The sequence below is a fragment of the Mytilus trossulus genome, unplaced genomic scaffold (genome assembly GCF_036588685.1).
Source record: "Mytilus trossulus isolate FHL-02 unplaced genomic scaffold, PNRI_Mtr1.1.1.hap1 h1tg000457l__unscaffolded, whole genome shotgun sequence".
Taxonomy (NCBI): domain Eukaryota; kingdom Metazoa; phylum Mollusca; class Bivalvia; order Mytilida; family Mytilidae; genus Mytilus; species Mytilus trossulus.
This window is the reverse complement of record NW_026963370.1, coordinates 371,080-515,258: the sequence shown is the minus strand read 5'-3', so window position 1 is coordinate 515,258 and position 144,179 is coordinate 371,080. Positions and strand designations below refer to the sequence as shown.

The 144,179-nt window shown below is 32.1% G+C and overlaps 2 protein-coding genes and 1 long non-coding RNA gene across 3 annotated transcripts; 1 reads left to right on the top strand and 2 right to left on the bottom strand.

The window, feature by feature from the left end:
* The first annotated feature begins 27,998 nt into the window (after positions 1-27,998).
* LOC134702401 (fibrillin-2-like) lies at positions 27,999-88,603 on the top strand. Its single transcript, XM_063563304.1, has 79 exons — positions 27,999-28,117; positions 28,354-28,524; positions 29,782-29,889; positions 31,489-31,602; positions 37,347-37,504; positions 38,308-38,416; positions 38,682-38,852; positions 40,862-41,032; positions 41,385-41,555; positions 42,172-42,276; positions 42,592-42,705; positions 46,226-46,339; positions 47,074-47,187; positions 47,385-47,498; positions 49,405-49,518; positions 49,750-49,863; positions 50,202-50,315; positions 52,056-52,169; positions 53,167-53,280; positions 53,710-53,823; positions 54,060-54,173; positions 54,539-54,652; positions 55,090-55,203; positions 55,632-55,745; positions 55,978-56,091; positions 56,456-56,569; positions 57,004-57,117; positions 57,551-57,664; positions 57,896-58,009; positions 58,388-58,501; positions 58,933-59,046; positions 59,479-59,592; positions 59,827-59,940; positions 60,318-60,431; positions 60,864-60,977; positions 61,410-61,523; positions 61,758-61,871; positions 62,249-62,362; positions 62,796-62,909; positions 63,342-63,455; positions 63,690-63,803; positions 64,181-64,294; positions 64,728-64,841; positions 65,274-65,387; positions 65,622-65,735; positions 66,113-66,226; positions 66,660-66,773; positions 67,206-67,319; positions 67,554-67,667; positions 68,045-68,158; positions 68,592-68,705; positions 69,137-69,250; positions 69,485-69,598; positions 69,976-70,089; positions 70,529-70,642; positions 71,074-71,187; positions 71,422-71,535; positions 71,913-72,026; positions 72,458-72,571; positions 73,005-73,118; positions 73,355-73,468; positions 73,847-73,960; positions 74,400-74,513; positions 74,951-75,064; positions 75,794-75,907; positions 76,330-76,443; positions 77,317-77,462; positions 78,677-78,872; positions 79,046-79,159; positions 80,960-81,133; positions 82,340-82,360; positions 83,032-83,238; positions 83,979-84,155; positions 84,520-84,687; positions 85,120-85,347; positions 85,889-86,002; positions 86,846-87,019; positions 87,487-87,678; positions 87,982-88,603. Exons 1-79 carry the CDS (start codon positions 28,093-28,095, stop codon positions 88,074-88,076), a joined length of 9,693 nt encoding a protein of 3,230 aa, XP_063419374.1. The 5' UTR covers positions 27,999-28,092; the 3' UTR covers positions 88,077-88,603.
* A 350-nt stretch (positions 88,604-88,953) lies between these two features.
* On the bottom strand, positions 88,954-91,232 carry LOC134702426 (uncharacterized). Its single transcript, XR_010104407.1, has 3 exons — positions 91,147-91,232; positions 90,596-90,669; positions 88,954-89,815 (listed from the first exon to the last, which is right to left on the bottom strand). It is a non-coding gene; the product is annotated as an uncharacterized LOC134702426 (long non-coding RNA).
* Positions 91,233-92,940: 1,708 nt separating this feature from the next.
* On the bottom strand, positions 92,941-135,175 carry LOC134702400 (sushi, von Willebrand factor type A, EGF and pentraxin domain-containing protein 1-like). The gene is made up of 22 exons (XM_063563303.1): positions 135,104-135,175; positions 133,802-134,006; positions 131,921-132,053; positions 131,439-131,560; positions 109,392-109,577; positions 108,763-108,948; positions 107,469-107,726; positions 106,798-106,995; positions 105,845-106,045; positions 104,413-104,594; positions 103,550-103,829; positions 103,100-103,261; positions 102,735-102,896; positions 101,086-101,287; positions 100,103-100,260; positions 98,780-98,950; positions 98,076-98,306; positions 97,631-97,801; positions 96,710-96,919; positions 94,527-94,796; positions 93,723-93,905; positions 92,941-93,128 (listed from the first exon to the last, which is right to left on the bottom strand). The coding sequence occupies exons 1-22, from the start codon at positions 135,173-135,175 to the stop codon at positions 92,941-92,943; spliced, it is 4,131 nt and encodes a 1,376-aa protein (XP_063419373.1).
* Positions 135,176-144,179: the final 9,004 nt, after the last annotated feature.

The following is a 144,179-nucleotide window of genomic DNA, read 5'->3' as shown; positions in this document are numbered from 1 at the left end:
CTTCAAGTAAATTCCGCGAATATGTTTACTTATACTTGACGAAAACGTTCAAAACTACCAAGATATCGTGCATACAGGGGGTCAGGCATACCTCAAGGAGTCCACAAAATGTTTATTGGTGTGTTATGAAAATATTAAACTAACAAGATATCCTGCACAAGGCTCGGGCATGCCTTCAGTAGGACGTTGAAATAATTATATTTGATTGATCAACTTACATGTATGTATGGCCTTCTTCACACTTTGTGTGTGTTACTCTATATTTGTGATCAAACTATAACCGGTAATATACGACATAACTTACAACACAGTAAAATACAATATAATACTCAATATTATAAAAAGTTTAGATAACCCATGCTCGTCACAGAACCCTAAACTGTTTTTCCCCAGGTTTTTATTATTATTTGATAAAGACTTTACCATTTAATCTTACTGTTGGTTTTTTAATAAATTTTAAGCAAATCCTATAAGATATACATACCATACCGTATTAGGAAGTACAACAAACAGGACACAGTCAACGTTGGTAAGGTCAAGTGTTTTACCCCAAAACATTTATTTTTCCTGTTTTTTTTTTTTAATAATATACCATGAATTAACACAGAAAGTTTCATTGGTTAGGTCATTGTCAACGTTAGAAAGTCACTTTTTGGGAACTGTTTTATAATTTTTCCTATATTTATATATTAAATGATAAAATTTCATTATTATTTCAAGTTTAACATAAATCTTTTAAGAGATAAAAAAGTTCTTAGAATTTTCATTTAGTCCTAGCGTTGTCAGTGTTGGTGAGGTCAAGTTTTATGAATATTTAAAAAAAATGTCAAATATTTTTTTCTATATTTATGTTTTAAATGTCTAAATTTATTACAATTCAAATTTGACATGAAACCTTTGAGAAACAGTTATTAGCATTTTTATTTTGGTCCAGTAATTAGTGTAACCCACCAAAGGGAGATAATTCGTATTGTGAGGAATACTGCACGATGACCATTTTTTAGAAATTAATTTTACATGTTTCTAGGTAGATTACCCATAACTTTTTTTGATTTTTGACTAAAACAAGAATGAAATTAATTGTTTTTGTGTTTCTTTATAATAGATGTATCCGCATGGTGTCACAGCACTACACCAAATATTGTATTTTTCTCAAAAATCGCTACTTTCTCCGCTGTTACCATGGTTACCAACCAATATAAATATCGGTTGGCATTATTTTTCTGACTTGTCTATTAGGATCTACATATCAGCCAACTTTTAGAAAGATCGGTGACTATGCGTGCCGAAAAAGTTTAAGTGGTTACAGAGAATGAGTATTAAGACATAGTATGAACCTATGGGTCACATAGTATATGCAAGTACCAGGCACAAGTTGGTTCCTTTTTCCTTTTTCCTTTTTTTTGCTTCAAATTTTTTTTTCCTCAAAATTTTTTTTTGCTTCAAATTTTTTTTTCCTCAAAATTTTTTTTCTTCAAAATTTTTTTTTCCTCAAAATTTTTTTTCCTCAAAATTTTTTTTTCCTCAAAATTTTTTTCCTCAAATTTTTTTTTTCTCAAATTTTTTTTTTCCTCAAATTTTTTTTTCCTCAAATTTTTTTTCCTCAAATTTTTTTTTCCTCAAATTTTTTTTCCTCAAATTTTTTTTCTTTAATTTCTTTTTTCGTTTCTTTATTCAATTTCTTAATCATTATTCGATTTTTATTTCCTTTTTCATATTCATTTCCTTTTTCGGTTTCTATTCCCTGAATCGGATTCTATTTCCTTATTGGGTTTCTATTTCCTTATTCGGTTTCGATTTCCTTATTCGGTTTCGATTTCCTTATTCGGTTTCTAGTTCCTTATTCGATTTTCATTTCCTTATTCGGTTTCTTTTTCCTTTTTCAATATTCATTTCCTTTTTTGTTTCTATTTCCTTATTCGGTTTCTGTTTCCTTATTTGATTTCTTTTTCCTTAATCAATTTTCATTTCCTTATTCGGTTTCTAGTTCCTTATTCGATTTTCATTTCCTTATTCGGTTTCTTTTTCCTTTTTCAATATTCATTTCCTTTTTCGGTTTCTATTTCCTTATTCGGTTTCTATTTCCTTATTGGATTTTCATTTCCTTATTTGATTTCCATTTCCTTATTCGATTTCCATTTCCTTATTCGGTTTCTTTTTCCTTTTTCAATATTCATTTCCTTTTTCGGTTTCTATTTCCTTATTCGGTTTCTATTTCCTTATTGGATTTTCATTTCCTTATTCGATTTCCATTTCCTTATTCAAATTTCATTTCCTTATTCGGTTTCTTTTTCCTTTTTCAATATTCATTTCCTTTTTCGGTTTCTTTTTCCTAATTCGGTTTCTGTTTCCTTATTTGATTTCTTTTTCCTTATTCAATTTTCATTTCCTTATTCGGTTTCTATTTCCTTATTGGATTTTCATTTCCTTATTCAATTTCCATTTCCTTATACGGTTTCTTTTTCCTTTTTCAATATTCATTTCCTTTTTCGGTTTCTATTTCCTTATTCAGTTTCTATTTCCTTATTCGGTTTCTATTTCCTTATTTTCGGTTTCTTTTTCCTTATTCGGTTTCTTTTTCCTTTTTCAATATTCATTTCCTTTTTCGGTTTCTATTTCCTTATTTAGTTTCTATTTCCTTATTGGGTTTCTATTTCCTTATTTGGTTTCGATTTCCTTATTCGGTTTCTAGTTCCTTATTCGATTTTCATTTCCTTATTCGGTTTCTTTTCCTTTTTCAATATTCATTTCCTTTTTTTTCCTCAAATTTTTTTTTCCTCAAATTTTTTTTCCTCAAATTTTTTTTCTTTAATTTCTTTTTTCGTTTCTTTATTCAATTTCTTAATCATTATTCGATTTTTATTTCCTTTTTCATATTCATTTCCTTTTTCGGTTTCTATTCCCTGAATCGGATTCTATTTCCTTATTGGGTTTCTATTTCCTTATTCGGTTTCGATTTCCTTATTCGGTTTCGATTTCCTTATTCGGTTTCTAGTTCCTTATTCGATTTTCATTTCCTTATTCGGTTTCTTTTTCCTTTTTCAATATTCATTTCCTTTTTTGTTTCTATTTCCTTATTCGGTTTCTGTTTCCTTATTTGATTTCTTTTTCCTTAATCAATTTTCATTTCCTTATTCGGTTTCTAGTTCCTTATTCGATTTTCATTTCCTTATTCGGTTTCTTTTTCCTTTTTCAATATTCATTTCCTTTTTCGGTTTCTATTTCCTTATTCGGTTTCTATTTCCTTATTGGATTTTCATTTCCTTATTTGATTTCCATTTCCTTATTCGATTTCCATTTCCTTATTCGGTTTCTTTTTCCTTTTTCAATATTCATTTCCTTTTTCGGTTTCTATTTCCTTATTCGGTTTCTATTTCCTTATTGGATTTTCATTTCCTTATTCGATTTCCATTTCCTTATTCAAATTTCATTTCCTTATTCGGTTTCTTTTTCCTTTTTCAATATTCATTTCCTTTTTCGGTTTCTTTTTCCTAATTCGGTTTCTGTTTCCTTATTTGATTTCTTTTTCCTTATTCAATTTTCATTTCCTTATTCGGTTTCTATTTCCTTATTGGATTTTCATTTCCTTATTCAATTTCCATTTCCTTATACGGTTTCTTTTTCCTTTTTCAATATTCATTTCCTTTTTCGGTTTCTATTTCCTTATTCAGTTTCTATTTCCTTATTCGGTTTCTATTTCCTTATTTTCGGTTTCTTTTTCCTTATTCGGTTTCTTTTTCCTTTTTCAATATTCATTTCCTTTTTCGGTTTCTATTTCCTTATTTAGTTTCTATTTCCTTATTGGGTTTCTATTTCCTTATTTGGTTTCGATTTCCTTATTCGGTTTCTAGTTCCTTATTCGATTTTCATTTCCTTATTCGGTTTCTTTTCCTTTTTCAATATTCATTTCCTTTTTCGGTTTCTATTTCCTTATTCGGTTTCTACTTCCTTATTGGATTTTCATTTCCTTATTCGATTTCCATTTCCTTATTCTATTTCCATTTCCTTATTCGGTTTCTTTTTCCTTTTTCAACATTCATTTCCTTTTTCTGTTTCTATTTCCTTATTCGGTTTCTATTTCCTTATTCGATTTTCATTTCCTTATTCGATTGCTGTTTCCTTATTCGGTTTCTATTTCCTTATTCGGTTTCTATTTCCTTATTCGGTTTCTATTTCCTTATTCGGTTTCTATTACCTTATTGGATTTTCATTTCCTTATTCGATTTCCATTTCCTTATTCGATTTCCATTTCCTTATTCGGTTCCTTTTTCCTATTTCGATTTTCAATTTTGAAAAATATTACAAGTCAAAACTAAATTTTTTTTTGCTTCAAAATTTTTTTTCCTCAAAATTTTTTTTTCCTCAAATTTTTTTTTTCCTCAAATTTTTTTTCCTCAAATTTTTTTTCCTCAAAATTTTTTTTCCTCAAAATTATTTTTCCTCAAAATTTTTTTTTCTCAAATTTTTTTTCCTCAAAATTTTTTTTTCTCAAATTTTGTTTCCTCAAAATTTTTTTTTCTCAAATTTTTGCTCTCAAATTTTTTTTTTCCGCATTTTTTTTCGTTTTTTTTATTCAATTTCTTTTTCCTTATTCGATTTCCTTTTTCATATTCATTTCCTTTTTCGGTTTCTATTCCCTGAATCGGATTCTATTTCCTTATTGGGTTTCTATTTCCTTATTGGGTTTTTATTTCCTTATTCGGTTTTGATTTCCTTATTCGGTTTCGATTTCCTTATTCAGTTTCTAGTTCCTTATTCAATTTTCATTCCCTTATTCGGTTTCTTTTTCCTTTTTCAATATTCATTTCCTTTTTCATTTCTATTACCTTATTCGGTTTCTGTTTCCTTATTTGATTTCTTTTTCCTTAATCAATATTCATTTCCTTTTTCGGTTTCTATTTCCTTATTCAGTTTCTATTTCCTTATTCGGTTTCTATTTCCTTATTCGGTTTCTTTTTCCTTATTCGGTTTCTTTTTCCTTTTTCAATATTCATTTCCTCTTTCGGTTTCTATTTCCTTATCTAGTTTCTATTTCCTTATTGGATTTTCATTTCCTTATTCGATTTCCATTTCCTTATTCAAATTTCATTTCCTTTTTCGGTTTCTTTTTCCTAATTCGGTTTCGGTTTCCTTATTTGATTTCTTTTTCCTTATTCAATTTTCATTTCCTTATTCGGTTTCTATTTCCTTATTGGATTTTCATTTCCTTATTCAATTTCCATTTCCTTATACGGTTTCTTTTTCCTTTTTTAATATTCATTTCCTTTTTCGGTTTCTATTTCCTTATTCAGTTTCTATTTCCTTATTCGGTTTCTATTTCCTTATTCGGTTTCTTTTTCCTTATTCGGTTTCTTTTTCCTTTTTCAATATTCATTTCCTTTTTCGTTTTCTATTTCCTTATTTATGGGGGGTTATGCCTCCTCTGTGTCTAGAGTATGACCGTGAAGATGGTACGATGTTTGTATCACTGGTCTATTGGGGGATATTCTAATGACAAGGCATTTTTTGGCATTAAAACTCATCTGCCATTTGTTTTCCCAGTCTTCCGATGATGTTAAGTCCTTTTGTAGAAGTTCACTGTCAGCTTGGTTGGTGATGGTACGAAAGAGAAGGCTGTCATCCGCGAACAATTTGGTCTCTGATGTAGATGCTGTTTCCGGCATGTCATTAATGTAGGCCAGGAACAGTAATGGACCAAGGACTGTGCCTTGGGGTACACCAGAGAGTACTGGTACTTGTGAAGAGACGGCACCCTCTAATATCACGCTCTGTTTTCTGTTATGTAGGAAGGAGCGAATCCATTTATTGGTTTTGGGGTTGACGCCGTAGTATTCCAACTTGTGTAGGAGGTGGTGATGTGGTACCTTGTCAAATGCTTTTGCAAAGTCAAGCAGGATGATGTCTACTTGGCCGCTACTTTTTAATTTCGATGCAATGTCGTTGATGGTTACGATTAGTTGGGATTCGCATGATCGTCTTTTGCGGAATCCGTGTTGTGCATCAGTTAGTATTTTATTTTTGTCAAAGTGGTCCATGATGTTGCTATGTACAATATGTTCTAAGACCTTACATGTGATGGAAGTTAGAGATACTGGTCTGTAGTTAGATGCTAGGTGCCTTTCGTCTTTTTTAAAAAGTGGAACTACATTGGCATCTCTCCAATCTTGCGGGACTTCACCACTGTTCAATGATGTTTGATATAGGTCTGTGAGTATAGGAGCAAGTTGTTCTGCTGCTGCTTTCAGTATAAAGGCTGGTATTGAATCGGGACCAGTAGCTTTATGCGGTTTCAGGTTTTTTATTAATTTGTGGACTCCGTTGGTACTAATTTTTATGTCCTTCATGGTGGAGTATGGACTTTTACCTTTATCTGGAAAGTTATTTAGGTTTTCTTTGGTAAATACTGACTGGAATTGGTCGTTTAAAATGTCAGCTTTACTCTTGTTATCACTTTGCAGAAATCCCATTTTGTTTTTTAGCGGTGCCACTCCTGTCCATTCCTGACCTTTGCTCTTGATATAAGACCAGAATTTCTTTGCATTATCTCTATAGTCTGAACTGACCTCTTCCATATACTTCTTGTTGGCTTGACGGACCTCCCACTGCACTTCTTGTTGTAGTCTTTTATACCTATCCTTGTCTCTTTTCTTTTTAGTTTTTCTCGCCTTCTTGTGTGCTTTCTGCTTTTGGTTTATTTTGCGTCTAATGGTTGTATTGATCCATGGATGAGTGTTTCTTCCAAGGGTCATTTTCGTTGGTACTCTTTTCTCTATGGTGGTTTGTACAGCTGTTTTAAATGCCTGCCATAAAGACTCAACGCTTCTGTCTTTGATGTTTTTGAAGGTAGTTATAAAGTTTTGTAGATCTTCCTTTATATTATGTATTTCCGCTTTTTTCCATAGAAATATTTTTCTTCTGACTGGTTTAGGTTTAAGTGGTTTACAAGCCATATCTAGGAGGACGATGTCATGGTCGCTGTTTCCTATTGATGGTAATGGTTTGCATCTTAATTTAAATGAAGGATGAGATGTAAGCAATAAATCTAGGGTATTCTCTTTTCGTGTTGGGAAGTCCACAATTTGTTCTAGCCCGTTGTCAGCTACAAGTTCCAAGAATGCCTGGTTAGTTCCGGAAGGATACTGTCTATGGTCTATAGTTTGTTCTGCCCAGTTGATATCGGGTAAGTTGAAATCGCCACCAATAAGGAATATGTCTTTTTGATGTTTTGATCTGATGTTATTTATTTCGTCTTTCATTTTATTCAGGTAGGTGTCATCTGTTTTATCAGGTGGTCGATAAAAAGCGCCTATGAGCATTTTCTTTTTTCCTTCTAAGTTAATAGTGCCAGTCAGTAGTTCTATTTCAGTGCTTTTTATGATGTTACCCAGCTGTAATGTTTGTTTAGCTGCTATCAATACCCCTCCATGGGGGTCCTTTGGGCGATCTCGGCGTTCCGTGTCATAATGGAAGTAGTCTGGTATAATCTCGCTTGATTTGATGTTTGGATCAAGCCAGGTTTCCGTGCCTATTATTACATCTGGCTCAGTTGACTCAATGATTGCTTCCTTATTGGGTTTCTATTTCCTTATTCGGTTTCGATTTCCTTATTCGGTTTCTAGTTCCTTATTCGATTTTCATTTCCTTATTCGGTTTCTTTTTCCTTTTTCAATATTCATCGTCCTGAGCACTATGTGTTTTATACCAAGGCTAAACTAATGAGCACTATGCTTATAATGTCTAGATCTCAACCTATAACCCAAACCATACGTAAAATTGAGAATGGAAATGGGGAATGTGTCAAAGAGACAACAACCCGACTAAATAAAAAAAAAAACAGCAGAAGGTCACCAACAGGTCTTCAATGTAGCGAGAAATTCCCGCACCCGGAGGCGTCTTTCAGCTGGCCCTTAAACAAATTTATACTAGTTGAGTGATAATGAACGCCATACTAATTTCCAAATTGTACACAAGAAACTGAAATTAAAATAATACAAGACTAACAAATGCCAGAGGCTCCTGACTTGGGACAGGCGCAAAAATGCGGCGGGGTTAAACATGTTTGTGAGATCTCAACCCTCCCCCTATACATTGTATACCTCTAACCAATGTAGAAAAGTAAACGCATAACAATGCGCACATTAAAATTCAGTGCAAGAGAAGTCCGAGTCTGATGTCAGAAGATGTAACCAAAGAAAATAAACAAAATGACAATAATACATAAATAACAACAGACTACTAGCAGTTAACTGACATGCCAGCTCCAGACTTCAATTAAACTGACTGAAAGATTATGATTTCATCATTTGAGTTTTGAAAAAAGTCAACAATATCACTGATATCATCTGAAGCGCTAGACATTATATCTCGAGCCTCAATTACAATATCTTGGGCGCCCAACATAATACCTGTAGCGTTCGACTTAATTATAAAAACAATCAAGTTACTAACTAAATATCGGAAGTATTTGACTTGCTATCTCGGACACTAGCTTAAAAATGTCGATTACTTGACCTTGCGTGGCACGAGCAGTCGACGTTATATATTGAGCGATGTAGACATATCAAATCGTTTTTTCAACGCTGAATTCATTATTGTCTCTAAATTTTGCATTTTTTATTCTACTAAAGAACATGTTGTTATGATAAGAGAAAAGGTAGATTGATTGATATATCAATTCGAACACTCGAGATCAAATGTCAGTTCTCGACTCTCATCCTCATTTGGGCGTATGACATTTGCGCCGATTTTGAACATTTTCGTTCTTTCATTGCGCCGATTTCATTTTTTCATTTGCGCCGATTTTTTTTATTTGCTCCTAATTAGATTTACAGGTAAGTTAATACTTGTACATGTACTATACCAGTGGTAAAATTTGGTTCTAAATGTTTTTCATTTATGTTTTTAAGATAATTTTGATTCATATGTTTCTGAAACTTCATTGTAACATGATAGACATATTGCACACTGAAACTAGCCGCGGAGACAATTCTTTAATCATCAAGGGCCATACATATCGGAAGATAAGTGTCCTGAAATATAACAACATATCTTACTAATGTACTATAAAACTGTGTAAAGCCAGAGTCACCACGGATTTTATTGTCAAAACACAGATCGAGCATAAATATGTGGCAGATGTCCGAAAGACAGAGGGTGAAGAACTACGGTTACGTTCAGGGAAAATGTCTGGAGATGTATCTTGTAGGCCTTCTTCCACCTCCCCACTGTGAGCAGGGGACAACAGTTATATACATGTTATGATTGATAATTCATAAATTTGTACAAGTGGCTAATGGAAGAGGTCTATAATGTAAAATGAAAAATAACATGACTTGGATGGAGAGTTCTCTCATTGGCACTCATATCACATCTTCTTATATCTTTTAAAGAATTGAATGCTTCTTTTTGTAAATTTATTGGGGTGTAAAAGCGTTGACCGAAGTACATTTTGTATGAAGCGCTTCCGCGCTTCATTCTTAAAATGTACGCACGGTCAACGCTTTTACAACACTATAAAGTTACAAAAAGATGCATTCAATACTTATAATTACATTTTTTAGCTAGGATCATGAAAACACGATCATTGTTATCCAGTTTTATTTAATTCACCTGTGCACTTTATTGTGGGACCTTGTGTCATCATGCATGATAAATGTTATTGTCTCATGCAATTGTTTACGGAATAACATGTGATGTACTGTTAGCCAATTAGAATAACGTATTACAATGAAACATACATCTAATGTAATTATTATATGTATAGCACTCTCAGCTAATGATTATAAGTAATTTAAAACTTTTGACCATTTTAATTCCTGTAAATACATGTATATGCAGTTTGTTTTTTTTAATCGGCATTTTCCTACACCCTAGCACATATAAATTATTATATATTAAAAAAAAACACAAAAAAAACCACAAAACTTTATGATGACAATCCTATGAATTAATTATGATATCTATTATTTAGTGATCATTATGACCAAATTCAGTCATCTCTATATAATATAATTAATTGTTTCCCTATGTTTTAAGGTGTAAATAGTTGCTCAAACTATACCCTTTGGGTAGTGCTCCACATTTAATGGAGGAATATACAAGAAACTGAACTGAACTGAACTGAACTGAATTATTCACCTGTAATTTACCTGTAAAACAATCGGCGCAAATGAAAGAAAATATCGGCGCAAATGAAAGAAAAAATCGGCGCAAATGAAGTGCAGATCGGCGCAAATGCAAAATGACGCCTCATTTGATTTTTAAATTTCAAAATCAAATACGGAATTATACAAAATTAACCTGTCTACTATCGGTGTGAGTATCCAAAGAAAGTAACCAAAGCACTATAAGCGATGTAGGCAGTTAACCAAAAAGCAAGGCAAACGTAATTATGGAAACTGTGGCAGTGTTGCTTCAATTTATTTCAAACATTAGACATTCGTTTATTGTAAATTTATGTTTATTTAATGGCAAATTAATTAACAATGATCCATAAATAACAAGAGGCTGTCACAACGACAGCAAACCGGAGTTATTAACATTTATTTGTGTCCTGCCAATATTACAAGAACCATAACTGATGAAAGGTGAAAGTAAAAATCGTCAATATCAAATTTGACCTCCATTGTGTCATCAGTATCAACATATTAAAGTTTGAAAAGCTTAAGTTGAATGGTTCACGAGTAAATGCACGGACACGACTTAAAAAAGCCATTTTTCAATCTTTCAAGAACCATAACTTCTGAACGGTTAAAGTCAAAATCGTCATTATTGAAATTGACCTCAATTTTGTCATCAGTAACAACATATTGAAATTGGAGAAGCTTTGGTTGAACAGTTCATGCATAAATGCACGGACACGACTGAAAATGCCCATTTTTCTATCTTTCAAGAACCATAACTACTGAACGGTAAAAGTCAAAATCGTCATTATTGAACTTGACTTCCATTTTGTCATCAGTATCAACATATTAAATTTGGGAAGCTTTGGTTGAACAGTTCATTCGTAAATGCACGGACACGACTGGAAATGCCATTTTTCAATCTTTCAAGAACCATAACTCCTGAACGGTAAAAGTCAAAATCGTCATTATTGAACTTGACTTCCATTTTGTCATCAGTAACAACATATTAAAATTTGGGAAGCTTTGGTTGAACAGTTAGTGCGTAAATGCAAGGACGCGACTGAAAATGCCATTTTTCTATCTTTCAAGAACCATAACTCCTGAACGGTAAAAGTCAAAATCGTCATTATTGAACTTGACCTTCATTTTGTTGTCTGTAACAACATATTAAAATTTGAAAAGCTTCGGTTGAATGGTTCATAAGTAAATGCACGGACAACATTTGGTTGTCGCCCGCCCGGCCGCCCGCCGTACATCCCCAAATCAATAACCGACATTTTTGTCACAAAAATCCGGTTAAAAATTGTGATAGGCCCAGAAATAATTCCTAAAATAATTAAAGTAAATTCAATTAACCTAGTCTCATTTTATGCACCAATAAAATTTTATAATAAACATACTATTTGTAACGGGATTCCGTTACGAAGTCTCCCAAATAAAGCTCCAACAATTCGTCATTCACGTTGAAGCCTGACATTGGACAAAGTCCAGTACACATTGGTTAAGAGTAGTAAAGTGATATACATATGCGACGCATAGGAGAATGATCTTGTATGACATTCAAATCTTTTTGAAATGACGAACAGGAATAAATACGGTTTAGGAGTGGGGATCTTGACCGTTTACAAGTTCTCAAACAGGAAGGGTGAGGTGACCTCCAGGGACTCGCCATAAACCTTATTATATTTGTTATACATGATATAAAAAGGAAGTTGTGGTATGATTGCCAATGAGACAAATATCCATAAAAGATCAAAATGACACACACATTAAAAATTATAGGTCACCGTACGGCCTTCAACAATGAGCAAATCTCATACCGCATATAGTCAGCTATAAAAGGCCCCGATAAGACAATGTAAAACAATTCAAACGAGAAAACTAACGGCCTTATTTATGTAAAAAAAACAAGTGTGGACACAGATGAGTGTGGATAGTATGTATGGATGTTTGACAGTGTCTTATGACAAAATGAGTTCTGTTTTTCCTATATGGTGTTATTAACTGTGTTGCACGAGGACAACCATTCTAAGCATTATGAGTGTTATTTATTATTTTTTGTATGCCCCCACCTACGATAGTAGAGGGGCATTATGTTTTCTGGTTTAAAAAAATTAACGAAAAACAAATATGTAACACATAAACAAACGACAACCACTGAATTACAGGCTCCTGCCTTGGGACATGCACATACATAAAAAATGTGGCGGGATGAATATATATGGTTTGGGGTTGGGATCTCGATCATTTCCAAGTTCTCTAACAGGTATGGGTGGGTGACCCAAGGGACTCACCCTATATTTCATTTGATTTGTTTTATTTTCTCATACATAAATATATATAGTTAAGGATTGGGATCTCGACCAATTCCATGTTCTAAAACAGGAGTGGGTGGGGTGATCACAGGGAATCCCCATATATCTCATTTGATTTGTTTATTGTCCCATATATGTGGTTATGGTGTGGGGGACTCGACCGTTTACAAATTCTCAAACAGGATGGAAATAATGACCCACGTACTCCCTGAATATATCATTTGATTTGTTTTATTGTCCCATACATGACAACCAATGATTTAAGAGTGGAGATCTGCCATTTACAAGTTCTAGAACAGGAGGGGCTGGTGACCCCAGGGACTCTTATTATTTCATTTGATTTGTTATAGCATCCCCCACGTAAAAATGTATGGTTCAAGGGAAGAGGATCCCGACCAATTCAAAGTTTTCAAACAGGAGGGGATGTTGTTACCGCAGGGACTCCCCATTTACTTCATTGATTTGTTTTATTGTCCCATACATGAATATATATGGTTTAGGGGTGAGGATCTTGACTGTTTACAAGTTCTCAAACATGAGGCGGTGGGTGACCCATGGGACCCCCCTTATATTTTGGTTGATTTGTTCACTGTCTTTTACACGAACATATAATTTTTTCGAGGTGGGGATCTCAACCATTGCTATGTTCCCAAACGTGAGGGGTCGTGGTGAGTCCTCGGACTCCCCTATATTTTAATTGATTTCTTTTATTGTTCCATACATGAATATATATATATGGCTACGAAGTGTGATCTCGACTGTTTTCAAGTTCTCAAACAGGAGGATGTGGGATGACACCAGGGATTATCCCTATATTTTACTTGATTTGTCTTATTGGTTATATATTATAAGTTATATAGTTCGCTACTGACCCCCTATGGATCCATAGAGGGTTAGTAAAATCCATAGGGAGTTTTAACCAATTACAACGTGATAATTCATCTGTGGTCCGATAAGAATATATATATGGTTTAGGGGTGGGGACAATTTCCAAATTTTTAAAACAAGAGGGGTGATGTGACCCAAGGGACTCGTGTATTTCATTTGATTTGTAATATTGTCATGAATATATATGGTTTAGGGGGATCTCAACCATTTCCAAGTTCTCGAACATGAGTTGGGGGAGTCCCTTAGGTCACCCGGCAACTCGAACAGGAGTTGGTAGGTGACCTCATGGACTCCCCCTATATTTCATTCAATTGTTTAATTGTCCCATACATAGATAAATATGGTTTAGGGATGGTTATCTCGACAATTCTGAATTCTTAAACAGGAGGGGTGAGGTGATCCTAAAGTCTCCCAACAATATTTCACTTGATTTGTTTAATTGCCCCATATATGACTATATATGGTTTAGGGATTTTGATCTCGACAGTTTACAATTTCTAAAGCAGAAAGGAGCGGGTGACAATTGGGATTCTGCCTATAATTTATTTGATTTTTCTAATTTTCTATATATGGATATATGGTTTGGGGTGGGGATCTCGACCAATTCCAAGTTCTGAAACAGGAGGGTGTTGGGTAACCCCAGGGACTCTCCCTATAATCTATTTGATTTGACTTATTGGTTATTTATATATATATATATATGGTTTAGGGGTGAGGATCTCGACCAATTTCAAGTTCTCAAACGGGAGGATGTTTGGTAACCCTAGGGACTCCCAATATATTTCATTTGATTTGTTTTATTGTCCCGTACATGAATGTATATGGTTTAGGGTTGGGAATTTTGACCTATTTCAAGATCGATCTCAAACAGGAGGGTGTTGAGTGACCAAAGGGACTCCCCCTATATTTCATTTGATTTGTTTTATTGTCCCATTAATGAACATATATGGTTTACAGGTGGGGATCTCGACAATTTCCAAATTCTAAAACGGAGGGGTGAGGTGACCCTAAGGGACACTTGCTATATTTGATTTGATTTGTTTTATTGTCCCATACATGACTATTTATGATTTAGGGGTTTGAATTTCGACCAATTCAAAATTCAAAACCAGGAGGGATTGGGTGACCCCATGGACTCCAATATATTTGATTTGATTTGTTATAATGTCCCATAAATGAATATATGTGGTTTAGTTGTGGGGACCTTGAGCGTTCACAAATCCTCAAACAGAAGGAGGTTGGACGACATCGGGGATTTTTTATTTTATTTTCATTTGATTTGTTTTATTGTCCCATATACACGTATGTATATGATTTAGAGTTCGGGATCGCGATCATTTCCAAGATAGATTAAAGCACTCATCCTTTATTTCATTTCATTTGTTATATTGTCCTGTTCTCATTACTGAAGACCGTGTCTGTCTATCACTTACTGTTTTCGAGAAATAGTTATTTGAAAATTTAACACAATAAATCCCATAGGGTTCTACAGTTAATCAAGTCCTTCTTTAAGTCTTTAAATGGACTCCAATAGTATACACTAACAAAAAATGCTGACTCGGCCGGGATTTTAGTATAACATTTTATGAAATCCATAGCAAATCTAAAATGCGTAGCGAGTTGTCTTCTGTAAGCCTCTGTCACACATGAAAGCCTTGTTCACACCTCAACGGATAGCTCGAACGGATGCCTAACGATTTCCATTTTTTTCAATTCGTTCATGCCCGTTAGACGTCCGTTCATATCCGTATCATGCCCGTTAAGCGGACGTTATATCCGGTGGAAAATTTGAGCATGTTCAAAACTTTGAACGGACATTCAACGGACAATTTCGTCAGCGGACAACTTTAATTTTTTATCCGTTAGGCGTCCGTTCGTGCTATCCGGTAAGGTGTGACCGAGCATTAACGGATAGCTCGAACGGATACCTAACGATTACCTTTTTTTCAATTCGTTCATGTCCGTTATACATCCGTTCTCAATCGTTAGACGTCCATTCATATCCGTTTCGTGTCCGTAAAGCGTACGTTATATCCGGTGGAAAATTTTGAGCATGTTCAAAACTTTCAACGGACGTCCAACGGATGAAGTGTCCATTGAACGTCCGGTAGGCGTCTGTTTTGGACGGTACTCGTCCATTTCGTTTCAATTTTGTATCCGTAAATTGTCCGCTACAGTTCCGTTGGAGGTAAAAAAGACAAATTCATTAACGGATTTCGACCGGATGTGTCACGTATAAAACGAATGTTGAACAAATGTGAAACGGACCTCTACCGGACGTATTACCGACAAAACGGATGATGAACGCATCTGCGAAAAAAAATTGGCAGAAAAAAAAATAATCAGAAAAATATCAAAAGGTCTTTCCATTGAAAATTGGAAATACCTTATAATAGTCAATGATCAGAAGAAAATCAAATGGCTTTTGTTGAGTTTTATTTCCCCATTTTATATTATATTTTAACTTCAAATTTCTCATAATTTATCATTTAAAGTTTATTCTGTAATTATTCATCATTTGAAATTTCAAATGAGAAAATTATGAAATATTGGAAGCATTTCCTAGAAATTTCTAAAGACATTTATTTATAATTTAAATGTATTGGTCTGTCAGTTTGAAACGTATCACACTATTAATAACCTTAATTAACACAAGTATTGAATTGTAAACATATTTTTATTTATTTCAAGATGATAATGATTGCTGTGTATAGTCTCGCGGCACATATGCTGCGGCACAGATATGCTTTGAAGATGTTGAAGGCTTTGCCATGCGGGCATAAAAAAATCTCCAATGTTATTACACCATATATGTACACACATACGTTTTTGATGAATGTGACAACTATATAAGCAATACAATGTCAATGTAATTTTTCTGTATCATTCACTCTTTATATTCAGTATAGCTATGACATATAAATACGATACTATTATAGTTTTTGAATATAATATTTGAAACAGGATACATTAGGTACAAATACACACCAGAAACGCCTCAGTTATTATATGTATGTAAAAGAAAATATCATATATACGTCTGAACAAATGAACTCGTATAAGATATAAGATATCTCATAAAAATGAAATTATATAAGATATCTTATATATTATAGGAGATATCTTATATATTATAAAGATATCTTATTTAGTTTATAAGATATCTCATAAAGTTGAAAAGATATCTCATAAAGTTTATAAGATATCTTATATAGTTTATAAGATAAGATATCTCATATAGTTTATCAGATATCTTATATAATTGTCTTTATAAGATATCTAATATAATTGTCTTTATAAGATATCTTATATAATTGTCTTTGTAAGATATCTTATATAATTGCCTTTGTAAAATATCTTATATAATTGTCTTTATAAGATATCTTATATAATTGTCTTTATAAGATATCTTATATAATTGTATTTATAAGATATTTCATAAACCATATTAGATATCTTATAAACTATATAAGATATCTTATAAACTATATAAGATATCTTTAAAATTATATAAGATATCTTATATAAAAGTTGTTTATAAGCTTTATAAGATATCTTATAAAATGTAGAAGATATCTTCTAAAGTATATATAAGATATCTTATTAACTTTATAAGATATCTTATATAACATTAAAGATATAGTATATAACATTAAAGATTTCTTATATAATATATGAGATATCATATAAAAATGAAATTATATAAGATATTTTATATATTATAGGAGATATCTTGTAATTAGAATAAGTAGTAAAACGGCTTGCCATATATAATGGAATATGCGACGTTCACACAAGTGAGAGTTAAGCTTGCTATGCAATAAAATTGAATGAACCATTATCTATATAAGGAATTGCCTGTTACAAGCTTTTTCCGGGAGTTCAGGTTGGGGCATGTTAAGTTTGTAAGGGAATTCAAACTATTTCTCTTCATCTTGAGATAATGTATATAAAAGTAAAATTTTGTTATTCATATTTCAACTCCATTTATAGAGGTGCACCTGAGTTCTACCTGGGTTGTTAGAAGGGAGATGCAATCGAGTGAAATTCCTACTCTGATCATGTTTTAGACACAAAATAAGGTATGATCTGTCGAGACCAAAATTTGTCTAAAAAATGCATTAACTGCAGTGCTTCCCTTAGCACATTTGTGCTTTTCATCTTTTTTGTTTGTTTAACTTTGATAATATCTCAAATTGATAAAAGAATTTAAAACGTCAACCCCTTTTACGGTAGTTTGTATGGCAAGTTACTGATAGTCTTTGATTGAAATAACAATATAACTCTTGATATGCTTCATTTAGTTATAAAAGATTTAACTTAAATTTCAAGCCTATGCATATATCTGATCTTTCATCCAATAGCAATTTTAAACACTTCTGTTCGTAAAAATTCTAAGACTAGAAAAGTTGTCACATTTTCACTTTATTTCAGTTTTGTTTATCCAAGTCTGTATTCTCCGTTCTGTCGCCCCTTTCTCCTTTCTCTCATCCCGTTGCTCATGAAAGTCTTATAAATGGAAAGCTCATTTAAATTGAAATCAATCAAATATGTGGGTTTTGTTATGGCTAGTCCCGGTATTGTCCTTTAGCAAGTTTATTAGTTAGTCAGTTTGTTTTAGATTTATGAGTTTGACTGTCCCTTTGCTATCTTTCGTCCCTCTTTTAGCAAGATAGAAGTCCTGTTTCTTCTACTTCAAAAACCTTAAAAGAGGGACGAAAGATACCAAAGGGACAGTCAAACTCATAAATCTAAAACAAACTGACATCGCCATGGCTAAAATAATAGTACACATGACCCAACATAGAAAACTAAAATATAAACAACACGAACCCTACCAAAAACTAGGGGTGATCTCAGGTGCTCCGCATGTGGCACCTGTCGTGTTGCTTATGTGATAACAAATCCGGTAAATAGTCTAATTCGGTAGGTCACATTCATGAAAGGGAAGGGGATGAATTGTATTTACGAGGTAAGGAACATATCCGATATCATTTGTAAAACGGTTATTCCATATTGGTCAACCAACTCGTGATTGCGTCCGTAAAATTGCGAAGGGATGATTTCAATTTCACCATTTGGAACTCTTGGTTTAATAGCTTCCTTGTTAGCAGCAACCCTCGATCAAGAAAATCATGATAGAAAATGCAAGCACGGGAATCTCGTACCAATTGGGAGTTATATACCCCGTATGCAGGTGCTGCTGGAATGTTGCTTCTTAGAAATGGCAAGTTTACAATTGGAAAGCTGAAATCTTTAATGTGTAATAGGGTTTTACTGTTTGTTTGCATTGAATTTGATGCACTCTGTTTCCAGACGATATTTTTAAAAGTAGGTATCAAAACGCTGCTAATAAAGACCAAAAATTGAATTTGGTTATTTGGCCGCACGCCTTTCCCTTTTTCCATTTTTCGAAAATAATAAAGCTGTACAGAAGAAATCAAATGTGGTTTCGGAAGAGTCTCCTCTCCATAAGTGAAATCAAATTCAAACCATTCTGTTTATTACAAGAAAGGTAACATAGATTGGTCTTTGACCGGATTGATTTTTGATACAGCTTCATATTAATTTACGCTTGGTGTGGAGGGTTGGTTGTATTTTTTTTGGTTCGAATTGGACATGCTGTACAAGTGCAGATGGTAACAAATACACCATTTCAACACATGCATTGGGAGTAAAAACCAATCACAAATGATCAACAAAGGTGTCTTTTTAGGGAGAGCAACATTACTGACATGAGCGTTAAAAAAGTAAGAAGGTATTCACGATCCTTAAAGAAGGTTTTATAAGAAGTACACATAAAAGGATGTACTAGCTTATGTTGAATTAAAAGTGTTGTCATGAAATGGAGACATGGGAAGTCAATAAGACTGCAACTGGCCAACTAACGACTCATAACTTCAGTTACATCTATATTACACAGAACAAATACATAATGGGCGAGAATTTTCAAACTGCTTATTTGAAGATTTCATAAAGATTGATTGGTCATTTGAACTGGAATATTTACTAGAGCTATTATAAAATCTATCAAATGATAGCATCACTCGTTCAAAACATTGTGCTACAAGACGTTGCGAGGTAGCCGATATTGACCTTAAAATGGTTGTATTGACTTTTGTTGTAAAAAAATAGACAGATTGGAATTTTATTTCATGACCACTTAAGTAAGGATTTAATTGTAATTATATGCAATACAAAGTCTTACCATCAAGAGTCTACATAATTATTGATTTTATACAGAAAATTCGCCCTTTAAAAACATTAAATATTTTACAAATGATACGTGAAGATTTATTAAACTCTTTTCTTAAAACATTGCAAAACAAGAATATGTTCCCAGTACACGGATGCCCTATCCGCACTATCATTCACTATATTCAGTAGACCGTGATAATGGGGTAAAATCTCGAATTTGGCATTAAAATGAAACAACCATATCATAGGGAACATGTGTACTAAGTTTCGGGTTGATTGGACTCCAACTTCATCAAAACCTACCCTGACCAAAAACTTTAACCTGAAGCGGGACAAACAGACGGGCGGACTCACAGACCAGAAAAGATAATGACCATAAATGGGACATAAAAATCATTCTGATTGGTATAGTTGTACACATATATTATCATAAATTGCGATGAACAGTGATATAGCAATCACCGAATTCCCACACAAATGTTAACACACACTATAGTCATATTAATTATAATTGTACACATATATTATCATAAATTGCGATGAACAGTGATATAGCAATCACCGAATTCCCACACAAATGTTAACACACACTATAGTCATATTAATTATAATTCAAACATATGTCAATTTGAATAAGGTTTAATCCACCATTTTCTACATTTGAAAATGCCTGTACCAAGTCAGGAATATGACAGTTTTTGTCCATTCGTTTTTGATGCGTTTTGTTTTTTGATTTTGCCATGTGATTGTGGACTTTCCAAATTGATTTTCCTCTGAGTTCGGTATTTTTGGTGATTTTACTTTTTGAATAATACATATTTATTTGTCTTTAAATCTCTCGCATTTCAGACGAAAACTCAAATCATTATGAAACAAGCATTCTGCGAGTATTACATGGCAAGACATAGTCCGCTACTTTTTTCAATGTTTTAAAACTAAATCCTTATTTGATCTATAACTTGTTATGGTGTAACCTTCATGACAAATATCAAGTCAGTGTCTTTAAGCATTACGAAAAAGTGTTGAAACGGGTTGTTTAATTGATTTTTTTTAAGTCAAAGGATCATAACTCTGCACAAATCATCAGACCAGACAGAGACAAAATTTGAACTGAAAATCAAATAAGGAAATAGAAACCGAATAAGGAAATAGAAACCGAAAAAGGAAATGAATATTGAAAAAGGAAAAAGAAACCGAATAAGGAAATGGAAATCGAATAAGGAAATGGAAATCGAATAAGGAAATGGAAATCCAATAAGGAAATAGAAACCGAATAAGGAAATAGAAACCGAAAAATGAAATGAATATTGAAAAAGGAAAAAGAAACCGAACAAGGAAATGAAAATCGAATAAGGAACTAGAAACCGAATAAGGAAATCGAAACCGAATAAGGAAATAGAAACCCAATAAGGAAATAGAAACTAAATAAGGAAATAGAAACCGAAAAAGGAAATGAATATTGAAAAAGGAAAAAGAAACCGAATAAGGAAAAAGAAACCGCATAAGGAAATAGAAACCGAATAAGGAAATAGAAACTGAATAAGGAAATAGAAACCGAAAAAGGAAATGAATATTGAAAAAGGAAAAAGAAACCGTATAAGGAAATGGAAATTGAATAAGGAAATGAAAATCCAATAAGGAAATAGAAACCGAATAAGGAAATAAAAATTGAATAAGGAAAAAGAAATCAAATAAGGAAACAGAACCCGAATAAGGAAATAGAAACGAAAAAGGAAATGAATATTGAAAAAGGAAAAAGAAACCGAATAAGGAAATGAAAATCGAATAAGGAACTAGAAACCGAATAAGGAAATCAAAACCGAATAAGGAAATAGAAACCCAATAAGGAAATAGAATCCGATTCAGGGAATAGAAATCGAAAAAGGAAATGAATATGAAAAAGGAAGTAAAAATCGAATAAGGAAAAAGAAATTGAATAAGGAAACGAAAAAAAATGAGGAAAAAAAGAATTTGAGAAAAAAAATTTGAGGAAAAAAAATTTTGAGGAAAAAAAATTTGAGAAAAATTTTTTTTTGAGGAAAACAAATTTGAGGAAAAAAAAATTTGAGGAAAAAAAAATTTGATAAAAAAAAAATTTGAGGAAAAAAATTTTGAGGAAAAAAAAATTTGAGGAAAAAAAAATTTTGAGGATAAAAAATTTTGAAGCAAAAAAAAAATTTAGTTTGGACTTGTAATATTTTTCAAAATTGAATATCGAAATAGGAAAAAGGAACTGAATAAGGAAATGGAAATCGAATAAGGAAATGGAAATCGAATAAGGAAATGAAAATCCAATAAGGAAAAAGAAACCGAATAAGGAAATAGAAACCGAATAAGGAAATAGAAACCGAATAAGGAAATAGAAACCGATTAAGGAAACAGCAATCGAATAAGGAAATGAAAATCGAATAAGGAAATAGAAACCGAATAAGGAAATAGAAACCGAAAAAGGAAATGAATATTGAAAAAGGAAAAAGAAACCGAATAAGGAAATGGAAATCGAATAAGGAAATGGAAATCGTATAAGGAAATGAAAATCCAAAAAGGAAATAGAAACCGAAAAAGGAAATAGAAACCGAAAAAGGAAATGAATATTGAAAAAGGAAAAAGAAACCGAATAAGGAAATGAAAATCGAATAAGGAACTAGAAACCGAATAAGGAAATCGAAACCGAATAAGGAAATAGAAACCCAATAAGGAAATAGAAACTAAATAAGGAAATAGAAACTGAAAAAGGAAATGAATATTGAAAAAGGAAAAAGAAACCGAATATGGAAAAAGAAACGGAATACTGAAATAGAAACCGAATAAGGAAATAGAAACTGAATAAGGAAATAGAAACCGAAAAAGGAAATGAATATTGAAAAAGGAAGAAGAAACCGTATAAGGAAATGGAAATTGTATAAGGAAATGAAAATCCAATAAGGAAATAGAAACCGAATAAGGAAATGAAAATTGAATAAGGAAAAAGAAATCAAATAAGGAAACAGAAACTGAATTAGGAAAAAGAAACCGAAAAAGGAAATGAATATTGAAAAAGGAAAAAGAAACCGAATAAGGAAATGAAATTCGAATAAGGAAATGGAAATCGAATAAGGAAATGAAAATCCAATAAGGAAATAGAAACCGAATAAGGAAATAGAAACCGAAAAAGGAAATGAATATTGAAAAAGGAAAAAGAAACCGAATAAGGAAATGGAAATCGAATAAGGAAATGAAAATCTAATAAGGAAATAGAAACCGAATAAGGAAATAGAAACCGAAAAAGGAAATGAATATTGAAAAAGGAAAAAGAAACTGAATAAGGAAAAGAAAATCGAATAAGGAAATAGAAACCGAATAAGGAAATGAAAATTGAATAAGGAAAAAGAAATCAAATAAGAAAACAGAAACCGAATAAGGAAATAGAAACGAAAAAGGAAATGAATATTGAAAAAGGAAAAAGAAATCGAATAAGGAAATGAAAATCGAATAAGAAACTAGAAACCGAATAAGGAAATCGAAACCGAATAAGGAAATAGAAACCCAATAAGGAAATAGAATCCGATTCAGGGAATAGAAACCGAAAAAGGAAATGAATATGAAAAAGGAAATAAAAATCGAATAAGGAAAAAGAAATTGAATAAAGAAACGAAAAAAAATGAGGAAAAAAAAAAAAATTGAAAAAAAAAATTTGAGAAAAAAAAAATTTGAGGAAAAAAAATTTGAGAAAAAAAAAATTTTGAGGAAAAAAAATTTGAGGAAAAAAAAATTTGAGGAAAAAAAAAATTTGAGAAAAAAAAAAATTTTAGGAAAAAAATTTTGAGGAAAAAAAAATTTGAAGCAAAAAAAAATTTAGTTTGGACTTGTAATATTTTTCAAAATTTGAATATCGAAAAAGGATAAAGGAAAAAGGAACCAACTTGTGTCTGGTTATGCAAGTCATAATTTGATATAATATATTTTAACGTTGATAAAGTTATATTATTATACCCATGTCAATTGTCTATTACCCTATCATTGACGTTGTACTCCCAAAACTTCAAACTGTTTTACGTAAGAGTTGTATCTCACAGTAACAGTTATCTTTTGGAAAGCAGTAAAAAAACAAATTAAAAAAAACTATGGACTATCTTATCTAAAGAAGCAGCAATTCAACATCTTTCAGGTAATTAATATATTATTGAACTTGTGTATTGATAGAAATTTGGGAATGACTGTCCGTGTTTTTTTTTATCGAACATTACCAGTTGATTACATTCTTTCTTGTGTTGTCTCTTTCGACGTACATGTTTACTTAGTGTTGATAATTTTCCAAATTCTGGCACTTTACTTGCGCAAACAAATATCAAAATTATCTTTGTTCAATAGTGCAAATCTGAGTTAAACGTAAACAAGTCCTTGTAACTTTTGCATGTTAATAATTAATAAAAGAAAGAACACATGATCACAATCTTATCACCAATAATCTGTTTTGTACCTGCTGTGTTATTTGAATAATAATAATAAGATTTAAATTAACAGAAAGGCTAGTACATTAATTAAAAAAAGGTTTGCGTGGCAAAGTCAAAATGAAGTGTTTTCCTGAAGCCACTGATTCAAAGTGAAATCTATATTAATATTTATGTTTAAGTTATGAAATATTATTCAGTCTTTGCATATGAGGAATATTTTTTATTTTGGTTTAACATTCAATACATACTGTTGACGGCAGGAAATACTTCGAAAACTGCTGATAAAAAATAAAGTTTATTTCACCTCACGTTACATATCCTCATCATGCCAGTCGGCATTTAAGGCGTTAAAATTTTTATTCTGCTTAAATTTTTGATGATTTTATGTGATGACTGTTTGGAAGTAAACCAGGGAAAAATTGAAATTTGTTTTAAGACTTAGATCAATGGAAGGGATACTAAAACATAACTTCAAGAAGTAAAACCTACAAGTATTTACCCATATTTTCATGTGTAACCAATGCGTGCAAATGTAACTAATTAGTGCGCAAATAACTAATGCTTTTTTCGCATAAATAGAATTTGATAATCGTGCAAATGTTATACATCATTAAAATCATATGTAAACTTATTGTAATCTAAAGGCAAAGAATGCGTCATACATGAATGTTTTTTGCAAGTAAGATGTACATAAACGTATACGCTAAAGATGTATTGCGCTATACAAAATGTTAGAATACATGTAATGCAGAGAGGAAATGAAATTATGTACATAATATAAAATAGTTAACACTAATGAAAATCAACAAAAAAATACTCATCAAATGATAAAACATTTCATTTTTTCTAAACATTAAAACTTTAAATTCAAGGTTATTTGAGATACTATGATCACATGACGAACGTTTCAGAATACAACTTTCATTAATTCAGAACAAATCAAAATTTGAAATTTAGTAAACATAAAGTAGAATAGTGATTGTTTAAATATAAGAAGTACAAGGTTTTTAAAAAAAATGGTTTCACAGATACGATCTAAACAGATTTAATTAACTCTCTATGGGTGATTAGAACACAAGGTTTTGTAAAATAATACATGTGTTTACTCTGCTGCACTATTCCTGAAAGTCTTATTACCTTAAACTAACAAACAACACCAAAACTACTTATATTTTTTCGGTCACATGATAATTTCCAATAGATATATTTGTACATGTGATTTCATAAGATATCTTAAACGAGATTTTAACTGAAGCACAAGCACACATTTTCAATATGACGACACATTTATTTCGAAGCTGCTTTTTTCTTGTCTTCTTAGCTGTAGAAGGTGAGTATACATGGTTTTATAAGAATAGATATACTCATTTGTCGATATTCATTAAAGGTTTATCTATTACACATTCTTATTACTATTTTTTTTATACAAGTATAAAACTGAAAAAACCCAAGTACTGTTCTATTCTGATATACAGAAATAATTTGATGTATGCACAAAACCACTGAATGTTATTCGAAACATATACAGCTTTCCCCCAAAAAGTTGTTATTCCTGGAAACAAATAAGTTGCAAAGTTATCATTTAGCAAAGGGAAAATTGTAAATGTTTTTATTTTATAAGACAACAATTGATCTTTTTCAATTTTTAATATTAAATCATGTTTAAAGAAGGGACATATTCTATTGATACGATAAGAATGAATTCTTTTTTGTAGTACATAATCATTTTATTAGGAGATGTTGATATTTTAGTCTTCTTTAATAATTTTTTAAAGCTTCGAGTTTTTGTTAAATATCCAACTATTAAAATTCACATTTTTTTGTTTAACTGAATCTAAATGTATATACATTAATATTGTTTTTTTTTGTTTTTTTTTTTATCTAAGACAAATAATTGCCATTTGAAATAATAATTTTAATCTACTGAATGCGTTATCCATATTAAAATACAAAAGTGGCCAGTCATTAAAATGTTTATGTTGAACAGTAATATTTTATTCAAATATGCATTTGCAACACATAATACTGCAGTTGTCCAAGTTATATAAGTAAACATAAATCAAAATAGTATTCAACTACATGTACTTGTTTTTATTACATTAAATACATTATTGATCAGATTCTTTGAATTAAACAACTTATATGAAAGAATCATTAGATCACTAATTACGGTTGCTATGTTACTTTATATATGATAAGTTCTAGTTGAAGGATGCGAGGAACAATCAGGTTGGACAAGCTGGAGTTCCTGCACGAGATCGTGTAACACAGGTACAAGAACAAGGAGCAGGAAATGCGGCACCGGTTGGTGGGGTTTTACTATAACTACAGAATACAGTTCATCGTCTTGTAATACGCAATGTTGTGCAGGTACGTAACGTTTTTATCTATTCCTTAATATTCCTCCAATTAACTTTCTAACCTTTTGGTGTCCAGAATCGATCGTTGATTGACGTTGTTGAAAAACCAAGAGTCCGAGTTGTTGTCATATATATTCTGTCTGTTTTTAGCGTTAATGATGGACGTTCAGTCCTAGATCGTACCATCAACTTAGTTGTGAGTGCTATAGTATTGGCATGTTTTAATGGTAACTTTTATTTGATTAAATGTTTAGAAAGTTCACGTTTAAGAGTGACATTGGCTGCTCTATTTATGGTATTTTATGTTTTTATGTAATGAAACAATTTCTACTTTCCAAATATTGGTTCGTAGCACAACTTATAGGAGTTATTACAGTAACACATCAAATGTTTATCGGTTTATTATTATAATTTTTTTATTTCCAGTACATGGTTCATGGAGCTCATATGATCCATGGAATAACTGTCCAGTATCATGTGGTGGTACTACTAATAACCAGTACAGATCCAGATACTGTAACAAACCAAAACCATCTTGTGGAGGGTCTGCTTGTTCCGGTACCTCAAAGCAGTATACGATATGTAACTCTTCTCCATGTCCAGGTATCTTGTTTTTAATACTATATATATATTGATATTGATAAAGTTTTGATTTTAGTATAAAACGCTTGAGCATGCTTTAATTAGTTCTCTTAGATGCTCATTGAAAATAACAAGATTACAGTTGACAAATATGGCCAAAGCATTTATTAACAGATATGATATATGTTCTATGATATGAAATGCCATTTTAGATATGTACTAAAATTTGGTGATAAAAATGCTTATATGTCTTCGAAAATGTTATATCAAAATCGCCGAATATGTTCGAGGTGGCAGACTGTATATGACACGGAAAGTCACGGTTAGCTATTAACCGTGGTAATCAGAGGCTAATGCTATCATACGATTTATATAGTCTGTAAACTGCAAATATGTTATCCAAGCGCAAAAAAATCTGCCATAAACCAAGCGACTAACCCTGGATATCAGAAATTAGCGTTTCCAACGCTAAATAAAAAAACCAGCCACTAGTTATAGAGGTTTAAATATAATAACATCCCTTCCAACTTTTTTATTCAATGTCTGTCTACATGTAAGTCCACTCTATTTCAATGATTCATCTATTTTTGTTTGAATGAAATTCTCGACATTAATTTTTTTGTGCCCCTTTCAACAGTGAGTGATGATTTAATCTAGACAAACCAAATCTGAAATAAACAAACACAACCTTACAGCAGTATCTTCCGTAGGAATTGCATTCTACTAATTTAAGGAAGTTTGTAAATAGAGGAGGGTCTTGACGAAGCCAAATCTTTGGCTATAAAGTGTCTGCTCTTCCCAAATGTCGACGTCAAAAGGAGAGTATGGGTAAATGTGTCACTTGCAAAGATCAACAATCAAAGTAAAATCTAATTACGATTTACTGACGATGTAGTCTAACGACGGCCCGGTGGTATAGCACAAACGATAACTGATTTAGAATTTAGATTATCAAATCCTAATATTTTGAAAATTATTCAAAGGGGCATATTTTTTGTAATGCAGATGTGGTGAACAAACGTAACTTCGTATCTCAATTTTCACAGTTGACGGTCAATGGAGTGTATGGTCCAGTTATGGGTCGTGTCCAGTGACCTGTGGGAGTGGAGCTCATTCCAGATATAGAACATGCAACAATCCCTCCCCTGCCAATGGCGGTGCATCGTGTAAAGGATTAGACACGGAATATTCTATGTGCTGGAGCGGAGAATGTCCTGGTAAGTTTTAAACGCATGGTTCATTGTTTAGTTTAGTTTCTATTTTAATAATAATCACAAAATATTTTGAAATCCGTTCAGCGTCTTTTTTGTTGTTTCAGCCTATGTCACCTGAATTAAAAGAACAAATGAGAACAAATTTCATCTGGAAAATTAAAAAGTCAAATATTGGTCATCATTTGAAATGTATAGATAAATAGTTTATAGGGTTATATGACATCTTTCAATATTGACAGTTCACGGCGGATGGAATGAATGGTCAAAGTTTAGTGCATGTCCTGAAACTTGCGGAGGTGGCACGAACACACGGACGAGAACATGTGATAATCCTACACCAGCACATGGAGGAAATAATTGCGTGGGTGCGAGCATTGAAAATGGAGTTTGCAATACTCAGGCTTGTCCAGGTATTTGAACGCACATATCATAAAAAATATATACATGTTTTCATAACATTATTAAATAGAATGTCATTCAATGAGGTAATACCATATTATTACTAAGACATGAAATAAATCTAATACGCGTATTTGGTCCTCGTTACTTCCGAATTTCTATAATCCCGCCCCGGAGGGGTGTTACTTACTATCATTTAGGATATAACTGTGCCAACAGCAAAAACAATGAAAAACATACCCTGTTTTAAAAAATAATAATAAAAATATACCCTGTTCTATAGATGCAGTTCTAGACCCGGGTTCTAGACTGAATCTTAAACAGTTAAAAAAGCCATCATGTTTAAGAGAAGAAAAAACACTGTTCTTACCAGCAGGGTATGAAAAAGCGACCCTGTTATAACCAGCAGGGCATGAAAAAGTGACCATCTTTTGCGGCACACTCATACCACTACAATATAGGAAGTACCCCAAGGAATCCTGCACGTCTTTATTGATAGATACACTTTCTAAATAATCTATCTACCAAATAGAAATTAAGTCTGTCATAGAATTTAATGACCGTTGTTTTCCATCAAAAGTTAAGTACTATTTTCATTGTGTGACCAGCTACTTGATAGATGTGAATATTGTGTCAAAATGCGATTTATGTGCTCATAAAAAATGTTTACGTTGCCGAACATCACAGTTTCATTCAGAATGATCATATCTAGGATTACGGCGGTTACTTTTAGTCGTTATTTTGTGTTACTAATATTTGGTCTGTTGTGGAGGGTTGTCTCATTGGCAATCATACCTATTTTTTATGCCCTATGTATGGGCATAATATTTTCTGGTTTTTATCGTCATCTTATTATTTGTTTTGTAATATTACGTGTTAAAATTAATAGAATTCAACTTAGAAGCAACTACATATACTTCCTGAAATCATGTCTGATATGTTGTATTTGAGGGGGGAAATGGATAAACACAATAAATCTTTAGAAATCTTGCGAATAAATAATCAAATGTAATTGGAAAATAAATTGGAAAAATATGACCATGGCAGCTGTCTAATGTTATTGATACAAATATACGAATCCAAAATTATCAATTTGAAAGTTAGAAACACATAGAAAAGAATTTAGAATTTCTGGAATGCAGGGTTTCAAATTAAAAACTGAAAAGTTTGAATTAACAATTAGCAGTTACATACTAATCATTTAAAAATCATAATGTTTGACAATAGGAACTTTGTCTTAATATAATATGTATAATGCTCCATTTCAGATTATTGCGGATCCAAACCTTGTGAAAATGGGGCGTCATGTGCAAATATTCACTATGGCTATAAGTGCACTTGTATTGAAGGATTCCAAGGAAATAACTGTGAAATAGGTGAGTTTTATTTATCTTATTTTAAAGAGTTCTGTAGGACTATAATATGAATGGAGACCGTCCTTTATGTTTGCTATTCCACACATTATTTTAACTGGTAATGAGTTTTGATTTTGAAACGAAGCATTGATCATAATTGTTTTCTTTGTGGATCTGAAAAAAAACAGTATTTGTGATTTATAGAATTTTAACACGTTTATATTTAAAGAAATGTTGTATGATTTGTGAGTTTTGACATGGGTTCTACAATAGAACTAAACAAAGAATAACTCTCATCGGTTCACCGAAATGTAAATGAAATGTCGCCTTAAGATGGCCGTTTAATAAACTTTAAAGTATGTAAGGCCGTGTTCACATTGACCTAAACTCGGTGTTGTGTTAGTTTAACTCACACATAAACTAAACATAATTACGTTCCCATTGATAAAACTCAATGTTTACATGTAGTTTAAATCGTGTTTTCTCTACATGCAGTCGATAGTCGATGTAGGCCTTGTGTAGGTTAAGTGTACACAAAACTAGGCATTTTGAACTGTAATTTTCCCATTTATTTAAAAAAGAAACGAATTTTATATAAAATTGATACTTATATAACACTTATTAATAAAGTTATTTACAGAAATATTTCTCTAAACTTGATATATTTTTTTGTTATAAAAACACTTTATGTAGCATTATTAACCCCTTATCAAGACTTATCCATCGATTCATCATTGCCGAACAAATAATTCATATGACAAGGTCTTCCCGAATCGACTGGACATACACACTGACAGAAATATTTGCCAATGGTCTATACTCAAACAACGATTCATTAATAAATGCAATACTGAAAAAGGTGAGGTTAACTTTTTTTTGTGTAGTATCTCAGATCCGTTAAAATACAATTAGAAAAAAAAACAATTTCCCCCTCCTTTTGCCAAATACTCCTTGGAGAAAAAAATACTATTTAAAACAAACGGAAAGATAGAAATGTAGTGATCCTCTTTAAAACATTGCATTTTTTTCTTTGTCTGTAAGCACAGTGATGCAGCCTACGTTTTTAAAGCGTAATCGAGACCTCTTTAAACTACTGCAAATCAACCAAAATGACTTTCTCAAAGGAGTAACCACTTTACTTAAAAAAGAAAAGGGAGGAGGGGGGTCTGAGTCCGAATTTGTTTCTCGCGCGAAATTTTATATATTTTTTTTTTTTTCGATGGTACCAATTTAATATTTAACACTATATTGTATGGGGAAACTTTGGATTCAAAATATTTGTTCATTCTAATCATCTGTATGACCCGATGTTTTTAAATCAAATTGTAGAAAAATTCATCCCCCCTTTTTTTTAAAGTCAAATGGTCGTTCCTTAACTGTTAATACAGTTGTTTGTAAATTTGAATTCGGTTCTACGTAATCAACATTTAAATGACATATTGTTTAAAAATGTGAACAAATCTTATGTACAGGTAACTAAACAAGGTGTATAGATCTGAACAAATGTCATGTGAAACTAGTGTACGTTACACTAAACCAAATGAAAACATGTTTACTGTACACGGCGTTTGGTGTGAACACGGCCTTATTCAAGCAATGCACGATCCTCTTTTATTACAGATATTGATGATTGTATCTCTGTTGACTGTCTTCATGGTGGAAACTGTTTAGATAAAGTTAATGATTACATGTGTGAATGTGTTTCAGGATACGTTGGTCATCATTGTGAACTAGGTAAAACTATGACTCTATTTGCTAAATGAAACAATTATTATAAGTCTTTTTTTCAAATATGTCTGTGGTAAATCAAAGATAAATCAATGTGTTATGAACTTCAATAAGATATTGACAATCTAAATAGTTATAGTGTATCTAGTCAGACAATCAAGTTCACGTTTGCATTTTTTACGAAACCTTAATTTTTCTCCTGTATATTTCGTTTTGAGTAGAGTAATTGTATTAATATTTCGTTCTGAGATTAAATGTTCTGTATATACGTACAAACACCTGTTTTAAGACATTATACATACTTATTGTCTTTTGTATAGCCATAGTCCATAAAGTCAAATACTCCTTGAAGGTTATGAATATGTACATTACATACTGAGTGTGTCGTCGTTGTCAATGTGGTTTATAAGTGTTTCTCGTTTTTCGGGTTATTTTTTAAAGATTAAAAGTTGGTTTTTCTGTTTAATTTGTTTTACATTAATAGCTTGATAATACTTTAGATATAAATGATTTATTGCAAATGAAACAAACATAGCTAACTAGCAGAGTTGAAATAAGGTGACTTTTGTTAACAACATTGGTCAAATGATATACCGTATAGTAATTTATAGAAGGCTCCAACATGAAATTTATAAAATATTTGAGAGAAAAAAAACCCTATTAGTGTAAACAAATTCAACTATTATTTAAACTTTGTACTTTTGTTTTTCTGGCTTTCGAACTTTTTTCGTCAGAGCGTCACTGTTTAGTCTTGTGTGGACGAAACGCGCGCCTGGCTTATTAAATTTAAACTTGGCAACACTTGTTAGCTATTATTCTTATATTCGTGTGTTTCTCTGTCCTTAATGTTCCCCTATATATTTGTATTGTAGTCCTATCATGTAATGTTGTCATTTTAATGTTACATTTAACATTGCCATAATAGCAAGAGGTTTGGCATGCCATAAAACCAGGTTCAAAATGTCAAGTACCAATCATTGTTAAATTATAGTTCGTCTGTGTGTGTGTGTGTTAAATTTCAATTTTGTTTTCTGTTTCTGTTTTTCCTATCATATTTGATGTGTTTCCTGCAGTTTAAGTTTGTAACCCGGATTTTTTTTTCTCACTCGATTTATGAATTTCGAACAGCGGTATACTACTGTTGCCTTAATTTTGGAAACTTTATAGCTTGCTGTTAAGTGTGTGCTAAGACTGTGTTTTCTTATTGGCACTCATGCCACAACTTCTTACTTATATACACCAAAAAAATTGTATAATAGGCATTGCAGACATACATCGTCATTTGTAGAGTAAATTAAAAATCACATCAAGAATTGGTACTGAATACATTTACACTCATTCAAAAATTATTTGAATCCAGCTTTTGTGTACACAAGTTGTCATGTATTGTATGCATAAATCGTTCTTAGTATTTCTTAGTATCGGCTTTGTATACAAAAATAATGATGACAATACTGCATGTTTTATGAAATGATTCTACATCTATGTTTTTCATGCATAAATAAAATCGTCTTGTCTTCTTTGCAATGCATACACGATTCCTGTAAATAATGTACATCAGGCTTTCTCCGTTTGCCAATTATCATTTTTGCCACTCCTTTCACCATAATAATGTCTTTTCGCCTAAAAAAATATTTTAACGCCACTGTCAATTTTTGAAACGCTACGTTTTCCTCTCAGGTACTGATATAGTGGGCAATAACATTTTGTTGGTGCGTATACCAATTAAAGATCATATTGTTCAGGTCAGTTGATTGTTGTCTACTAAAATTGATACTCGGTGATTGTTCGTTATAATCTTTCAGTTGGTTTGTGTTTTCATGCCGTTGTCTGTCATATATTACTATTCGATATTAGCTTTCCACATTTAAAAATATTCTTGGTAATTATATAGAAAAAAAACAATATGTATTTATATAAATTTACGACACAAACCCGTTGATGAACAGCAAAATCCACAAAACGAAAAGGAATAATGCTTTCTCTCTCTCTCTCTCTCACTCTTAAAGTCTGTGAGGCCTTCAATACGGACTGAAAGACTCTCGCCATGCTGATCTAATTGCAAATTTAAGACAACCCATAGTACCGGTCTTTGCAAAAAACTGACGATATGTGAATTGAATAATTAAGCAATGCAGAAGTATCTTTGAAATAAATCTGGCAAACAAAACAAACATGTTCTGTTGTGATTAGCCTGACTATCACAATGAACCGATAAAAATATACAAACATTTAGACAAATCGAGATTAATGTTATATAACCTCGCAGGATACAAAGCATATAGTGCAATGATGTAATTTTGTTTTATTTATTATCGTTCGATACCCTTATAAATGATAGTCTCATTGACAATCGTATCACAAATACTTATATGTATACATTATGTGTATAGTTTACACAAACGCGTTATGATAATTCGCGTTTTGTTCACTGCTAGTGCCTGAATGCCTTAGACGAACATGGAGGTTGAATCGGAAGTTTCGAAGAAAAAAAGTTTTCATTGTTTATCAACCAGCTCTAAAATATATACGCCAGTCCATTACAGCTTTTGAGTCTTTAATGTAAAAAGGTATGTATTTATCTATAGAATTCAGAAACTGTCACGGTATCATTAATACATTTAAAAATTGTATCGGAGAAATTTTCTTACTTTTTTAAGTTAAAACATCAATTATGTAAATTACGCATGCACTCTTGTCCTTTTTATATTCCCCATAAAACATTTATATAAATAAATGTTAATGATATGCAATAGCGAAGTTGTGATATGTTGCCAGTAATTTTGTACCTATGAGTTAGAATGTTCCTCCGGTATATTTCGCCTCTCTTCTTTAATAAATATCCCGTTTGTTGATTGTTTTATTTCAAATTTACAATATGGATCAATAAATTTGCAACAAAACCAAAACATGGTATTATATAAATACACAAGCCTAGATACTTTAAATTCGTTTCGTCTTGAAAGATGCACATTTTCTCTGCTTTCAAAATGTTTTTGTTTGAAGATGTCCTGGTTTTCTTAGAAATATCATACATCATATATATTATAAATAAAGATGATATCATTATACAGCTAATTGATTTGACTTCGTTATTTTAATAGTATAAATGTACCAAGTCAGGAAAATGACAGTTCTTGTCCATTCGTTTTTGATGCGTTTTGTTATTTGATTTTGCCATGTGATTATGGACTTTCCGAATTGATTTTCCTTTAAATTCGGTATATATTGTGATTTTACTTTTTTTGGTATCTGTACAACTTAGAAGGGAGGTGTTAAATATTACTGAAATGAATGAATAGATGAGTTATAATTCTGAATGTAAACTTTCCGTTACTACCGATTTGGTGTAATGTATTCTCACTATGAATAATTCATATATTTTGGCTACTGGAACCCAGTTATGATCAAATAGAATAATATGGTTGTTTAAGGTGCTTACGTGTTAAAACATGATGGATATATAAACAACTATCAAAGAAGCTTTAATAAAACAAAATTTAGACCAGCATTTGTTTAGGGAAATACATGTTCAAAGTCAAGAATATAGCATTTGTTATCGATTCGTTCTGTTGGTAGATACAGTTTGATTTTGTCATTTAATATGAACTTCCTCTTTTGGAAATAAGTTTGGAGTGTTATAGTATTTCTTTACTTTGATAATTTCCAGAGTTCTTTGATCGTCTTTTGACTTTGTATCATTGAATACTTCAAATAAATCTTGCGATAGGTTTGTCTCTCATATTAAAGTTTAACTTGGAAATCAACAAGGAGACTAGCATCGATATTAAACCAAAAGTGGTGATTTCAATTCAAATAGTATGCACTTTTCAATTTTCCATTTTTACAAAAACCTGACAAATGTAATATGGTCAATCTTATAAGTAACTAATTTATCTACAACTAGTGTACTGATAGTAATGTAAAGATTAAATATAACTGTCTTTTGTTTTTTTGTAAAATTGCCTATTACTTTCCCTCTATCTAACCTTCATATAATAGTGCAAATAATTGAACGTGCACAAGTACTTGTTAATCTTGCGTGCTGAAAATTAATAAAAAAGAGAACACATAATTGTTATTTTCCAATCATTAAGCCCTTTTGTACCTACTGGGATATTTGATTGATAAAGGGTCTTTAAAAAATAGAAAGGGTAATGTATTAATTAAAAGAGAAATTGCCATTTCTAATTATATAGAATAACAAAAAAAAACAAATAACAATAACAAAATGCGTCTAATTGTACATAACAGATTAAATCAACGAAACAAATAAGTTGCACTGACTTTATTTTGAGTTATGCTTATTGCATTAGAATTAGGTCAGTTGAACAAAATGTCTTTGTTTATCTTTTGCTATTCACGAATTATTTCGAACAATACACGTAAGTACAAATGAAAACACCATTTTCGTAAAACTTTCGATCATTTCACTTTATTTCGTTGCCGTAAGTAGTTCGTTTTAACAGACTTCTTCAGATTTAATTTTACTCTTTTCATATTAATATTTTATATGTTAAATATAAGATAAGAATTACTTTAAAGTATTTTTACTATAATGATATTTTTGATAAAACTATGAAAATTATAGTGTAGAGAAGTTAATTAATAAGAACGGGTAGTAATCGTTTCGACTGTCATAAAAGTGAGAGGTTTAGCTAGCTATAAAACCAGGTTCAATCCACCATTTTCTACATTAGAAAATGCCTGTACCAAGTCAGGAATATGACAGTTGTTATCCATTCGTTTTATGTGTTTGGACTTTTAATTTTGCCTTTTGATTTTTGATTTTCCTTTTTGAATTTTCCTCGGAGTTTTGTATTTTTGTGTTTTTACTTTTTTTTATAGTGTGCGAGTTATACGTTTCATTGTAAGACATGCTGAACGTTATAGTTAGAATACAAAAAATTCATTTTTCCATTAGTCGATGGTGTCTTTGAAGCAAATAGTTGACTATGGCAATACAGCCAAGAAAAATCGAAACATGAAAACGTTCGCAATGTGAATTTATTGGAAGTTTCTGATAAAATCAAAAACAATTCACATTGTAAATTGAGAACATGAAAATTTTTACTGAATATGTATAGAAGTATATGAAAAAAGGAAATTTTATCACCAGTATCAATCTGCTTCCTGAATTCAGCACTAGAGAAACCATGCATCCATTTTGATGGTTCGAAGTATTTGCATTATTTAAGCACATGTTGGTGTCTAAACGGTAAAGCATACACATTTTTCTTAAAACAATTCAAATATTCAAAAACTAATACATTGTCTTATCGGTGATCGATATAGTTTAATGATCTGACAAAAAAATTGTTTAACAAAAAGATATGTTAATTGACTAAATAAATAATAAGACGTTTGTTATGTAAAACAAATAAATTATTTTTTTCAGACTTTAGATGACAACAGACTAAATATTGATGGAGTGCCTTGCTTACCTTCTGGGATTTTCACTTCTTGTGCAAGTTATAGCAAAAGGTAAACTTATCAAAGTCATAACCAACGATTAAAAATGTATGATATAATTAAACATTTTATGACATGTTTTGCTCAAATGTATCATTTACACTCAATGTAGTTGGTTATCTGTGTAAAAATCTTGTTACGATAAATTATGATTAATAAATCTATGATTAAATTGCAAAAGATAATGACAATTTTAACAATATTAAAATGTGATTCCAAAATGATTGTTTTTGATATGTATTTTCTTTTTGGAATGCTAAAACACTCCAATTTTACAGATATATTTCTTAACGATGATATTTCCTTAAGTAAAAAGGCAGCCACAAAATTTTTAGTTCGTCGTAAAAGGGGCTGGTGGTCGAACGCGGCTGAAGAATGTAGAGAGGGTTGTTCCTGGGAAGAATGTGAGGAGAATTCGTCTTCTAGAGAAGGAGGCGTTAGTATATTAAGATGTATATGATAAATAAAATTCCTAATGTCGACTTTTTTTTTAATTAGTACTGAACTTCTGTAAAATGTAAAAAAAAATTACATTCTTTGCTTTCTTCTGTCTAGATTTCATTGAAAACTAATCATAAGATATATCATGCTATAATTCTAATTTGAATAATTAAAGAATGTTAATCAAAAGAGTAATTAGTTAGTCCCTACTGCGGGTGGTTTTAGCGCATTCGTTAGCCAGTAAGGTAAAACATATAATTTAATCGTATAAAATATTAAATTTATACAAATAATGTGAAATATGATGTGTTGTTCCAATTAGTAAACAATTTCACAGTTACAGTCAATGCAATTTTACAAATCTGCAAAACAGTGAAGTTTTAAAATGTATTTTGGTTCAAGACACAAGTATGTTCATTGAAAATTTAAAACAATCCTATCACTAATGACACTATGGACATTACGGACACGAGTAATGACCAATGGACTGCACTATTTATTGTCATTATCAATCTTTCGACTGCAAGTGACATTGCCTTTAGTTTGTTGTCGATTTGAATTTAACATTTATTAAGGGACTGTCCGTTTCGATAGTTTCCTTTGAGTTTGGTATATTTTTTTTACTTTTTGCATACATATACGCAAATTGTTAATATATTCAAAGAACCAAGAAACAAAACAGAAAAGCCGATTCTAAAAAGGTATTGTTTGAATTTCATTTTCGTAATTCAACTTGGATGAACAAATATTATAGAATAATCTGTACAATTAATGATCAATACATTGCATTTATTTTAGAGAGAAATCATGAAGCAATATAAATGCAGATCGTATACCTGTTCTTCAGGGTGTACAAATACCAATTCTAACTACGGACATATCAATTATCTTACTGTTGGATGTATCGGTAAGACAAATGGAAATATTCTTTTTAGTTGAAATTGTTGAGTAGGCATTTTAAATTATCTAACTGTTGTATCCGGATCGAAAAATGTCGTAAAAATCTTATTTGATTTCTTTGACGAAATTGTAAAAAATCATGTAAAATGTCAATGAGTATTTTTTTTTTTTTTACATTTTCAATTCATATTTGGTAATGAATAAATGACAAATTGATTAATGAACTAAACATCTATGTGTAAAAATATTTCATGTTTAAAAATTGATTTCAGTTCACGGAGGATGGTCTTCATGGGGAAGTTGGTCTTCTTGTACGAAATCATGTGGGAGTGGAACTAGGTATCATACACGATCATGTAGTAATCCTAGTCCGAAAAATGGGGGAAATTACTGCTCTGGTAGCACATCGGCCTACGCCTCCTGCAATACACATGCCTGTCCAAGTAAGTATTTGAGTTACTAGGCAGATTTAACTGATAAGTTATCTTAGTTTGTGGGTAAAACCAAAGTTTTACTGTTATAGATGATCATAATAACATACATAATCATTCAGACAGATATTTATATATAGAGAATAATACATGGCAAACTCCGTAGCATATAACATATCATCCCTAAATACCAGTATCAGCCAGAGGCCCAAAGGATAATATTGATCGAGGGTGATACGGCATGTGAAACGAATTTTGCTATGTATTATACTCAAACTATTCATATATTTTTACAGGAGAGTACACACGAACTTCTTTCTGATCCCTAGTACCTTGGTTACCTTCAGTTCTACTTTTGTCTTATTTTAAAAGCGTTAACAGCTCTGCTCAATTACTCATCTGAAGCACCTGGATTGCTTTACAATTTACGTGCTATTGTTTACAAAATATTTTGTTAATTGTATTTTTTGGTGTGTTTTGTATGGTATTTCTACTTGTTTCGGCTTTTAAACTTTTGTATCTGGGCGTGACTAGTAGATCTGGCGTGGACCAAATGCACTTTCGGCGTATTAAAATTTTAAACTTGTTGCCTTTTGTTGGCTGTTCTTCGTGTGTTCCTTTGTCAATTGTATTTTCCAATTTATTTATATTGTAGTCCTGTGGTGTTGAGTTGTCATTTTAATATTATATTTCACATGGCTATAAAAGAGGGAGGTTTGGCATGCCACAAAACCAGTTCAACCTACTATTTTTCCTTTAAACATGTCCTGTACCAAGTCAGGAATATGGCCATTGTTATATTATAGTTCGTTTCTGTGTGTGTTACATTTGAACGTTGCATCGTTTGTTTTCTCTTATTTTTTTGTGTAAATTCACATTTCGATAAGACGTGTCACGGAACTTGTCTCTCCCAAATACATATATTTGGTTTTGATGTTATATTTGTTATTCTCGTGGGATTTTGTCTGATGTTTGGCCCGTGTCTGTGTGTGTTACATTGTAGTGTTGTGTCGTTGTTCTCACCTTATATTTAATGCGTTTCCCTCAGTTTTAGTTTGTTACCCCGATTTTGTTTTTTGTCCACGGATTTATGAGTTTGAACAAAGGTATACTACTGTTGCCTTTAATTATTGATTTTTTTATAGTGCATTTCGTGTGTCAGAAATATGAAAATTGACGTTTGTGACGTCACATTCCAAACAATTACGACATTCAATAAATTGCGCCACGCCAGAATGACCGTTCATTGAAAACCCATTTTGAGGGGGGGGGGGGGGAATCTGAAGAAGCTTGGATAAACTAAAACGGAGTTAATGTAAAACATAAAAAATTGTAGGGGTGTAATAAAGGGTGTGATAAAGGATATGAATAAGGGTGCACATCAAAGATACGCAATATGGATTAAACAGCAGGCTATTTATCAAATATTAAAAACTACTGAATGTATGATAAAAAACAATTAAGATTTTTATGAGAGATAGAGAGTCTTATTAATTATTTTTATTTTTTCTCTTTTGTTTTTATTTATTCTGTTTTCATATTACATCATAATGTTTTACATCAAGTATAACTCTTTAAGAAATAATTTTCACATAGTATTATATATCAGTGTGCATATCTTATGCATTCTATAGCAATCAATTACACTTAAAGAACATAATTTGTACTTCAATTTTGCTATTTTATCTTTTTCTTCAAAACTAAGTCTTACAATGATACATAAACATAAATTCATATTGAGGAGACTTTCAGAAGGATATAATTTGAAAAGTTGGAAAATGTGAATATAGATTGTAAGCAAATTCCATTACCCTTAGACATAGCGGAATTGGAAAATTTGATATAATTATGCAAAGTGTTTTGAAAAAGAATAAAAAGACCCTTGGCGACAAAAATAACACGCTAAATAATAAATAATAGTATTCTGTTCTTGTATATGTTTATGGATTGTAGAGTAAAGACGTTTTGTTAACAATTATATCATTTTAAAAAAATAGCCTTTTAACTTTTCTATTATGTAGTTAATGGAGGTTGGTCGTCGTATGGGAGTTATGGATCTTGTTCTAAAAGTTGTGGAACCGGCTATAAATATAGCTACAGATACTGCAATAATCCATCACCAGCTCATGGCGGGAATTCTTGTTCGGGTAGTTCTGTCACAAGTAGTACCTGTAACACCCAGGCATGTCCAGGTATGATGCATTGTGTCAAATTTTAACAAATAGTAGGTAACACTTTTTGTTAACAAGTTTAAACAAATTGATTATTACATATGTTCTTTAAGTAAAAAGTATTGCAGTTTGTGTAAATTCTTTTTATGAACTACGATAAATTATTAAAATAGTATATAAAAATACCTATATGTTACTATATTAAGTATTATAAATGCAAAACACGAAAAAAGCTTTAACAATTTTTTTGGTGAAAAACGTGTTGTAAAACTATATATACATGTTTATTTTATTGTTTGTTGTCATGATTTTTCGTTGATTTGGATATCTTTACCAATAAGTATCACTAATTGGTGACATCTTTTTTTGACAGTCAATGGCGTATGGAGTGAATGGTCTCAGTATAGTTCATGTCCAGTGACTTGTGGAGGCGGTACAAATACCCGGACAAGAGCATGCGACAATCCAGCTCCTGCTCACGGAGGAAAAGATTGTGTTGGTACCACAAGTGAAAACGGAGCATGTAATACTCTAGCCTGTCCAAGTATGTATTTTTAATGCCTCCATCAATGTTTCCGATAGTATATCTACATAGGAACATTATTTTCTTCATTTCTACACAAGTATATGTTGATAGGGGATTAAATGGGGAACCAAAATAGCAAAACAAAAATGTAGGGGTCAATATGTTTGTTTTTAAGATATTCGTCATTGTTTTAATGTTCTCTCTTGAGTTTTCATAGCTTTATCATTGTCAAGTTAAAGTTCTCATAATCTATATAAAATACTAATAAGATTTTATAAGACTTTAAGAAATGGCTAATAATTATACATGTGAAAGATTTATAAAAAGAAAAATGAAGATCCATTAGAGGGTCCATGGGAAAATTTTTAAGATATTCAAATGGATAAAACAAAATTAGTTCGAAAATCTGACTTAATTCTAAAACATAAGAAGCTAACATCCATAAGCAACTTACTGTGAGATAATGTATGAGTCATTTTGATATGTATTTTTGTTTTAACTAGTTTTATTATTCAAAAAATAATTGATAAATTGCAGTCCTGGTATCTATATATAATGATTTAATTAAACTTTATAAATGATTTTTACAATACATTTGATCTTGATCGTTTTCAACATAGATATCTGATTGCAGATTACTGTGGGACTGGCCCTTGTCGAAACGGATTTTGTGCGAATATTCACTATGGTTACAAATGCACATGTTTTATAGGATTCGAAGGCACTAATTGTGAAACAAGTAAGCTTTAGTTGTCTAGAATAAATTTCGTCGACACTTAAGTCTAATACATTAAATGAGTGGCATTGAAAAGATGTTAACAGTATAAAGCAAAAAAACATTTTGTCTAAAGTAGTTGAATCATATAATGTTTTCATAAGAAAAACATTTTGCAAAACTATATCATTTAAGTGATTTTACCCTATGAACTAACAGAGAAACTTTTGGTTTTCATTCGTTTAATGTGTTTGAGGTTTAGATTTTGCTATTCGATTGGTACTTTCTTCTGAGTTTATTATTTTTGTGAGTTTACTTTTTTGATGATTTTCGTTTTAGATATTGATGATTGTGTCTCTGTGGATTGTCAACACGGTGGAAAGTGTATAGATCAAGTGAATGCTTACAGTTGTGAATGTGTTCCAGGATACGCTGGCCGTCATTGTGAACTAGGTATATATACACACTATATCTTAAACATTTTCAACTAACTTAATTACATGTGCAACTTATAATTTAATAAAAATCAGACAATCAAGTTCTCCGTTTTTCTTGTGTTATTAAAAAGTCAATTTCAGAAGCAGCAATATGACATTGTATCACGATAATATAATATTTCTGATGAAAATATAGACATTCGTAGAATATACGCTAAATATTTTAGACCGAATTCTGCTGCGTGATCGGTTTTGTTATTACGACTATCGGCATTACTTTGTTGATTTTGAATCTCATGATGACAAAAGTCTCTAGAAAGATAAGGAGGTATGTATACTTTAGAAATCATTGGTCAAGCTTTCTCATACAAAGAACGTAAAAAGCAAATATTTACTTGACCTTACCTTTTTAATATCGTTAATAACTTATAGATAATATTTTTGTTAATGATGTCTTTTTACTAAATATATTGGAAGTTTTGATGTGAACTGATTGCTATTTTTGTCTTTGACAGCATTTTAAATGTGAAGTTATAAATATTTGAATATCACTATACTTACATTTCTGCAATTAACCTGTATTTCTTTTCTTTTTTTAAATAAATACCTGTATTGCTACTGTTCGCAAATTTTGCTTTTATGCGAGAGTTGTGAAACTTTTATAAATAGAACAACTAACCGACAAGTTTCACGTTCACGAGGACTTATGCACACTGTGCGTGTTAGAATTTAATAAGTATGTAAGGTTGTATCTTCTTTTACAATTTCGCGTTCAATTATGCCATTTGACCATTTAAATATTTGTACTTGTCAATAGAATGCCCTGGTGAATATTAACAAATAATGTATGTAAAAGAGTTCAGTACAGATATGTCATGAAGATTATCTTGTGTCTTTTTTTAATGAAAAACAAAGTAAAAAAATAGTCGTATGTCATAAGTTATTAGTGTTAAATACCAGTAAGTTGGATATTGTCATTTTCATTTTAGATTAGAAACAAGTCAATTATAATCTTCATGACACATCTGTAAATACCTAGTTTTTTAAACAAGTAAATACTATGTATTGTATCACTATTATATTGATAAGATCCTGTACTTTCCAGTCATAGATTTGAAAGAGGACAAAAAGTAATAAGAACATTGTACAACGTGGGTAAAAACCTATGTTTCTAAAACATCAACTAAACAAGAGAAAAGTTATAATTTAATGAATATCAAATATAAATATATATGTATAGAACGATTAAGTTTTATAAACTATACTACATATGGAAATTATTGAATGTTGTCAGTTTACATTCGATTTATCAGGTTGAATGCCCCTCTTGAAATGCATGAGCAACATGCGCAACTCGACGGGTACCTCATGCAAGCAGGATATGTTTACCCTTCCAGAGCACCCGCGATAAGTCCAAGTTTTTGGTTGGGTTTGTGTTACTTAGTTTATAGTTTTTAGTTTCCTATGTTTTGTCTTCTGTACTATTATTTATATCTTTGTCTATTTTAGGCATGTCTTTGTCAGTTTATTTTGAATCTATGAGTTTGAATATCCCTGTGGTACCTTTCTCCTCTCTTTTATTCTTGTTTTTTCGATTTATGAATTTTGAACAGCGGTATATATGAGACGGTCATCAAAGTGAGAGGGTTAGGGCTATAACACAAGGTTTAATTGACCATTTTCTACACTTGAAAATGGCTGTACCAAGTCAGGAATATGACAGTTCTTGTCCATTCGTTTTTTATGCGTTTTGTTATTTGATTTTGCCATGTGATTATGGACTTTCCGAATTGATTTTCCTCTGAGTTCAGTATTTTTTCGATTTTACTTTCGACTATTTATTAAATGATATATATAAGAACACATGTTTTCAATTTACAAACTGAAATTCACACAACTCCTCCTGATGATACGATAAAAGATTAGAAAATGATACAGACAAAGAAAAATTCACAAAAAACGGGAAAATATGATACAAAAAATTACAGAAAAAAACAAATATTTGGTACTTAAATAATGAAAATAATAATAGCACCTACATGTAATTTTTTAAATAAGCACATTTTGTTAGTGTTATTTGATTATACGCTTATTGATTTTCCAATTTAGGAATTTCTTATTTTTGTACAATTCTTTCGTTTTGATGAACATTGTGCGTGTTTAAATTTGATCATGTTGAATTATATTTGCTTACCCATTTTGATACCTCAACGAATTACAATAAATTTCCAATGCAACTTTTGCCTTTAAAATTAGCGGCAATTTACATCAAATGTTCAAAAATGTTTTTTTTATCATTGCTATTGTTGTATCGTAAACATAGTTCCAAAATCGAAGGTAAGTCCACTAGACACGTTAGTTATTATTTAAGTTTTAAAACGGATATATTGCAAGACTAATTATCGAATTTGAACTAAATAGATAATTGACAAGACAACATAGTAAAGAAACTAAAATCAGTTTTCAATGTAGGATATTTTTTACTTAATATATTCAAGAAGTAATCTACAAACATATAAAAAGTGTTCTGCTTTTGGTAAATCATTTATCCTATCAAATGATTATTACCTGATAGTCTTCCTCAGTCATAATAATCTTCCATTATTATCAAACTGAACAAAGAAATAACACGACAAGTGCCGTATACGGTGCAGGAAATGCTTACCCATCCAGAGCACCTGATTTCACTCCTGGTTTTTAGTGGAGTTCGTGTTGTTTCTAAATTATTATTTATAAATGTTGATGTAAATGTTCTTTGGTTTTGTGAGTCTTTGTTTACTCCTTGGTTTTGATTGCCATTGCCTTAAACTTACTTCAAATTTTACTAGATTTAAACAAACATCAGGTTAAAAAGGTTCAATAGGCATACTAATAAAATAAAATATATAGTAACTCTGCATCTATTAATAGAACAAGGACATGCATCAACGGTATTGCAGATTTGGATATTGAATACAAGGATCTTGAATCGAATCGTTTTTTTAAAAATAAATTACCGAAATAAAAAAAAAGTAATATCATCAACAGATCTACGAAATTGCTGATATTAATGAATGTGGCTTATCTGTACGCCAGTTTAGAGGTACCTATCGTGATGGAGTAAAATCATACACCTGCAAATGTTCCGCTAGATAACAGACAATAAGTTTTTTTTTACAAAAGCTCGAATATCTAAGGTTTCCAGTAGGGTTCTGCATCCCCTTTAGAAAAAAATAAAGAAATATCTTAAAATGGTTCCGATGGTATTTGAAAATGTTGACAAGGGAAATTGATTTATATAGAGTTCCTATAACAAAGGACTCACTTTTCTGCCTACAATTATGTGTACTTTGTATATTCGAAGCTTGCAACCTCAAGGTGAAGCTTTTCGTGTCAATATGTTCCTCAGAAATATATACTCATGATTTCATTGGAAAATAACGCATAAGGAACATGATTGTCTGACTAGGTATACATTTAGTAAATATTTTTGAAGGGTTCTAATTATAACACACAATTTTCAATGTTAAAGAAAAATTCTTGTTGTTTTAATACAGATAATGATGAATGTGCGTCTGGACCCTGTGTTAATGGAGGTAGCTGTACAGATGAGGTGAATGGATACACTTGCACATGTGCTCTAGGTTATAATGGTGTTCACTGTGAAAGAGGTAAGTGTTTGTCGTGCAGAGGGATTTGTCAAAATCTATTTTAGTGCTTATTTTCATATTTCAATCAGTAAGTTTCACGTAAGATTGATTGATTGTTGATTGCTTAACGTCTAGTGGCAAATATTTCATGCATATTCAGGACGAGAACAAGTTCACAATAAATACAATAGGTAGGTTGATACAATAGAGGCCACCTGGGATGATGGTCGGAGAAATTTGGACTGCCACCGGAAAAAGAGGGTATATTGGATAGGGACAGAAATTTTGCCTTGCAACAGGCCACCTACGGACCCCTCAGAGAGTTGTTGCAAGGGTTCTGAACGTGCAAAGAGCGTGGCACTCTATTTACACGAGGCATCGGAGTTAACGCCCCCCTTCTGACCGGACGTGACTGCGAACTTGATACATCCCGCACAGCCAAACGGACGCCCCACTTCGGCAAGCGTTTTACTGCCGGTCGGGAGAAAACCAAGTGACCATATTTCTATACCCCAGTCACCCTTGGTGCTTATTTTCATATTTCAATCAGTAAGTTTCACGTAAGAAAGTTAACGGATGGTAACAGACAATTTAAGGTCCAAACCGAATTGGTGACTGAATACAAAAGATTTTCCATCTCAGGAATAGATTATTCAAATAGTGTTTGCAAAACTGTTTGGATTTTTGAAGGATACCAATTGGAACACCTTTACCCATTCCATTGGTCTGTTAACACATCATCTTGTTAATTACAGATATTGATGAATGTGCGTCTGGACCTTGTGATAATGGGGGTAGATGTACTGACGAAGTGAATGGATACACCTGCACATGTGCTCCAGGTTATAATGGAGTTCACTGTGAAAGAGGTAGGTCATTCAGCGGGACTTATCAGCTCGACTCAGAAATGAAAAATAGAAAAACTGATTTGACAAATTTATATCAGTGTTAATTGTAATTTTCCTTTCAGTGAGTTTCAATTACTAGTGTCTATGGTGAGCCTTTTTTGTTAATTGCATCTTCCCAATAAACATCTTTTTTTCTTTCTTTTGTTTAAATTTAACAGATATCAATGAATGTGCATCTGGACCATGTGAACACGGAGGTAGCTGTTCAGATACTGTGAATGGATACACATGTTCATGTGTTCCCGGTTATGACGGAGTGCATTGTGAAATCAGTAAGTCTATGTCATTCAGCGGGATTTATCAAAGTCAAAAATGAAATATTGAAAGACTGATTTAAAAAAAATTTTTTTCATTCATTGAAGTTAACTTAAGTTAGCAATAAACAGTTCCGAAACAAAAATGTGTCTCTAATATAGGATTTGCTCAATCCGCGCTATCAATTGCTATGTTCAATGGACCGTGGAAATCTTTATTTTTGGTATTAGAATTAGAAAGATCGTATCATATCATATGTGTACTAAGTTTCACTTTGATTTGACTTCAACCTCATAAAAAAAAACTCGACAAAAATCTTTAACCTGAAGCCAGACAGACATAAATGGGGCATACAAATATCAAAATTTACCCTCATAAATTTTACCATCATCCATTTATTGCTTTATTGCAAATTAAGCCTTAAGCAGTTACTTTTTGTGTCATAAATGTGCATATGTATGTAACCAGAATCTTCCATATATTTTATATCCAGTTGTACAAATGATAAAATATAATTTCTCGGTGATGTATCCATGGCAACAATCTGGATTTTTTTTTTGGATTTCTAATACTAGTACATTAACCTAACTGTTTGTGTTGTATATGTGCATTTTTATGTAATCAGTATCTTCCATAGATTTCATTTAAAAAAAAATAAAAGAGTGAAATATAATTCCTTTTATTTGTGTTCATAGCAACATTCTGCATTTATTTACAATAAAATGCTGCAAAAATGGGGATCAAATTGTCACATATCTTCGTTAAATTTGGATCAAACTAGAATTTCAATGCATTTAAGTGATACCTTTTTGGAAACTGTTGATCCTGGTACTTTTGATAACTATTTACACCACTGGGTCGATGCCACTGCTGGTGGACGTTTCGTCCCCGAGGGTATCACCAGCCCAGTAGTCAGCACTTCGGGGTTGACATGAATATCAATTATATGGTAATTTTTATAAATTTTCTGTTTACAAAACTTTGAATTTTTCGAAAAACTAAGGATTTTCTTACCCCAGGAGTAGATTACCTTAGCCGTATTTGGCACAACTTTTTGGAATTTTGGATCCTCAATGCTCTTCAACTTTGTATTTATTTGGCTTTTTAACTATTTCGATCTGAGCGTCACTGATGAGTCTTATGTAGACGAAACGCGCGTCTGGCGTATAAAATTATAATCCTGGTACTTTTGATAACTATTGACATTAATCTTCCCAGTGATCAAATGAAAAATGGGTGTCTTTGACCGTTTTTTCGTAAAATTTAATCAAGTTCGTGCGACAAAAACTTGTTATGGATATGCAAAGACGGACTGTCGTATAGAAAACAGCCTATTCTACATACATAACATAACCTCGAAGTTCATATCAATCCAATACGAAGACTATTTTAATCCTCAGCTATCGAAAAATGAATTTAATTGCACACTAGTCTCCTTCTTTGAAAAATCCACAAGGACTGAAATTCGAAACTACACACTTAACAGTGGGGTGCTACCTTAAGATGATTGTTTCCCTTCTGCCTCAATTTCTAGTATGTTTTATATTTGGGCAATAAAACATGTAAATGATTTTGATCTTCTTATAAACCACATTTGAAGGCTATTTTAATTCTCAGCTATCTAAAAATGATTCATTTTCTTGAAAAGAACTTTGATATTTGGTAAATCCAATGTGCGGTTTCGTAGAATTTGGTGACCAACTACTAAGGGTTTTATACAAAGATCCTATTACTTGAGCTTTTTTGCAAAACAATTATGCCTTGTTAATTCTGTTGGTTTTTTATTTTTTTGCTTTTATTTTCACTGATAGTTTTATGTTGCCAAAAAAGTGCCTCTGGCGTTCAAAAGTTCTTTGTCTGTATCTGTGATGAGCTTTTAAATTGATTGCATCTTCCAAATATTTTTTTTGTATAAATCAACAGATATCAATGAATGTGCATCTGGACCATGTGAACACGGAGGTAGCTGTACAGATAATGTGAATGGATACACATGTGCATGTGTCCCCGGATATGACGGAGTTCATTGTGAAATAAGTAAGAAGACAGTTTTCTATTAGTGTCATCTTATTCTATCATTTGTAATTAGATGAGATATTCTTCTATAAGAGTATGTATATCACATATTTGCCATTAGTTCATTGATGTTCGTTTAAGGGGAAACGTATGAAAACTGTTAATCGTTGATTGCAAATGGACATGACATAACCTCTTGATGCAAAGCGTTGCATATGAAACAACTAACATTTCTTTTTCAATAACATTCAGATATAGACGAATGTGGTCCAAAGCCATGTCAAAATGGAGGTACCTGTAGTGATGGAGTTAAGGAATACACCTGCATATGTGCCGCAGGATACACAGACAAAAACTGTCAAACAAGTAAGACCTGTTCCCCATTGAAAAAAAATAATGTAGTATTTGAATATAATTGTGAAAAATAACACATTGAGTTCAAGCGAGTTTCTATCACAAAAGTCTCAAAATTATTACTCATAATAATGTGTATATTATATGGCGGAAGCATGCAAGCTCAACGCGAAAGTTGAAAGTCAGTCACAAAATAGGATTAACTTGATACGAAATTTTGAAGCCATATTGATTATGGACACATAATGAACTTGATTGTCTGACTGAGTATGTGTTTTTGAAGGGTACCGATTGAAACACCTTGACGAATGTCAATGGTCTGTCAACATACATTATATTGTTGTTTACAGATATTGATGAATGCGCGTCTGGACCCTGTGATAACGGAGGTAGTTGTACAGATGAAGTGAATGGATACACCTGCTCATGTGCTCCAGGTTATAATGGTGGTCACTGTGAAAGAGGTAGGTCTTTGTCATTATGCGGGAAGTATCAGCTCAAATCAAAACTAAAATAGTGGAAGACTGATATTCCATATCTTATTCAGATGTTATTTCAATACTTCATTCCGTTAGTTTTACTTAAGGACTTAAGAATGGTAACAGCCAATGTGATGTACAAAATGATTTGGTGACAAAATACTTAGGTTTTTTTTTTATTCAAGAATACAGCACTTAAGCTGTATTTGGCAAAACTTTTAGGATTTGTGGGTCCTCAATATTCTTCAACTTTTTTGGATTGTTTTAAATGATTTTTGAATCTAGTGTAACTGGCCAGTCTTTTGTTGTCGAAATGGGTTTCTTGTATACAAAAATGCAATGCTAGTATCTACAATTAGAAGACGTTGTAAAAGTGTTGATGAGAAAACCCTCAATCCAAGTCACAATTTGTAAAAGAAAAAAAAAGCATTATAGGTTATAGTACGGTCCTCAACACGGAGCATCGGCTAATACCGATCACGTACAGCAAGCTATAAACGGCCTTAAGAATGCCTAGTTTTAATATTTCAAACGGAAAATTCAACGGTGTAATCTATATATATACAATCAAAAAAGAGAAACACTCATAAATCACATCAAGTTCCCATGTGGAACTAAAGTGAAAATAATAACAGAAAAAGACACAATATAAAGTATGAATTGAAATGGCCAAACACAATTAAAAGACATATAAATACAAGTGAACATACACCAAACGAAAAAAATTGATCTTTGATAATGTAAATTCAAAATCAACAAAATAAGTAGTGAATAAAATGGACAACAGTCTATCGCTTTGTTATGTAACGTGGTTTCAGAAAGTCAACAATAAACTTAAACGAATAGCCGCTGATAAGAATGATGTACAAAGGTAAATGAAAATAATTTTGTTGTAAGATTTCCAGTATAAATTGAGGTAGGAAATATTTTTTTTACAAAATAAAAAAAATTGTGAATAAAAAAAGACATCAGCCAACCGCTGTGATAGGTTAAATGATTACAGAAAATGAACAATAAACTTGAACAAATAGCCGCAAATTAAAATAATATACAAAGGTAAATGAAAATATTTTTGTTGTAAGGTATACAGTATAAATTGAGGTAGGAGATATTTTTTTACAAAATTAAAATGTGAAAATCACAGCAGAAAAAGACACGAGATAAAGTATGATTTGAAATGGCCAAACTCAGTTAAAAGACATATGAATACAAGTGAACATACACTAAACGAATAAATTTGATCTTTGATAATGTAAATTCAAAACCAACAAAATAAGTAGTCAATAATATGAACAACAGTCTATCGCTGTGTTATGTAACGTGGTTCCAGAAAGTCAACAATAAACTTAAACAAATAGCCGCTAATTAGAATGATGTACAAAGGTGAATGAAAATAATTTTGTTGTAAGGTTTACAGTATAAATTGAGGTAGGAAATATTTTGTTAACAAAATAAAAGAATTTGTGAATAAAATAGGACATCAGCCAACCGTTGTGATAGGTTAAATGATTACACAAAATTAACAATAAACATGAACAAAGGTCGCAAATTATAAAAATGTACAAAGGTAAATGAACATATTTTTGTTGTTAGATATACAGTATAAATTGAGATCGGAATTTTTTTTACAAAATAAATAATTTTGTTGTTCATAGTTACAGAAATAGATTTTTTTTGGGATTGCATTTTCGTCAATTACATCTTGTGTTTTGTATAATTTTACAGATATCAATGAATGTGCATCTGGACCATGTGAACACGGAGGTAGCTGTACTGATAATGTGAATGGATACACATGTTCATGTGTCCCCGGATATGACGGAGTTCATTGTGAAATAAGTAAGTCTTTGTCATTCAGCGCAGTTAGTCGTTTCAGAATCAGAATTATGGGGAATTTTATTGTTCGTACCCGAGAATTAAAATAACGTTACGTCATTAATTAAGTTTCCATCGTTTATGCCATTGTTAACCAATCGGGAAGTTTTGGTGTACACTTTTGAAAATTTTATCCAGGATGCATTAGATTCTGAGAAGGCAAATTGATAAGCAGAAGTCAAAAATGAAATGTTAACAGACCGTTTTTTTAAATCTAATTCAATACTTGTTGCTATACTGCAAACAGTAAGTTTCATTTAAGGAAGTAACAAAATGGTTATAGACAACATGATTTCAAAAGAATTTACTGACAAAATAATCAAGATTTGCTCTTCCATGATTAGATTACTTCTTTACATGTATTTAGTAAAGCTTTTAAGATTTTTGAGCCCTTACATATTAACTTTCTTGATTCGGGCGTAACTGAAGGGTCTTTTATAGCTGAAATGAACGTCTGGTGTGGAAAATGTCTATGCTAGTATCTATGATAAGCTTGAAAGTTGAATGCATTTTCCCATTAAGTATGTGAGTAGGTGAGGTTAGGTGAAAATTAATAAATTAAGAATTTAAAATTGTTACTATAAGCTAGTAGAGCATCCATTAAGGATAAGTATAAGCTTAAAATATTGATGGGTCATGGACCTCAATTTCGTGAAATTTGAGATTAAAACTATGGCGGGAAAAGGCTGACTCGGGCTTTTACCTTATATTTGCATTGGTATTATTTAGGACTCGGAAAAAAAAGAAAATCTAGGGTCTTCTAAATTTTTGTAAAAGACTTTTCATGAGCTCTTAAGTCTTTGATGAAAAATAAATGGATGTTATGGGGCAAAATATTTTACATTGTGTTGTATTGAAAAACATCAAGGAGTCCGAACAATTGACACATATTCCAAAACCGCACCTAAGTACATCCTTCAACCTCTTTTTTTATTTTTTATTTTTTTTTAAAATTTAACAGATATAAATGAATGTGCATCTGGACCATGTGAACACGGAGGTAGCTGTACTGATGAGGTGAATGGATACATCTGTACATGTGCTCCAGGTTATAATGGAGTTCACTGTGAAAGAGGTAAGTCTTTGTCATTCAGTGGATTTTGTCAGCTCAAGTCAAACGTTAAATAATGAAAGACTGATTTTTTGAAATCTAACTTCAGTCCTTTTTTTATATTTATCGTTCAGTTTGTTTAACTTTAGAAAGTTATAGAATGGTGAGTTATGAGGTGTGAAAAGATTTAGTGACTACATTTTCAGGATTTTCTTTCCCAGGAATATATTACATTAGCTGCTTTTGACAAATGATTTTTGGATCCCCAATGCTCTTCAATTGTGTACTTTTTTGGCAATTTTTTAACTCTTTTAATTAGAGCGTCACTGATCAGTCTTTTGTAGCTGAAACGAACGTCTGTCGTACACAATTTCGATGCTAGTATATATGATGAGCTTTTTTTGTTGATTGCGTCTTCCCATTAAACATCTTTTGTTTTGTATAATTTAACAGATATCAATGAATGTGCATCTGCACCATGTGAACACGGAGGTAGCTGTACAGATAATGTGAATGGATACACATGTTCATGTGTCCCCGGATATGACGGAGTTCATTGTGAAATAAGTAAGAAGACAGTTTTTTTTATTAGTCTCATCTTATTCTATCATTTGTAATTAAATAATATATTCTGCTATATGTTTTGAGAACAGCACAGATTTGCCTTTAGTTCATAGAATTTCGGTTAAGGTAACAACATATGAAATATAATTATTCATTGATTGCAGATTGAAAAGGCAGAACATTTTGATACAAAGCATTGCTTATGAAACAACTAACTTTTCTTTTTCAATACCATTCAGATATAGACGAGTGTGCTCCAAAGCCATGTCAGAATGGAGGTACCTGTACTGATGGAATAAACGAATACACCTGCACATGTGCCGCTGGATATACAGACAATAACTGTCAAACAAGTAAGACAAAATATAAACATTTAAGATTCCAACAATGGTTTTCACCTCTTTGTAAAACAATAGTAAGTAATATTTGAAAATATGTATGGTACATAACTCATTGAAATATAGTGAGTTTGTAGGACTCAATATTTCTTCTCATGATAATGTGTATTGTATATGTCGAAAGCATATGAACTCAACATGAGTCTTTCTCTGTCGAAGCGTCAGTCAGAAAATATGATTTACTTGCTATGAAAATTTTATGTCATTTTGAATATGTACACATAAGGAACTTGATTGTCTGACTAAGTATAAGTTTTTGTAGGGTACCAATTTCACCACCTTTACTGGTCTGCTTATTCAGATCATCTTTTTGTTTACAGATATTGATGAATGTGCGTCTGGACCTTGTGATAATGGAGGAAGCTGTACAGATGAGGTAAATGGATACACCTGCACGTGTGCTCCAGGTTATAATGGAGTTCACTGTGAAATAGGTAAGATTTGTGAATCCATGGGATTTGTCAGCTCAATTCAAAAAAGAAATTTAAACAGACTGATTTTCAAAATCAGATTAAGAAATTGTTTTTATACTGCTTTAAATAGTAAGTTGCATTTAAGAAAGTAAAAGAATGAAGACAGACAATATGATGTTCGTAAGGATAATTGAACAAATACTACGGATTTTTGATTCCAACAATTGATTACCTCAGCTAAATTCGACAAAACTTTTATATTTTTTATGTCCTCAAAGCCCTTCAATTCTGTACCTTTTATTGGCCTTATCAACGTTTTGATTCGGGCGCCACTGATGGGTCCTTAATAGACGAAACATGTATCTGACGTACAAAATTTCTATGCTAGCATCTATGATGAGCGTTTGTATTGATTGCAACTGCCCATTTAAAATCATTTGTTTTGTATTATTTAACAGATATAAATGAATGTGCATCTGGACCATGTGAACATGGAGGTAGCTGTACTGATGAAGTGAATGGATACACCTGTGCATGTGCTCCAGGTTATAATGGAGTTCACTGTGAAAGAGGTAAGTCTTTGTCATTCAGCGGATTTTGTCAGCTTAAATCAAACATTAAGTAATGAAAGACTGATTTTTCGAAATCTAAATTCAGTCCTTTTTTTATATTTATCGTTCAGTTTGTTTAACTTTAGATAGTTATAGAATTGTGAGTTATGAGGTGTGAGAGGATTTGGTTTGCAAATGATCAGGATTTTCTCCCCCAGGAATAGATAACATGAGCTGCTTTTTACAAATGATTTTTGGATCCCCAATGCTCTTCAACTTTGTACTTATTCGGCCATTTTGTTACTCATTTTATTAGAACGTCACCGATGAGTCTTTTGTAGCTGAAACGAACGTCTGTCGTACACAATTTCTACACTAATATATATGATGAGCTTTTTTGTTGATTGCGTCTTCCCATTAAACATATTTTGTTTTGTATAATTTAACAGATATCAATGAATGTGCATCTGGACCATGTGAACACGGAGGTAGCTGTACAGATAATGTGAATGGATACACATGTGCATGTTTCCCCGGATATGACGGAGTTCATTGTGAAATAAGTAAGAAGACAGTTTTTTATTAGTGTCATCTTATTCTATCATTTGTAACTAAATGAGACAGTCTGCTATATGTTGTAAGAACAACACAGATATGCCTTTAGTTCATAGAATTTTGGTTCTGGTTACAAAATGTGAATATGTTGAATCATTGATTGCAGATTTAAAAGGCAGAATCTTTTGATGCAAAGCATTGTTTATAAAAATTATTTTTTTCTTTTTCAATACCATTCAGATATAGACGAATGTGCTCCGAAGCCATGTCAGAATGGAGGTACCTGTACTGATGGAATAAACGAATACACCTGCACATGTGCCGCTGGTTATACAGACAATAACTGTCAAACAAGTAAGACAAAAGGAAAATATTTTAGATTCCAACAGTTGTTTTCATCCCTTTGTAAAACAATAGTAAGTAATATTTGAAAATATGTGTGGTACATAACACATTGAAATATCGTGAGTTTGTAGGACTCAATATTTCTTCTAATGATAATGTGTATTGTATATGTCGAAAGCATATGAACTCAACGTGAGGCTTCCTCTGTTGAAACATCAGTCAGAAAATCTGATTTACTTGCTATGAAAATTTTATGTCATTTTGAATATGTACACATACGGAACTTGATTGTCTGACTAAGTATAAGTTTTTGTAGGGTACCAATTTCACCACTTTACTGGTCTGCTTATTCAGATCATCTTTTTGTTTACAGATATTGATGAATGTACGTCTGGACCTTGTGATAATGGAGGAGGCTGTACAGATGAGGTAAATGGATACACCTGCACATGTGCTCCAGGTTATAATGGAGTTCACTGTGAAATAGGTAAGATTTGTGAATCCATGGGATTTGTCAGCTCAAGTCAAAAAAGAAATTTAAACAGACTGATTTTCAAAATCAGATTAAGAAATTGTTTTTATACTGCTTTAAATAGTAAGTTGCATTTACGGAAGTAAAAGAATGTAGACAGACAATGAAATGTTCGCAAGGATAAATGAACAAATACTACGGATTTTTTATTCCAACAATGTACCTCAGCTAAATTTGACAAAACTTTAAGAATTTTATGTCCTCAATGCCCTATTATTTTTGTACCTTTAAATGGCCTTATCAACGTTTTGATTAGGGCGACGCTGATGGGTCCTTTGTAGACGAAACATGCATCTGGCGTAAAAAATGTCCATGGTAGCATCTATGATGAGCGTTTGTGTTGATTGCAACTTCCCATTAAACATCTTTGGTTTTGTTTAATTGAACAGATATAAATGAATGTGCATCTGGACCATGTGAACACGGAGGTAGCTGTACTGATGAAGTGAATGGATACACCTGTACATGTGCTCCGGGTTATAATGGTGTTCATTGTGAAAGAGGTAAGTCTTTGTCATTCATTGGGTTTTGTCAGCTCAAGTCAAACATTAAATAATGAAAGACTGATTTTCTAAATCTAAATTCAGTCCTTTTTTATATTTATCGTTCAGTTTGTTTAACTTTAGATAGTTATAGAATGGTAAGTTATGAGGTGTGAAAAGATTTGGTGACCACATTATCAGGGTTTCCTTTCCCAGAAATAGATTACATTAGTTGCCTTAAACAAATGTTTATGATTTTTGGGTCCGGAATGCTCTTTAACTATGTACTTATTTGGGCATTTTTTTAAAACTTTTGATTAGAGCATCACCGATCAGTCTTTTGTAGTCGAAACGCACGTCTGGCGTGCACAATTTCTACGCTAGAATATATGATGAGCTTTTTTGTTGATTGCGTCTTCTCATTAATCATCTTTTGTTTTGTATAATTTAACAGATATCAATGAATGTGCATCTGGACCATGTGAACACGGAGGTAGCTGTACAGATAATGTGAATGGATACACATGTGCATGTGTCCCCGGATATGACGGAGTTCATTGTGAAATAAGTAAGAAGACAGTTTTTTATTAGTGTCATCTTATTCTATCATTTGTAACTAAATGAGACAGTCTGCTATATGTTGTGAGAACAACACAGATTTGCCTTTAGTTCATAGAATTTTGGTTCTGGTTACAAAATGTGAATATGTTGAATCATTGATTGCAGATTTAAAAGGCAGAATCTTTTGATGCAAAGCATTGTTTATAAAAATAATTTTTTCTTTTTCAATACCATTAAGATATAGACGAATGTGCTCCAAAGCCATGTCAGAATGGAGGTACCTGTACTGATGGAATAAACGAATACACCTGCACATGTGCCGCTGGTTATACAGACAATAACTGTCAAACAAGTAAGACAAAATGGAAACATTTTAGATTCCAACAGTTGTTTTCACCTCTTTGTAAAACAATAGTAAGTAATATTTGAAAATATGTGTGATACATAACACATTGAAAGATAGTGAGTTTGTAGGACAAAAACTCAATATTTCTTCTAATGATAATGTGTATTGTATATGTCGAAAGCCTATGAACTCAACATGAGTCTTTCTCTGTCAAAGCGTTAGTCAGAAAATCTGATTTACTTGCTTTAAAAATTTGATGTCGTTTTGAAAATGTACTCATAAGGAACTTGATTGTCTGACTAAGTATAAGTTTTTGTAGGTTACCAATTTGACCACCTTTACTATTGTCTGGTCTGTTTACTCAGATCATCTTTTTGTTTACAGATATTGATGAATGTGCGTCTGGACCCTGTGATAATGGAGGTAGCTGTACAGATGAGGTGAATGGATACACCTGCACATGTGCTCCAGGTTATAATGGAGTTCACTGTGAAATAGGTAAGATTTTGTGAATCCATGACATTTGTCAGCTCAAGTCAGAAAAGAAATATCAAAACACTGATTTTCAAAGTCAAATTAAGACCTTGTTTTTATACTGCTATAAATAGTAAGTTGCATTGAAGAAAGTAAAAGAATGAAGACGGACAATGCGATGTTCGTAAGGATAAATGAACAAATACTACGAATGTTTTATTCCAACAATAGATTAACTGAGCTAAATTCGACAAAAGAAATTTGTGTCCTGAATGCCCATCAATTCTGTATTTTTTATTGGCCTTATCAACTTTCTGATTCGAGCGCCAATGATGGGTCTTTTGAAGACAAAAAATGCATCTGGCATACAAAATTTCTATGCTAGTATCTATGATGAGCGTTTGAGTTGATTGCAACTTTCCATTAAACATCTTTTGTTTTGTATAATTTAACAGATATAAATGAATGTGCATCTGGACCATGTGAACACGGAGGTAGCTGTACTGATGAAGTGAATGGATACACCTGTACATGTGCTCCAGGTTATAATGGAGTTCACTGTGAAAGAGGTAAGTCTTTGTCATTCAGCGGGGTTTGTCAGCTGAAGTCAACCAATAAATAATTAAAGACTTATTTTCGAAATCTAAATTCAGTCCTTTTTTATATTTATTGTTGAGTTTGTTTAACTTTAGAAAGTTATAGATTGGTGAGTTATGAGGTGTGAAAGGATTTGGTGACCAAATTATCAGGATGTTCTTTCCCAGGAAAAGATTACATTAGCTGCCTTTGACAAATGTTTATGATATTTGGGTCCGCAATGCTCTTCAACTTTGTACTTATTTATGCCATTGTTTCACTTTTTTATTAGAGCGCCATCGATCAGTATTTTGCAGACAAAACGCACGTCTGGCGTACACAATTTCTATGCTAGTATATATTATGAGCTTTTGTGTTGATTGCATCTTCCCATTAAACATCTTTTGTTTTGTATAATTTAACAGATATCAATGAATGTGCATCTGGACCATGTAAACACGGAGGTAGCTGTACAGATAACGTGAATGGATACACATGTGCATGTGTCCCCGGATATGACGGAGTTCATTGTGAAATAAGTAAGAAGACAGTTTTTTTTATTAGTTTCATCCTATTCTATCATTTGTAATTAAATGATATATTCTGCTGTATGTTGTAAGAACAACACAGATTTGCCTTGAGTTCATAGAATTTGGAGAAGGTTATAAAATATTAAATATGTTGATTCATTGATTGCAGATGTAAAGGGCAGAACCTTTTGACGCACATCATTGCTTATAAAACAACTCACTTTACTTTTTCAATACATTCAGATATAGACGAATGTGCTCCAAAGCCATGTCAGAATGGAGGTACCTGTACTGATGGAATAAACGAATACACCTGCTTATGTGCCGCTGGATATACAGACAATAACTGTCAAACAAGTAAGAATAATTGGAAACATTTTAGAATCCAACAGTGGTTTTCATCCCTTTGTTAAACAAAAGTAAGGAACATTTGAAAATATGTGTGGTACTTCACACATTGAAATATAGTGAGTTTGTAGGACAAAAACTCAATATGTCTTCTAATGATAAAGTGTATTGTATATGTCGAAAGCATATGATCTCAACGTGAGGCTTCCTCTGTCGAAGCTTCAGTCAGAAAATATGATTTACTTGCTTTAAAATTTGATGTCATTTTAAATATGTACACATACGGAACTTGATTGTCTGACTAAGTATAAGTTTTTGTAGGGTACCAATTGTACCACCTTTACTATTTTCTGGTCTGTTTACACATATCATCTTTTTGTTTACAGATATTGATGAATGTGCGTCTGCACCTTGTGATAATGGAGCTAGCTGTACAGATGAGGTGAATGGATACACCTGCACATGTGCTCCAGGTTATAATGGAGTTTATTGTGAAATAGGTAAGGTTTTGTGAATACATTGGATTTGTCAACTCAAGTCAGAAAAGAAATATCAAAAGACTAATTTTCAAAATGAAATTAAGACCTTGTTTTTATACTGCTTTAAATAGTAAGTTTCATTTAAGGAAGTTAAAGAATGATAACAGACAATGTGATGTTCGTAAGGATAAATGAACAAATGCTACGGATTTGTTTTACCCCAACAATAGATTAACTGAGCTAAATTCGACAAAAGAAATTTGTGTCCTGAATGCCCATCAATTCTGTATTTTTTATTGGCCTTATCAACTTTCTGATTCGAGCGCCAATGATGGGTCTTTTGAAGACAAAAATGCATCTGGCATACAAAATTTCTATGCTAGTATCTATGATGAGCGTTTGAGTTGATTGCAACTTTCCATTAAACATCTTTTGTTTTGTATAATTTATCAGATATAAATGAATGTGCATCTGGACCATGTGAACACGGAGGTAGCTGTAGTGATGAAGTGAATGGATACACCTGTACATGTGCTCCAGGTTATAATGGAGTTCACTGTGAAAGAGGTAAGTCTTTGTCATTCAACGGGGTTTGTCAGCTGAAGTCAACCAATAAATAATTAAAGACTTATTTTCGAAATCTAAATTCAGTCCTTTTTTATATTTATTGTTGAGTTTGTTTAACTTTAGAAAGTTATAGATTGGTGAGTTATGAGGTGTGAAAGGATTTGGTGACCAAATTATCAGGATTTTCTTTCCCAGGAATAGATTACATTAGCTGCCTTTGACAAATGTTTATGATATTTGGGTCCGCAATGCTCTTCAACTTTGTACTTATTTATGCCATTGTTTCACTTTTTTATTAGAGCGCCATCGATCAGTCTTTTGCAGACAAAACGCACGTCTGACGTACACAATTTCTATGCTAGTATATATTGTGAGCTTTTGTGTTGATTGCATCTTCCCATTAAACATCTTTTGTTTTGTATAATTTAACAGATATCAATGAATGTGCATCTGGACCATGTGAACACGGAGGTAGCTGTACAGATAACGTGAATGGATACACATGTGCATGTGTCCCCGGATATGACGGAGTTCATTGTGAAATAAGTAAGAAGACAGTTTTTTTTATTAGTTTCATCCTATTCTATCATTTGTAATTAAATGATATATTCTGCTGTATGTTGTAAGAACAACACAGATTTGCCTTGAGTTCATAGAATTTGGAGAAGGTTATAAAATATGAAATATGTTGATTCATTGATTGCAGATGTAAAGGGCAGAACCTTTTGACGCACATCATTGCTTATAAAACAACTCACTTTACTTTTTCAATACATTCAGATATAGACGAATGTGCTCCAAAGCCATGTGAGAATGGAGGTACCTGTACTGATGGAATAAACGAATACACCTGCACATGTGCCGCTGGATATACAGACAATAACTGTCAAACAAGTAAGACAAAATGGAAACATTTTAGAATCCAACAGTGGTTTTCATCCCTTTGTTAAACAAAAGTAAGGAACATTTGAAAATATGTGTGGTACTTCACACATTGAAATATAGTGAGTTTGTAGGACAAAAACTCAATATGTCTTCTAATGATAAAGTGTATTGTATATGTCGAAAGCATATGATCTCAACGTGAGGCTTCCTCTGTCGAAGCTTCAGTCAGAAAATATGATTTACTTGCTTTAAAATTTGATGTCATTTTAAATATGTACACATACGGAACTTGATTGTCTGACTAAGTATAAGTTTTTGTAGGGTACCAATTGTACCACCTTTACTATTTTCTGGTCTGTTTACACATATCATCTTTTTGTTTACAGATATTGATGAATGTGCGTCTGCACCTTGTGATAATGGAGCTAGCTGTACAGATGAGGTGAATGGATACACCTGCACATGTGCTCCAGGTTATAATGGAGTTCATTGTGAAATAGGTAAGGTTTTGTGAATACATTGGATTTGTCAACTCAAGTCAGAAAAGAAATATCAAAAGACTAATTTTCAAAATGAAATTAAGACCTTGTTTTTATACTGCTTAAAATAGTAAGTTTCATTTAAGGAAGTTAAAGAATGATAACAGACAATGTGATGTTCGTAAGGATAAATGAACAAATACTACGGATTTGTTTTATCCCAGCAATAGATTAACTGAGCTAAATTCGACATAAGAAATTTGTGTCCTGAATGCCCATCAATTCTGTATTTTTTATTGGCCTTATCAACTTTCTGATTCGAGCGCCAATGATGGGTCTTTTGAAGACAAAAAATGTATCTGGCGTACAAAATTTCTATGCTAGTATCTATGATGAGCGTTTGAGTTGATTGCAACTTTCCATTAAACATCTTTTGTTTTGTATAATTTATCAGATATAAATGAATGTGCATCTGGACCATGTGAACACGGAGGTAGCTGTACTGATGAAGTGAATGGATACACCTGTACATGTGCTCCAGGTTATAATGGAGTTCACTGTGAAAGAGGTAAGTCTTTGTCATTCAACGGGGTTTGTCAGCTGAAGTCAACCAATAAATAATTAAAGACTTATTTTCGAAATCTAAATTCAGTCCTTTTTTATATTTATTGTTGAGTTTGTTTAACTTTAGAAAGTTATAGATTGGTGAGTTATGAGGTGTGAAAGGATTTGGTGACCAAATTATCAGGATTTTCTTTCCCAGGAATAGATTACATTAGCTGCCTTTGACAAATGTTTATGATATTTGGGTCCGCAATGCTCTTCAACTTTGTACTTATTTATGCCATTGTTTCACTTTTTTATTAGAGCGCCATCGATCAGTCTTTTGCAGACAAAACGCACGTCTGACGTACACAATTTCTATGCTAGTATATATTGTGAGCTTTTGTGTTGATTGCATCTTCCCATTAAACATCTTTTGTTTTGTATAATTTAACAGATATCAATGAATGTGCATCTGGACCATGTGAACACGGAGGTAGCTGTACAGATAACGTGAATGGATACACATGTGCATGTGTCCCCGGATATGACGGAGTTCATTGTGAAATAAGTAAGAAGACAGTTTTTTTTATTAGTTTCATCCTATTCTATCATTTGTAATTAAATGATATATTCTGCTGTATGTTGTAAGAACAACACAGATTTGCCTTGAGTTCATAGAATTTGGAGAAGGTTATAAAATATGAAATATGTTGATTCATTGATTGCAGATGTAAAGGGCAGAACCTTTTGACGCACATCATTGCTTATAAAACAACTCACTTTACTTTTTCAATACATTCAGATATAGACGAATGTGCTCCAAAGCCATGTCAGAATGGAGGTACCTGTACTGATGGAATAAACGAATACACCTGCACATGTGCCGCTGGATATACAGACAATAACTGTCAAACAAGTAAGACAAAATGGAAACATTTTAGAATCCAACAGTGGTTTTCATCCCTTTGTTAAACAAAAGTAAGGAACATTTGAAAATATGTGTGGTACTTCACACATTGAAATATAGTGAGTTTGTAGGACAAAAACTCAATATGTCTTCTAATGATAAAGTGTATTGTATATGTCGAAAGCATATGATCTCAACGTGAGGCTTCCTCTGTCGAAGCTTCAGTCAGAAAATATGATTTACTTGCTTTAAAATTTGATGTCATTTTAAATATGTACACATACGGAACTTGATTGTCTGACTAAGTATAAGTTTTTGTAGGGTACCAATTGTACCACCTTTACTATTTTCTGGTCTGTTTACACATATCATCTTTTTGTTTACAGATATTGATGAATGTGCGTCTGCACCTTGTGATAATGGAGCTAGCTGTACAGATGAGGTGAATGGATACACCTGCACATGTGCTCCAGGTTATAATGGAGTTCATTGTGAAATAGGTAAGGTTTTGTGAATACATTGGATTTGTCAACTCAAGTCAGAAAAGAAATATCAAAAGACTAATTTTCAAAATGAAATTAAGACCTTGTTTTTATACTGCTTAAAATAGTAAGTTTCATTTAAGGAAGTTAAAGAATGATAACAGACAATGTGATGTTCGTAAGGATAAATGAACAAATACTACGGATTTGTTTTATCCCAGCAATAGATTAACTGAGCTAAATTCGACATAAGAAATTTGTGTCCTGAATGCCCATCAATTCTGTATTTTTTATTGGCCTTATCAACTTTCTGATTCGAGCGCCAATGATGGGTCTTTTGAAGACAAAAAATGTATCTGGCGTACAAAATTTCTATGCTAGTATCTATGATGAGCGTTTGAGTTGATTGCAACTTTCCATTAAACATCTTTTGTTTTGTATAATTTATCAGATATAAATGAATGTGCATCTGGACCATGTGAACACGGAGGTAGCTGTACTGATGAAGTGAATGGATACACCTGTACATGTGCTCCAGGTTATAATGGAGTTCACTGTGAAAGAGGTAAGTCTTTGTCATTCAACGGGGTTTGTCAGCTGAAGTCAACCAATAAATAATTAAAGACTTATTTTCGAAATCTAAATTCAGTCCTTTTTTATATTTATTGTTGAGTTTGTTTAACTTTAGAAAGTTATAGATTGGTGAGTTATGAGGTGTGAAAGGATTTGGTGACCAAATTATCAGGATTTTCTTTCCCAGGAATAGATTACATTAGCTGCCTTTGACAAATGTTTATGATATTTGGGTCCGCAATGCTCTTCAACTTTGTACTTATTTATGCCATTGTTTCACTTTTTTATTAGAGCGCCATCGATCAGTCTTTTGCAGACAAAACGCACGTCTGACGTACACAATTTCTATGCTAGTATATATTGTGAGCTTTTGTGTTGATTGCATCTTCCCATTAAACATCTTTTGTTTTGTATAATTTAACAGATATCAATGAATGTGCATCTGGACCATGTGAACACGGAGGTAGCTGTACAGATAACGTGAATGGATACACATGTGCATGTGTCCCCGGATATGACGGAGTTCATTGTGAAATAAGTAAGAAGACAGTTTTTTTTATTAGTTTCATCCTATTCTATCATTTGTAATTAAATGATATATTCTGCTGTATGTTGTAAGAACAACACAGATTTGCCTTGAGTTCATAGAATTTGGAGAAGGTTATAAAATATGAAATATGTTGATTCATTGATTGCAGATGTAAAGGGCAGAACCTTTTGACGCACATCATTGCTTATAAAACAACTCACTTTACTTTTTCAATACATTCAGATATAGACGAATGTGCTCCAAAGCCATGTCAGAATGGAGGTACCTGTACTGATGGAATAAACGAATACACCTGCACATGTGCCGCTGGATATACAGACAATAACTGTCAAACAAGTAAGACAAAATGGAAACATTTTAGAATCCAACAGTGGTTTTCATCCCTTTGTTAAACAAAAGTAAGGAACATTTGAAAATATGTGTGGTACTTCACACATTGAAATATAGTGAGTTTGTAGGACAAAAACTCAATATGTCTTCTAATGATAAAGTGTATTGTATATGTCGAAAGCATATGATCTCAACGTGAGGCTTCCTCTGTCGAAGCTTCAGTCAGAAAATATGATTTACTTGCTTTAAAATTTGATGTCATTTTAAATATGTACACATACGGAACTTGATTGTCTGACTAAGTATAAGTTTTTGTAGGGTACCAATTGTACCACCTTTACTATTTTCTGGTCTGTTTACACATATCATCTTTTTGTTTACAGATATTGATGAATGTGCGTCTGCACCTTGTGATAATGGAGCTAGCTGTACAGATGAGGTGAATGGATACACCTGCACATGTGCTCCAGGTTATAATGGAGTTCATTGTGAAATAGGTAAGGTTTTGTGAATACATTGGATTTGTCAACTCAAGTCAGAAAAGAAATATCAAAAGACTAATTTTCAAAATGAAATTAAGACCTTGTTTTTATACTGCTTAAAATAGTAAGTTTCATTTAAGGAAGTTAAAGAATGATAACAGACAATGTGATGTTCGTAAGGATAAATGAACCAATACTACGGATTTGTTTTATCCCAGCAATAGATTAACTGAGCTAAATTCGACATAAGAAATTTGTGTCCTGAATGCCCATCAATTCTGTATTTTTTATTGGCCTTATCAACTTTCTGATTCGAGCGCCAATGATGGGTCTTTTGAAGACAAAAAATGCATCTGGCGTACAAAATTTCTATGCTAGTATCTATGATGAGCGTTTGAGTTGATTGCAACTTTCCATTAAACATCTTTTGTTTTGTATAATTTATCAGATATAAATGAATGTGCATCTGGACCATGTGAACACGGAGGTAGCTGTACTGATGAAGTGAATGGATACACCTGCACATGTGCTCCAGGTTATAATGGAGTTCACTGTGAAAGAGGTAAGTCTTTGTCATTCAACGGGGTTTGTCAGCTGAAGTCAACCAATAAATAATTAAAGACTTATTTTCGAAATCTAAATTCAGTCCTTTTTTATATTTATTGTTGAGTTTGTTTAACTTTAGAAAGTTATAGATTGGTGAGTTATGAGGTGTGAAAGGATTTGGTGACCAAATTATCAGGATTTTCTTTCCCAGGAATAGATTACATTAGCTGCCTTTGACAAATGTTTATGATATTTGGGTCCGCAATGCTCTTCAACTTTGTACTTATTTATGCCATTGTTTCACTTTTTTATTAGAGCGCCATCGATCAGTCTTTTGCAGACAAAACGCACGTCTGACGTACACAATTTCTATGCTAGTATATATTGTGAGCTTTTGTGTTGATTGCATCTTCCCATTAAACATCTTTTGTTTTGTATAATTTAACAGATATCAATGAATGTGCATCTGGACCATGTGAACACGGAGGTAGCTGTACAGATAACGTGAATGGATACACATGTGCATGTGTCCCCGGATATGACGGAGTTCATTGTGAAATAAGTAAGAAGACAGTTTTTTTTATTAGTTTCATCCTATTCTATCATTTGTAATTAAATGATATATTCTGCTGTATGTTGTAAGAACAACACAGATTTGCCTTGAGTTCATAGAATTTGGAGAAGGTTATAAAATATGAAATATGTTGATTCATTGATTGCAGATGTAAAGGGCAGAACCTTTTGACGCACATCATTGCTTATAAAACAACTCACTTTACTTTTTCAATACATTCAGATATAGACGAATGTGCTCCAAAGCCATGTGAGAATGGAGGTACCTGTACTGATGGAATAAACGAATACACCTGCACATGTGCCGCTGGATATACAGACAATAACTGTCAAACAAGTAAGACAAAATGGAAACATTTTAGAATCCAACAGTGGTTTTCATCCCTTTGTTAAACAAAAGTAAGGAACATTTGAAAATATGTGTGGTACTTCACACATTGAAATATAGTGAGTTTTTAGGACAAAAACTCAATATGTCTTCTAATGATAAAGTGTATTGTATATGTCGAAAGCATATTATCTCAACGTGAGGCTTCCTCTGTCGAAGCTTCAGTCAGAAAATATGATTTACTTGCTATAAAATTTGATGTCATTTTAAATATGTACACATACGGAACTTGATTGTCTGACTAAGTATAAGTTTTTGTAGGGTACCAATTGTACCACCTTTACTATTTTCTGGTCTGTTTACACATATCATCTTTTTGTTTACAGATATTGATGAATGTGCGTCTGCACCTTGTGATAATGGAGGTAGCTGTACAGATGAGGTGAATGGATACACCTGCACATGTGCTCCAGGTTATAATGGAGTTCATTGTGAAATAGGTAAGGTTTTGTGAATACATTGGATTTGTCAACTCAAGTCAGAAAAGAAATATCAAAAGACTAATTTTCAAAATGAAATTAAGACCTTGTTTTTATACTGCTTTAAATAGGAAGTTTCATTTAAAGAAGTTAAAAAATGATAACAGACAATGTGATGTTCGTAAGGATAAATGAACAAATACTACGGATTTGTTTTATCCCAACAATAGATTAACTGAGCTAAATTCGACAAAAGAAATTTGTGTCCTGAATGCCCATCAATTTTGTATTTTTTATTGGCCTTATCAACTTTCTGATTCAAGCGCCAATGATGGGTCTTTTGAAGACAAAAAATGCATCTGGCGTACAAAATTTCTATGCTAGTATCTATGATGAGCGTTTGAGTTGATTGCAACTTTCCATTAAACATCTTTTGTTTTGTATATTTTAACAGATATAAATGAATGTGCATCTGGACCATGTGCACACGGAGGTAGCTGTACTGATGAAGTGAATGGATACACCTGCACATGTGCTCCAGGTTATAATGGAGTTCACTGTGAAAGAGGTAAGTCTTTGTCATTCAGCGGGGTTTGTCAGCTGAAGTCACCCAATAAATAATTAAAGACTGATTTTTGAAATCTAAATTCAGTCCTTTTTTATATTTATTGTTAAGTTTGTTTAACTTTAGAAAGTTAAAGATTGGTGAGTTATGAAGTGTGAAAGGATTTGGTGACCAAATTATCAGGATTTTCTTTCCCAGGAATAGATTACATTAGCTGCCGTTGACAAATGTTTATGATATTTGGGTCCGCAATGCTCTTCAACTTTGTACTTATTTATGCCATTGTTTCACTGTTTTATTAGAGCGCCATCGATCAGTCTTTTGCAGACAAAACGCACGTCTGACGTACACAATTTCTATGCTAGTATATATTATGAGCTTTTGGAAGATTGCATCTTCCCATAAAATATCTTTTGTTTTGTATAATTTAACAGATATCAATGAATGTGCATCTGGACCATGTGAACACGGAGGTAGCTGTACAGATAACGTGAATGGATACACATGTGCATGTGTCCCCGGATATGACGGAGTTCATTGTGAAATAAGTAAGAAGGCAGTTTTTTTTATTAGTTTCATCCTATTCTATCATTTGTAATTAAATGATATATTCTGCTGTATGTTGTAAGAACAACACAGATTTGCCTTGAGTTCATAGAATTTGGAGAAGGTTATAAAATATGAAATATGTTGATTCGTTGATTGCAGATGTAAAGGGCAGAACCTTTTGACGCACATCATTGCTTATAAAACAACTCACTTTACTTTTTCAATACATTCAGATATAGACGAATGTGCTCCAAAGCCATGTCAGAATGGAGGTACCTGTACTGATGGAATAAACGAATACACCTGCACATGTGCCGCAGGATATACAGACAATAACTGTCAAACAAGTAAGACAAAATGGAAACATTTTAGAATCCAACAGTGGTTTTCATCCCTTTGTTAAACAAAAGTAAGGAACATTTGAAAATATGTGTGGTACTTCACACATTGAAATATAGTGAGTTTGTAGGACAAAAACTCAATATGTCTTCTAATGATAAAGTGTATTGTATATGTCGAAAGCATATGATCTCAACGTGAGGCTTCCTCTGTCGAAGCTTCAGTCAGAAAATATGATTTACTTGCTTTAAAATTCGATGTCATTTTAAATATGTACACATACGGAACTTGATTGTCTGACTAAGTATAAGTTTTTGTAGGGTACCAATTGTACCACCTTTACTATTTTCTGGTCTGTTTACACATATCATCTTTTTGTTTACAGATATTGATGAATGTGCGTCTGCACCTTGTAATAATGGAGCTAGCTGTACAGATGAGGTGAATGGATACACCTGCACATGTGTTCCAGGTTATAATGGAGTTCATTGTGAAATAGGTTAGGTTTTGTAAATACATTGGATTTGTCAACTCAAAACAGAAAAGAAATATCAAAAGACTAATTTTCAAAATGAAATTAAGACCTTGTTTTTATACTGCTTTAAATAGTAAGTTTCATTTAAGGAAGTTAAAGAATGATAACAGACAATGAGATGTTCGTATGGATAAATGACCAATTACTACGGATTTTTTTTATCCCAACAATAGATTACCTGAGCTAAATTCGACAAAACTTTAAAAAATTTGTGTCCTGAATGCCCATCAATTCTGTATTTTTTATTGGCCTTATCAACTTTCTGATTCGAGCGCCAATGATGGGTCCTTTGAAGACAAAAAATGCATCTGGCGTACAAAATTTCTATGGTAGTATCTATGATGAGCGTTTGAGTTGATTGCAACTTTCCATTAAACATCTTTTGTTTTGTATAATTTAACAGATATAAATGAATGTGCATCTGGACCATGTGAACACGGAGGTAGCTGTACTGATGAAGTGAATGGATACACCTGTACATGTGCTCCAGGTTATAATGGAGTTCACTGTGAAAGAGGTAAGTCTTTGTCATTCAGCGGGGTTTGTCAGCTGAAGTCAACCAATAAATAATTAAAGACTGATTTTCGAAATCTAAATTCAGTCCTTTTTATATTTATTGTTCAGTTTGTTTAACTTTAGAAAGTTATAGAATGGTGAGTTATGAGGTGTGAAAGGATTTGGTGACCAAATTATCAGGATTTTCTTTCCCAGGAATAGATAACATTAGCTGCCTTTGACAAATGTTTATGATATTTGGGTCCGCAATGCTCTTCATCTTTGTACTTATTTATGCCATTGTTTCACTTTTTTATTAGAGCGCCATCGATCAGTCTTTTGCAGACAAAACGCACGGCTGACGTACACAATTTCTATGCTAGTATATATTATGAGCTTTTGTGTTGATTGCATCTTCCCATTAAACATCTTTTGTTTTGTATAATTTAACAGATATCAATGAATGTGCATCTGGACCATGTGAACACGGAGGTAGCTGTACAGATAACGTGAATGGATACACATGTGCATGTGTCCCCGGATATGACGGAGTTCATTGTGAAATAAGTAAGAAGACAGTTTTTTTTATTAGTTTCATCCTATTCTATCATTTGAAATTAAATGAGATATTCTGCTGTATGTAGTGAGAACAACACAGATTTGCCTTGAGTTCATAGAATTTGGTGAAGGTTATAAAATATGAAATATGTTGATTCATTGATTGCAGATGTAAAGGGCAGAACCTTTTGACGCACATCATTGCTTATAAAACAACTGACTTTACTTTTTTAATACATTCAGATATAGACGAATGTGCTCCAAAGCCATGTCAGAATGGAGGTACCTGTACTGATGGAATAAACGAATACACCTGCACATGTGCCGCTGGATATACAGACAATAACTGTCAAACAAGTAAGACAAAATGGAAACATTTTAGAATCCAACAGTGGTTTTCATCCCTTTGTTAAACAATAGTAAGGAACATTTGAAAATATTTGTGGTACTTCACACATTGAAATATAGTGAGTTTGTAGGACAAAAACTCAATATTTCTTCTAATGATAAAGTGTATTGTATATGTCGAAAGCATATGATCTCAACGTGAGGCTTCCTCTGTCGAAGCTTCAGTCAGAAAATATGATTTACTTTTCATAAAATTTTATGTCATTTTAAATATGTACACATGCTGAACTTGATTGTCTGACTAAGTATAAGTTTTTGTAGGGTACCAGTTGTACCACCCTTACTATTTTCTGGTCTGTTTACACATATCATCTTTTTGTTTACAGATATTGATGAATGTGCGTCTGCACCTTGTGATAATGGAGGTAGCTGTACAGATGAGGTGAATGGATACACCTGCACATGTGCTCCAGGTTATAATGGAGTTCATTGTGAAATAGGTAAGGTTTTGTCAATCCATGGGGTTTGTCAGCTCAAGTCAGAAAAGAAATATCAAAAGACTGATTTTCAAAATGAAATTAAAACCTTGTTTTTATACTGCTTTAAATAATAAGTTTCATTTAAGGAAGTTAAAGAATGATAACAGACAATGTGATGTTCGTAAGGATAAATGTACAAATACTACGGATTTGTTTTATCCCAACAATAGATTACCTGAGCTGAATTCGACAAAAGAAATTTGTGTCCTGAATGCCCATCAATTCTGTATTTTTTATTGGCCTTTAACTTTCTGATTCGAGCGCCAATGATGGGTCCTTTGAAGACAAAAAATGCATCTGGCGTACAAAATTTCTATGCTAGCATCTATGATGAGCGTTTGAGTTGATTGCAACTTTCCATTAAACATCTTTTGTTTTGTATAATTTAACAGATATAAATGAATGTGCATCTGGACCATGTGAACATGGAGGTAGCTGTACTGATGAAGTGAATGGATACACCTGTACATGTGCTCCAGGTTATAATGGAGTTCACTGTGAAAGAGGTAAGACTTTGTCATTCAGCGGGGTTTGTCAGCTGAAGTCAACCAATAAATAATTAAAGACTTATTTTCGAAATCTAAATTCAGTCCTTTTTTATATTTATTGTTCAGTTTGTTTAACTTTAGAAAGTAATAGAATGGTGAGTTAGGAGGTGTGAAAGGATTTGGTGACCAAATTATCAGGATTTTCTTTCCCAGGAATAGATTGCATTAGCTATCTTTGACAAATGTTTTTGATATTTGTGTCTGCAATGCTCTTCAACTTTGTACTTATTCATGCCATTGTTTTACTTTTTTTATTAGAGCGCCATCGATCAGTCTTTTGCAGCCAAAACGCACGTCTGACGTACACAATTTCTATGCTAGTATATATGATGAGCTTTTGTATTGATTGCATCTTCCCATAAAATATCTTTTGTTTTGTATAATTTAACAGATATCAATGAATGTGCATCTGGACCATGTGAACACGGAGGTAGCTGTACAGATAACGTGAATGGATACACATGTGCATGTGTCCCCGGATATGACGGAGTTCATTGTGAAATAAGTAAGAAGACAGTTTTTTTTTAATAGTGTCATCCTATTCTATCATTTGTAATTAAATGCGATATTCTGCTGTATGCTGTGAGAACAACACAGATTTGCCTTGAGTTCATAGAATTTTGGTGAAGGTTATAAAATATAAAATATGTTGATTCATTGATTTCAGATGTAAAGGGCAGAACCTTTTGACGCACATCATTGCTTATAAAACAACTCACTTTACTTTTTCAATACATTCAGATATAGACGAATGTGCTCCAAAGCCATGTCAGAATGGAGGTACCTGTACTGATGCAATAAACGAATACACCTGCACATGTGCCGCTGGATATACAGACAATAACTGTCAAACAAGTAAGACAAAATTGAAACATTTTAAAATCCAACAGTGGTTTTCATCCCTTTGTTAAACAATAGTAAGTAACATTTGAAAAACATGTGTGGTACTTCACACATTGAAATAAAGTGAGTTTGTAGGTCAAAATCTCAATATTTCTTTTAATGATAATGTGTATTGTATATGTCGAAAGCATATGATCTCAACGTGAGGCTTCCTCTGTCGAAGCTTCAGTCAGAAAATATAATTCACTTGCTATAAAATTTGATGTCATTTTAAATATGTACACATACGGAACTTGATTGTCTGACTAAGTATAAGTTTTTGTAGGGTACCAATTGTACCACCTTTACTATTTTCTGGTCTGTTTACACATATCATCTTTTTGTTTACAGATATTGATGAATGTGCGTCTGCACCTTGTGATAATGGAGGTAGCTGTACAGATGAGGTGAATGGATACACCTGCACATGTGCTCCAGGTTATAATGGAGTTCATTGTGAAATAGGTAAGGTTTTGTCAATCCATGGGGTTTGTCAGCTCAAGTCAGAAAAGAAATATCAAAAGACTGATTTTCAAAATGAAATTAAGATCTTGTTTTTATACTGCTTTAAATAGTAAGTTTCATTTAAGGAAGTTCAAAGAATGATAACAGACAATGTGATGTTCGTTAGGATAAATGTACAAATACTACGGATTTTTTTTATCCCAACAAAAGATTACCTGAGCTAAATTCGACAAAACTTTAAGAAATTTGTGTCCTGAATGCTCATCAATTCTGTATTTGTTATTGGCCTTATCAACTTTCTGATTCGAGCGCCAATGATGGGTCCTTTGAAGACAAAAAATGCATCTTGCGTACAAAATTTCTATGCTAGCATCTATGATGAGCGTTTCAGTTGATTGCAACTTTCTATAAACATTTTTTATTTTGTATAATTTAACAGACATAAATGAATGTGCATCTGGACCATGTGAACATGGAGGTAGCTGTAATGATGAAGTGAATGGATACACCTGTACATGTGCTCCAGGTTATAATGGAGTTCACTGTGAAAGAGGTAAGTCTTTGTCATTCAGCGGGGTTTGTCAGCTCAAGTCAACCAATAAATAAAAGAAGACTGATTTTCGAAATCTAAATTCAGTCCTTTTTATACTATGTATTTATCTCTCTTTTTGTTTAACTTAAGAAATTAAAAAAAATGTAGAGTTATAAGGTGTGAAAGGATTCGGTGACCAAATTTACAGGATATTCTTTCCCAGGAAAAGATTACATTAGCTACTTTTGACAAATGTTTATGATTTTTGGGTCTGCAATGCTCTTTAACTTTGAACTTTGTTTTGCCATTTTTTTATTTTTTATTCAAGCATCACCAATCAGTCTTTCAGAGCCAAAACGCACATCTGTCGTACACAACTTCGATGCTATTATATATTATGAGCTTTTTTTGTTGAATGAATCTTCCCATAAAAGATTTTTTTTATTTAAATTTAACAGATATCAATGAATGTGCATCTGGCCCATGTGAAAACGGAGGTAGTTGTACAGATAATGTGAATGGATACACATGTGCATGTGTCCCCGGATATGACGGAGTTCATTGTGAAATAAGTAAGAAGACAGTTGTTTTATTAGTGTCATCTCATGCTATCATTTGTAATTAAATGAGATATTCTGCTATATAATCTCAGAACATCACAGATTAGCCTTAAATTCATAGAATTTCGGTTGAGGTTACAACATATGAAATATGTTGGTTCATTGATGATGCAGATGTTAAGGGCAGAACGTTTTGATGCAAAAGGTTGCATATGAAACAACTAACTTATCTTTTCCAATCACATTCAGATATTGACGAATGTGCTCCAAAGCCATGTCAGAATTGAGTTACCTGTACTGATGGAATAAAATATTACACCTGCAAATGTGCTGCTGGGTACTAGTATTATAATAACTGTCACAAAAGTAAGACAAAACTGGAACATTTAAGATTCCAGCAGGGTCCCTCCGGTTCCCCATGTAAAACGAAATTAATTAGTATTTGAAAATATTTGTGTAAAATACCATATTGAGTAATAGTGAGTTTCTTTAAAAACCTCAAAATAGCTGCTTATTATGTGTATATGATATAACGGACGCATACAAACTCAACGTGAGGCTTCTCCGTAGAACTGCCAGTTATATATTATGATTTATTGATGTGGAAACTTATTGTCATATTGAATGTGTACACATAATGAACTTGGTTGTCTGACTTGGTACACGTTTTCAAAGGTACATATCGAAACACCTTTACCAATTTCAATGGTCTGTTAACATACATTATATTGTTGTTTACAGATATTGATGAATGTGCGTCTGCACCTTGTAATAATGAAGGTAGTTGTACTGATGAAGTAAATGGATACACCTGCACATGTGCTCCAGGTTATAATGGAGTTCACTGTGAAATAGGTAATATTTTGCTAATCCGTGGTATTTGTCGGCACAAATCAAAAATTAAAATTAGGAAAGACTGATTTTCCAAATCTGATTTAGTCCTGATTCAATAAGTTTTACTTCATGATGTTAAATAATGATAATAAACAACGTTCAAGAAGTTTTAGTTACCAACTACTTATGATTTGCTATTCCAGGAATGTAGATTTCTTTTGTTTGATATGGCAAATCTTTAGAAAAAATAATTGGATCATCAATGCTCTTAAACTATCAGAATTTTTCCTTCATTTCCCCTTTTTGATTTGAGTGTGATTAATAAGTTTTTGCTATCAATAACGCGCGTCTGGTGTTCAACATGTCAATTCTTGTATATATGATGAGATTATTTTTGATTGCGCCTTCCAATTAAACATGTTTCGTTTTGTATGATTTAACAGATATAAACGAATGTGCATCTGCACCATGTGAACACGGAGGTAGCTGTACAGATAATGTGAATGGATACACGTGTTCGTGTGTTCCCGGATATGACGGAGTTCATTGTGAAATAAGTAAGAAGACAGTTATCTATTAGTGTCACCTTATCTTATCATTTGTAATGAAAGAAGATATTCTGTTATATGTTCTGAGTAACAGAATCACAGATTTGCCATTTGCTCATAGAAGTTCGGTTAAAGTTAAAAAATCTGAAATAAAGTGATTCATTGATTGAGGTAGAAAAGGGCAAAACGGTCACATTTTAAATTTTAATAGGGTTTTTAACTCAGTTTGAAACGAAAGGGTTTAATATTTGGGAATTAATTCACATTGGTATACGTAAGACAGTGTCCCTTTTTTTGATTTCTAACCTTCAATTAAACTTAAAAAGCAGAAAATTGATTGGAAAATTATGTTCTAGTGCTCATATTTGCATTGTGATTTTGCCGTTTCAACACATTATTTAAACGTCGGTGTTTGAATGACTATATTATGCTAACTAATAGATAACAAATTCTGAAATATCTTGTTAGGTGATTATGAGTTTTAACATGAAAACGTCACACTAGTTTTGAGAATATTAAATGTTAAACTTTTGGGTTTCAGAGAAAATACAATAAGTGCTTTTTTATTTTCTTTCAATTATGATAAAATAAACCACATCGAACCTTGGACGATTTAGTGTAGTCGAAATTTTCAATATTCGGATGACCCTATTTTCACCTCTAGATTTTTTTATACAGATTTGTATGTTTTCTTTGTCCTTTGTTAATAGGTTGTAATGCTAATATACGTGTTTTATTTCAATTTTGTATATATCAATGTTACATTGGAAGACATTCAAATTAGTTAGTAAACATTTACATTTAAAAAGAACGGTACTTCGGTACTCGCCACAATCTTAAACAACGTAACTTACCACTTGTAAATGAACGATAAATTTTCAGACATTGACGAGTGTGAACACATTCCCTGTAAAAATGGAGGGAGTTGTACAGATGGAACAAATGAATATAGTTGCGCATGTGTTCCCGGGTATGATGGGAGTGACTGTGAAATAAATGAGAATAAAATTAATATAAATGATAATAGCGTAATGATGCATTGGCGGAACTAATCTAAATTTGTGTAGCCCATATTTATCAGCAAATAGTTTTGTTTTTATTAATGGCAATCATGCTTTAGCTTTGGTAATGAATATAGATAGAACGTGCATATTGACAATAAGAAGAACAAAACCTAAAAGAATTAAGTAAGAAATAGAGATCATTATTATACCTCAGTACGTTTTTTCTATATAAAAAATAATGAAATAGTTGTGCTATTTCATTCCACAGAACCATTTGCCAGTCAATAGTTTCAAAGACTATTGCCCCGGTTAATAGTTCCATAATCATCTTTCCTGTACTTTTTCATGCTTATTTTTCATTGGACAATAATGATGTCATTGACTACTCTGCTTGGTTTCGTATGATTTGTAACGCCAAACTCACCTTTATGTTGTAAAAGATGGAGTCTGTTTGTGTTGATTGTAATTTTACTTACGAGAAGCAATTATAAAAGAGAAAGAAAATCTCCAATGAAATGTTTTTAAAAGATCTAAAATATAGTAACTTATTCATAATATGGATTCGCTCTCCGTATATCAAAAGTGAATTAAATTTGCGTTTGTCGTAATTTAGATAGAATTTATTATAAGCACGGAAAGTTAAACACAAGTATTTCTAGTCTTTTTTGAAATTAATGAAATATTTATAAATACAAAACGAATTATAAAAAAAAGTACAGTTCACCGTGTGCATGTATAAAAGTTATGTAACATTTTTCTTTTCTTTCAGATGATATATTTACACTTTTAAAAAATTAGTTATTTGGTATATCAAACACTTAATGGCTGTTTTGTTCAGTATAATAAAACACCTAATGACTGGGTGTACGGATAATAACAAGTTTGTTGTCCCTTCGCATACCAAATATTACTCTCGGCTTTGCCTCGAGCAATAGTTGGTATCTCAGGGACAACAAACTTGCTATTACCCTCACACCCAGTCAATAGGTGTATAATAAACATTTTGGGAGGAAGGTCACAAATGGTCTTTGTAAAATGCTTAAGTTCATGTGCCAATCAATAGGCTACTTTCTACAAATTTTTGACAATGATAAGAACGTTCGCAAGTGAGTTTTAATGACAGTTTTTGAATCTTGTTTATCATTTTTCCCCTTTAACATGAATCATGTTGCTTAAAATTAATGTTCAATGGTAAGTAGTGTCTGGCAAAGTGTCTAACTATAACTTTCTAAACTAAGTGTTTGACTGGGAAAAAAGACCAACAATCAGAGTATAACAATTTACATAAAACATCATTATCTTTTGTTCATATCATTGCAGATATTAACGAGTGTGAATCTGATCCTTGTAATAATGGAGGTACATGTAATGATGAAGTTAATGGGTACAGTTGTGAATGTGCTCCAGGATATACGGACGACACCTGCCAAACAGGTAAGATTATATTTAAATGTTACATCGTTATCCGATCATTTGTCACATATAATTGATGTTGTCTCATTGATACAAAACATAACGTGAACGGTCTATTTTGAATTTCAATTTTGCATTTGAAATATTCCCAACGATCTATCAAATATATATTAAAACAAACTTGATATTTGTAGATATTGACGAATGTGCACCGTTACCATGTGAGAATGATGGGAGCTGTGAAGACAGAGTAAATGGATACCATTGTTCATGTGTTGGTCAATTTTATGGAGAAAACTGTCAAAACCGTAAGTTAACTTTAGAATTAAAGTGACTCTGCAAAATCAGGCAGCTAGCCAATAACAATACAAGACAAATCAAAGTTGTGTTCACATTATCAGTTTAACAGTACTTTGAGATATTTATGTTATAGATAATGCATATTTTAAGTTTTTTCTTGTCGTAGAACACACCGAGGGGTGTCAAGATTGATCAAATGAAAGACCGACCGGAAGGAGGTCTTCCTTTGAACAATCCTGACACCCCGAGGTGTGTTCTACGACAAGAAAAACCTTAAAATATGCATTATCTGACTTATATACCGTCAAAAAATATTTATTAAATAAAGATTTGTAAAATTTAGTATCCTATTTTACCGACAACACTTAAGTGGGATATTCCTTTCTAATGTGTTCAGTTTGAAATACGCCCTGGGGCTCATTTAGAATGTGAAATAAAACTCACTAAATAATTTAAACATTATTATCCATACACAATAAAAATATTACTGTAACTGCATGAAGTAAGACACAAATGTATTGTTACCATCCGATAACGGTGTATGACAAATACAAGACACATTGTAAGTAATTTATTGTACCACTTAGCTTATGGAAAAGGGGGAGGGTATGTTCTTTTTCTATTTGTTATGTTATTTCTATCACGAAAAAGTGGTTATTTGTTTTAACAGTTTTAGTTGAATCAAATGAATATTTCAGAAAGATTAGATTGTCTTTTGAATAGCAATACATTTATTAAAAGATAATCAGGATATAATTATATACCATCCGCACTCGCTCCTTTCGTGAGTTACGCTAATGGTATTCAATATAATATAAGATATCTTATTAGTTGATCATTTGATAGAGTAAAAGGTATACATAAATTTAAAAAAGTTAAGAACTGACACGAAGACGAATATAAATACATGTACGTCACAGTATGATTTCCTATTCAGTGTGTATCGTTCTGAACATGCATGAAATATTTGCCCCTGGACGTTAACCAAGAAACCAAAAAATCAATCAACAAATTCAGTTTGACTCGATAAGATTTTCAAAATCTTACACACGAAGATGTTAAATCTGGATTTATCTTATGAAAGTCTACATTAAAATTCATCTGACATATATGATGTTTCTTTCTTGTTGCGATAAATTTACAAAACTTCACGTACTTCACGTTATTTGTTTCTAAAATTAAAATGCGGGACTAAAAAAACGGTTTCTTTTACACCTATCATCGATTGAACTTTAGAAAATAAATTTCCAAATCGGCAACAAAAAACTATTAGACTAATAAAGTTTGAAGTAAATCATAGATTGCATGTTTATCAAGGAAAATAATGACCTCACACAGGTCATTATGTTATGCATTGGAGCATAAATCATTGAAACATGGTATCGTCCGGGTTGATTCTGAAAAAGAATGACCTGTCGTTCTGAAAGAAAATAACTCCATATAGGTATATAAAAACCTCGTTTTAAATAAACCGACACGCTGAATTCCAAATGTTTCATGCTATTTAACAGGCTAAACTATAAATTCAGTATCATGATATGGTACCCTTTAGTTACCCTTTCACGCCATTGCGACTTGGAATCGACCTGTCTTTAATCTTAATTTTCAATACTGTATGCCTTGGAAAAATCAGCAGCAAATCTTTAAAAATAATATGTTTGATATAATCAAGTGAAACGTGCTACCTCGAGAACGCAAGTCTTAGCTCTAGTAGTCTATTTAAAAAAAATCGCGAAAACGTTAACAAACTTGAGTAACCTTTCAAAAAGGTGAATCAAAAATGCAGAGTTTTGATTTAATGTTTGTAGATGATGGTGGATGGTCTATATGGAGTGAGTTTTCGGTATGTTCGACAACTTGTGGTAGTGGTATACAGATTTCAACGAGAGATTGTTCCAGCCCAGAACCAATTGGTGGTGGTAAAAACTGTGAAGGAGAACAATACAAGACTCAAACATGTTCTAATGAAGCAGAGTGTGCAGGTTTGGAAATATTCTTTTTTAAAGTTTAATCTTTTATCAAATGAAGGAAATTGTAAATACACAAGTTCATAATTGTAAATCAACTCATCGTAGATACCAGGATTTACATTTTATATTAACGCCAGACGTGCGTTTCGTCTACAAAAGACTCATCAGTGACGTTCGAATCGAAAAATGTTAAAAAGACAAAATATAGTACGAAGTTGAAGAGCATTGAGAACCAAAAATTCGGAAAGGTAGAAAAGCCTTAGTATATTAAAAATTAAAAGTTTTGTTAATAGTTAGATTAGGTATAGTTTTCAACATATCAATAATATGTTAAATAACAAAAAAACTTAATTATGCTCTTCAACTTCGTACTAGTACTTGATTTGACTTTAGAACTGTTTTCGTCTGAGCGTCACTGGTTAGTCTTGTGTGGACGAAACGCGCGTCTTGCGTATTAAATTCCAAACCTTGTAACTTGTTTTAGCTATTACTCGTGTGCTTCTTTGTTCTTTGTGTTCTCCCATTTATTAATATTGTAGTCCTGTCATGTAATGTTGTCATTTAAATGTTATATTTAACATTGCAATAGAGACGGGAGGTTTGGTATTCCACAAAACGATGTTCAACCCACCATTTTTTGTTCTAAAATGTCCTGTACCAAGTCTGGCAAATGGCCATTGTTATATTATAGTTTGTTTCTGTATGTGTTACAATTTAATGTTGTATTCTGTTGTGTCGTAGCTATCCTCTTTTATTTGAGGTTTTCCCCTCAGATTTAACCCCGATTTTGATTTTTATTTCTAAATCGATTTATAAATTTTGAACAGCGGTTTACTACTGTTGCCTTTATTTTCAACTCCCAACAAATGCATTAAAATCACATTAAGTAATATTAACTACACATTTAATATACCAACAATATTGTACAGAAGACAAAAACGATGTCCAAATATAATAAAAAGAAACAATTACGACTTATGTTGTAAACTTTTGTATTTAAAATTACCATTCATTTCAAATCGGAACTCAATTTCAATGAAAGTTCGATATAGGACTGGTGCAAACAAATGCAGCGGGTTAAAATGATTTAACAAACGCTAGTATGAACTTATACCCAATAGTTATTATTATTTAACTACACTATCGAATGATATATTTTAGTAGGACGTTTTGGTATGTCACCATTTTGAATAACATTAATTTTTTTTTTTATTTCAGAGTCTCCATTCGTCAACTCAGGTAAATTACTCTTTCTTAATCATTTCTGTGTTTTTGAAAATGATATTCCTGATAGAAGGTTAAAGTCACACACAAATGCCCTCATTAAAAGTTGAACCACTTCCGATCTCAAAGACTTAACAAAACCTTCACTCGGGGAACTATAATTCATCCTAGAATATAATCATGACAAACAGTTTACACTAATAAATAAGGGCGATATACCTAGAGAAAATCAACGACCTTCCGCAGAAATTATTGCCTGATACATGTTGGATATTGGTTGCTTTTCCTTATTAATGTATAATCTCTGGTTTTGTTTCGTCAAGTAGAATAGCAATAATATATGCTCCCAATAAATTTTTGATTTATAGTATTCATGTGGTGTATGTGTAAGAAGCGTTGATGTAACAGCAACTAATTAAATAAGTTAGTAGAAATAAAAAGTGATTAAAGGCGAAATGTTTAACGAATATATACTTTTTACATTTTAATCTGTAATTAATTGTAGGACAACTGCATTTATAAGATCAAACTAGTTTATATAACAAAATTCATCATTGTTTAGAGATAGTGAATACTATTGCTAACATCTTTAACACGTGATTCACAAATGGATTGTTAATGGACGTGCTACTGAATAATCTTGTCTCATATGAAGCAGCCAATTTTTTTTGGTTCTTTACATATAGATTTCTGCAGTGGCAAAGCTGACGGCTTCTATTCCAACCAATTGACATGTGATGCGTATTATGTTTGCCGCAATGGTATTACATCTCCAATGTTCTGTGATCATGGTTTACACTGGGACCAGACAAACAAAGTATGCAACCACCCAGACAACGCTGGTTGTACTGTTAATGAACAAAGTGATGACACAAGATCTGGGTATACTTCTGGTCAGTTCACAATTTTTTTTATGAACATCATCCCGGCGTATGTTTTATAATGAAGTTATTTTATAATTCATTTAATGTTTTAAGGCTTATAGAAGAATTCAATGTATCCATGAACAGTTCTATATTTCGGATATACCCAATAGGAACGATTTTGTACTCGAAACACAAGAACATTAACTATATCAATGTTATTGCGCCAGTTGCGCATTTCATAATAAAAGTCTATCCAGAGTACTCGATGCCAAATCTTTTGAATATTAAAAACCTTCTACAAACGGTTAAAAAGCTGTTAAACCAGACAGGAAAAAGTCGAACCCTGGCGAGGATTCAGAGATTTACATAAGAGATATGTATGACGTGACGTAATCTTTATCAGTCACAGTTTATACAAAAGTGTTATCAAGCCCCAATGTGTACTTCGTCATGTGTCATAAAAAAATACACAAAAGAAATAAGTTGTACTTCATTAACATATATAAAATATAGTGTAAATTATATGTTTTTTTTTCAATTTCTCACACCAAATCCACCAATATTATACATAGAGGAGAACTCCCGTGATGATATTTGTGTCTCGAGTTGATACAGGTATGATTTTTAAAACGCCAAATGATGTTCTCATTTAATCTCTAATCAAATATGCAACCGAACGCTGCATCTTTAGGTTTTGTCCAAATATATACATTGCAATGAACAGTATATATTATGTCAATAGAACGTTGCATTATTTGTTCTTTCAGACATGTGCATTGCAAAGAACGAAGGAGATTTTGTTGCGGATCCATATGACTGCTCAATATATTACCGCTGTGTTCATGGAGCCGCCGTGCAGATGAATTGTGTTGAAGGACTGCATTGGTCGGTTACTCTTTCAACATGTGCTTACCCAGCAGATGCTAATTGTACTCCGATGTCAGGTATGTTTACAGAGAGATTATTTAAGAAAAAAGACAAGTTATAAAATCCTTGGTATGGGCTTTCTTTATACTAGTCAATTGCAAATATCGGAATATCCTTGATTTTCATTTTTTTGAGACACCATTGGCAACTTAAACAAGTGTCAGCATGGTAAGGAAGCTAACTCCCTATCCGAGTATTTGTATAAAAAGACAAAGTCGGAAAGCTAGACTTGTAACTTTATTATCGAATACAATACAAATGGATTAATGAGTAGCTTGATACTTTTATTTGGAACCAGTAGCTAAATAAACCAAATAGCCATAATCTGTGAGTCACTTTTGTTTTTGTAAGTGTAATTTATAATCTGAATATATTTGACAGTTGATGGTGGATGGACTGATTGGAGTTGGAGTAAATGTTCAGTGTCATGTGGGAGTGGGACACAAACAGGGAGCAGATCTTGTACAAACCCAGCACCACTGCATGGGGGAAATGCATGTGTTGGGGAAACAACAAAAGTTCAGGAGTGTAATTCTTACCTCTGCCAAGGTTGGTCAAGACTTTAATAAATATAATACTAAAATGTCTGATAGCAGCTGTATTCATGCTAATTCATCTCCTCATTAATATGTAGGTTTTCTCATTTTAATGGAACCACACACACACTGCACGTTATGAAAATTACGCAATACACTCCAACATGGCAAAGGTTTTAAGAATCACTTTCAAATCTTGAATCATGTTTACTTTGGTTCGATCATGGTAAAATCAAAAACATGAATTGTGACTGTGCTATTCTGATTGTCTTCGCTTTTTGTTAAAAAATCAAGAGCAAACGTGAGTAGATCAGTTCAAAGGTAAAGTGTTTTGCAATACTAAAAACCCTACAATTCGCCTTTCTGATTAAGATAAAATATTTGTTTCATCCTTTAACCCGACATGCACACAATTCCAATCAAGTTTTGCTAATTTGTTTTTCAGATGGCCAATGCTTGACTGTGAGATGTGATAGCTGGCAGTATGCTAGACATGAATGCGAAGTTACAGGCCTGACATCTAATAGCTTGTTGTACAGTATGACGCTCTTAAAACAATACTCTCCTATTTCGGACGGTGAATGCACAGATGGTTATTCGTTTGGATATAACACAACAGGAGTGTGGGTAGATGAAGGATGTCGGGCAGATTTCAGTGTTTGTTTTATACCAGGTAATTGTGAATTTCTGCGTCGCCAATAGCACTAGTAGAGTTAGTTACGTAAATATATGCCCGTCCGATTGTCAGAACTACCAATCGTCGAAATTTTCCCTAAATTTTTTTAGTCGAATACACATTTCTAGAAAGTGAGGGCCTCAGAGAAGATTAGTTTATTGTAACTAACTGAGTTTACCCTTTTGAATAAAGAATTTATTATTATTATTATTATTATTATTGTTATTATTATTATTATTATTATTATTATTATAACAAAACTAAGATTGTAGTTGAAAATCAGTTTCAAAATTAAACAGACTAAACAATTTTAAACAAATGTACAATGTAGTATACCAGAAATGTATGTAGTCTCATTTGCAACTTTGACATCCCGTTGTGTTACCTATGTCATGCAAAATTGTGGTGAAATTTCAAATAAAGTAAAAAGGGCACGATAAGTAGCGACATACATATCACATGAGTTCCTTCCATTTAGGAGATATTTTCTATAGCAACTTTAAAATAAAGATTAAGTAGACCTTGATTTGTATTGTAGAGTATAATGACTGTGGTTCCGATCCCTGCCAGAATGGTGCCTCTTGTGAGGATGGACCTGGAACATATACATGTACATGTGAGGGATACTTTAGTGGAATCAATTGTGAACATCGTAAGTAATAGGTCTGTTGAAATTGTAATGGTCAGCATCGCTATAGGTTTGACCGTCTTTGTGTATTTGATTCATTGATTAAAAAACAAGAAAGGGAAGTAGACAATACAAATGTCGGCAAAATACGGAGGAGTTGTTCAAAACAATTCTACGAACAGAAAAAAAGTAAATGACATGAAGATAACAGATCTACAAATATAACAATGAAAACTACGTATGAGTTTTATGGTTACAGAAAGGGGCTTCATATGTCTAAAGGTTTGTTAAGCTTACCTTTGGATTACGTGTGTAGTCCTTACATATTATATTTCGCTTAAACGCTTTTTATTTGAGCGTCACTGACGAGTCTTATGTAGACGAAACACTCGTCTGGCGTATTAAGTTATAATCCTGGTACCTTTGGTAAATATTAAAGACCATTTTGTTTATTCGTACATTGCATACAGGGCATTACAGTTGAATTAAAAGATAATTGTTGATATTCACAGTTTTAAACATATCAAACGTAAAAATAAGAGACCGGAGATTCTTTGGGGTAACACAAACTCATTATTAAATCGAATCAAGCTAACAATACGATGGTAAAAAATCCCAAAAAGTTACAATAAAAAAGACAAAAGAAACAATATACTAGTATACAGATAAATATGAAAAATGATGGCTGATTTAAAGGAGGCACAACAAAACAAGGCTGGGATTGGGTGGTAAAATGAGGTTATCCGATAGGAAACGAAGATCATGTTAAATGTGTGACATCTTAGTAAGGATTTTTGTATAAATCGAAGATTTTGTGGTATGATTCTATGATTTTTGTATAATTCTAAGATTTTGGTATAATTCTAGGAATTGAATGTCCTGAACCAGAAGATGTCGGAAATGCTACAATGAACATGACTGGAATTTCTCCAACTGATACCGTTAGTTATACCTGTGATGAGTATTACAAACGTAAAGACGGTGATATGTACAGGGTTTGTCAAATTAATGGAGAATGGAATGGAACACTTCCATCATGTGGTACGTTAGGGCGTTTTTGATTATATTTTGACCATAATAATATCAATACCTTTAACTAATTTGTTCGTATGACATCTACAATAATTTTTTCTTTTGTGGCCTATTATTACAAAATGCATTTTGACGCTATATACCAAGACAATAACAATCAAAACCAAGGAGTAAACAAAAACTAGACACACCAAAAGACTTTTACATCAATAGTTATAAATGATATTTCTTTGGTCAGTTTGGTAATGATGAAAGGTTATTATAACTGAGGAAGAATATCGGATATGATTTCTGACACACTTTTGTCATCATGGCCAAGTATGAATAAAGAAGCGTAGCGCAGATGCCTGAAGTATTTGTTTATTCGAAGGACAAATATACGAGTTTTACTCATCAATAGGCAGAATTTTTACCACTCTTCACGTAAAAAAGAAAGATATTTGTATATTGTCTTTTTTTTTTTGTAATTATAACAGAACTGATTGATTGCGGCAGACCCGAAGAACATTCCACCACGCAATTGCAATTGTTTGAAACAGGTCCAGGACAGATCGCCACCTACGTCTGCAAAGAAGAGTCACCGGTCCTCGCTACAGGCAATCTGACTAGAACATGTCTAATGATTGGTGAATGGGACGGCCATACACCTGAATGTATGATGCATCCAGGTATATATCAAAATAATAAAATGCTTATTGATTTGGAAAATAATATTGGAACAGTAAACAGAACCAATAAAATGCACAACAAACGAAGTTTCCTTAAACACTTTTATCTCAGTTTAATATAAAATGCACTTTTTGTTCGAAAGTCTTCATGGCTATCAACAAGTTAAGCATGCCAGCTAAGTATTGTTATAATGTAAATTACACAATAAACCAACAAATACTGCAAAATAAGACTTAGAAAGATGCATATAATATAAAACAAAGTTTGATAATTTGGTGTTAAAAAATGATTTTTCTTCACAGGTGCCCTCCAGTCAAAGGCTTCGAGAATTAATTTCTCCTGGATTATGCTGAACACTATCATATTAATAGGAGTAGCTATGCACATTGCCAATTAACAGGATGTTTATACGATTGGTGTGAATATACAGTATTAACTTTGACAATATGGCAAACAAATTGAGTGTTTGTACATTGTATTTCATACTATTATTTTCTATTAACAAAATTAAAATTTATCATTTACGTACGTCCTACTAACTCTTGAAATATAATCTTAGTATTCCTTTTAATTACATGTTTTACAGTTTTATTTGTTTTATTGTTTTTTCATTGATGTGACGTTTTAGATTTATATCATTGTATACTTTTTAATTTTAACTTATATGGTATATGGTTGTATTGTGTGTAGCAGATCATACTTTTAAGACAAGATTTTAGTTCTTGTACATATGAATATTTGCATATTAATACGATTATGATTCCCTTTATAATTAGAGGGATAATTAATTAGATTAACCAGGTTTGTTTCTCCTGCTGGAAATCATGGAAGATCCACTTATTCTGTTATCCTGTATTTTAGTCTGTGATAAATGCATCTTAGATTTTGTTAAATTTATAGACCAATAAAATATGTTTACTCACAGTTTTACTGATCTGATTAAAATTTCAATCAATTGTCCTAAACTTTTGTCAGGAAGGGAGAATATGACATACAACTCATAAACTTGTCAAGATCTGGACATAACCTAACTACACCACATTTTCGTTATATAATGGTTTTTGAACCATCTATTTAAATGAAAAATGATTCGTTCCCAGAAAAAACATGAAAAGCAACTCAAACCTAATGTAAAAAAAAGAAATACCAAAAGGGGAAAACATGACATCGTGAATAACAATCTCCACACAATATACAAGTATGAACAACAGTTAGCCTTGAATATTTTGGGCTTTATTTATTTACGATAATTGAACGCAAATATGAACTAATCAGTTGAAAATTAATACGGTAAAAAGTAAAATAACAAAAATACAGAACTCCGACCATCCTATGACTTGTGAATTTCCAACTATCATCGACATAATTAAAATCCATGCTATAGTAAAACTTATTTTTGTAAAAAGAATCCTTCCCTTCAATAAATAAAAACACAAATCGATGATAACGATATTGTATTCCTAACAATACATAACAATTCTTCAATTATTTTGTATTTATCATAAAATTATCAGAATGACGTCAGCTTTTTAATATATAGCAATCTTGAAACAAATAAAGAACTTCAATTAAGTACCACCAATATATATCTGAAAGATGTGGTTTTTATAAGTCATTTTCTGATAAATGTAAAAGAAATTCGATGACTGGAGACATGATTATCAGAAACTGGAAAATCTTTTGTTAGAGTTGATGTATATATACTACTTGACGGTTGGTGGACTGTTTTATAAAAAAAAAATTTATTACAGAGTAATTGGTATTGCCTGTTTGTTATTTGGATTATAAATGTATATTCAAAGTTCTTTCACACGATGGATGTACTTGAAGTTAAACTGCTAGTTACCGAGTGAATGAATTGCGCTTTGGAATCGACGAAAGACGACAGAGAACAATAACAAAATGGAATTAGTCATCGCATCTGAGTAATTGAGTCAACTTTGATCTGTGAGGCTGGTTTTATCTTTTATATTTAAGAGAAGTCTATGAGATTTTGTATCAATTTATTTTAAAACTAATTTACTAACAAACACGTTTTACTTCTAGCATATTGTTTATAATTATCTCATTTATATAATGCTATTTATCATCAGTGGATATTTCTTTAAAAGTTCCTTGTTCTGAAAGATGTCAACTCTGAAATAAACAAAAATATATCACTCAATTGTATGTTAATATTGTTCTTTAATCACTGTACACGTTTAAAAAAATAATGAATCTTTAATGTATTGCTTACAATTGTCAACAGTTAATGTTAAACATAAATTATCTAAAAAAAAATCTATATGGGTCTCTTTTTCTGAAACTAATTCGAACATACTTTTGAAATTTTATCCCTGTATGCCAACATTCTCCAATGTGTAAACATTGAACGACAAAATTTCTTCCAATGTGACTTATACATTTTCTGACGTCAGACAAGCGAAGCAATGAATGTGTTTTTACATTAAAATTTGCTTTTGTGCTTTTTTGTAACTGTTTTTGTTTGAAGATTGTAAAACAATGATGACTGCTGTACCCATATTTTGACTATTTTATTTATTATGTCTGTTTTGTTTACGCTTCGTTGTAAATGTAACGGCATTTGATGTCACTGTCGTAAAAGTGAGAGGTTTAGCGCTATAAAACATGTTCAATCCACCATATTCTGCCTGTACCAAGTCAGGAATATGACAGTTGTTGTCCATTTGACGTTTGATGTGTTTTGTCATTTGATTTTGCCATGTGATTAGGGACTTTTCGATTCAATTTTCCTCGGAGTGCAGTATTGTTGTGATTTTACTTTTTTCTACACATGAGAATTAACCCCAACATAATTGTTATATACATTTAAATTAAACACATATCATTGACCCATCCCTCGTTCCCATTCTATCATATATAAAACATTGATGTGATATAACGTGTCGTGCTCACCTGTATTTTGATACGTTGTTTTCGCATTAAAGTCTTTTTTGACGTTATAATCAACGATTTTTGGATTTTTCCTCCTAAAAAAGAAATGCACTGTCTTTGAAATCTCAATAACCAAGTACAAATATTAGGTCATGGACGCGCGAGCATGTCGTATTTTGTAACATAATGCTACTTTGTATAACTTCATCTTTTGTATAAATTTACTCATGAAATATAAGATAAACTTTAAATTTCACGTAATATTCGAATTATACTATGTATATTAGTAACTAACCAAGCACTCTTAAAATTCTACATTTTACAATGAACTTGCCAACCACACGTATACACAATACAAGCTTAATGTAATGCATAACATAATGAGTTCTCTAGATTGACCAATACAAAATTCGCAAAACAATTTATAAATCTAGAATAAGTGTTAAACTTTACGTACATTCATAACAGACAGCCTATAGTAATTGTTTACAAATGAAGATCAAATTTTAAATAATGATAAATATGACAATTACCAAAAAAAAAAAAACATGAAAAGAAATATTAATACTTACAGATTTCTCCTCAGTAACAAAATCAGAACAATTATTGACGCTACACTAAGTGCACCGACCACGCCAATAACCGTACCATTAACAATATCTAAAACAACAAACATGGACATGTTATTAGAGAACAAACAGAATAAAAAGCAAAAGAGAATAAAAATGTGAAGCTAGTTTTTTTTATTTAAGATTTTGTTGTAGCGCCATGAAATTTGTGACATAAGTGAGAACCGCTAGATTTAAGATCACATCCAGGTTGGTCTTGCTCAGCCATGATGTCGTCAGTTAAGTATAGACTCATTAGTTTAAATGTCCCTCTGGTATCGGTCTCCTCTTTTTTAAGGAAGTTTTCTCTTGACGTTTCATTCTCGTTAAAATCTCGTTGAAAGCTCGTTATGAAACTACTTCTAAAAAAGGTGATACAAATGATAAATATCAAGGAAAGGTCGGTCACCCTAAAAACACGTTTAACGCCACTATATTCTTAATGTGTATCTCCCAAGTTCGGGGACTGTAATTCAAAGGTTTTTCTTTGTTGATGTGTGACATATTTGTATTTGGTTCTTTTTGTACATTATTTAGGCCGTTAGTTTTCTCTTTTCAAGCGCTGTCTCAATAGCAATTATAGCACATCTTCTTTTATATATAATCATAGGATGTGTCACACAACTTAATTCATGAAAAACTTCAGATTAAAAAAAACAAAATTTACCTTAAAATTTTGAAGCAAGGAAGAATGGAATCAGTTCCTTGAAGGGCGATTCATAGAATTAGATTAATAAACTATGTCAAAAAACATAAGTACAGTCGACAAGATGCAGCGATATTATGAAAAATAAACAGTTACCTTCCATGTGATTGTTCACTTTAACTGAAATAAAAATTACTTTGTAAGTTAATCAATTTATTGAAAAAATAAATATCAACTGCCGATTTTGGTCACATGCAAATCATATATAGTTAAAGAATGACGCAACCGACAAGAAACGCATCTCCCTCACAAATATATCCAACAAGGTATTGCACGTAGTAGCGATTGAAATATTAATAAGAAAAAAGGTTAATCAACGGTATTTAACTAACATATGATTAATACGATACATAAATTATTCTTAAAGTTATGAAATTAAACTTACAAACATGTCAGAAACCGACCAAAAAACAAAAGTCTTTATGTTACCTGGTACCTTTGATAGCTATTAACATGTCAAAATGTTCTATTCTAAAGTTTATTTGTGTATTTCTCTGTCCTGGACGTGTTTGCATTTATTTGTACTGTAGTCCTGTCATGTAATGTGGTCATTTTAGTGTTATATTTGACATTGCCATAAACGAGCGAGGTTTACTAGGCACATAACCAGGTTCAACTTACCACTTTTCTTCAAAGGTCCTGTACAAAGTCAGAAAATGGCAGTTGTTAACTGTGTGTGTTGCATTGTCGTGTTGGTGATTTGTTGCACTTCGGTGTTTTTATTGTTTCGTTGCTGTCCATATCATGATGTGTTTACCTCAGTTTTAGTTTGTGAACCCAGATTTGTTTTCTCTCAATCGATTTATGAATTTTGCAAAGAAGAATACTACTGTTGCCTTCATTTCCATCAGTTAGCATTCAACTCCTTTTATTGAAAATAATTAGCCTTTATAGCGCATAAAGCCGGGTTTTGGGTCAGTTATTTTTATAAGAACGAAAAAGAACTATTATAGACACAAAGTTTGAAATTTGTATTCCAAAACATTCGATCAAACATTAAATAGACATTTTGCAACGTGATATAGAATCGATAAGAACGTTAAAAAAAGTAATTATATGATAGCAACTCTAAAATTACAAATACCTGAGCAATCGTTAATGTTGGTAGAACCTTTGCCTAAAGTTGTTTTGCCATCTGGACACGTTTTACAATATGTTCTACCAATTTCGTACTGATAATAGCCAACACCACAAAGCTCACAATTCCCTTTACTTTCAAATCTACCCTTGCTGCAGGACACTGCGGAAGAAAATACATATTTAAAAAAAAGTATCCAAGTACAAAATGTACCAAAATAAAAAATAAACTACTAAGTTATTGATGTTGCATATTGATAACTTTCCTATATTTTGATTTGGGTTTTGAAAATTGTACAATGCTAGCTGATATTGCTCTTCGAAATAAAAGAGGCAGCCTCTTAATAAGCAAAACATGTTATATAATTTGTAATTATATGTTAATTTGTTTTTATTGTTAGAATATGTGCTAGTTTGAAGTGTCTTGAACGAAGGCGCTCGGGTGACCAACAAGTAAATTTATGTGGTTCTTTTATACCCTATTTTAATCTGCTTTGTTCCTTGTATAACTATCCGCATATACTCCAATATTAAAAAAAAAAATCGGTTGAAAAGGATCTCAATTTTCAAAAAACTTTCGATGTTTCAGTTTTGCACTTTAAGCATTGTAATTTAATTGATCGAAGACATTGGATTTTGGAGAACTGTATTTGAATAAATTCATTAACGATCAGGGTATCTTATCAAGTGTTAGTGTTATCTACATAAGATGGAAGATGTTGTTTTAACTATATAATCAAACAAATCCAGGAATTACCACATCTAAAATCTATAGAAACCATTCCACTTTCACAAATAACCTTGCTATCTACGTTCAGAGATTGTGGGTCTATAGGATAAATAGTATTGTCAACTTCACTATCAAGCCGTCGTTCTCGTGTCTGATTCACCATGGAATTAAATGCATCTAATAGCACAGTGTAGCATTCGTCTGAACCATCTGAAAATATTCAAATTAAATATTGTCTTCATTCTGAATTAAATGATGCGTATAGTTAAGCATGTATGCAGTGTATTTTTGAATCGTATTTCAAAAAATAATAATATATATGATATATAGTATTTGAGTAAGTAACATATATCATGAGATTTAAAGACATTATGAAAACTGTTTGAATGATTTTTACGATAACCAAAATGTGATTATATGACTTTCGTAATTAGGTTTGACAGAAACACTGTTTTATGATCCCTTCACATACACGCATGTTTCTATCGAGATCCTACGGGTTGCTTACTCATGGTCAATCTGAAGCAAATTGTTGCATTTAACAAAATCAAATCGTATTTACTTTCAATTTTCCGTAAAAAAAAATAAAAATAGATCGTTATAACTTGATACAATTCTTTAATTGGCAGTTAAACTGGCCACTGCGTAGGGATTCATGAAATTGTGCGATCTATTAGAAAGTCGGTGTATGTGATTCGGACATAAACTACTCTTGAGTGATGAGTTTACCAAATACAGATTAAACAACAGATAATATAAAGAATTATAAAAATAAATTTTAATAAACAATGTGTAAATCTTGTTTTGTGTTGATTATAATTAGTATCTTACATGAATGAGAATCGCACCAAAATGAGATATTAAATGCAGCTTTGTCGGACAACGTATCTTTCTTTCCAAGACGATAATCAGTACAGTTGATAACCTCCAGTCGAATAATTTTACAAAGCCCATTGCCTATGCAATCTATTTTATCGGATGCCACACGGAGAACTTCTTTTATTTTATTTTCTGCAGCGTCAGCTTTTACAGAAAGATCACATATAAGGTCTGAATATCTAGCTGTATAGTCAATAATAAGTTGTGATGCGTTGTTAATTTCTGAAATGGACAAATCATGTGATAAGCTTTATATTGTCTTTTGATAAAAATGATATCAATTATACAACATGTATATTTGCGTCAAGTTGTTTCTTTTTTTGTTAATGATAGCGTGTATAAACAGTTGCTCAATATTCCAAAAAGGAATAAATACAAAAGAAAAAGAATAGTTACAAAGGAACCAATTTGTCATTTTGAAATGAAACATGACAATTATTTGTATTTTCTTCGAACGCTGATTATTCAAACATTATCTTAAAAGTTAGAAAAGAGGGACGAAAGACAGTCAAATTTATAAATCGAAAATAAACTGACAACGCCATGGTTAAAAATAAAAAGGAAAAACAGACAAACAATAGTACACATAACACAACATAGAAAAATAAAGAATAAACACCATGAACCCCATCAAAAACTAGGGGTGATCTCAGGTGCTCCGGAAGGGTAAGCAGATCCTGCTCCACATGTGACACCCGTCGTCTTGCTTATGAAATTTCAAATCCGGTAAATAGTCTAATTCGGTAGGTCACATTTATGACAGGGAAAGGGATTGTAGTTACAACGTAAGGAACATATCCGATTTCATTTGTGAAACAGTTACTCCATTAAGGTCAACCAACTCCTGATGGCGTCCGTAAACTTTACGAAGAGATTTCAACTGCACTATTTGAAACTCTTGAATTAATAGCGTCCTTGTGAGCTATAACCCGCTATTAAGATGATCGTGATAGAACGGGCACAGGAATATCGTATCAATTGGGAGATATATACACCGTATGCAGGTGCTACTGGAATGTTGCTACTTATAAATGGCAAGTTTACACTTGGATAGCTGACATCATCTCTTTTGTCGTAAAGTTTTGTTTTCAAACGACCCTCATTGTTAATTTCTAGATGTAAGTCAATATATGTGGCTGAATTAACTGTATCTGTTGTATGCTTTATCTCTAGTTCAGTTGGATAGTTGCATTCGACATTGTTACCAAATTTTGAATTATTTAGTGAAAGAGCATCATCTACATAGCGGAAAGTAGAGTTAAAGGATACTGCTAAGTTCTTATCTTTCTTCCTAAGAATTTCCTTTAAAAGGTCAGCCTCATAATAATAAAGAAACAAGTCGTAGAAGAGGTTCACAATTCGTTCCCATTGGAATGCAAATAGTTTGTTGAAAAAACGTCTCCCGAACGATACAAATATGTTGCTAATCAAGAAATTAAGCATCTTGATAATGTCAGTTTCATAGATGTTTTGTTTGAATCAGAGTAATCCTTCACAAAGAAAGATTTATCCCTTCCCAAGACAAGCTACCTGTTTCTTCGTTGGCCATTCTTTTTTATGAAACAAAGCAATACCAAATCTCTCAATTTGTCTGGTTGTATGGAATACGGAATACTGGTATAAAGTTAAAAAGAGTAAAACGTTTTAATACCATTACAGTGAGTTTATCACAACACAAAATCGATAATTAGAACCTTACTTTAAGATACAACTTTCTCAAGTTTCTGTTTATTAAGCATAGTAACACATCATGTTTATGATTTGGACAAAACACCAGAAGGATTCATGAGTTATATAAAACTATTTCAAAGATACCAATAAACATAACATAATGCTTTACATAAGTCAAATAATTCCACACTTTCTATCTGAAAAGAAAATGTAATATTATTCAGTTATTCGCAAACTCGTGCTAATCCTGTGTTTTTTATATAACCAATTTAGCTCTTTTACCGGTAAGAATATCAATTTAAAAAAAAAGTTGTTAGCAAATTTAAACAATAAAATATATATAACCAAAAACGATATCGTCTTCCTTTAAGTTCAATTACCTATATCTAAAACATGTAAAGTTAAATGCAAAATGATACGATTACCACATTGAAAAGTACTTACAAAAGTTTTATAACTCATACCTGTACAGGATGGTAGTCGGGCTAGTGGGTTGTCATTTGTTTGAAAATCCCATTCATGAAGCGTTTCTGGTCCACAAAAATAATAATCCTTTGGATCGTGATCAAATGCAAAACCTGGTTGGCAGTTCAGAGTACAATTTATGGTATCTATTGCTGTGTTATTATGACAGGAAAGTACTGTGTTTTCTTGTTCAACAAGTTGCTTGCAGACTACAATATAACAGAAACAGAATCTAAGCACGTATCTTTATATTGCGGATTGCCGTTAGGTATCAAGATGTGGATGTTTCAATCAAATTTCAAGTTTCAGCTTTCTGATTATTTTAAGTTTGGTGTAAAATACAATACTTGTCTTTGTTGAGAATGAAATCTTATGTTTGTATGGTCGAGATGTTTCCCAAGCTGGTAATACCCAATATATAAAAATGATGCTTTGTGCTTCGTGCTAATTTTCATGCTTGAATCATCATTAACACATTCTGCATGTACATGTATGTCATCCATATACAAACGTGAATAACTGTACCATGGTAACAGCAAATACAGGAACTTAAACAGAATCTTATAAACGTTAACACAATTATGTATTGTTATATTTACTATTGAGTATTGTATGTGATATCATGAGACTAACTTAATATAATACGTAAATAAAATATAAATTATTATAGTCTAACAAAAACATATTATTTGAAATATCAGACGTCGAATCAGTTTAAAAAAAAAAAAAACTTATAGAAGTGTATATGTTCAAAAAACATTAAATATAACAGTGACGTTCAATATTCTTATGCATCTGAATTACACTCTTTCGTGATATTTGTTTGAGTTTTTTTGTTGTTGTAATTGTTGATTATTCCATTAATTAACCTTTTTTGATAAATATGAAACAATTATCTTGAGACTCATCGGTTAACGTACCTCGACATGTTTCCTCTTCGCATATATCATATTCGGTACTGTTACCCAAACATGTTTTTCCACCATGATCAGGAGTTGGACTATTGCAGAGTCTAGTCCTCGTAATAGTTCCATTATCACATGATACCGAACAGGTTGACCAATTTCCCCACTCACTCCATTCACCGTCAACTTGATATAATTAAAACAACACAAATGTGTGAACCGAGGTTTGGAAGCAAATGTGAAAGACATACATATCACAATCAATATAATGAACAAACAACATAAAAACAGCAGAGGCTGAGGTAGGAACTCTCGGCCAGAAACCGGATCATATATGACTTTATAGATAGTTTTAAATCTTAAAATTCTCAAATTAATTACGTTCCAATATGGCAAAATAAATTAAATGAGGTTAAACATTTTTATTTTGAAACACAAATCGCTTTTAAACCTTTCATACCTATCATTATTTCACATAAACTTCCAGTATAATCGACTGAACATTGACAAGTATATGAGGCTGGACCATCTATACATGTTCCATTGTTATCACATGCATTATATCCACAATCGTCGATGTTATGTTCACAATTGTCTCCATAAAACCCATAGAAACATTGACAGGAATATCCATTCAGTTCATCAGTGCAGTCGCCATTTAAACATGGATTGCTATCACACTCGTTAGTATCTGAAACATATATAACAGACTTTTGTAATGTTCCTGAACATAATTTAGGCTAAATATGACATCAGCTTTATCATAAACCAAGTGGTCATGCATTGTTCAAATCCAACTATTCATTAAAATACAGAAGTTAGAATAGCATACACTGCGCGAATACCCAATCGTAACCTAGATTTGACGGTCTTTTGATGTGCAAAGGAACGATTTTTTGTATAATTTCAGGGATAATTTGTTTTTGTGTGTTCAATTTTTAGTTTTTCGCTCGAGCAAACAATAATCCTTATAGAACGGAACTACAAACAGTATTTCACCGAATTATAGACAACTGTCATTCAGGCTATAAAACAAGATATTTTAAAAAACCTGTACCAATTCTGAAATGTAACAGTAATTTTCCACTATTTTGTAATTTGATGAAGCCTTATGTTTGATTTTTTAAAAGATTATCATAATAATTGTTACGACATAAACCTTACCATCACAGTCACTAGGGATATGAACATAAATGTCGTCTTGTAAAACGTCTTCAAACTCTTTCCAACTTAAGATATCACCAGTCATACTTCCAAAACACTTTTGTGCCTTTACAAATTTAACGGGCTTGCTATATATATTCAATTGAGAAATTCTTCCTTCAATCCCTCCGCCTGAAAAGAGCAATTATAACCAAATAACGACAAGTAACATAACAATACTCTAGTCATGTTATTCATACTAGTTTTCAAAATATCAAGTATCTCTTCATATCTATGATGAGTTTATTTACAACCACTGGGTCGATGCCACTGCTGGTGGAGATTTTTTCCCCCGAGGGTATCACAAGCTCAGTAGTCAGCACTTTTTGTGCTGACATGAATTATCATTGATATTGTTAAATTAATAAATTAACTGTTCACAAAATTTTGAATTTTTTGAAATACTGAGGATTTTCTACATCAGGCATAGATAACCGTAGCTTTATTTGACTACACTTTTAGGAGTTTTGAATCTCAATGCTCTTCAACTTCGTACTTTATTTGGCTTTTTTAACCTTTTTGGATTCGAGCGTCACTGATGAGTCTTTTGTAGACGAAACGCGCGTCTGGCGTATATATAAAATCTAGTCCTGGTATCTATGATGAGTTTATTCATACGTATGAAGCAGAAAATTTGACAAAATTCTATATGAATTCTTAAGGTATTGTATATTCATAGCAAAATTTTCATTTTAATTTATATTTTTTTATATACGCGATCAGTTCTTGTCTTTCATTTCCACATTTATATGGTGTATCGTGATAAAACATAAATTTTCAACTATTTGTCTATACAGTAGAATATCCTTTCAATAACGAGGACTTTCCCTAGCTTATTGCAGAAACGGTAAACTCCATCTTGAAAGATACATACAAGGAAAAGAGCTACCGTAAGGGAAATTCGAATTTATAAGTCGAAAATAAAACTGACAGCGGCATGGCCCAAAAAGTAAAGACGAACAACCGTACACAAAACACCATATTGGCGACTCAGTTTATGAACTGTTTATTGACTACCGATTGGCGATAATATATCAGTTTTTGCAATGCCGATAAAGCCTTAAACATGTTGAACCTAATATTAGATTATGATTTATTAAGTTTTAATTTTATTTATGAAGTCATAATTTTTATGATATGATTCTACAGTTATAGGTTATGAAATCAAATTTAAAATGCTATAAATAAACATCATTGATACCAGGATTAAAATTTTATATCAGCACCAGACTCATGTATTTCACTTTTATTTGTTAACATAGACATACCAGAGTTAACACTTACCAAGTTGAATATTTCCTGTTTGTTGTTTTAACAGAGATGAGTGGTTCAGCTCAAGACTTTCTTCATCAAATGTAAGTACTGTATGTTTATCAGACATCATAATCGTAAGGAAATACCACTTGGATGGGGAGAGTTTATGTGAAGCTGACAGTTCAAATCTTAATCAAAACAACATCAAATATATTTAAAATATGCTTGCAAACAGAAATGGTATTTATTTAAAAGAGGAAGATGTAGTATGCTTTCCAATGAGACAACTCTTCAAATGAGACTAAATAACACAAACATTAACAATTCTAATGCAACAACGTTTGTAACGTTCATTTTGATTGGATAACGTCATTTTCTTACATGGCATCAATTGACAATTGATGCTATGGGACGTACGCGCAAGCGCAGACGGCATATGACAGATTTCAAATACAAGTTTTAACGTTTTTTTCTGTCAGTTTCATTAGAATGGAGATAACAATATTGTATTTTAAGCTCCGACGGCATCAATTTTGGATTTGATGGTCGCAAATACCCTTTTACTGTCTCCGCTAACGCGTCGCCAGTAAACTTAATTTTCGACCATCAAATCCCCAATTGATGCCGTCGGAGCTTAAAATACAATACAGCTATCTCCTAACTATAGGTCAACGTACAACCTTCAACAATGATCAAAGCCCAAACCCCATAGTCGGATATAAAAGTCCACAAAAAGAAATATGACGAGAACAAATAATCTACATACCTGCTGTCAAATTCAATTGAAGATTAATAGTAGAGAATACATAATCATCGGCCGAGTCTCATTTAAGCTATCTAACAACTGGGACAGCTTTTAAAGATGTTTGAATCTCGTTACTTGATTAATAATTATGATCAAGGTCAACTTTTAACTATATAATTGGGCAAGTAGCATGTGTTCCAAAATTTTGTTTGGTTGATTTCTTTTCTTTCTCTTCTACTTAAAATGCTACAGATTTAATAGTATTTACCCATTATGACTTATTTGAACAGTATCAGCCCTCACAAATATATTTGTGTGATTGTATCCATCGACATGAATCGCCAAGATGCAGTTTTCATGTTGGTATTTCTCAATTCTCATCCAGGTACTAACAAACACAGAGGAACTAGATACTGCTTCAAACTTCCTCTCAACAGATACGTTGGGGGAGTTGAAATGGATATCGAATTCTATTCAAAATAAATCATCAAAGTTTATTTCATTATTTTCTCTAATAATTTAAATAGATGCACAACTACAAATGTAACGGTTTATTTCTTCCTCTGTGATATTTTATCCTGAGGATAATTTGTCCCGGTAATTTTTTCCCAGGCATGCATGGTATTTCACAAGTTTATTTTTTCCAGAGAAGTGAAAATCTATGTTATGCGGAAAGTATGTATCGGTATATATTTGCCGTACTATATTTCACAGAACCGTGTGAAATAGAGTCCCATTAACTACTATGTAAGTTACTCACAATCAATATATACCTGACTATAATTATAAAATATTTCACAATGGAACAAATGTGCATAATTTATCAAAGGGAGGTAATTATGAGGAATTTATATTTTAAAGATATTAATATAATATATTTCTGAATCTATTTCATAGTGAAATTTTTCCTTGAATCTTATTTTTTATATATTCATTTATATAAACAGATGAGTAACAACTTGATTTAATAAGACAGATAACATTTCACAGGTAAATACTATCCAGCTGTTAAACATGCTTTTGTTCCTAATATTGTTATGCTATGATTTATCTGATTTCCATACAATCAACAACTACATCTCTGTCCCCAGACAAAACTATTCATATAGTTAAAAATATCATCATAATCAAATTCTTCTATAACTGTTAACAGTAGTAATGCATCCTTATCTACCTGACTTTTAAATTTATATTTGTACTGAGATCTGAAAACAACTCACTTTTACATGTATTTCACTAACCTTATTTAATCATGCTATTATTTTCACAATTACGATCTTTGAAATTACTTCTGGTTTTCTTCCCTTTGTTTCATGATAATTTTCTTTTTAAAAGGATGATATTGACTTGCATATTTTAGGAAATTTTTCAATGATAATTTGTAGAATTATTTCCCATTATAATACATTTTTTTTTTTAACTATTTCGCTTTAATTCAAATACACTATAACTATTTCTTAGTATTTTTAAAGAATAAGTTTTTTTCTAATAACTATTCAAAAAGTTAACTACCCAGATAAAATTTCATGGCAAAGGAAAAATATCCAAGGGAAATATTTTCCTCCAGATAAAAAAATAACAACAACTCCTGTGACATTTTTTCCTCCGGAACAAATTTCACCCGGATATAATTTTGCTTTACACAAAAACATGATAAATAGAAAATTGAAATACCCACATTGCTTTCAGATGAAAATAAGTATAAAATACATTATCAAAAGGTTTGTCTTCAATAGCTACATTCCCAACATATTCTTTCTTTCCTTTTTCCTTATATCATTTTAACATTTAGATATGAAATTAAAGATTGAAAATGAAAACAATATCTTTTGACAATGATTTGGAGAGCGATAAAATCTTAAAAGTGTTCATATTGAATGATGAAATGTCTGCAATCAAGTTAGTTAATTGTTGTACCTTGACAATGCTTAAAACTTTCAGCGCCGTCTAAATCGGTGGTCAAAGATCGTGGACAGATTTGACAGTCGATTCCTCCATAGGAGTCCTGGTATGTTCCTTTGGGACAGTAGGAGCATGGTGGGATACCATCCATTGACCAGGAACCAGGCAGACAGGCGTCTGAAACATAACAAAGCAAACTATTATGACGATCACTTGGTAGAATGATGTGTTTATCTATAACAGGTACATAATAAAAAATATATATCAAGACAGATCTTGTTAATACTTATCTATTAGAAATGGAACTGTCTTCGTTTATAAAAGTTAGGGAATAATAAATCAAATAACAATAACAACATTGTATATTTCTAAACGACTACCTTCGCATGTAGCTCTGCTAGTTGAACCTTCTGTCGGTGTAGTTTTTCCAGTAGGACACTTTATACACGATGGCTGGCCTTCCATTGGTTGAAAAGTTCCACGTGGGCATGTAGCACATGATTTTGGATTCTTCTTGTAATATGTACCAGGAGGACATTTAGCTAAAAAATATATATAACAAAATCATATAAGCCTGTTTACAAAACCAATTTTATATTAACTGAGTAAAACAGCATATGTGATTGTTGGCAATACAGTTATTTGTTAGGAGAACATTAATGTTAAAAGAAAAAGTGTACCATACACTCGTTAGGTAAATCAAACTTTTTTTCTTTTTTATATTGTTCAGTGGGAATTGTAAATGCAACCCAACGAAAAGGAAAGTATTCAAACTTCATAACAATTAATTAGCACGTTCGGAATTATGGTATATAAAATTGACAACTCACCACAATTATTATGATTATTTGTTTGGACAGTATTGTCAGGACAGTCTACTTCTAGAAGTGTGTAGGTAAAGTCAGTGGCGTTCACCGTACTGTTGTTGTCTAATGCAAAATTGAATTCTGCATTATGGATAGCCTTCTTTATCTTCTGAACTACTGAATATTGATGGTAAGATATGTTTGTAAACTGTTGACTGCCAATATCAGATGAAGATTCCATTTGTACATCAAAACTAATCGTTAGTCGTGTTGATCTCTTCCCAGTCAAACTACCACACAAAACCTGTGTAAAACAAAAACCTTTAGATTATTATTGAAGTCAAGCGATGAGTTGGAAGTTCATTCTTTAAGTTCATTTGATAATGGTGATGTAAATGATATTATAATTCGAGACATTTTTACATCGTTTTGAATATAACGGCATTTGATGAGACTGTCGTAAAAGTGAGAGGTCTAGCGCTATAAACAAGGTTCAATCCACCATTTTCTACATTTTAAGTTCCTGTACCAATTCAGGAATGTGACAGTCGTTGCCCTTCGTTTGATGCATTCAGTCGCTTGATTTTGCCATGTGATTAGGACATTCCGTTTTTATTTTCCTCGGAGTTCAGTAATTTTGTGATTTTACTTTTTACAGATACGGCCGCTAACAACCTAAATTAGTATTTATTTTTGTTTAGGTAACGTATAATGTACTGTTTGTTTCATCAACTACCTTGCCTAATGAATTGATTAGAGCAATAATTCTGTGATATAAATGACGATGTGTACACTATTATTTTCCATTTGAATTTTTATTGTCATAAGGTATTAAAGAACGAAACAAAAGAACCTTGAGAAAATCCAACCAATAACAAACTAATTACCTGAATATTTGAAGGTATGCATTTATCAATGTCATTGAGGCATCCCTCCTTGTGGACATCTGTTTTCCAGTGTTCTATGAACGTCTGCTGTATCTTCAACACTACATCTTGATCATGACAGTTCCCAGTATAATGAAAATCAATGTTTAGTCTATATTTGGAACTTCTGGATCCAATTACCCCTAGAAATCATTAATATAATTAACGAAAGATACAAAGACCGCTTTTTCTAAATATGTATACAAAAGTACTAGACATTAAGTAATGATGATATTATACTTTGAGTCATTTTACTGAATTTAATTTCTCAGTGTTATCTTCCAAGTGTTTTCTTCTATTTTTCATTCTAGTGACAAAAAAGCTAAGTTATCACTGCATTACTATAAAGCATAATCGTAAATATGTTGAATATAAAAAAGAAGATGTGGTATGATGACTAATGAGACAATTGTCCACAAGAGACCAATATGACACAGACATTAACAAATATAGGTCACCGTACGGCCTTCAACCATGAGCAAAGCCTATACCACATAGTAAGCTATTAAAGGCCCCGATATGACAATGTAAAACAATTCAAACAAGAAAATTAACAGCGAATGGCCATTTAATCTCCTAATTTGTTAAAAATGTAGCCATATAAGGGAGGATAATACAAATAGTCGAGCTGATATGAAGGAATGTGTACTCTGACTTTATTTTGTATCAGGAGAACGAAGTTCCGTCACTATAATTTTTCTTTGCATTGTCTAAAAGCTCATTAGGAGACATATATTCGAAAAGATTATGTCTGTCACAAACAATGATATGTAACTAAATTTTGGCAAATTGTTTTGAAAATATGTCGATTATCTAGACCTTCATCAGTTATTAATTAATCACAGTCTTTTATGTTTTTTTTTAACTTGAATTTTAAAAAAAAATACGTTTTGTTTGAACAACAACAGCTTTTTTGTTTAACGATGTACAACATCTGACTCTGTAAAGAATTATCACTATACAGTTTTTTCTTAAATTATTCATTAGAACAAATGCATATATCAGCAGATTTTAATATGCGTTTTCAACTTCCGCATGTCTTAATCTGAAAAGTCTAGCAAAAAGTAAAATCACAAAAATACTGAACTTAGAGGAAAATCAATTCGGAAAGTCCATAATCACATGGCAAAATCAAATAACAAAACGCATAAAAAACGAATGGACAATAACTGTCATATTCCTGACTTGGTACAGGCATTTTTAAATGTAGAAAATGGTGGATTAAACCTGGTTCTATAGCGCTAACCCTCTCACTTTAATGACAGCAAGTTAACTTTTAGTTATTTTAGAAAAGCTGGATAGGTAGAAAGATTAATATAATAAAATTGAGAATGGAAATGGGGAATGTGTCAAAGAGACAACAACCCGACCAAAATAAAAAACAAATGCATACTTGCACAGTTTGGTACGGACGATGATGGCATCCATTTTCCTGATTGTCCACATACGAACATTTCATTTCCATCTATGTGTCCTACCGGTACATCATATCTTGAACGGCAAAACATATGACAAAACTTCCCTCCAAGCCAATAATCACATGCTAATGCGCCGTTCTCAGGGGCCTTCAAATCATCTCTACACCGCTTTGCATCTACATACAAAAACGAACATTTCCCGAGTTTAACAATAGCATCATGTGTAAATGCAAGTTAATTAAGGAATGACTGTAATATTTTTTCTGTCTATGAAGAAATAACATAACAAAGTTGGTGCACACTGAATAACGCGCGTAGCGGGTTATTTAGCAGTATGCACCATTTTTTTTAATGTTATTTCGAATAGACAGAAAAAAAATTACAGCCATTTCTTATAATTTAATTCTATATTCCATTTTAAACCGTAGAAAACCATGAAAAAACGTTGATGACGTCACGGTCACATGACTATATTATGTCTATGGGCTCATAACAAAATAACGTCAGCCAATCATAAGACGCTATATTTACGGTTTAAAACATTTGTTCTACATGTCATATGGGGAAAATCATCTGCATTGGATATAACGTTCTTCAATGAGCAAGGTAACTGGTCCAACTTATATACTTAAACTTCATTAGGACAGGACTCCCAATCCACTATCAATAAATAGGTATAAAGTAATAGGATTTCAATGATTTGATTTCTTTGGGATTTGAGTTGCACAGTCTTCAATTTCTGTGTATTATTGTTTGCAGATTGTTGTTGTGTTTTTATGTCGTTTTTCGTTTAGAGTCGGTTAATTCTTCTACCTTTGAATATTAATTGTCCCTATGGTTCTTCAGTCTCCTCTTGACAATATCTACACATACAATAAATACAATAGTTCCAAGCAAAACAGAACCATTTATTATTTTGTTTTCTTACCCACACAATACGGTTGTTTATCGTCCCATGACCAATGTCCATACGATTTGGCGTTTTGTCGTTGACAAGTAACAGGGTCTGTTTTGTTTAATGTAGCTGCATTTTCACAAGAAAAGTTACAATTTGAACCAAAACGAGACCCTGAATCACATGTAACTAACGTGTCTGCTATTGGGTAGATACGTGGACAAGTTATCACTAAAAACATAATAAACCAAAAATAATATATTTTTATTAGGCAGAAACATCTTAACAAGATTATAATGTAATACTTATAGTAATTAGATTATTGCAATATGAAAACTTGCTTACATAAGTTCATAAGTCAGATTTGAGGAAAAGTATGAAACTTGACAATATTTCCAACATAAGTCTGAAAAGTAATATGTTTCAAGAGTAAAAGAATATAACCTTTTGATACGTGCGAATTTGGAACTGAGAAATGTCAACTTGGAAATAAAATTTCAATGATATTTTTCAAATAGAATATTCCTACCAGTCTTGAGTAGAAAAGTGTCAGATTTATATGAAAGTATAAATATTTTCTTACATCCACTATTACATGTGTATACCTTAAATACGATAGAATAACTTTGAACAGAAAAAAATAGCGTATCTTCGCCTTATACCGCAATGTTGGACCTCTCGACTAATGGGTTCTATCGGCTTACCTTTCATCACAACTTTGATCCTACAATTAACTGCCTTGTTCCCCGCCTTATCCTCTGCAGAATATAACATATCATGCACGCCGGCTTTCAGTCTTTTAGAAGGGTCGGTTCTTGACAACATTTTCAATATTGGGTTTTGATCGATGTTATCCTTGACTGTGGGTAGCTGGAAGGTTGTCATTATCCCATCATCTAATCCACGATCAGCGAATCCAATCTGATAACCGTTACACATTGTAAATGATGGAGGTACAGCATCTGCCATGAACATTCAACAGTACAACATTACAAATAGCTTTTAACAGTACAACAAACTGAAGAACATACCACAGAACAAATTAACAAGGTACTCATTACTAATTTAGAAAACATAGGAGAATTTAACAGTTTAACTCAACAATAGAACATAACAAGGAGCGTGCAAAAACGTTAAAAATAACAAGGAACATTCAACAATAGAACATAACAAGGAGCGTGCAACAACCGTTCAACATAACAACACAACAAGAAGCATTCAACAGTAAACCATACCAAGGCAATTTTAACAGAAAAACATAACAAGGAGCATTTAGATGTTGAACAAAACAAGGAAATCTCAACAGTACAACATATTAAACAGAGCTTTTAACTATTCAACATACCTCGGCGCCTTATACAACAGTACAAAAACAACAGTGAACGTTCAATAACAGTAAAACAATGAACGTTCAATTAAAGTACAACATGACCTATAGTGTGCAACAGTACAACATAACCTATAGCGTGCAACAGTACAACATAATAAAAGGAACGTTGCTAATGGAATCAAATGAAATCTAAAAATGTGGTACATCCTTGCTTTTTATGTGATAGAAGATTACAGAACAAAGGACAATTAGGATAGATGAATTAAGGCAGACAATCGAACATCAAAATTACGAAGTGCATGCATCAATCATTATAATGTTCGGTTTTGTTTTTTAGCTTTTTGTTCTAACTTCATTGGAGAGAACATGCTAGGAATAATTGTGTATATCTTTCTCTATTCGTGCTCACATCGTGTTTTACCTTTTTATCAAAAACTTTTTGACAACATATATTTGTATTATGCGTATTAAAGATGCAAGAAATATATGCACAATTTAGAAACTACATTATATATGTAAGGTTTCAAAAATCCTTTCTCTGTGGTTGAATATTAAATTTTTATATTCATAATCATATCATAACAAATAATCGTTAATTGAAAGTTATCTTTCGCAAGTAAATTCTAATCTAGAAGTTTTTCATATACATGACATTGATTGAAGTTTACCTTTACATACGGGTTGAGAGCCTCTCCAAGTCCCATCTTCAGTGCACAACATAACCCTTGTTTGTCCTGGTGTAATATCGTAGCCTGGTTCACAACTGAATGTACAAATACTTCGATAATAATTGTAATCTGTACAATTAAAATGAAGAGGTCTTGCTACCGCTCCTATACTTTGACATTGTAGCCCTGAGAAAGAAAGCGATAATTATAGTATTTAAGTAAAACCCTTCACATACTCATTTGGTGGCAAATCCAGTCTATGTTTTATGAGTATGTTTTATGAGTTAAAATAATTTATTCGTTTTTGACCATGATACAGAATATAAAGAAACAACCAGGAAAGATAGTCTAGTGTTAATTTTGCAAATTTTAGATACAATGTGAGCAATTGCGGAGCAAATGTCTTATTAATATAATGGGTTACTATATCAAAATATGTGATTATCGCTTATGCAACAATATAGAATGACGCATTCGTTATCCTCCCACAGATTCTTGTCAAACAATTTTCTATTCTAATTGAAATCGTAAAATATTCATGCAATTACATTTTGAAATTTTGTTTTTGTTGAAAAATAAATAAATTTAGTATCTTACTAGTTTATATCATAGATATCAATAGTACTAACTGTCACATTTAGGTTGTTGTGGATACCATTTTCTTGTTTTCCCGTCGCATTCTATAGAGCTGTTACCAACTAGATAATGACCTCTGTAACATCCAAACTGACAGTGTGTACCCTGTACCATATCATTACTAGGATGACACATGTAATATCCATCACTGACCGGCGACAAAGGAGGGCATCTTACAACTAAAACAAATTGTAAATTAACATCATTTATAGGAGACAATAGAGGACATTAACAACTTAAATATAGTAAGTAACAACCACTGATCGGAGAAAACAGATAGTATATAACACCTAACAACTAAAACATATAAAAAAGATGTAGTTAGTTTCCATCATTGCTTTGAGACAACATAGGGCAACTAACCACTAAAACACAGTTACAATCTACAATCACTGATCGGAAACAACAGGGGACATCTCACGACTAAAACATAGTTAGATACTATCACTGATCGGAAACAGCAGAAGGTATCTTACACTTAATAAAACATAGTTGGATACCATCACTGATAGGTAACTACAGAAAGGATCGTACAACTAAAACACAGTAAGATACCGTCACTAATCGGAAACAACAAAGGACGTCGAACGACTAAAACATAGTAAAATACCATCTCTGATTGGAGACAACAGAAGGTATCTTACAACTAAAACATAATAAGATGCCATTATTTATTTGGAGACAATAGAAGAAAGCATCTTACAACTAAAACATAGTTTAAAGCCATCACTGATTAGAGACAACAAAAGAGAGCATCTTACAACTAACACATAGTTAGATACCACCACTGATCGGAGACAACAGATGGCATCTTACAACTAAAACATAGTTAGTTACAATCAGTGACAGAAGACAAAAGAGGGTATCTTACAACTAAAACATAGTTAGATGCCATCACTGATCGGCGACAATAGAAGAGAGCATCTTACAACTAAAACATAGTTAGATACCATCACTGATCGGAGACAACAGATGGCATCTTACAACTAAATAAACTCATCAGGCATCTTACAACTAAAACAAATTTATAATCCAGAATCATTGATCAAAGACAAAAGAAGGGATCTTACAACTAAATCATAGTTAGATGCCATCACTGATCGGCGACAATAGAAGAGAGCATCTTACAACTAAAACATAGTTAGATACCATCACTGATCGGAGACAACAGATGGCATCTTACAACTAAATAAACTCATCAGGCATCTTACAACTAAAACAAATTTATAATCCAGAATCATTGATCAAAGACAAAAGAAGGGATCTTACAACTAAATCATAGTTAGATGCCATCACTGATCGGCGACAATAGAAGAGAGCATCTTACAACTAAAACATAGTTAGATACAATCATTGATCGAAGACAAAAGAGGGTATCTTACAACTAAAACATAGTAAGATGCCATCACTGATCAGCGACAACAGAAGAGAGCATCTTACAACTAAAACATAGTTAGAAACCATCACTGATCGGAGAGAACAGATCATCTTACAACTAAATAAACTAATTAGGCAACTAACAACTAAAACATAGTTATAATCTAGAATCATTGATCGGAAACAACAGAGGACATCTAACAACGTAAACATATTTAGATACCATCATTGTTCGGGAACAACAGAGGACATCTAACTGCTAAAACATAGTTAGATACCATCACTGACTGGCGACAACAGAATAGAGCATCTTACAACTAAAACATAGTAAGATACCATCACTGTTCGGAATCAACAGATGGCATCTTACAACTAAAACATAGTTAGATACCATCACTGATCGGAAACAACAGGGGACATCTCACGACTAAAACATAGTAAGCGACTATCACTAATCGGAAGAAGCAGAAGGTATCTTATACTTACTAAAACACAGTTAGATACCGTCACTGATTGGGAACAACAAAGGACATCAAACGAATAAAACATAGTAAAATACCATCTCTGATTGGAAACAACAGGGGATATTTTACAACTAAAACATAATAAGATGCCATCACTGATCGGCGACAACAGAAGAGAGCATATTACAACTAAAACATAGTTAGAAACCATCACTGATCGGAGACAACAGATGGCATCTTACAACTAAATAAACGCAATAGGCAACTAACAACTAAAACATAGTTATCATCTAGAATCATTGATCGGAAACAACAGAGGACATCTAACAACGAAAACATAGTTAGATACCATCATTGTTCGGGAACAACAGAGGACATCTAACGACAAAAACATAGTTAGATACCATCACTGACCAGCGACAACAGACGACAGCATCTTACAACTAAAACATAGTAAGATACCATCACTGACCGGCGACAACAGAAGAGAGCATCTAACAAATAAAACATAGTTAGATACTATTACTGATCGGAGACAACAGAAGAGAGAATCTTACAACTAAAACATAGTTATATGCCATCATTGTTCGGGAACAACAGAGGACATCTAACTGCTAAAACATAGTTAGATACCATCACTGACTGGCGACAACAGAATAGAGCATCTTACTAAAACATAGTTAGATACCATCACTGACCGGCAACAACAGACGACATCTCACGACTAAAACATAGTTAGATACTACCACTGATCGGAAACACCAGAGGGAATCTTACACTTACTAAAAAAACAGTTAGATACCGTCACTGATCGGAAACAACAAAGGACATCGAACGACTAAAACATGGTAAAATACCATCCGTGATCGGAGACAACAGAGGGTATCTTACAACTAAAACATAGTAAGATACCATCACTGACCGGCGACAAAAGAAGAGAGCATCTTACAACTAAAACATAGTTAGATACCATCACTGTTCGGAATCAACAGATGGCATCTTACAACTTAAAACATAGTTAGTTACAATCATTGATCGAAGACAACAGAGGGTATCTTACAACTAAAACATAGTTAGATACCATCACTGACCGGCGGAAACAGAAGAAAGCATCTTACAAATAAAACATAGTTAGATACCAACACTGACCGGCGACAACAGAAGAGAGCATCTTACAAATAAAACATAGTTAGATGCCATCGCTGATCGTTGACAACAGAAGAGAGCATCTTACAAATAAAACATAGTTAGATACCATCACTGATCGGAGACAACAGAGGGTATCTTGCAACTTAAACATAGTAAGATACCATCACTGATTGGTAACAACAGAGGGTATCTTACAACTAACACATATTTAGATACCATCACTGATTGAAAACAACTGAAGAGAGCATCTTACAACTAAAACATAGTTAGAAGTCATCACTGATCGGAGACAACAGAGAGTATCTTAGAACTAAAACATAGTTAGATGCCATCACTGATTGGTAACAACAGAGGGTATCTTACAACTAAAACATAGTTAGATACCATCCCTGATCGGAGACAACAGAAGAGAGCATCTTACAACTAAAACATAGTTAGATGACATCACTGATCGGAGACAACAGAGGACATCTTACAACTAAAACATAGTTAGATACCATCACTGTTCGGAATCAACAGATGGCATCTTACAACTCAAACATAGTTAGTTACAATCATTGATCGAAGACAACAGAGGGTATCTTACAACTTAAACATAGTTAGATACCATCACTGACCGGCGGCAACAGAAGAAAGCATCTTACAACTAAAACATAGTTAGATACCATCACTGACCAGCGACAACAGAAGAGAGCATCTAACAAATAAAACATAGTTAGATACCATTACTGACCGGCGACAACAGAAGAGAGCATCTTACAAATAAAACATAGTTAGATGCCATCGCTGATCGTTGACAACAGAAGAGAGCATCTTACAACTTAAACATAGTTAGATACCATCACTGATCGGAGACAACAGAGAGCATCTTACAACTAAAGCATAGTTAGATACCATCACTGATTGGTAACAACAGAGGGTATCTTACAACTAACACATATTTAGATGCCATCACTGATTGAAAACAACTCAAGAGAGCATCTTACAACTAAAACATAGTTAGATGCCATCACTGATCGGAGACAACAGAGAGCATCTTACAACTAAAACATAGTTAGATGCCATCACTGATTGGTAACAACAGAGGGTATCTTACAACTAAAACATAGTTAGATACCATCACTGATCGGAGACAACAGAGGGCATCTTACAACTAAAACAAATAGTTAATTAACATCGCTGTTAGGAAACAACAGAGGATATCTTACGACTAAGATATAGTAGACAACAGAGGGCATATAACAACTAAAACATAGTGAGATGCCATCACTGATAGGATAAAACAGAGGACATCTTACAACTAAAACATAGTTAGATGCCATCACTGATCGGAGACAACTGAGGTCAACTAAAATAAAGCTAATTAACATCGCTGATATAAAAAACGGAGAACAACAAACAACTTAAACATAGTTAGTTACCATCAAAAACAACTGAAAAAATAGTTATTTGCAATTATTACTTATAGGCGACAACAGAGGGTACGTTTATCTTACAACTGAAACATAGTAAGTTCTTCTCACTGATCGGCGAAAACAAAGGGCATCTAACATCTAAAACATAAGTTTCAACCACTGATCGGAGGTAACATATATGATTTAACAACTAACAACTAAAACATAGTAGTTAGTTACAATCACTAACAGGAGACAACAGAGGACATCTAACAACTAAAACATAGTTACAATCTACAATCTGTCGATACCTGTGTCTTAGCATTACACAATATCTTGTTTTACTGTTTATGACGTCTTTACAGTAAATCATTGGGTGTTGAATGTGAACTGATTAATAATTTATAATGCAGCATTTGTTGTTGTTAGTTGTTAGTGGCTTTGAACTAGCTGTCTGCATTTGTGAATACTCTCAGATCTGTACATAGTGTCTTTTTGTTGTTTGGATCTACAATTACCCGGCCATGTCAACTTTGTGTGTTTGGTATAGAATTAAATTCATAACAGTGTGGTCGACGGTAAAAAGTTTGTTAGTAATTTTACTGAAAAATTCACCTATAACTTGTTTGTCGTTGGCGATGATTGTATGCTCACTCAGTCTATCAGAGGCCTTCAAGTGGGGATTTAAATAATCACTTGTTAACACATTTTGATACATAAAATGAAACTTTCTTTTCACAAATCATTTAAGGAATTTGTTTTAAATAATTTTTTTACCATCACTTACTACAGTTTCACTTTTAAGGATGATAATGTTCAGAGCTGATATCAATAAATAATGATAAAAAAAAGCTTATTCATTGTAAAAAAAACCAAATTTTTAAGTAATTGGGACCCGCGTTATTTCACAAAATATCTTATTGATAAAGAGAACAAAATCATTTAAGAGTGACCTTCTATCTATTCAATGCTAACCATGTGAGCTTTGTTTGTGAAGAGTTCCAGATGACAAAAAAAATCAGTTTTTTGGTTGATGTTATAAACCATAAATCGATCCGTTCATTCAGATATTTGTCAATTTGCCCTTGGCTCTTAAGTCCAACACACAACTTTTCACGAAGTTGGTATTTTTCTTCCAAAAATTACATTTATGTGATGTATTCTTTTGATGGAGAATGAATGTTGCACCTTATTTTATTTTTTGTCGTTTTTTTTTTTGGTGTGTGTATCATTGACGTATAAGACAACCTGACATCCCTTTATTCAAAAACATACGAGATGGCATTCATGACAAAATAAATAAATTAAACTTACAGCAGAAGAGAGATAATGAGCACCTCCTTTATAGTCTAATAAAGATCGAAGTCACTGGTCTTTTTAAAAATGGTGTAAACTTATAAAGGAAACAACAAACAAAATAGTTCGAATATTTATATTGGAAAAAGTAACGGTGTGTAAATTATAACAATTATTTTATTTCAATTGAAAATCAAACTGTTGAATTTTTCCGCTGCGAGCAAATTTTTACTTTTGGTCGTATTTGAAATTCAATATTAATCTTGTATTCTTGTTGGAAGTTGCACTGTGTAGTTTATACTCTTGTATTTTTTGATGCCACACAAATCCAACACAGACAAAAAAAATGGTAGGTTTAAGAAATAATTGATACAAACTATACTTTATTGTAGTTTTAACATGGGTAGGCATTATATTCATGATTATTTTTGCCCGAGCGATATCGAAAAACTATTATGAAAAGTGTACTAGTTCAGTGAAAATGTAAGCCGTACTTAACTTCTAAACAAATAAATCAACAAAAATTAATAAACATACAAGACTTCCAAAGGACAGAGGCTCCTTACTTGGGACAGGAGTAACAAATGCGTCCTGTATGATTTTGTAAATAAATGCATCTTTTAAAAATAGTCAAAAACAAAATTGTCTGTCAAATGGAGAGGTCGAGGCCAAAAAAAAGATGAACGGTGCATTATAGAAACATAGAAGCTGGTTGCAAAAGATGACGACAAGATCTATTTACAACTTGAGTATGGCCTTATACTATTAACCTGAAATAAATATATTAAAAGCAATTCCCTTGATACGAATACATGTTGTCTTTGGCTTGTTTTGCTCTTTGGTTGGGTTGTTGTCTCTATGACAATTCAATTCTCATTCTTATCATACTATAACTGCATGTAAAAAAATAATGTGTGGTGTGATAGACAATCATACAAATTCTTTCCAGGGACCAGGTTAGCAAACTATAGGCCCCCGTATGCCTTCAACCATTAGCAAAATACACACTTTATAGAATGAAAGCTCCAAGAGGTCTTGGCATGTAAAAACAAGCACGAAAGTTGAGCGAGAGAAAAACAAAAGGATACCCCGCATGAAAATTGGAAAATGGTCCGCAATATTACTTTGGTCAACTCACTAAGTTGAAATTAAGACCTGGCGAATTTTAGCCTTGGTTTTAAATTATTTGCAAGTAAGTTTAAATCACTCACAGAAAGACGTCAAATCCATCAACAAAAGAAAGAAAAAAATGAATAGACGACCTATAACGCACAGAATATCATGTATGTGTTCGGGCCGTATGAGTATTTGGACCATACGCGTATGGTCCGGAACATATTTTATTTGCGATCACAAAATGCACGAAGTCGTCCATTTCTATGTAAATTGGGTCAATTTGAATATAAATAAGATGAATGCGTTTCTATTGCCAAGTGTTTTTCACAAAGTAGTAGCAGTATAGCAGAACAGTTTTACCAATACAATACCGTAAATGCATGCAAATTTCACAAGGTTTAATCCAAATAGCTTTCTTACTATCCAATAACTTTCAAGTACGAAAAAGACAGGGCAGAAGTATATTTTGTCTATATGTTATGTATTAGCACAACTTTTGAAAGTGGATTATGCATTCGTTCTAAAATAAATTTTTAGACCAGATAAAAAAGTTAAAAGATGACATTATTCGACAATCGCAATTGTTAAATAGCTTTGACGTCCGAAAAGATAATCAATCAACACATGCATTGCAATTTTTAAAGCCAGTAAGTCATTCTTTTTTCAAAACACAAATTCCTGATTAATATTTCGAATTATTTTATTTAGGCGTTGAGAACCTTTGGTGACCCCACAGTTTAAATGTCTATGACGTCGTGAGCAATGGGCGTTATAGACGAACGTTCACCTAATCTGTCCCAGTCAGTGGGATATTAAAGTGCGCCAATCAATGTCCACAGCCACACTGTTATGAATTCGATTCTATGTATTTAGAAGTGAACAAGTCAAAAATGATGGTACAGCAGTCAATATTGTGTTATAGTCCTAATCACTTAGTCTATAATACAAACATCAATGTCAACAAAGAAAACGAAGAATGGCATAAAACACAATATTCTTACTTTTTCACTTCAATGTTTGCATAAAACAGAATGCTTAATTATCTACAATACATGTAGATACGATAGTTTTTGACGGTGTCTGTAGGTTATTCTCGTTGTATATGTACTTTCACTAGTAACCCGAATTTAACTTGAACGGACAAAAACGTGTTAACGCTATTTAAATGAGATTGATCGTTATTTGATAAAGATTGACAAAAATTAAAAATTATATTTAATTCATTTCAATTCATATCAATTCATTTTAACGCCAGTCAAATAGATTTCTCTGCGGTGAATCAATTGAAATCAAGTTGCTGGTCAGTTGCGTTAAATTAATAGGCCACGCCCCCGTTTAACTATTTCAAACATGCATTAATTCGTTTTAAACATGGATGAGACCCGGGCTTTTTACAGGTAAATCACCCAAGCAAAACGACATCGATGTATCTATCGTTTTTTGTTTCCAACTTTAAATGCGTACAGTCTTAGTCAAGTCACATGTTCCACAATTAAAACAAACGAACGTATAATTCACGTGACATTTTCATATCTAAGGCATTTATGCACGCGTGTTTAAAAATGTCAAACTAGGGAATCTGTTGAAAATAAAATAGTAAGATGGATAACATAAATTTAATTTGATCAAATGCACTAGATCTTTATCGCACATATATATATATATATATGTATTTCAAAAATTACCGAATGCTATGAAACCTCATGGCATGTAAGTAACATGTGGTCCTTTGCAACTATTTACGAAACTTTATGTATTCCTGTATATTTACTGTTTCTCTTTTCTCTTTTTACTGTTTTTACTATATTGTACTAGTAAATCAAATGAAGACATGGAAAACTACACAGAAATTATTTATTGTGTACATAATTTAAATCGATGTATCTTATATTTCCGGTAAACAACAAATATTTATTCTCTTGCCGTATATTGATATACGGAAAAGCTTGTAATGAAAAAAAAGGTTTTGTTGAATTGAATAATAAAATTGATGAAGATAATGTTGACGTATGTTGAATATGATAAACAGAAAGTCATGCTCAAAATTATAAATGAAGTAGCAGCCCACTGAACTTTTAAAACTGTGTTAAATTGTAATACCGGTCACTGGACAAATCGGGCGTTAATTGTGGAAGAGAAGCAAATATCAAACAAAAATATTGTTCTTACGATTCTGTAAAAAGATTATTGTGCTGTCATGCACCCTGACGTACTTGTAATAAATGAACATATATATATATGAGGTAAATTTTAGTCTGCGATAACGATTGGTAAGTTGATTTAAGTTTAACGACCTAGACTGGCTATTTATCGGCATACTCTCACGTTTTTTTAATGTTTTAAAAGAAAACATATATTTACGTCTTGGGCATTAAATATAAGTCTACTTACCAAATTGAAATGAACATAAACATTGTTAAAAAAAATGGAAAAGAAACATTCTGCATTGTTGCTTTCATATAATTTTATTTCCTATACATTTGAGCGGAAATTTCCAAGTTAAAACTGATTGTAGTATAGATAAAATATTTCATCTAGGTGCTCTCGTTGAAGTTCTCGTTACATATTAAAATGAATTTCATTGGTCGGAACGTTTGCAAACTTTCAATTCAATACACAATATGGAGTCCTGTTCGGCAAAAAGAAATCAAATTAAGACTCTACGATGTCCGATTAAACAAACAGAATTTAGAAAAATAACACTTTTACGATTCTTCCAACCACGACCAAAATATCTATCTTTTTCTCCGCTGAAAATCATTACTATTTATATTAGAACAAGTAAAAAGTTGCCGGAGCTCGATTTATGCTGCATACGAAACTTTAATAAATAATTATACGGTTTGTATTTTTCCAAATAACTACTATATCCGAAAAAAAATCGAAAAATAAATTATCGGTAAAAATTACCGATTTTTCTATGAGACAAACATTATCCTTATATGAGTCAAATTTGTAATCTAGATTCATAAAGGACAAACCATATCCTCATGTTTTTTTTTATGTAGCACTAGTAAGCATAGTTCGTCTGTTCTCGCTTCAAACCAAACCATCATAAATACACCAGAGATGACTAAAATGAAAGTCTTTTCGCTCATTGAGAATTTTTGGTAGGTATTAAGCTTCAATTCGACCATTAACTACCGTAAATTTTCGATTTCTTCAAAATTACGAAAAGTGTGTTATAATCTTTGACCTTCCCGAAGCTTATACTTCGTTCAGTCGATTGTATGAAAGTTTTTTTTAAGAAACCGGTCTTTTACTGGGGGAAAAAAAAAAGATAAAAGCGATTTTTGTTTGAAGTGACGAATCTCATTCTTACAAGAAAATAAAAGTTTTCGTGGTTTAGGTTGTGCTGAAGCAAATGTAAAAGTTGAAATAAAAATTACACTCCGAGATTACACTAAAGACATTTCGCTAGCACAAATGGGACTAGATTTATTAATTGTTCATTTGCAAGTCAAAATTAATAATTATGCAAAACAGATGATAAAACTTCCCAATTTAAAATTGAGAAAAATCCGATCGGAAACCAAAGTACAAAGGTACGGCATTTATTTAAAAAAAATCTCCATCCAACTTCAAAATGTGAGGTAAATCGATAAGCCTACGCTAGCCAAGAAACCAACAGACAAAATAAATCTTGCCTCTCCGATCAAGACTATCTATAGACACGGAATAAAAAATAACGGAAAATAATAGCATGTTCGAATGGTTACAAACACATTTATGCAAACATGAAGCAGCTGTTTCTTTACTGAACTGGTCAGTGGTAATACAAAACTAGGGTGTCAAAAAAGATGAAGAAAAAGAAAAAGACATTTAAACATGCTAAAATTTATGAAAAAGCAAATCAGACATAGTGTTTAACTGAAATTGAAAAAAAAGGATCAAAATAGTCGATAATATATAAACATTTATTTCAGAAAGCTAACAACAAAATGAAAGGAAATAATGTATTGCTTAAAAACATTGACCAGGGCCGTAACAGCCTCATGTTTGAAATTTAAAAACAAAGTCACAGCACAAAGGCTTGTCTTCATATCAAATTGTGTTTTCACGGCGAATGTCTTGCAAGAAGCAAACTCCCATTACTTCGGTGTCGCCCCTGCATAATTTTGCGTGATCCATGCATTCCCCATTTCCATTCTCAATTTTATGTTTCTGAATTACTTGTCTTTTATTCATTTACTTCCCTACTAAATGTCTATAGTCTAATTGTTAATTTTCATTTGTAAATGTCTGGTTTCGCAATGATGCATGTCCAACCGTATCCAGATATTGTGCGAAAAAATATAGTTTAGAAGATATTATTCTATGCTGAATACAGGAAACAAATAGTCGTTTCTTCATGAAGATTTGAACTCTAACATTAAAGAGTACCAAACTGGCTCTCCCATTTGAGTATTTCCATCTGGTGTCTTACATTTAAGGGTTTAACTTGTATTAACATGATTAAGTCGTGTCAACTTACTGTCAAGACAGACGCCTTTATAGAAAATAAAGGAATACGGGGTATACATATACACGGGACCTAATCGAACACAAAGTCAGAGCTTAATACAAATACAAATTATCAATGGTCAGCGTTTTTATTCCTGATCATCTTTATAGTCGCTAGAGGGTCTTCAACAATGAAAGAATCTGAGAGTACTCAAGTTTCTGACAGCTAGTTCACACTGTTACGTTTGAAGTCGTCCTGTCCGTCATCCCGCAATCTGATAATTTGATTTTCTGTCTCAGGACCTGCGCATATATAAAATACTTGCCACTGAACATTGAACCAAGTAAAATCAATACACATCGTTTCGTATATAAAACTCAGTCTACAGATGATTATGCATTTCTTAGTTGGTTAGATTCCCTTTTGTGGGAGTTGAACATTCTGCGGGACAATTTTCTCCTCATGGGAAGATATATTTTTCCCATGGGAATATAAGTTTCAGTTACTTTTCTTTTTTTCAGAATTTGTAAAAGTGCTATGAAATATCGAAATGGACTGACAATCATGCACTAGTATTCAATGACTGGAACAATTTAACAGGCATTTTAATAAATTAAAAGTATTTCTATCATACTATTATACACTCAAAAGTCTTTTTATATCGTTGAATGATTGATAGAAATTCTACCGTTCAGCGGATGATTTTACAATTTGAATCTTTCACCTTTGTTTTCGGTCAATATCATCGTGCATTTCATGTAATAGTGTTTGCTGAACTGTCAAGTATCAGAAACATGCCTTTTGAATTTCAGAATTAAAATTATTATTCAATTTGTTTTAATCTATAATTATACATGGGGAATGACGAATCGTGTTTTAGGTTGTTTTCTAATTATAACCTTTTAATTTCGTGAATTTACATCATAATTATTATGAATGTAATTATTCTTTTTCGTCTACGTAACTCGATATGCGTGTTTTTCGCCACTACAAAGATGTGCACTTACCTTTTTTTGTTCAAATTTCCAAATCATGCTTATGCAATGTTGTAACTCGTCTACACAAAAATCTTTTATTTCAATTCATTTTTGGTCTTTTCTAGATCTTTTATAACCTCTCAGGTAAGTTTCAAAGAAAATCCAGGGTTTTCGGCATTTACAAGGACGCGTACGAATGAGGATTAAATATAATATTTGTGATATATTCACTTGTACTTTACCCGTAGGCTGTCTTCGTGTACTGCAATTTATGGTTTAAAGGAATACGAATACTTTATTTCTCATAAAACTTCAATTACTTGTTATCAAGAACTTACATAAACATAACTATAAGGTAAAATTAGTACATGTATGTGTAAACGATACAATTAAATTAACTTGGAGGACTGACTTTCACATTTATAACTTTTACATATTTTTTCTAATATTACAATATTTGATGAGTTTAACTGTTGATCAGCTTTAAAGATATAAGGGTTTGACTAACAGTAGTTCCTTAAACATTTCCTTCTTTTTCTATAGTGTATATGTTATACAATTCATAATGTAATGGTACTCATCATCAATGTTGTTTGTGTCACAGAGACGACATATTCTGTCTTCTCTGTGTAAATCCTGACACCTTCTGAACTCAATCGGCCACTACCACATCTATATCTGCGTAATATATGAATTTAGAAATGTAAAAAGGAGTTTTCTAATTGATAATTCTTTTTGAAAATATGACAGCATTATGTTTTATGCGATTCTGCATAAAAGCAAAGAATTCTTCTTGAAACTGGTCTTTGGGTTTTTGTTTAATACATTTTGATACCCATTTATCCCAAACTGTGCACAAGGACGGAAAACTAATATACGTCCGTGCTGTGCACTATAATTCGAAATAGTTGTAAATTGCAATTTTTTTTAATTTCTATTTTTTCCTCACTAGATAGGTGAAAATATTTATATTTATTGTAAATTGCGAAACTGCATTACGAGCATAAATCTATAATTTTAAGTTAGAATTTAGAGTCTCAACTTTTTTCAAAATCTCTGTAATATTACTCATGTATTATTTATGTTTATGTCAAAGGCGTTTGATTGGATAATAGTTAAAGGTAGGCGTGGTTTTTGGTAACTTTCCTCCAATCAACTGGCCCATTCGACAAACCTGTGTGCGCTGATGCGTGTAAACTCGGTATTGTTACGGTACGTGTCTTACATCAGAACCTATCGTGCGTGACCAATGTTTATTGTATAATTTCTTGTCACGTGGTCAAATTATCTGAAATACAAGTTCTAAAGGTGCACTACAGCAGAATTACAGTTTCAGTTGTTATAATTCAGACACAAATTAATATTGTTATTTTGAAATCTGCTGCATGGTTTATTCCATTGGCAATCATATTCAAGCAAAGTTGTAAATCTTGAATATTCTGTAATATCTTTACGAAGCGTGATTGAGAAGTAGATTCACAGAGATACTGCAATCATTGTCATCCTTAAAATTTACTTTGCATGCACTAAATTTCTAATCCATTTGTTTAGAACAATAAAATATATTAAAACTACTAAATATCTAAATGAGATTTCATTGGAATAACTTGTGGTATATTCATGTATAGTAATATGTAATAATAATAAAAAGAAACATACAGCACTATTTGACGAAGACGAAGACGAAATAAAGGATTGAGTTTTAACGTCCAGTGACATATATTACAATGATGTCGAAACAAGACTTGAAATTGACAATAGGTTTTTATAGAACCGTCGCTTTTCCAAAGCACGCTTAGAAAACAACTTCGGGTTCGCATTATAGTTATACATGTACAAAATAATTAACAATAAACAAATTCTGATGATTTCTTCAACTGTTCTAGGACTTTCTAGTTGTAATATAAATCTGTGATTTTTCTATATTCGTACTTTCAACGAAGCAAAGCAGTTCGATCTAGATCTGGACATGTATGCATTAGACCGTTGGTTTTCCCGTTTGAATGGTTTTACACTAGTAATTTTGGGGCCCTTTATAGCTTGTTGTTCGGTGTGAGCCAAGGCTCCGTGTTGAAGGCCGTACTTTAACCTATAATGGTTTACTTTTTAAATTGTTATTTGGATGGAGAGTTGTCTCATTGGCACTCACACCATATCTTCCTATATCTATTAAACATTTACAATATTCAAAAGTTGTACATTTTTTTGTAGAACATGTAGAAAAATCCGTCTTTTCGGATAAAAACTTAATGTACGTATCTTTGTAAAATTGAGAATGGAAAATGAGGAATGTGCCAAAGAGACAACAACCCGACCAAAGAAAAAACCAACACTGAGCAGAAGGTCACCAACAGGTCTTCAATGTAGCGAGAAATTCCCGCACCCGGAGGCGTTCTTCAGCTGGCCCCTTAACAAATATATACTATATATATACGAGTCTAAATTGAAAACTACGTTCAAACCTATGATTGCGTTTGATAAAAACCGCAATTTTTATACGTGTGCATGTCAAACAAATTTCGTTGTAGAAGGGTCTAAAAACAGCACAAACAACATTTTCCAAATATATATATAGTCCAGTGATAGTGTACGCTATACTAATTTCCAAATTGTACACAAGAAACCAAAATTAAAATAATACAAGACTAACAAAGGCCAGAGGCTCCTGACATGGGACAGGCGCAAAAATGCGGTGGGGTTAAACATGTTTATGAGATCTCAACCTCCCCCTATACCTCTAGCCAATGTAGAAAAGTGTAGATTCAGTTCAAGAGAAGTCTGCGTCTGAAGTCAGAAGATGCAAATACGGACCCAGGATTTAAATCAAATATGATCTGGCGGTTTTTGTCTTTTTTCAAAATACATATTTTTTAATTGTGACTATTTTTAGTTTCGAATCTTTCTTTCATTCTAATTTATTTAGTTAATGAAAATAAGGAAATTGGAATTAAAACACTGTTGAAGAGAAATTACATATTCGGGTTAAATTCACCTTTGTTTGTTAATTCAAGTTTGACATCTAACATCTTAATCCGTAATCCACATTTACCCGACAACCTTAAATTGTTTATTGTATTTCATGATATCAATCGAATATCCTCACACAGGAGACTGAGACAAAATAAGTTATTTGTAATAGTATTTATCAAAACTAAAATGATTGAAAATATCTTTGCAGAATATGAATTTGCCTAATAAGCGAATAATTATAATACATATATTTCAACATCTCCAATAGAGAGATTACTGATAAGATGGCCAAAATATATGTACATGTATACATATTGCGATTAGTGCTATATAGTATGTCAATGATATTGAATGCCCGCTGAGTGTTAAACATGTTTGACACTGCTGGTTTTAATTTTCTGACTCAAGTATAAATTTATGAAAAGTTAATAGTTTCTGAATATTTTAAGTTTCAATATTTTATCATTATTATTATTTTTTAAAGTTTCACCACATACAAACATAAAATGAGAATCACAGAACTAAACAAACCATTTAAACATTTGCATGGTGTGCATCAATCTTTAAAAAGATAGATGCATATGAGACGCGTATAAGACACAATATATAAATATAAACAAATGTTTACCGTGCTCATTTACATTCAAAATTTACAGTGTCCGTATGTAACAAATGAAATGAAACATCTTTTTATTTAAGAACAAGTGAAATAAAATGCCGTTTCTTTTCAATGAAATATTGTTGATGTTTTTGGCATCTATTGCAGCGACATTGTCGTTATTGAATAAATATATAAATTTTTCGCTATTTGATATTTATGAATTAAAATGTTAAGCTTAATGTATTATTATATGTCTATAATGAGCATTTTAAAAGGACAGGAATATAAAAAAGAAGATGTGGTATGCTTTCCAATTAGACAACAGTCCACAAGAGACCAAAATGACAGAGACATTAACAAAGATAGGTCACCGTACGGCCTTCAACAATGAGTAATGCCCATACCGGATGGTCAGCTATGAAAGGCTCTGATATGACAATGTAAAACATTCAAACAAGAAAACGAACCGCCTTATTTATATAACAAAAAAAAATGAATGAAAAATAAATATGTAAAACATAAACAAACGACAACTACTGAATTGCAGGCTCCTGACTTGGGACAGGCGCATACATAAATAATGTGGCGGGGTTAAAAGTGTTAGCGGGCTCCCTACCCTCCCCCTAGTCTCTATCAGTGGTATAACAGTCCATGTACAACATAATAACGGAAAAAAAGACGGTTTGGATGGGGTTAAATGATTAGAGAATAATGCCCTTGAAAAATGAAGATTAGAGAATAATGGGCAATAAAAATAAAGATTAGAGAAATGCGTGGTCTAAAAATATAATGAACATTGAATGATTAATAAAAGAAAACGCTAAAAGATACCTCAATTTTATTGAATGATTAATAAAAGAAAACGCTAAAAATTAACTGGTAACAGAATTTTCCCTTCTTAAAATTTAAAGAAAATTATCAAAGTTATCATTGTAAAAATATAATAAAAGTGAAAACAATCTTGGTAAACCTTCTTTGGTTTCGTGAAAATAGACTATAGGATTCAGTCAATATGAACTGGTTTCCTATACTTCTACTCGGGCTTTAAATTCAGTGGCGGATCCAAAGGGGGCGTTGAGGGCGTACACCCCCCCCCTTTTGTTCGGACTTTTTAATTTTAAATGATTAATCAGACTAGACTTCGGGAGATACAGCATCTAAAATGTCCAACCCTTACACCGTACCAGCAACTACAAAATATGCATGCCCCACGCCAGGAACCCTTTAAAAAGTGCATATTTCACTTATTTTATGTTTTTACTTTTTAGTCCTAAAAAGAGGCAAAAAAAATGTTCGCCTCTCTCCCCTCGTTACAAAACTACAGCCCCTCTTTTAAAAAACCTGAATCCGACCCTGTTTATATCTATCTATGCGGTTGGCTTTAGCTCATTGTTGCATGCCGTACAGTGACCTATAGTTATTAATTTCTGTGTCATTTGGTCTCTTCGAAGAGTTGTCTCATTGGCATCTTCTTATGTGTAGTCAAAATCACTGGAAAGAATTGATGAGAACTTGGACTTGTTACTTCATGGAACTAGCACTTAAATCATGCAGAACAATACACAACAACACGTCATTGTTGAGAATCAAAGGAAAGCCTTGCTGTTTCTTTGGAAATCACCGTTCTCATTCATTTAAAAGAATGATTTTTACTTTTTTTTCAAAGATTAAAGAAAACTGGGGAAAAAAATTAGAGAATAATGCGTAAAAAATTACTTTTAAAGAATAGACTTATTTTTTGAAGATTAGAGAAAAAAGGGGTGAAAATTAAATGTTTACAGAATAACAGACCCCCCCCCCCCCCCCCCATTCAGACCCTCCTATAAGAATCATTTTAAATAGGCTTAGATTAGACCGTTGGTTTTCCCGTTTGAATGGTTTTACACTAGTAATTTTGGGGCCCTTTATAGCTTGTTGTTCGGTGTGAGCCAAGGCTCCGTGTTGAAGGCCGTACTTTAACCTATAATGGTTTACTTTTTAAATTGTTATTTGGATGGAGAGTTGTCTCATTGGCACTCACACCATATCTTCTTATATCTATTAACTCATCAGATGGACAAAAAGATGGAGGGGTAGAGTGTCATATTTGTAACTGGGTGTTAAGCAACCATGGATCATTTAATCTATTCTTTATATTTTCATCTCTTTATTCTGTAATTTAAAGTGCTTATCCCATTATCATCTTTATTTCTGTAAACTACATTTATTTACTTTCATAGCCTCATATATGTACATGTACATGGTATTTAAAACAGGAACAATATACCGTCGTATATTACAAACATTGAGAATGGAAATCGGGAATGTGTAAAAGAGACAAAAACTCGACTATAGAGCAGACAAGAGAGAAAGGCCTATATTACGGGTCTTCAATGTAGCGAGAAACTCATGCGTATACATACATGCATTAGTGTATGTACATGCTTAATTGTACCAGAGACATATAATACAATTATAAGTCTCTGGATAAACATAATTATTTAGAATTAAAAGTGTATAGTTATCAATAAGTTCATTTTTAAAATTATTTATTTAAGTGAAAAATCGCGAACTATCCCTTTCAGGCTTGATGAAGATCTTCATCAAATAACGAATGAATATAAGAAACTGTGGTATGCTTGTCAATAATTTAATTCACCGTACATGTGGAATACCGTATGATAGTTTTTTGGTCTAAAAAAGAATACATCTACTACATGTCTTTGATTTAACAAATGACCTACAAAAAAACTTCACGAGAGCCGATGATTAAATATCCACCTTGTTTTTCCGTATATATATATTAAATAACATAAGAAGCAATTCAAAGGATATTCAATTTGTTTCAATATTGCCGAAAACTGAGGCTACTATAACTTTTATACATGTACTAGTCTCAGCCGAAAACAATACATAATATTGATAATATAAGCAACTGTGACAAACCAAATTGAATCACAAATTTGTTGTTTGGGATTATTCATGGTTCACTAGTATTCCTTTCACGGATTTGACTATACTTTTGGACCTTTTGGATTATAGCTCTTCGTCTTTCATATTAAATTTGTTTTTGATTTCATATATTTTGGCCTCGAGCATCACTGAAGAGACATGTATTTTCGAAATGCGCATCTGGTACAAGAAAATTGGTACCGTTAATTGTATTCTATATTATCCAGTGACACGTGTCCTTAATTTTAAGAAAAGGGATAGAAAAAGTATGAAACAAAAATATCCGGTTTTTCAAAACTATATTTTCAAAATGCATTGCATAATTTAAACCAAGGACTATATACGTCCCTGTTTAAACCGATTTAAAGTGTTTCATTTTATTTTATGTTTGTGCGTATACGAAAAAATGATAGAAAGTTAAACTTCAATTTTCATGACTTACAAGTACTATATTTCTTGTAAAATTGATAGATGAGCGGTTTTCACAAATACCGAACATAAGAATATATCGTAAACGTCAATTAATGGACAAGCAACCCAACGAAAAAAATATAATTTCAGAGGCATCTACATGTACATCTATAACTAGTTTTGAGTTAGAGAAATCATTCAACATGTTCATTGCCATATGATTCTATTCAGATTTGTGCGTTTTTTTTCGATTTACGAATAAGTCTATAAGATACAAAAATTAATTGAAGCACAAAAAAAGAAAGAGACATGAAATAACGAATTAACATAAGTTTACAAATACATACCTAGGTGCATTTACTAAAACAACATTTGAACTTATTAATAGATTTTATCATATTATTGTAATTTTATGTTTATGTACCCGATATGGAGTTCTTCTGAAATTAAAAATCACTTCAATGGGTATTTCTGATGTATATACATGTATCACACTTGCTATCTACATGTACAACATACGGAAATGACACGGCTGGGTATTGTAAAGTTACTGAAGGTAGATTACTGGCAGGTGTATATCCCCGGGCGAAGAATTTACTGATTTGTCAAAACGGTTAGGTGTAACTTGTCATATTGTAAAGGTTTGAATCGCGCTCATCTTTTTTTTTAATTATATGAATTGCGCCAATAAATGAAACTTGACACATTCCCCATTTCCATGATTCTCAACTTTATTAATTGTGTCATATTTATCACGAAACTATTAACCTATTTACACGTAAATGTAACATTTGAATACTTACTTCAACTGTTGAATAACTTTATAATTACTAAAATTCAAGATTATGTACTTCTCCTTGCGTATGCTATGTTTTTTGTGTCAATTCTATCTTTCCATCAGGCCCATAGTGCACTTTTTTTTTATGTCAGTCTAAGTGCACTAAGGAGGCCCTTTCAGTTTGCGATTTCTGTACCTACATGTAAATACCTAAAAGGACCTCATTAGTGCACTGTGAAGAAACATTTGAAAAAAAGTCTATAATATTTGCGCAATTAAAATTAATGATTGTTTTATTGGCACTAATGAATGTTGCAGTTTTTATGATAAAGTTATGCAAAAATAGAATTCCCGTAATTAACTTGTGGTGCAAATTAATTCTTTTTTAGCCAAACTGGATATCGGCCTTCAAAACATTGTTTGACGCAGTCTAGCCGGAGAATACAAGTTTATGCAATTTGTGAAGGATTTTAATTTTAGAATGTAATGAACAAGTAAGAAGATCGTTAAATCGGAAAATGAGCTTTGCACGATGAAAGGGAAAAGTTTGGTGCGTCGATAAAAATTTCATGGATTGATCATTCACTTGATAATTGTAAAGTTTCAAGTTTTAAATAACACCCATTTGTAGAACTGATTATTTCGATCCTTCAAATATGCATGTGTAGAATAATAATATAAAAATATATTATTAAGTCTGTTTCATGTAGATACTGTAGATTTGTATTTTAACAGCGATTAAAAACATAACGTTCAGTGAGAAATATTTCATGTATTCGTACAGAAAACAATTCAACTTCTTTAATAATACAATGGATTCTTCCATATTGGTTAAATTTTAATAGGTTTTTCTATATGAATGGGAATTTGAATAAATAAGCATATTCACCTGCGGAAAAAGGATATTCACCGCGCAAAACGTCGCGTGCTTTTACGCGCATAATTTTGGTGAAAAAAAAGGTTTGATGTACAATTGGTTTTGGTAAATAATTGCCATTACATACATTTCTCTCGGAATATGGAATAAAACAATTACTGTCTTTTGTTTCGGTAAATATGTGGTTTAATTGACTTTTGAAAAACTGATATTCACTTCGGCCGTTGGCCTCAGTGAATATCAGTTTTTTAAAAGTCAATAAAACTACATATTTACCTCACCAAAAGACAGTAATTGTATATTAGTTATTGAAGTAAATGATTTGCGACAGAATCAGTGACACTTAGCCAGAAGCTTACCTCTAAAATAAAGAAATATAAAAAAGGTAGAGTTATTTTTAATTCTGTATTTTACTCATAATGGACTTTTACAGCCAATGCCGAAAATATTAAATACATCGATTTAAATTATATACACAATAAATAATTTTTGTGTACAAAGTTTTCCGTGTCTACATTTAAATACAAGTACAATTTAGAAAACCATCATGTTATATATTTAACTATTTTATTTTCAACAGATTCACAAGTTCTGCATTTTTAAACCGCGTGTGCATATATATTTTAATGTTTTATTTTAATTCCTTACATATGAACATGATACGTGTTTTATCCATTCGTTTCAAAGTTTTAAATTGTGAAGCATGTGACTTTTATAAGACTATACGCATTTAAAGTTTGAAACAAAGAACGATAGATACATCGAGGTCGTTTTGCTTGGGTGATTTACCTGTAAAAAAAAGCCCGGGTCTCATCCATGTTTAAAACGAATTAATGCATGTTTGAAATAGTTTAACGGGGGCGTGGCCTATTAGTTTAACGCAACTAACCAGCAACTTGATTTCAATTGATTCACCGCAGAGAAATCTATTTGACTGGCGTTAAAATGAATTGATATGAATTGAAATGAATTAAATATAATTTTTAATTTTTGTCAATCTTTATCAAATAACGATCAATCTCATTTAAATAGCGTTAACACGTTTTTGTCCGTTCAAGTTAAATTCGGGTTACTAGTGTTTCCAATAGTCCATATTATTTATTCCTTCATTTTGTTGAATATTAAGTTTAATTTGATTTATTTGAAATTTAGTTTCTTATCCTTATGAACTGAACCTAGTATATAGCTTGTAAAAACAAAACATAAAAGTCAGCTCGTTAGTTCTTTGAAGTCTTAGAGTAGTCACAAAACTCACCTTTAACAACAACTTTTACAGAGCAAGTTTTAAAGTTTCCAGCTCTATCTATAGCAGTATAATTTACCAAAGTTGTCACCTCCCCAAAAAGTGAGTGAGGTCCAGGACCTGCTCTACGAGGTCTAAAATATAAATTGGGTAAGATTATTTGTATCATTCAAACATAATCGTATATTTTACAAACAATAAACACATCATTATCAAAAAGTCACTGCTGTGATGCATATCATTATATATATATTAGATGACAAAAAAATTGAACATCTATCTTATTTTGACAAATTGACGAGTTTAAGATTTTCGAAACGTATTTATCGGAAGTTTGTGTTTTCTATTAAAAAAAAGGTTAATTCATTCATGTTTTCATCTATAATCCATGCATTAATTCGATTTATGTAAAGTGTCACTTTTCAATTAGCGTATATCATATAATTAGAATAAAATTAATCCCTTGTATATATTGACAATATATAAATACATACGTGATAGTACCATCTTTGTTGTCGTGAGCTACAGGCTCTGTCCATGTCATTATTGTGGTTGTCTGCATAGGATCAGCGCTTTTTGGTTCAACAAATGGACAGTCAATATGAGGTTTTGTTCTATCTCTTGATCCTGAGAATGTAGTTTATTGATAATCTTATAGCTTGACAGTTTTTTTTCTTCTAAAAATTCTTTTGCTCTTATTGCAATTTATTGATTATTGATAATTTAGTCAGGGATTCCCTTGGGTCAGTTTTTTTGCGCCACCTGTTCCGCCAAAACACTTTTTTTTCGCGAAAACTTTTATATTGTGCCCGACAAATAACATAACTATTAATCTGTTTAAATAACATTGTCTATGATAATTCTCTTTATCTTATCGTTTAGTCTACATTATAATAAATTAGAACTTAATATTTCCTTTTTAAGAATACTGAAAATTGCAATATAGCTCATGAAATCATCATTTTGACATCTGGTATGTCATTGCGTTATGTTTCAATGAATTTCAGGGGTATGAACTATCAAAATCAAAAGGTGTTTCTTGTGTCTTTAAATCAATATCATTGACGTCTAGACTCTTTGGTAACGAATTGTAATATAGGTCAGTGGGAAAACACATAACCACAGTGACTTAGACAATTGTTAATGTCAGACGGAACTGCAGATTATACAATACTTCGAAAAGTCATTCTGACCGAAGGAGTTTCAAATATTTAAAAAAAAAAACACATATTGTGACATGAATTGAGGCCTCATTTTGACTTTAAGACGAATACCAGCAATAAAACCATTGATCCTTTGCTTTTTGTATGTTTTTTGTTGTATTTTGTACTAATTTTTTTGTGTCATTGAAGAAAATTCTTAGTTTTTTTTATTATCATACTTACTAAAAGGACAAAAAATGTGACAAGCAAAAGCTTTGATTTTTCCCCAAAATGATCTCTTGGCTCGCACTCTATGTGAAAACAGGATTTTTTTATTTGATGATTGCTCTGAAAAATAATCGTAATATTGGCAACAGGTAGACAAAAACTACAGTATACCTTGAATTTTTTTCTTACTCTTTTCATACGCCGTAACGTTTCAACGCTTCTTTCACACTAGTGGCACGATGTTATTGACAAAATCATTTTCTTTTATAAATAGTTCAATTAAAAACAAAAAACGAAAGAAATAAAATCCATTTCATAGAACAAAATAATATGTTTATGTCATTTTAAACAAGTAGAAAGCATACATGAGAACAATTACATGTATTTAAACGAGAATGTGTTTTTCATGACGCAGAATAATGTATACATGTATAGTAAAATAAAACAGTCATTCCCTGGTCTAAAAAAACCCACTCGAGATTCAATTTGCTTAAATATCTCCCTACGTCAAGGGAAATAAAGGTATAAGATATTTAGATAATACTTCCATGGTATAATATACAAGATATCCAAATGCATTCCTTGGTCATAAGAAAAAATGTTTCAATGTATAACAATATACAGCAAACCAAAATGAAATATACAGAAGAACAGTTACTACCTCATTAATTTTGCTTTTCAGTCTTTAGTCATTTTTGTAAAACACAAACTTTGATGGCTTTATCATGTTTATAAATCTATTGAATATAGAATTTAAATTACTTATATTTCTTTTAATTTTGTTCATTTTGAAGGTGTGGGTCTGAACAAAACAAAACCAACATGGGTTCACCTTAACTTGAAAGATTGTTTGTAAAGTAGTAAAAAAAAAAAAGATATCATACTAGATTTATTACAGTAACAGTTTTTAAAACAACTTCCATTCATTAATAAAGAATTGGTTAAATCATCTTATACATATGATGTATTACATTATAAAGTTACAAATGTATATATTCAAATTACCAGCATTGTTAGAATCTGTGTCGTGCCAACCATGGATATTACATTGTTTCGTTACTTTGACTTTTGAATTCTGGTTCCGAAATACACATATTGTACCGTGGTCCACGGTAGACTGCAGTTCTTGTTTAGAGGAATCTTGGTCATGTCCAATAACTTCACAATAATCAACCGTTAATGCCGGTACATCTCTTACATCACAACCAACCTACACGTTACATAAATATTTTATTTCACTCATTAAATTCATTTCTTATTGATCAGAAATGCTAGGCTATTCAGATATTTACCTACAGTAGAAACAACTAAACAAAAAAACAAAAAACCACACACACACACCAAAAAATCCATGAAAAACGTTAATAAACACCAATCAACTATAATTATAATTGTACAAAATGTATACTTTAATGATAAACAATGTATTACGCATTCGTAGGTCTAAATTGTATGCAACTGTATTTATTATCGTTTTCGGGTTACTTGTTGGCTAGATTTTGGTCAATTTATTCATATCGACTCGTTTAAACCATGGCAGTGATGATTCTATTCCAACCAGAAACAAAAAGAGAAAAGGTAAGGCAAAATCGTGGTGTAGTGGTTAGTGCATCGGACTACTAGCATAAAGGTTCCTGGTTCGATTCCCGTCTGGGATGAAAATTTCAGAAACTCAATTTTCGGCTCTCCCTTGACACCATTTGCGAGTATGGTCTTGAGGAAACGACGATAGTCCGTCGGAAGGGGACGATAAATGGCTGACCCGTGTTAATAGAGAGCCATATCTCTTGCACGTTAAAGACACCCTTGTAGATTTCGAAAAAGAGTAGGCTAATGCCGCTAAAAGGCAGCACTCGCACCCGCAAAGTGGAAAGGGATTAATATAAGTTGCAAAACTTGTTTCCCAATCCACTATAAATAAATATGTTTAAACTAAGGCAAAATCTATTATAGGACTATGATGATTATAAACGGGCTTGTAATTCATGTGTTAATCATTTGATAATTATTATTTTAACTTAACTCGGAACATTCTTCTTCTAGCCAGCCGGTGTTTTTGCGTGAGATCCAATTTGTAACCACACCTTTTATTAATTAAAACGTAGAGCAAATAGTATTACCATTTTATAAATGAAAAATAAGGTGTTATATTCTATATCAAAATATCAAAATGTGTTTTTGTCAAATGATGATTTTAATTCGTTCAATAATTCATATTTTTTTTAACTAATATCAAGGACTTATATATGATACGTCCCTGCTAATATTGACTGACAAAAAAAAATGAAATATCTATGTAAAACTCACCTGGTGTGTCCCGCCAACAGCTTCCACACAGCCAATTAGTAATAAGAAATATACTCTCAGCAACGATCTCATTATGTTGCAAAGGCAAAATAAAAACTAGTTGGAAAGTAAATATACAAGTAAAATTAAAGGCCAATGAAATATATTGATAAGAACAAGAAAGAAGTTTTGAATGAGACGGTAATCTGCCTTTCGTGATAATCTTATAAATACTGCGAACTTAAAAGTGATTTTTATTCTTTTATTCAATTTTTCCCAACATGGATAGTATGTTTAAAAAAACCAATAACAAGACCTCGAGGAGGTTTTTTCTCACTTCTTTTTATTTGCTTAGCTTAAATTGTGTTCTTTGAAAAAAAACATAATAGCGAGGTTGGGTCAACATTAAGCATTATATGTGCATAATATGTATTATAACATCAACAATTGTATGTTGACAACTGACAAATGAAAACAAAACGTTGAGACATAAGAACAAACATGTAATTTAATTTTGCATGTCAATATCAGTATAAACTAATTCAAGAATATGCAACCTTAAAGATGATCAGTAATTTTGAAAACAACTCTGCAAAGTGAACATGGTGTACCAAAATGTCCTTTTGCAACGATTTTTCAAGGTGGTATCATGCTTAAAATCTAGAATTAAAAATTATACTTTCTTCAAGATTCTGACAAAATAAATGATTTTATACGTCTCTTTAATTTTATTTGCAATTTCAACTACAAAAATATTACAATAGATAAAATAAGGTGTGTTATGAGTGCCAATGAGACAACTTTCACTCAGATTCATAATATGTAAAATAAACCATTATAGGTCGAAAGTACAAGCCGTTTTCAAAATATTCACGATATACATGTACGTCTCCTATAAAACACTGTGTCCACTTCGCAACTGATTGTTACCACTTCGAATTGAATTAAGCATATGCTAAATTCAATTAATATTAAAAAGAAGATGTGGTATGATTGCCAATGAGACAACTATCATCAAAAGACCAAAATGACACAGACATTAACAACTAGGTCACAGAACAGCCTTCAACAATGAGCAAAGCCCATGCCGCGTAGTCAGCTATATATGTAAAACAATTCAAACGAGAAAACTAACGGCCTTATTTAAGTAAAATAAATAACGAAAAACAAATATGTAACACATAAACAAACGACAACCACTGAATTTACAGGCTCCTGACTTGGGACAGGCACATACATAAATAATGTGGCGGAGTTAAACATGTTAGCGGGATCCCAACCTTTTCAGTCTACCCTAAAATGATTTAAGCTTTTGCTAAATTGAATTTAGCATATGCTTAATTCGATATTTATGACCCTGATTCCGTGTGATATACATGTATGCCAACTAATTAGAACGTGAGCGACTTTTACACGATAACCGAATGTGACTAAAGATAGGGTAAATCATTTGTATATTAATTAATTTGACCATTTGTATTTAAAAAGTAAAATAATCTACATGGTCGAAACTGAATAAACCTTTGATCAGTTTATCAATTAATATATCAGCGGTTGCTAACAATTTCATACATTTACTTCCTTCTTCAAAACTGTAAAATTTAATTTTGGCAGCCAATGAAGGTATCGATAAACATATGTCTTTATATCAGTAGGATTTACTACACAGTATATATAATTTGTCATCTGTGTTTCTGTTAGGATCTCACAGTTCTGTCTGATCGGTGATATTGTTTGTATTGGCATTAGGCTTATCATTAAAATGGCGAAATGAATGTTCCTTGTGGCCTTTGGGTAGAAAAAATATGAACAAAGAAGATTTGAAATATAAGGTTTTACGCACATACATTTGTACCTCTATCGTTTTGAAATTGTGTACCAGATTTTTAGAATAACTATTCCTTGTGGATAACTGTAACAGTTTTTACATATTGACCAAATGCTTATGATAGTATCTTGGAATTAACAGTTAAACCAGGAATATTTAATGTGTATGGTCGATAAAAGATGTAAACATGATCAAAACGAAGGAAGCAATTGTCAAATTATAAAAAACATAATAAATGAATAAAATATTTGACGTTTTACAAACAACCATTAATCCATCTTTTTGTTTACAATGTATTCATTATATATGGTTATTATCATTTAGTAGTGCAGAAAGATTATTGAATGACCAAAAATATTGTAGAATTAGCATCAACAACATCCTTACCTCAAGATTACAAAAAAAGTTATCAAAATGCAGTTAGGAGACGGCATCAATTGGTGGTTTGATGGTCGCAAATTGAGTTAACTGGCAATGCGTTAGCGGAGGCAGTAAACGGGTATTTTTGACCATCAAATCACCAATTAATATCGTCAGAGCTTAAAATAATATATTGTTATCTCCATACTAATGAAACTGGTAGAAAACGACGCAAAATCATACATTGAAAACTGCACCTGCGTGTACGTTTCCATAGCATTAATTGCGTATTGATGCCATGAAAATTGTTAACGTTATCTAATCAAAATGAATGTTACAAACAATGTTGTATTAGAATCAGTTATTAATATTAAGAAAAAACGAACACAACAAACATCAAAACATGCAGTGTAATCATAAATGAGTTTACTCCTGAAGTTTTATTTTAGTGTCCACTTATATATTGGCTCTTCATGGATTATAAATTTCTATATGAATCTAAAATTGTTATTAAGTGTTTTAATGCTTTTAAAAATTTAATGACTATAATTCCTTATAAAAAAAAATAATCTAATACAATAATATGGTAACTTCTTCGTTGAGATAACGAAAAACAAAAACAAACAAAACAAAACAACAGTTTTTTTTTTTTAATTTCGTGCGTTCGAAGTGCTTTTCTGAAATTAACTGCATCGGGAACGATTAAAACCAAGCAATTTTGTATAAAACATAAAAACATTAAGAGCGGTATGAAAAAAGGACACAAAAAGCATATGCCGCTTGAATTAAACTTTGCCTGAGGGAGGGGGGACTTTATTTTTTTTAATGATTTTTTGATTTATAAAGTTTACGTAGAATTGTAGAAAATATTGTTTAAAGCATGTCAGTACCGAAGTACTGAAAATATTGGCAAAACTAATTTAAACATGCACCTGTTAATTTGAGTTATCAATTAGTTCACATGATAAACATTGTAATCAATCGCCAATGTTCGTAACATTTAACCAGGAAGCTATACATGGGCATGACCTTGTGATATCGAATATCTTTTTCTTAGACCCAGCTTATTATTGGATGAAATTGTTAAGCCAATTCTATAATAAATTTAAATTACAATGCTTCAATGGAAACCGTCCTATCTAAAATGTCCAATGGATTGACATTTACAATCAATTAAACATGTTTATGAAAGGGAGCAATTTAAGAAAAACAAACATCACACATTCTCTTAAAAGCTGAATTTACAAATCATTATGAAGTAAGATTAATATATAGGTCTTGTTAGTTTAATTTATTTTCCCCTAAAGATAATGATTAAAAGTATACGCACTAAAAAAATGACCTTATGGTCTAACTGAACAACTAGCAAACAACACTCAGCTAGACAATGTTCATCCATAATTAGGTTCAGTTAATAATCATGAGAAACAAATCATATATAGCAAGTACCATAGAATCGAATTTTCCTCAGTATTTTTGTGATTTTACTTTTTTTTGATTGAGTTAAGCCTTCCAATTCATATGTTATCGTGTGTTTTTCTATGTTGCGCTTTTATACTGTTGTTTCAGAAAAAGGGAGAAGATTTGGTACCATTTAAACGTTTAATCCCGCTTCAAATATTTGCACCTGTCCTAGTTGTTGTCTGTTTATGTAATTTATACGTGTTTCTCGTTCTTTTATCTGTCTTGATTAGACCGTTGGTTTCCCCGTTTGAATGGTTTTACACTAGTTATTTTAGGGTTTAGAGCCTGTTGTTCGGTATGAGCCAACGCTCCGTGTTGAATACCGTACCTTGAACTATAATGGTTTACTTTTATAATTTTTTCATTGGATGGAGGGTTGTCTCATTGACACTCATACCTCATCTTCCTATATCTATGAAATAGTTATCACCTAAGATACAAGTGATCATACAACTATCAACCAGCGACCAAAGGAGTTGATGTAAACAACTACACGTATACGTAGATGTACTGCTTTAATCAATTTAAGATACCCATACCACGTAAGAAGCTTTAAAAGGCCTGGCCTTAACAGATCCCCCCCCCCCCAAAAAAAAAATGAGAAAACAAATATCTCATTTATGAACAAAATAAACGAAAAATAGCAATATTTGTGCATATTTATTGAAAATATAAATGTTTTGAGTAAAAGCAAAATGAACTTATAAATATGCATTCGAATAAGCTATTCATACCACACATTATCTATAGAGCCTTTGCTGTCTCTTAAAATCTCTTTCAAACTGACTTCATTTCTTATAATTTAAATAATACACATCACAGTGAAAATTGTTTAATGCACATTATAACTATGTGAGTCTCATAACATCTCATTTAAATCAAGTGTACATGTAAACGCTGGGGTTGAAATCTACCAAAACAACTTTACAAACGCTGTTAAACATTTGATACTGATATGAATAAAATCATCATAGATACCAGGCCTTGAAGGCATAAAACTTTGCTCAGTGCTCGGAGCACAAAAATCATACTCGAAAGTTTTATGACCGTGAGGCCAGGCCGAGCACTGAGCAAAGTTTTATGCCTTCAAGGCCAGGACTAAATTTAGTATATACGCCAGACTCGCGTTTCGTCTACAAAAGATTCATCAGTGACGCTCAAGTCAGAAAAAGTTAAAAAGGCCAAATAAAGTACGAAGTTGAAGAGCATTGAGAACGAAAATTCCTAAAAGTTTTGCCAAATACAGCTATTGAAGGTAATCTATGCCTGAGGAAGATAAGTCTTAGTATTTCAAAAAATTTAAAAACATCTTTTAAACAGTAAATTTATAAATATAACCATATCAATGAAAATTCATGTCAGCACAAAAAGTGCTGACTACTGGGCTTGTGATACCTTCGGGGAAATAAATCTTCACCAGCAGTGGCATCGACCCAGTGGGCAAATTCAATTTGTATGGAATCTTGAAATGGTATCTTTTGTTAAAGATGATGAGCGTTTCTTAGTCCACCGGATGATATTTCCACATGATCAAAGCCAACTGTATAAGGTGAACGGTAAACAAGCTTAAAGCACGTTCTGGAACAACAATATATTTTAGATCAAATGTAAAATATATTTAACCAAAATAGATTACCGAAAAAAGACTTGATTTTGCGTTGTTTTTTAAAATTTATTTTTGTTGTTTTGTTGCTGTCTCAATTAATCATGTCCTATGTGTCCTTTTATTCATATTTAGATTTGGTGATACTTAAAAATGTTTCAGGTACACTGAAGAAACACACACATCATTTTTGATTTCATATCCCCAAAAGCTAGTTGAACTATACTTAGACAGTATCGTGACCTATAATAATAATGGTTTTAAATATTTGTCTGCAGTTATTGATAGTTTTCTCATGACGACCATTCTACGGCTTCTTTTTGTCTAATATGGCCCTTTAATTGCAATCTGGGAATCGCAAAGTAGTGTAAACCATTATAACAATTTTTCATTCATTATAAACGCATGGGACGGAATACTTGTTTACTGGGTAAAATATAAAATCGTCTCTATTAATCTAATCTAGAAATCGTTGCGTTATATGTCGACGATTGGTGGTAGTTGGCCGTAAACATTCCTGTTTATAGCTTTTGTTGAAGATTGTTTATAAACTTTGTTGATCTCTAAATGTTTTAGCTATTGGGTCCTTCCTTTTTTTCATTTGGCGTATACAAAACACCTTTCATTGTTTTGCAAGTAGTAAAAAGATAATCATCAAAGGCATCAGGCTTATAAACATTCGTTTGATATAAATAGGTTACTATAGTTAAATTATGAATAGGATTGAGCTCCGCTTTGATTTTTAGATCAATCAGACAGCACAAACCTATCTGTTTGAGATCGACAACACATTACGTGATATAGCTCACTTAATATATTTGATTACAGGACAGATTTCCATCCTCATATCGCAATTCCCTTTTTTTTTTATAGATTGTATGTACTCGTACCAATACAAATAACATGGCTTTAAAAGGATAAAGAAATACTACAAACAACTGTGCATAAATGGCAAATAGTTTTAATAATCATGTAATAAATCAATTTAATCATGAAAAAAAATACTGTAAGTTTAACATGGTCCCAAGATGGTCAGCAGCAAAAGGATAATCATGAATTTGTATATAAGTATAGTATGACACACTGACATATACCACGTAGTTCTTGTATGAAACGCATGTCTTGCTGAATGTCTGTTTAACAGATAACGGACACATTCTCCTTAGAGCACTCTTTGCCATAGTTTTTACAAAAATAAGAGAATTCAGACGAAATAAATCGTTTCATGAATATATCTGTCAATTGGTTAACACTGGACAAGTCGTTACATTGACTATAGTGGTACTGCTTCCTTGCATTGATAACTGATGGATCCACTTGTTCTAGAAAATAAGAATTAATAATAATCTATTATAAAATAAAGCTAATGTTTATTTGTTATTTGTTGTACAAATTGGATAAAATAGCACTCAACAAATGGTTTAAAAGGGTGTTTAGCTAAAGGATAACACTGGTTTTATTTGGTATCATTCTACCTGTTGTATCAACATAAAAGTGTTTATAACGACAGATTTGCATTAATCAAGTGACTGTTTTGATGTAGGCAAATGAATGCTTGTTTTTATTCAGATTGTCTCATTGTGTCTATAATATAAAATAATATAATTTAAGCGATAGACCATTCATACTTACGTTGACAGTCCGGAAGTTGCGGAGATGGGATCCATTTACCACTGGCACCACAGACATACCACTGATCGTAGTCGTTCTCGTTAGCAAGGGTGAAGGAAGTATCACAAAACACCATACAGTATTGTCCGAAGTCAGTTTTCCAATTTGTACACACCTTAGCTGAATGGTTTCCGACTGACAGCTCAGGACAGGTCATGGCTGTAAAAGTTAAATATAGTATGTCAGATAACATAACAGTATAATTAACATTATGTCAATGCACAATCGGAATATTATCGTTACCTACGACGCTGTGCACTATTTATATATATAAATTAAAAATATATAAATAAAAAATATAAATATATTGATAATATATATATATATATATTAGTTAGACAAACAAATACTTATCTTGAAGTCAAAAGACTGTCATTAAGCGGTTGTCTTGATTCCTGTCTGTCATATTTTATTTTCGTATGCTTTTATACCATAAATCAGGCCGATTGTTTTCTCTTTTGTGTTGTCCTTATAGTGTCATACCATGACCGTATACATTTGAATATAAAGTACTAATTTTGCTCAATTTTGATGGTCGTTGGATGATCTTTATTCTTGTGTTCACCTGTTGTTTTGTCTTAGGTGGAAGATTTTCTCAATAAAATGGCAGTTATATCATGTTTCCTTCTTTTTTTTTTTGCATGCACCATAGAAAACATTATTAGGTGTGTAGAAAGCAAAATGGACATGTTTTTTTCTGTGATTTCCTTGCTTTTTTCAAGTTTTTTGTGTAAAACTATACAGGCATGGAATTTATACAGTTCTACGGTAGCTTACGTCTAATCCTAACTGTAAAAGAACATTCCGATCTTAATCCGTTCTTTGGTTTTGTAGCCACATACTGCACTTGAAAGTCTCCCCAGTGGAACTCCCAATAGTCCTGTGGATAATTCTGTGTTATCTCCAGGGATGTGTTCATTGGATCATAGAAAGAAGGCGACGTCCAGTTCACTGCCACACTTTGACTAGAAATGTGTCTCATCGTATCATTTGGGCATCCCGACTGGATTGGCGGCTGGACATCTTAAAAAATATTTGTAAAACAAGATTATGGGCTGTTACTTATTGCTCAACATAAACACTCCAAGTTGATTATACCATGATACTTAAATTCAAATTCAGATTATGCCTGACGTTATTGTCAATAATTAATGATCGATATATTGTCTAGTCGATAAGTAAAATATTGAATCAATTTCTTCCTATTTTTTCTTATATTTGTTTTACAAGTAAAACTATAGAAATGTAATGCTACAAACTTATTAATTTCTGATACCAAAATTCATAATAAAAATTATATTTAAAGTCATACATTTTGATTTTGAGTTATGTCAATTGATGGTTGTTCTGATGGCTTATAGTATGCGTTTATGTTTGGTATAAATATCAAACTGTTTTTGTCATCAAAAGCCTGGGAAACAGAACATTTTTTGAAAAAAAAATGAATGAAACGAACTAAATGAAATACGAAAAACAAGATAACATAAAACCTTTTCAAGCTGAGATTGTAACTATAATAACTCGTTTATCTCATATTATGTGTTACAGTGATATATAGAATTTCAAAATAATAATCTACATAAAAATTGAAGGCTAATTTAGTTGACAATATACACTACTTCTTTTGACCTGGTATCTACTGTACCTATCCATGCAATCAATACTAACCCTGTTCACAATTTACACCACTCCATCCTGGCAGACATTGACAATCATATCGCTCAAGACCATCAACACATGTACCGCCATTTTGACACGGGTCACTAAGACAAGTATGGGCATCTGAATAATTAAGAAAAACAATTATAACCTTTTGCAATGCTGCTGCTGTACTATACAATTGTCCGTTAATGAAATTTTATTAAAAAAATGAGATTCCAACTCCTGCAGTTAATAGCGACCTCAGTCGTCGTGACTATCTGTTTGTGTCCTTTTTTTAATCATAAATCTTTTCTACTGTTTCGATTCTAATATAATATTTTTTTTCGGCTTTGAGTGTTTCTTTATGAAGATAAACCAAGAAATATTTAACCAGGTATACTAATTATACCCCAAAAATGTGCTATTTGCTTGCATTTAGGATTTAATTTTATTATCATTGTATAATATTATAAATCATACATACTGTGTTAGAAGAATGTTGTTTTCGTCCTTATCTTTTGCTAGCGTTC

What these genes read in the sequence shown, in the direction of transcription:
- LOC134702401 (XM_063563304.1), top strand. Translation starts at nt 28,093, where the DNA reads ATGTGCTGGAGCGGAGAATGTCCTG. An exon ending in TGGAGTTCATTGTGAAATAG is followed by an intron (nt 70,090 to 70,528) that starts GTTAGGTTTTGT and finishes ATAATTTAACAG; the next exon opens with ATATAAATGAATGTGCATCT. An exon ending in TGGAGTTCACTGTGAAAGAG is followed by an intron (nt 70,643 to 71,073) that starts GTAAGTCTTTGT and finishes ATAATTTAACAG; the next exon opens with ATATCAATGAATGTGCATCT.
- LOC134702400 (XM_063563303.1), bottom strand. Translation starts at nt 135,175, where the DNA reads ATGAGATCGTTGCTGAGAGTATATTTCTTATTACTAATTGGCTGTGTG. An exon ending in AACAAAGATGGTACTATCAC is followed by an intron (nt 131,561 to 131,920) that starts GTATGTATTTAT and finishes TTTATATTTTAG; the next exon opens with ACCTCGTAGAGCAGGTCCTG. An exon ending in TATCCCTAGTGACTGTGATG is followed by an intron (nt 98,307 to 98,779) that starts GTAAGGTTTATG and finishes TATATGTTTCAG; the next exon opens with ATACTAACGAGTGTGATAGC.